The sequence below is a fragment of the Dipteris shenzhenensis genome, chromosome 9 (genome assembly GCF_047967505.1).
Source record: "Dipteris shenzhenensis isolate YYH24624 ecotype China chromosome 9, Dip_SZ_1.0, whole genome shotgun sequence".
In the NCBI taxonomy this organism is placed as follows: domain Eukaryota; kingdom Viridiplantae; phylum Streptophyta; class Polypodiopsida; order Gleicheniales; family Dipteridaceae; genus Dipteris; species Dipteris shenzhenensis.
In genome coordinates, this window is record NC_141604.1 from 19013016 (window position 1) to 19157194 (window position 144179).

The 144179-nt window shown below is 41.2% G+C and overlaps 3 protein-coding genes across 7 annotated transcripts; 1 reads left to right on the forward strand and 2 right to left on the reverse strand.

The window, feature by feature from the left end:
• Nucleotides 1-9096: 9096 nt before the first annotated feature.
• LOC147898324 (serine/threonine-protein kinase STY46-like) lies at nucleotides 9097-82402 on the reverse strand. Of its 5 annotated transcripts, none has more exons than XM_087379868.1 (16): nucleotides 82230-82402; nucleotides 80702-80816; nucleotides 65523-65629; nucleotides 65255-65374; nucleotides 64936-65002; nucleotides 25910-26020; nucleotides 25520-25570; nucleotides 18167-18342; nucleotides 17978-18085; nucleotides 17133-17206; nucleotides 11609-11784; nucleotides 11176-11271; nucleotides 10224-10304; nucleotides 10027-10080; nucleotides 9746-9880; nucleotides 9097-9538 (listed from the first exon to the last, which is right to left on the reverse strand). In XM_087379868.1, the coding sequence occupies exons 3-16, from the start codon at nucleotides 65612-65614 to the stop codon at nucleotides 9455-9457; spliced, it is 1425 nt and encodes a 474-aa protein (XP_087235994.1). In that variant the 5' UTR covers nucleotides 65615-65629; nucleotides 80702-80816; nucleotides 82230-82402; the 3' UTR covers nucleotides 9097-9454. The 5 variants fall into 5 exon arrangements, with proteins under 5 accessions (XP_087235994.1, XP_087235992.1, XP_087235993.1 ...); XM_087379866.1 differs by having other exon boundaries at nucleotides 65493-65629; XM_087379867.1 differs by lacking the exons at nucleotides 64936-65002; nucleotides 65255-65374; nucleotides 65523-65629; nucleotides 80702-80816; nucleotides 82230-82402 and adding exons at nucleotides 26195-26261; nucleotides 26514-26633; nucleotides 26782-26888; nucleotides 45326-45440; nucleotides 46771-47531.
• Nucleotides 82403-94900: 12498 nt separating this feature from the next.
• On the reverse strand, nucleotides 94901-116643 carry LOC147898325 (serine/threonine-protein kinase STY46-like). The gene is made up of 7 exons (XM_087379145.1): nucleotides 116435-116643; nucleotides 114967-115081; nucleotides 96258-96364; nucleotides 95990-96109; nucleotides 95671-95737; nucleotides 95309-95419; nucleotides 94901-94969 (listed from the first exon to the last, which is right to left on the reverse strand). Exons 1-7 carry the CDS (start codon nucleotides 116641-116643, stop codon nucleotides 94901-94903), a joined length of 798 nt encoding a protein of 265 aa, XP_087235271.1.
• Nucleotides 116644-138933: 22290 nt separating this feature from the next.
• On the forward strand, nucleotides 138934-139508 carry LOC147898326 (uncharacterized). The gene is made up of 3 exons (XM_087379146.1): nucleotides 138934-139024; nucleotides 139132-139263; nucleotides 139350-139508. Exons 1-3 carry the CDS (start codon nucleotides 139013-139015, stop codon nucleotides 139506-139508), a joined length of 303 nt encoding a protein of 100 aa, XP_087235272.1. The 5' UTR covers nucleotides 138934-139012.
• The last annotated feature ends 4671 nt before the right edge of the window (nucleotides 139509-144179 follow it).

A 144179-nucleotide genomic window follows, 5' to 3' on the forward strand; every position in this document is an offset into this window, starting at 1 on the left:
TCCCTGCTCAATCTAGAGGATGAGGGAGGCTCGCAAATGGAAGCTATCCTCTCCTCCAAGATAGAGCTTCCTTCCCCTTCAACCCATCTTCCCCGACAATTGGCTTGTCCAACAATAAACTTCTCCACAACTCAAAGGCTATTGCCATTATCAGATTCTACCTCGATGACACTTTGATTCATCATGTCGACTTTAAATCGACGGCCAAGGCGATTTGGGCGCGTCTCAAGAATCTTTTTGGTATAACAATATCACAAACTCCAAGGTTTTCTTAAAGTTGCAATTTTATAAGTTGAAAATGGATATGCTTATGCAAAAGTGAGGCAAAAGTAATGGAGAAAAGGTAGTACTTTTGAGAATCTAAAAGTCACAAGCATGCCATTTTTATAGAGGGAGATGTCTACAAAGAGTCAGACATAGAAATCAACTTAACATATGAAGAGGTAATTTTGAAGGTAGAGGTTATTATATTCATCAAGTCTAGGTAGATATCCAAACAATAATTGGGTATCATCATGAAATAGTCATCGAAGTCATCCAAATCAGAGGGGGACATGCAATCCTAAAGGGAGAAGTAAACTTGAAAGAGGAAGTTACCAAAATATACTAATTATTTGGGTTACCAAGAGTTTTAACTTGAATTCATATCGCAGACTCTTCGCACTAGAAATAGGGTAATGAGACCCAAAATCATAGAGAAGTGATATTATATAGAATCATGATAATTCTCTAGATAGCAAGATTCATCACACATCTTTCAATTCCTCTTAACAAGAATGAGGCAACCTCAAGTTTGTTTGGAATTAGAAATTCTAAGATCTTTCCTAGCTCAATGTGGGTTATGTCGTCATAGCTTAATATGTATTACGTCCAAGAATGGACATGTTTTTAGAGACAAACCCATGGTGTACAAAAAATACGCTCGATTCATGATTTCTCTATGCATGCTGAGGGCACATTGTGAAAGATTACCCTTAGCAAAAAAGCTGAAACCAAAGAGAAATTCTAAGGAAAACCTTTTTTCTTATATCCCTAAAAGTTCTATTGTCATCCGCATGAGTCTTAGCCTCATTGGTGTTACTCTTGTGTGGGCTAATGTGTCCCACACCCAAGTTATATAAGCCATGGCACTAGTAACTTTTGAAGAATTCTAGGAGTACTTGGGTTAATTGCATTGTAATCATAAATCAACTTAGATGGATCAGCCCTTTGAATCGATATTTTTTGTCATCATAGGAAAATTCTTAACAATAGTAATATGTCCTCAAGCATTTAGTTGACTCATTATATTTGATCATTTGTATCAAGGTAATCTCTCCTTGGAGAGTTACATAGAACTCTTGTTCATAAGTTGGCCAACTTCTTTGAAATAGAGAAAGAGCTTCTTAGTCTCTAAGTTACACCTTTCCTCTTTTGATATATAGCCTTAAATCAATACGATCCTGGGTATAGCCAACCATAGAGCCATTTTGGAGGTTTATTGCAATCAGGTGTTGATGAGTAGGCATAGAACATTAGGAGTGAGACCTTGCCCATAGTCAATTTTTGGTGGTGCTTGGTGCCTTTCACACTTTCCACTAGACTTTAATTGGTAGCACTTTGACTAGCATGGAGAAAAAGTAGTGACAAGAATAGCAAGCTAGAAAGAAAGATATAGCAACGAAAAAAGCACAAAGGATTGCTAGCTAAGAGAGAAGGAAAATGAGAAAGCAAACTTAGATAGAATGAAAGGGAGAAAGAAAAGAGGAAGCATAGAGATAGATAGATAGAGAAATAGAGAGAGAGAGAGAGAGAGAGAGAGAGAGAGAGAGACAGAGACAGAGACAGAGAGAGAGAGAGAGAGAGAGAGAGAGAGAGAGGTTTTCTAGTATAGAGATGAAAGAATGCTACATGAAATATCGAAAAGAGACTTTAGGCTAGATGAGTGACTTGTGAGAGATCCATGCCACTTTTTTATGTAATAAAGAACATTAGTCAGATGCACTTCTAGGAAGATATTCTAGGTAGACTATTAGATTGAGTTCTCAATTTTTTATTCTTGCAATTCTTTACTTGTCCAATTTACAAGCTTGAGAGTTGAATGCATGGCACAACAATAAAACATAGACTAAATAGCATGCTTCTCCTTGTGGATCTCAATTTTGGAACCATGTGTTGATTTAACCTTACTCGCTTCATGAGCTCTAAAGTTTGAATCATTGTGCTATTTCTATTCCTCTTTTATCCAATTGCAACTATTATGGGGTTTTAGCATTTCCATTGCTTTAAAAAAGTTACATATTTTCTACAATAGGCTAGTCTATGTGTCATGTTTCGTGTTTGCCCACCCTAGCACTAGCAAGATGGTATCTCATGTTTAGATCATTGTATCTTTCTCATTGTATCCAATTCCATCTAGTTGCTTGTATTTAATATCCTTCATTCAAAAAGAAAGCCAGTTTCTATTTTCCATGAACAATTAAGCAACATACCTACAAAGATAATCCTCTACTACTTTCAAGTAACAATATGGCTAGTCTATCACATATTTCATTTCCTTTCCTTTATAGACCAAGGTAGCTAGTGTCATGTTACCTACATAGAGCTAGACAATTCATTAGGGGGGATTGGGACTCAAAAAAGGACCTTTTGGATGAGGATTTAAATATGATGATAATCCTGAGTTTAAGCCCTCTATCAATGGGGAGGCCCTCATATTTAAAATTTGGAGGAAAGCAATGTCAACAATACTTGCTCCTAATTGGTGGAGAAATAGGTCCCTCTCCATTCTAACCCCTCGTGGATAAATTTATCCGAAGATTCAATTACCAGTAGTAGCATTTTGTGGCCATAGATGGAAAGGATAGGACCATTAAGGGGCATGCCACATGGCAAAGAATGAAGGCCCCATTCAGAAGCCATAGGATCCTTGGAAAATATAAGGGACAACATCTGCCAATATTGTGAGCCATGATTGGATATATGTGATCCAAGGGGTATAACCAGCTATTTTGCAATTGTAGTCCTACTCTGAATTTTTACAAGGACACATGGCAAATGTGAGAAAATTCACTATGCACACCCACATTTGACATTGATCTAGTGGTGGATAATAGGCACCTCTTTAGGCCCTTAGATGGATCTTTTGATCAAATTGATATAATTAGATGATTGCAATGGGCAATTAGATGCATCTCATCAATACTGCCAAAATCTTCACGTTACCACCTCTAACTATTCTTGAATGAAAACCTTATGAGGCCCTTTTTGAGATCTTATTCCCCTAATGTTGTTCTTATTCCCAACGAAAATCTCTAATGTCACTTTCCTAGGGCTAGCCAATTGGTTCTTATTTTCAAACATCAAAATCTCTAATATATGACTTTCCTACATGCAATGAGCTAGCAAGTTCTTATTTCCATCACTCGGCTAGCTATTTATGATAAGAACTAAATGAAACAAGATTGATTTGGTCTATCTAATTTCACTTCTCTACCTCCTCTAGACCAACTAGCTACTCTCGATAGCCACAACCAACTTTTTTTTTAAAAAGCCACAAGTAGCTAGCTGGCCAACTAATTGGTCACTTCTTTTCTACATAGGCACAACATCAAAGTATATTTCTTGGTCTCCTAATAGTATTTGTTATCAAGTTTTATATTTAGAAGAATCTATAATCCACATATATATTAATAAAAGTCAAGATATTACATTATAGTACATCACATGAGAAGAATATAAATTAAGTATATATCATCATAGGGAAAATTGTAACTAGTGGGCACCTTAAAGCGAGAGTAGTAGGAATGTAAAGATTTTAACATTGACATTTAGCATCATTTTTATAAAACATCTCACTTTCCTAACTGTCCTAAGCAAGCTAGTTGATCCTAACAACAAGCAGTTAACTTCTAGTCTTACACAAATGTTGTCTTTCTAAGTCTCTTTATAATATTGACAAACGTTTCATTCAATGGATGCCTTTGCTTGTTTTAAACTAGTTTTTTGGGGTTCAAATGACAGCAAAAATAACCTTACATTCAAACTAGAAGAGATTAGAGAGATCTAACAAGTGGATTTTATGGTAAGTAGCCTCCAATCTAGCCTATCTTATGAAGTTCCTATAATCAACACAATTAGGAATTCAATATATTTGGTGTCTATTTCAAAGATAAAGCCATACTTTTTGGAAAAACTATTAGTGAATAATATGTTTAAAGAGACCAAGTTGTTAAAATAAAACTTACCAATTTTTGTGCCATAAATGTGCTCAAATATGTATCTTCATTTTTATTATCTACAAGAATTTGCTCTGTGAACTAGAATTGCTGTCATTTTGAATACTTTGCAAATCTTTGCAATCTTTGAAAAAAAAATCAACTATAAAATCTCCGAGTGTGCAACCAAATTTGCTGAAATCAATTTCCAAGTCTCATTCACTATAGTCTATGCATTAATTAATAAAATTTTGAGCCATGCTAGGTGCAAAAAGCACATCTCCTATGCTACTTGCATTACTTGTGTTGTAGTGTTGGAATAATACCAATGGATCAAATTGATGTGATCTATTATCACCTATATTACATTCTCTTTTGCATTTCTATTTTGATGCATCTCTAAAAATCAGTCTCTTTGATTGGTATGATTACTTGATCTTGATTAAAAACCATGTTAAACTATGGTCATCGTCCTTTGGACTCACGTCTAATTTTTTTTTCCCTAAAGAGGATGCTTCCATAGATACAATTGGTCTTGCTAGCATATAGATAAAACCTGATGAAGTTGCAGAACATCCAGTTCCCATAAGTCCAACTATGCTTTCTAGCATGAGACAAAAACATGTAGTTTATGACTGTACAATTGGTAGGCAACCAATACTCGTGTATAGAGTTCCTTCTAAAAGATAGCTCATACTTCTTGTAAGAACAATAGTATGTCCCATTTTAGGTATTGTAATATGGTGGCCTCTATACATCCTTTCTAGTCTTCTTGTTGAACCAAGATGTAAATAAACTTTGAACATCAACATCATTAAAAAGATATCATTTTTGGGTATCAATATGGATCATAGTGCATGTGCTTTGACTTTTTACCCATTCTTCTTTCATAATTTGGCAAGTGTTACCAAGTAGAATAGCACTCCAATTCAGTGGATCTCCACAAGCAAGTGAACTTTCTTCCATTAGGCATCTTCTAGTGACCCTTGTCATCTCTTGCACCTCCCATCTGACATGCTATCCTCAAGCTCCTAGAGTTTGTCCAAATGGTTTTGCATAAAATGAGTCGCTTAATCACATACATATTATTCGGTATGCTTTTGAGTCACATAGAATGAGTCGCTTAATCACATACATTTTATTTGGTATGCTTTTGAGCCATATATCTTCAAACTTGTTGTGTCAAAATAATGTGAAAACTAATCTAGACCATCTCACATTACAGGCTCTAGTCTACTTAGAAGCATCGTTTTTGGACTAAGAGAAGGGATTTATAGCTTGCCTAGTAATTAAGATGTTTGTTTAAAAGGAGCTTGAAGCCTCCCTTCCATGTGTCGTTCCTTACCCATAGACTTAGCCTTTGACATACTAATTCTTTGTCTCTATTGTTAAGACCAAACTCCCTCCTTATGGTTGGCCATTACTTCCATGTTAACTTACCTTGTCCCACAATGAACCTGACATCCACAATTGCTTTTCACCAAGCTTGAGGTCCATTCTCATTATTACTAAGGTGACCATTCTTGAAGATAACATAGAACCATATGGAATTTACTGCCATGACGCGGACTTCCTTGAACACATGACCTCCCATAAATGAGAACCTCTAGCATTTCCCTGCTTTAATAAATGCTAGAGGTTCTCATTTATGGGAGGGTTTTTAGTATGGTATAACATTCTTGAAGATAACATAGAACCATATGGAATTTACTGCCATGAAGCGGACTTCCTTGGAATTCGGCTTCTTTCTTGGAATACCCAAGTTATCTGTGAGAAAATAAAAGAGAACAGAATTTTTAACTATCTACATATTTTCCTTAGCTTCTTCCCACTTTCGGAGCTCAGCTCTTTTGATCATTGTCTCTTTCTCCAACAATCTATCCTTTTTTGTCTCAATCATGTTGAAATCCCCTAGAAGAATGAAATTATCTCCATAAAAATTTAAATCAATACAAATGTCCTTCCTTGAGGAACAAGATGTTGGGAAATAAAGAAATACCAGCTGTGCATTGGGGGTGGTTCTTCTGTAAACCCTTTATGATGAAGCCACTAGATTGAGAATTCCAATGGTTGCACCCACTTTTCCTTCATACATCCTTAATATCTTACTTTGGTAGATCATAAAGACATTGTTTATTGCTTCTTTCTCTTCCATAATAAGGTTGTTGAGCTAAGAATGGAGGAGAAGCTATTGGTAACTTTTGATCCACACTACCAACCTAATTAGGACCATGAAAACCATAGAGGACTAGGTATGTTGATTTTTCAATAGAAGAGAACCATGTACTCCTGCTGTCCACTTTTTCAACCTATTTTTTAGTCTCATCATTTACCTTAACCTCTTGAAGGGCTAGAAAAGTGGGAGAGAGCTCATTGTATCCAAGCCATTGAGATACCTCCATAGCTCTGTACGGTGAGAAGTGCCTATCTTGGATGAATCTCCTCTTGTTTAAAAGAGTGGCCATTTCTTGAATATAGCATCCTTTTGCAAAGCTATCTCAAGTTCATGAACTTCATTTAATGACTCATCCTTTGAAGAGACTTTCTTTATATTTACAATGGCATTAGCATCCTTGTTGTTTATCGCTACTTGAAAGGCATCACTCTAGCTTTCCTAAACTAAGTTATCCTTGGAATTTTTCCTTATCTTAGAATTCATTGTGGTCCCTTCTAATCATTGATCCATATCTTCATTCTAGAGGACTTTAAAGGCATCACATAAGGGCACGCATGATGTTTTTTTACTGTTTGTGTTTGTAATTGTTTGAGTTTTAGGGACGACCAATTCCTCTTGATCACTAAAGGGGGGGGATCATCATTCTTGGACTTCCAATTCTTCTGCACTTTCTCACCCTCCTGAGATTTATTAGCTTGAGATGATAGGACACCATGTTAAAACTATTCCTCCTCTTACCATGGACTAAATGTGTAAAAAAGAGTAGTAATCTTAGCTTGGTTGCAAGGTGCATCCAATGCTTCTTCACGCCTTAGAGATTGGGTGGCTACCTTGGATGATTGATTCTTGTTTCACTTGCAAACTTTGCCACCCTCTTCATCCTACAAACCATGTCTCAACAAATCAACTGTTGGATATTGCTTCCTACATTTTGGGCTCCACCTTGATGTTGATAATGCATTTTGTTTTCACAATTTTTGTAAGTTTGTGAAGAATGTATCTTGAAGAGCACCACAGCGTAGGGTGAAGCTGTGCATAGGCGAGACATCATCAATATTTAGTCTATGAAGTATGGAGATGTAAAGATCAAACAAAGGATTGGAAATCACGACTTAAAGGTCAAACGAAAAGGTTTGGAAATCATGACTCGTAGGGATCGAGTCCCTACCAAGAGACCACCCAAAATGCATTCCTTGGAAATTTTGAAATCTAAAGAGTGGGTAGCAAGGCACCACCTCGCAAGGAGGTTGCGCCTTGAGTGGCTTGCTGAGCAAGGTAATGCGGGGGAAGGAGAGGGCACCACATGGTTTTTCCTTCGTGTGCCACATCGCACCTTTGCCATAAGTAAACATAGATAAGAAAAAAGGTTTTCCTTAGAAAAGTCCATAAGACACTGCACGAGACTATTCCCCCAATCATCATGGACTGTATGTGTAAAAAAGAATAGTAATGGTAGCCTAAAATTTAGAACTACCACAAGGCTGCAAGGAGCTTCCAATGTTTCATGTTCCTAGATTAATGTAATTTTGAATTCACTAGTTCAAGAAATTGTTATGCTGCAAGAAATAGAGGATGATGACGAGCGGGAGAATTACAATTTCAAAATTAGAAGATCTCCTCTACGAAAAGCTACATGGGCGTCCATTTACTAAAGAAAAAGCAAATTCCTTTGTTTAATCGTCAAAAACACACTTAAAGACGGGATGATGTTACATCTAGTTCCCATATTGTCAAGCTCCCAAAGATGGCATGCAAGTGGAGCCCAAGGTCTACAAGGTCACGGAGTCTTGTGAGATGCAAGAGGGAGGCAATTACAAGGCGGCGACAAATGTCGTTATGCCCATGGTGGTTAAGACTTGATTGGGTATTTTATTATTCTTGGAAAATTTATGCATTACCCTACACATCATCATGCCTTGAAGCTTTTTCCTTTGCAACAAACAACATGTAATCAATAGATTGCTCCGCACCCAATAAATACAGTTTAGAAGGGTAAAATGCCAGACGCAAGACTTCATATTCAAACATTCACGCATAAAAGGTTTGAAATTTCATCAATTCCATCCTCCCTCCCCACATAGCAGCCTCAAGTATTGTAAGGGGGGATGGGCATGTCTATCAAGATTGTCGGGTTAAGAGGCTCTTTTTCAAGGGGGGACAAGTATTGGCCAACTGAATCACTGTCTGGAAGGGTAAGAAAAAGCTCAGACTATTGGTTGCCAGTAAACAGCCAGTAAACTAAAAAATGAGTTGCCTTCTTTTTTTAAAAATTACCCAGTACATATGCAGGGTACCTTCCTTCAGGTTAGAGGCATATCGAACAATAGACGGGAGACAAATGCCTATAACCTGGCATAGCCACAACTTCATCCTACCATATGTATGAAAACCTGGTGAATAGAATCAACAAAACTACAACACTGCTCTAGAACAAAGACTTCCAATATTCACCAGCCAGTACTAGCCATGGGGTTGAAGCTCAATGCACAAAGAGTTCTCACAGCAGCTCGGTGCTCATCAATTCAAGAAATTGTAGTTCAAGTTCAACCAGATGAAGATAGCACCTGTGGGATAGACAGCTCTGTAAACTTGTGCTTCATTGTGCACCAGTTGCAATACTCTTTTGTGACGTCAGAACAAGATCATTCAGGCATTTAACAATAAGCTTACACACTGGGTTATAAATTTAACATGGTAAGTATCACATTCTAAAAGTTAATGATAAGAAAAGAATTAAGTGTTATTTGCAATTTCAAAATTCCATAGCAGACACTTCATTCAATGAAGTGTGCCAAGCATCGAAAAAAAGAATTAATTTTGGACCTGAATAAACCAAACTGAGTACTCCAAACAGCTGACAACCTCCCGATGACTTAACGGGATTGTTTCATCACACGCATTCACACGACTTTGCACAGAATTGTATGCACATAATAGGTACTGCTGGAGATCGTTCCCTTTTGTCTTCTGACATAAGAGAAGCAACTAGCAGCGACATTTCCAGGCCACCTGTTAGAACTGATTAGTCTTGGGAAGGATACTTATAGGGGGTTCCCATAGGGCCTTATATCACAGGCCTATATTAGCCCACAATTGAATGAGAGGTTCTCTTCAGAGCTGAAAAAAAACCACCGCCTCTTTTCTCCTTTCTCTCCTCATCTCCAACCTGTGAAATAAATATAGTTGTTAGTCTGTTGAGTTCATTAGAGCACGTTTCTATCCATATGTTCTAATTTTGGAACCCTCTTCTACCTTGGAGTTCCTCTGAATCCGTTCACGATTGCGGCAGTGTAGAATGTCATGAAATAAAAGCAAAAGAAGAGTTTAACTGCATCTCCCTTTTAAATTAAAAATGAACTTCCAACAAACAAACCTCTTTCAAAATGTCCTGAAGAATTGTGGTGATCTCTGCAAACTCTGGCCGCTCTGCCGGATCTTGCTGCCAACATTTTTGTAGTAACTCAGCAAGCCTAGGATGTGTGTTCTTAGGTATTGTAGGTCGCAAGCCCTGTGCAAATTGTAATACACATGAGAGATATAAACTTGACAAATAAGCATCCAATTCTACAGCAGGAGGTAGAATAACTTCAGAAAAGTAAAGGATTACTCTAGTTTTTTTAATAGAAGTCATCATATCTACTTTAAAGCAAGTACCTTTTGAACAACGCCAACTGCAGCTTGTAAGGGAGTCAAATAATCATACGGTAACTGCAAAGAATTCGCAAACAAAATTTATGTACATGTAAACAGTTAAAACGATGGCAACAATAACGAGGGGTAGGTGAACAAAGCCTTCACTGCATCTATAAACGATGATTGAGATTAAACCAAAAGGTAATCTGTATAACTACCTTCCCAGTCAACAGCTCCCACAAAACTATACCAAAGCTAAAGACATCAGCCTTGCGATCATAAGGTTTATGTTCAATAACCTGTTGGACAGCAGAAGAATTCATATATCAGAGGAATTTGGAACAAAAGACAATATATATATGCAGCGCGCACAGTTTTTGTAAAGCTATAAGCAATCTAATAGATTATGTAGGCCATTTACCAACTAGAACATGAACACACACAGCATTTTATTTCCCCATCATCAAGTGCCAGTTTTAATCTAAGAGGGAGGAGGGGAGCAAATGATTATAGTCCTTCAAGAACACACTTTAGACGACCTTAGTGTAGACATAAACAGCAGTGACATCACCGCTGCCTCCTTGTTACAAGAAGTCCTGATTCAGACTTTTAACGTAGTCAATAACAAAGTTGACCCTGTTTAAGTTATAGTACTTGGCCCTCGCACATCATATGGACAGCATGATGTGGATCATCAATGGAAAGAATTCACTTTATGTCCATGTCAAAGTGATGTACAATTGCTTTAGTGATTATTTATCTGAATAGTCATTACAAACGACTCTAAGCACAAAGACCATACGGATATTATGTGTATGTGTGGAAACGCATAACCCAAGAAGTGTCCTGAATACAACTTCACAAAGACCCTTCCCTTTCATGTTCGATTTTCCTCTTGACCTGACTGTGAGGAATTGTTTCTGATGGTCATTGAAGAGTTGGTGCATGATATACGGCTGTTTGATTGGTGGCACAGATATTCATTCAATTTCTCCAAAGCTTCCAAGGATATTCAGCATTGCACCGCAGCACTTCCTCAAGATAAAAGATACCATTCCAATCTCCAAATTTTATCATAAACCTTACCAAGCCTCACTCTTTAAACCTAATGGATTCTAATCTCCAATATTTGCATATTCGTCATTTTTGCTTCAAATCCTTTAAGCATACCTCAGGAGCCATCCACCGATAAGTACCAGTCTCTGCTGTCATTATTCCACTTTGAGCTTGCACACGGGCAACTCCAAAATCAGCGACCTTGACAACCTGAAATTAAACCAGAAATCAAGCACCAAGGTTGAAAGCTGAAATTTGTTCTTTGAAGGATGGTTGCTGCTTTTTATACATTTGCTCACCAGCATGCAGTCATGTCTAATTCAGCATGTGTCAATAAATTTGTTTTCACACGTAAACAACATTGGTCTGCGATCTACATCCATAATAGTTACAGGTCTTTATCTTCCCATAGAAGAAACCCAGAACCACCCCACAAAAAAAGAGAATATTTATTGAATAAGTTCATTGTTGATACCTTGACTCAGAAGCGCACGTGATAAAGCTGTTCCAAACACAAGAAAGGCTACGTCTGAAAGTTAGCTTTTACCTCATGCTCGTCCATCAGAAGATTCGCTGCCTTCAAGTCTCTATGGATTATTTTATTCTGATGCAAGTAATCCATCCCTTTTGACACATCGATAGCTACACGGACAAGGGTTGGTAACTTGAAAACCCCCCTTTGATTGTGAAGGTAATCATAAACACTTCCTCCAGACATGAACTCTGTCCACACAACATCAGAAAATCCTACATGAAATGTGCATTCAAACAGTTGGAAGGACAGGGAAATACAATGTAAGTATTAGATATACCTCAAGGGTAGCAGTTAGATCTAAAGTTTGGAAACAAAGACCAAAAAGTTTATAAATCAGAGAGAAACAATGATTCAGTAAAATATCCTTTGCATTTTTTTAACACATGGTTGTACAAGTCTTTAGGACCGTAGCATTTGAGGCACGTTAAGTGCTAGCTTTGGAAGAATTTTATTTTTGAAATTTTAAGGTGCGAGCTCCGAGGGGAACGAAAATTTTTGGAATTTGGAAAAAGGGGTGGACTGTCCGTACCCTTTCCTTTCTTCTTGTCCTTCTTGTTCCTGAGTCTGTCTTTTTTTCTCCTCCTCCCTTATCTTTCTCCATATCATGAGCCATGGGGAGGTTTGGTCATTTATATCTAGATGAATCCAGGAACATGCCCTCTAAAAATACAACTAGTGCAGTTTCAATCTCATGATAGTCGCTCATGAGGTTGAACCATGAACTCCATCATGCATAGCAAGGACTAGCTACTATGACATCCCCATTGACATCATCAGTGCCCAACAGTAAGTGCAAACCATAGTATAAACATACGCTCTCACACATACAAATCCACACACCCACACATACTTGAGCATCCATTTATACAAAGTTCCCCGTACTGAATTTTTTTCGGCACTCTAGAGGTGCTAACTCAGCCATGACAAAGGCTTGCACTAAAGGAGAAGGCTAATCAAAAAGTAGTCCACATTCTCTTCATTCAAGTTACAATTGCTTGTGAAGACTATATTGATTTTAGTCTCTTCCAAAAGCATCCAAGCAAAAAAGTATGCTTAGACCATCTAGCTGATAGAGGAATGCACCACTCAAGATCCATTGAAATCACCTTCACCAACACTAGTAGTCGTCTCCCAAGTTCAAAACCATCGATCCAACATGCATAGAAGTGATAAGCCACGACGATATCCCCATCAACATCAACAGCATCCAATGGCGAGTGCAATCCAGAGTGTGAAACACATAGGCAGTCTATGAAGGAAATGATCTCATCAATGTAAACCCCAAAAGAGAGTTGAAGAGAAAAGGCAACCCTGCTTCACTCCGATCATAAAATCCGATAGCCTACCTGGGGCGCGATCATACTCTCAACCCAAATCCGATAGACTACCACCTTGGGTGCAAACACTGCCTCTGATTGACTCATACAGACTAATCACCCCCCATATTAGTGTCTTTGGAACCTGTAGCTCTTATAGTCTCCTGATCATGCGAGACCGCGGAATAGTGTCAAAAGCCTTCCAAAAGTCTACAAAGCATGTGTAGATATGGACCTAGCCTCCTCAATGATAGCCCTCAGAGTGAAAATGTGATCTAGGGTAAAATGGTATCTCTGGAATCCTACCTGTCCTAGTGCTCGCTGCCCTCAAGCCTCTGTATGACTGCTGAGCTCTCTCTCTAAAACTGATCCATAAATCTTGGCCAAAGTGTGACCAATCATGAGGGTACAGTAGTTCCCAACCTCCATAGGATCTCCAGCTTTGTGTATCGGTACAATAGTGGTAGTGCTCCAAGCCGGTGGGAAACTGTGGCACACAACATCTGTGCTAGGACGAGAGCTAGGACCTAATGTCCATGTGCAAAGTGCTCAATCCATAGGCCCTCATGGTCCTGCACTCTCCGATTGTGTAATCGAAGCAGTGCAGCCCGTACATTCAGAGTGGTGAACAAGTTGCAAGTGGTGGGCATGGGCATAGAGGACATATCTGGTGGTCTCTACATGGCATAAAGGACCTATCCAGTGGTCTCTACATCTGGGCATCATAGAGGAAGCATGCATATGTGTGCCACACATCTGGGTCGATGATGGGAATAGGTGGCTTCCCATCCGATAGAAACCCCCATCTAGTGGTCAGATCTCCTCCTCGAAAAGATCTGACAATCTCGTCCATCCTATGTGTGAGGAAGGTCCGCCTCTTACGACATGTCAACTGTCGAAAGTTGATGTCTCAGGTGGCGTCAGATGACCCTATGTCAGATGGGATGTCGTCTCTCTGCACTCATTGTTGAACCAAGGGTTTTGGGGTATCTTTCAATCTCGGATCCGCATGGGACGGGTCATGGGAAAGGATCTGATAGCAACGTCCTGTACCACAGAGACCAAGGTGTCGGAGGTGCTGGCCAGGTCTATATCATCTCCAAGTAGAGCCGGGAGCTCCTTGGCTAAGTGACTCACGTACACTGGGTCAAGGGCATGGTCAAAGTGGATCTGGATGCGTGCAAGCGCGGGGGTGCTCTCCCTGTGACTAGCATAGTGGCAGAGATATGGAAGGGCAAGTATGAGTGGTCAGCTCAGAGTGGGGGAGGGTGTATGACAAAGTCGTGTATCCGTGAGACAAAGTCTAGTGGGCCTAGTAGATAGTCCAATGTACTAGATCCACCGCCATGTGGCAAGTAGGTGAGTCGTCCAAATGATGGCCATCTATGGAGACCATTATAGATGATCAGGTCGTGGATTGTCCCCAGCTCAAGCAAATGTCGTCCATATCTTGTCACCTATGGGGCATCTACCAAGTGCCTCAATATCCTGAGCTCAACTGTATCTAGTTCGGAGACTATGTGTGGATCTATGTCATCTATGAAGTCAAGCAGGCCCACCTGTCTATTTCATGTCCGTGCATTGAAATCCCCCAGTAGAAGTGTGTCTCCCTGTCTGGAGAGCTCTATGATGTCATCATGAATCGTCTCATAAACCTCTTCTGCATAGGATGATGTGTCTGCAGGAAGTAGCACACCGCAATGAGGATAGGTCGAGCATCTGAATGCTCATATCCACATGTGTCATGCATGTTCCTCTCTCCGAACCACAGACATAAGTGGTCTCAGGTGTGATTTGAAAAGGACAGCCACTCCCTCAGAGCCTCGTACTCTGCTATCTCTCCTCAGCTCCCTCCTATGAACTGACTCCCATATGTATCATGTTACTGTGGGCAGCCCTCTCTCTGGGCTCTCGTGCATCTCGGTGTAGAAGATTACATCTCTATCATTATATGTCTTTAAGAAACCTCCTGGGTTCCATACTGTTATTTTCGGTCCAATGTGTCCCATGGGCTCGACACCGTGATCATTCTCCCTCTTCCTTCTCTTCCTTTTGTTCCTTATCCTCCTTGTCTCCTCTTTCTCGGATGATCACCCTACCATTCCTATATGCTGCCCATTTCCATGCTTCTCTCGCTGCTATTACTCGTACCATACCTTCCCTTCAATGCTCTTGTTGTAGAAGTGTGAGGTCTTCCAATGAATGTACTGTTTCCGTTCAGCGTGTTTCCCTTGCATTGTGACCTGCATAGCTGCAATATCTTTCTTGAGGTTGGCATTCTCTGCTTTGAGTTCTTCCATTTCCTTGCATATCTCTACCAGGGCCCCATTCATTTCTTTTATTTGTTGTATTACAATTTCCAATGCATGTACTTTGCCTTGGAGGCTGGTATTGGCAGCTACCCATTCCAGCTTGTCTTTTTTCCATTCCTCTCTTTTGGATTTCTCTTTCTTCCACTCTTCTTACATCTTCCCACCCTGTTTCTTCGTTTCACTGAGTACCCTATCCACTGGTACTTTCTCAGCCAATAAGGCTACATTTGTAGCTTCCAAATTATCTATCTTCTCAATGAAGGCTGTGCATACCTTGTGGAGGCTGGTAAGGACACTTTCCGCGACCTTGTTTGGTGTCCCTGATGAGAATGCTGCCATGGCAACATCTAGGGCCTGTTTTCCCCATTTATCTTCAACACAACCACGTGTAGGCCCCATTCATTTCTTTTATTTGTTGCATTACAATTTCCAATGCATGTACTTTGCCTTGTAGGCTGGTATTAGCAGCTACCCATTCCAGCTTGTCTTTTTCACATTCCTCTCTTTTGGATTTCTCTTTCTTCCACCCTTCTTGCATCTTCCCACCCTGTTTCTTCGTTTCCTGAGTACCTTATCCGCTAGTACTTTCTCAGCCAATAAGGCTACATTTGTAGCTTCCAGATTATCTATCTTCTCAATGAGGGCTGTGCATACCTTGTGGAGGCTGGTAAGGACACTTTCTGCAACCTTGTTTGGTGTCCCTGATGAGAATGCTGCCATGGCAACATCTAGGGCCTGTTTTCCCCATTTATCTTCAACACAACCACGTGTAGGCATATTGCAAGCTCACTGTTTGACCCTGTTTGTTTGCAGAAGTGTGATAGTGCAGGAAAGAATATATTTCTTACATCCTTTGCTGCCCTGAGTAACCTTCATGCATGCTGGTATCTCCCCTTTGCTTTTCCTGTCTATTGTCTTGTATTTCAGTGCCGCATTACGTTTCTTGATTGAATCTCTGAGTTTTCTTGATCTTCTTGGCTCCTTGCAGGTCTCGAAGTAGGAGGGGTCTGTCTCTTGCGTGAACTGGGGGCAGAGAGGTCTTTGTGAGACTTGAGGGCAGTCAGAGGAGGTGGCGCGGGATCCGAGCCTCTTTGGAGCGGGATTAAAGCCTGTTGGCGCGGGGGCAGTAGGTGTGGGAGCAGCAGCACCACCAAATGGCGCAGCCAGAGAGAGGGGGGGGGGGGGGGGGGGGGGGTGCAGGAGCCCCCATGCAGATGGGCAGGGGCTGAGAGGTGTTGCGGGAGCCCTGAGCAGACAGGTGGGGGCTGAGAGGCCCCGAGCATGGCGGGGGTAGAGGGGTGGTGCAGGAGCCCCCAAGCAGGTTAGCCGGGGCTAGAGGGGTGGCGAGGGAGGGCTGAGGCTGGAGAGAGAGAGAGAGAGAGACCACTATGCAAGAGCCTCTAAAGGGGCTTAGGAGCATTTATGCAATATATACAAAAATATGTGATCGTGATGGGTTTTTCCCTGTTTCAAGGAAATTAGGAGGGATTATAAAGGCCCCCATGGCTAGTCATTGGCATTTATAAGGAAACGGAGGCATTTATAAGGAAACGGAGCCCTTGCTCACCTCTTCTTTTCTACACACAAAAAAGAAAAAAAACATGTCCTAGGACAAAATAGGAAGTGAAATATAATGTAAATTGTCATAAGCTGTATCATCTGCTGTTTGCAAAGCTTCAAACTCCTACAGAAAGCATATTGAAAATCGTCCAGAGTTTATTAATCTAGTATGACATAACTTTTCATCCAACAGTACAAACTTCAAACCTGAGGTCCACATTGTGACTTGTCAGAACTGCCTCAAATGTGTGGTCCAAAAAATGTTACCATGACACACAATGTATGCAAGTACTGTTGTCAAGAAATTTGTAACTTAGGTTAAGTAATCACTTCAACCTCAGCACTTACCAGTTACAATGCACAGATTTGGTGGCCGAGTGCATGCACCGATAAATTGCACAACATTCTTATGACGAACTTTCCTGCAATATCACAAATAGATCATCTTTCAATAGCCACATTTTTTGTCTAGATCTTGCCACAAAATACTGAAAGAAGTTTTTCAAATTATATTTGTCTTCCTGTAAAGATAAAAATAACAAAAGAACAAGCACACAACTGATCCTCTTGAAAATGCAAAAACAACCTGTCACTACACCCTTGAACACACATTAGCCGTGGGTTGCAGTAAAAGATCACAAGCGCGAGTATGGAGTCAACTAGTGCCAAATACATTTAAAAAGTGCAATGAATGGGTGCCATACACCCCAATGGCCATGACCAGTCATATGCATTGTATTTTCGGAATCTACCTTTTGCATGTTAAACCCAAAACTAGCAAAATACAACACCCTGGCACTTTTAAAATGTTCTGACAGAATCTTGAGGTAAGGCTTGCGTGGGGAATTGCACCCATTTCTGGATTGCACTTTCCAAACGTCTTTCTCATGTTTACTCTGGCTAAATTTAGGGACAATCAAGGAATGACATGTGGATGAGGGATTTGAGGAATCAAGCTTTTTTTGCTTTAAAATTTTAAATGTCAATTTAGATTGATTTTCCACCTTATCTAGCATACTATGGCCCTGAATACAACAAAGGTTGAAAATATGCAATTGTAATGGAGTCATTATTTCATTGCATAATACAAAGTTCAAATAAACAATAAACAATAAAAATAATATATACAACCATAGCTAAACACAAGTTGAATGAATAACTAAGAGATGCACATACAAGTATCTAGGGATCACCTCAAAATAAAAACTTCTTGAGAGAATTCTCTTTGCAAATCTGCATTCAACCGCTCTGGTTTCAAGATTTTTACGGCAACATCCTGTCCACAGTACAGACCTCTATACCTGCCATGCAAGATGTTTGTTCAAAAGTGTGTAAAATAGCACCATCACTCAAAAATATCAGATTAAGCCAGATGCCCTTACAAATCTCCGAATGATCCAGATGCCACTTTATGTTTTAATGTTAGTTGACTGTAATCAATTTCCCAGTCGTCCGAGCCGTCTGATGGTATTCTCAAAAATTCAACTTCACGAACATTTTTTGCTTGCGTTGGCTCAACAGGTGAAGACACTGGGGAGACCTTTGACCAAAATCGTTTCTGCAGCAATTTTATGGGAAATTGAGCTTATTTTAGAGCTTTAAAGCAGATTCTCTCTGAGCTTATTTTAGAGCTTTAATGCAGATTCTCTCTCTCTCTCTCTCTCTCTCTCTCTCTCACACACAATTTTTTTTTTGTGTAATCCATTTTCCATTATGTTACAAAGAACAGTCCCAAAGAACGGGACCACCAGCTACAAACATCAGAAGATGTCATTATATGACATGAAGGCAGAATAACGTGCATGTGCTCTCTCTCTCTCTCTCTCTTTATGCACGACAGCATCAGCAGTATTCAGACTGGATACCCAAATTGAGGCATAACAAACAAGGCAATGGGACAAGACCCATTCGAAGAAGCACTGGACAGCAGCACATGGAAAAGAGCAACGTGTTTTGCCAAATCCCTACTATGACTTGTACGAAGGGAGTATATAAGCTGCACTCAGGCAGGTAGCAATAAAGCAAGCCATAGCTATCTTCTACAAAACATCAAGTGTCTGCAACAACAATGGAGCAGCAAACATGAATCTCATTAAGATTAGTTTCTTTGACACTGTTAAAGGGCAAAACCCCGATTTGAAGGCATTCAAAACAGTTTTCATTTGCACATTGTTTTGTTTTGTTTATTTTCTCACTCATAAGGATCCTGGCAGACAAACGTCGTCCCATAGGCTACTATTTCGACCTCCTCTCTCTCTCTCTCTCTCTCTCTCTCTCTCTCTCTCATTTCCTAAAACGGTATGGAGAAAAGGCCACCATCAAAGGGTTTCTACACCCCACAAGGAGGGTTCAGTGTTGTGATTACCACATCGGGTCACCCTGCTTTGCCTCATCCATTTCAGATTCCTACTTGGACCACCACCACTCAAGCCAACCCAAGAGACCTATACACATTTTGAAATAACGTAGAGATATGTATCATAATGCCAGCCCCCTAATCACGAGAACCTTCCTGTTTACCATCAAGGAGAGAGTAACAGCAAAAGGCAAAGAAGAAAATATCCATTTGTAAAATAGATGAACTTACGAGCGGGTAAGAAAGAAAATCACCTGAAAAAAGAGCATGTACAATAGGCCAAAATGCACGCTACGGAAAAAATCCTGAAATACTTTGTACCATTTGTCTATCCAACATTTTTTAAATTTGCATATTTTTATGCTACATTTATATTATCTTTTGTGCACATATTACTGATGTTGTGTGGAGATTTCCTTATGACAGGACTATAATATGTGACCATAACTTACAACTCTCAGCATTTAGTGGCAGACGTCATTGGTTCACCAAGGTGTATTATCTATAATCTGTCCTAGATAGCCATCTCATCCTCTTAACATAACAATTTTGCCTCGAGCTATCCCCTTGCACCTTCTGCTTGAAAAGTGGCACCTTGCATAGACTTCCACATCTCTCCTCTTTCAATATCATGTCAGAAAAGAAGGGTCAACTCCCCCTTGTAAACGCCCAAATGAGGGCAGCATGGGAGTGACATGTAGAATGATGGGGGGGTTATGAATGGAGAGGGACGTTGCCCTCCGGGCAGCACATGTTCATCCTTCTTGTTTTTAATGTGCATCCACACACAAAGGCAGCTCTGTCCACAGGACAGCCATGGTGTTGGCCATCCATTCGTCCACACATGGACCCTTGTATGAGGTACGACAGCAAGGTATGCTCTCTGAATCTGGTAAACGGATTCCTAGGTAGTCTTAGATAGAGTAAGTCCATGCCAAGCAACCAGCACAATAGATATCTTTGAAAATGCAGGTCCATGATTCTTGGAAGTCTCCATCCCACATTATCCTCTAATTCTTGTAACATACCAATCCCATCAATCAATGAATCTGTAATGACAAACATGAAATACTGGTAATTCCAATTAATTGGCTACCTTGCCTAATCTTTTTAGAATTAAACCCGGCCCAAAATACAGGGTGATAACTTAGCACATTATCATGTAGTCACCGACTTAGCATTCGAAGAAATCCTAAAGAAAACTCTATATAGCTTTGTAAGACTAGAGTAAGTCCAATCATACAAATTTAGATTTTTTGTTGTTCTAAAGACCAATAATCTACACAGAAAATACAAGAGAAAATGAAAGAGAAGAAAAAAGAGGTTAACAAAAACTATTATGAAAAACAAAAGGAAGACATACTTAGCAAGCAAAGCAACACTTATGTCGTCATCAATGCCCAAGCATAAGCAACTATATTGGGTTTCTAAAGACCCGCGGAGTCTCTTGGGCAAACCCAGTGCTTCCTTAAATACGTCAAATAAACAAAAGAGAAAGAAAACAAGAAAGGAAGAAGGTGACTCAGCAAAAATAAACAAGCAAGTCAAGAAACAAAATCTTCCAAAAAACTGGAATTCTCTCTCTCTCTCTCTCTCTCTCTCTCTCTCTCTCTCTCTCTCTCTCTCTCTCTCTGACATTGGAATCCTCTATCCGACTAGCAGAGAGTGGGTTTGATACTGCATGGTATACACGCGTCTCTGCTTGGTTCGCCAATAATGGCATTCAGATGGACAGGCTCTCCCCTTTTAAGTATAGCATGGATGCACCCCCCGAGCTGATTCCGCAAGATGAGATTAACCGCATCATACGGTTAGACCTCCTCCAGCTTCACACACTTCGGACTTGGGGGGGGGACCAGGATTTCCCCACCAAGACCCAGCTCTACTATGCCCATTTCTTGAGAGTATCGGAGAATGGCCTCATCATCAAACCCCAGTATCTTGAGGACAGAGGAGTCTCACATGCACTGAGGATTGCCATTGGACAGATGCGAGTCTCCTCCTATCAATTGAGAATTCAGGAAGGGAGAGCTGCAGGCATACCTAAAGAGCAGCGGACTTGTATGCTATGCATGATGGGTCAAGTCGAGACCGAGGAGCACTTTCTTTGTATATGTCCCGCCTACTACGAGATCCAAGGGCGCTACCATTGCCTTTTTCAATAGGGCGCTCTCACAACCGATCCACTTCCAGGGTCAGGTCTATATTGGGCTCTACCTAATGGAGATGCAGAGACACAGAGAGACACGACTGCGACGAATCAGAGAGCAACAGGATGCGACCACCACGTCACAAGACACTGAGGTGGACCAAGCGCAGAGGCAGGTCACCGACTTCTATGCATTTGAGTCAGCTCCAGGGCACTCGAGAGTAGAGGAGGAGGAGCTAGCTGACATGAGAGATAGATGGGTCAATAGAGGGAATCGACACGACACCACTACTGGACGAGGGTCACGGGGATCTCACATGTGACATGAGACCAGAGCACACACGATTGAGGTTAGACCTATCTCAGCTCTTCTCAAAGGCGACCGACAGAGACGTGGCATTAGACTTGACATAGCCCATCGGATCCAGAGATCGAGGAGACCACGCCCCCCACCACAGCACGAGACAGGTCAATAGATGCAGATACATGAGTTCTTTGTGTCACACCAAAGAGCTATCACGGAGCCTGGATACATGGAGCCAGATCATGTTCTTGGAGCATTAGCCCTGAGCGCCTGACATGCCCCACTCATGTTACACACTATTTGGCTTTCTGGCCTGACTTGATATGATGTACTACATTAGTATTTCAGTTTATGTGTTTTCTAGTATTCAGCAAGGGCCTTAGCGAGCCCTTCGCTCCAACCCACTATGGCTTGTATGAGTTTACTTTGTTTCCGCACTTTTGTCCCATAGGCCCGCGAGGCCTCCCGCGGACGTTAATACATCTTTCTTTCTTTCTTTCTTTCTCTCTCTCTCTTTTAAAACATAAAAAGCTAAATGGACCCTTTACACTTATGTATCGCTTCCTACAAAGAGGCAAAAATACATTCCTAACTTAGAAAGCACAAGCATACTCAATCAAACTCTCTTTTAAAACTAAAATAAAACCGGGCTATTCAGCTCCGTGTTTTTTGTTTTCAGCTTATGTTGAATCATTCTAAACATACCTAAGGCTGATACACCATAGACAAGAGACTTCACATCTAAGATTGTGCGTACTTTTTTCATTATTTTCCTTGGATTATACCTCTTGTGTAATAGTTGAGGAATCAAATTACTACATTGAGTGATAAAAGACTCCTTAGTTATATACCATTGAGTGATAAAAGACTACATTGAGTGATAAAAGGCAGGAAAATCTATGGAATTGGGAAGAAATGACTCCATATTTTGCCAAATCAGAAATGCTTGAGAGAATATGAGGCAGTTTTATAATGTGTAAACCACTATACTCAGGTTGTTCACATTTATTGTATATATCAACCTCTAATCCTATGGTAGATTGAGAAAGTCTAAGATCTAAGAAAACACAAGAATCCCCTCTTGAAGTGCAGTTCAGTTCACAAGAGTCACCGAGGATAGATTCCTTCTCTAATCCTAAAGAAAACTCTCCTTCAGCATATACTCTAAAAGGTTCTATTTTCATCTGGAGTCTTCCCTGTTAATGTGTTACCCTGCCTTCTGGTCATCATCTCTGTGGCCTCTTTTTAGTATCTTCATGTTGGAACCTTGTCCAATCCTAGTGCTTATACCTAGATGAATCCAGGGACATTCCCAAACTCATCCTCTAAAAACACAACAAGGTGCAATTTCAATCTCAGGATAGTCACTCATAAGATTGAAAACCATAAACTCCATCATGCATAGCAAGGACTAGCTACTATGACATTCCCACTAACGTCAGCAGTGCCCAACAGTGGGTGTAGACCATAGTATAAAAATATGCTCTCACACATACAAATCCGCACACCCACGCATACTTGAGCATCCATTTATACAAAGTCTTCGTACTGAGCTTCTGTCGACACTCCAGAGGTGAAGGGCAAACTCAGCCATGACGAATGCTAGCACTAAAGGAGAAGGCTAATCAAAAGGTAGTCCAAAATCTCTTCATTCAAGCTACAACTGCTTGTGAAGTCTAAACGATTTCATTTTAGTCTCTCCCAAACGAATCCTAGTGCTCGCCACTTTGGACTTATTTGAGTACTTAAGTCCATAATTGACCTTAGTAATTTGATACCTCTTTTAGGCCTTTACATTGCACTCCCTATTATTGCCTAGGCCTAGGATTACCCTTAGATCCCAACAATTTTAATAGTATATATCTAGATGAGCCCAGGAACATGCCCAAACTCATCCTCTAAAAACACAACATAGTGCAGCTTCAATCTCATGACAGTCACTCATAAGATTGAAAACCATAAACTTCATCACACATAGCAGGGACTAGCTACTATGACATCCCCACTGACGTCATCAGCACCCAACAGTGGGTGTAGACCATAGTATAAAGGTATGCTCTCACACATACAAATCCACACACCCACACATACTTGAGCATCCATTTATACAAAGTCTTCGTACTAAGTTTCTGTCGGCACTCCGGAGGTGAAGGCCAAACTCAGCCATGACGAAGGCTAGCACTATAGGAGAAGGCTAATCAAAAAGTAGTCCAAATCTCTTCATTCAAGCTACAACTGCTTGTGAAGTCTAAACGATTTCATTTTAGTCTCTCCCAAACGAGCATCTAAATCTAGCTGATAGGGCAACGCACCACTTAAGATAGAAAGATTTATCAAAATACCAGTAGGCCGCGACATGGACGAAAACTTCACAAGGTGAAATTTGCATGTCTGCTAATTCGTCAAAAGCATATATCTAGATGAGTCCAAGAACATGCCCAAACTCATCCTCTAAAAACACAACATAGTGCAGTTTCAATCTCATGATAGTCACTCATAAGGTTGAAAACCATAAACTCCATCATGCATAGCAGGGAGTAGCTACTATGACATTTTTATAGCACGACATTGCACCATCAAATGGTCAAGTCCATTAATGTCCTATTAATGCAAACATTGTTGAGACCTCATGGTTTCCCCCCTACTATGGTCTCAGTAGCACACTTATGTAAAAATGCATTAACGACAAATCATACCTTTATTTGTCACACAAATATTTACATTTATATACATTTGCAGTCTTTCTAAGAACTTTATGTCCACCAAACTGTCCAAGGTCATGCTACATTCCGACTGGAATGTAACAGCTGGGCAGAGGGCCAGTTGGCCATTTGCAGTCCCTATATAAGGGCCCCATTGGGGGGGGGGGGCATTAGGGACACGTGTATGCGGCCAGGCACAGCAAGCAGAAGTAGCATTGCACAGTGCAGCACCCACAGCATTCCAGCCCATAGAGGAGGGAGACAGAGTCATCAGCAAGGTACAGCAAACTTGCAAAGGCACCAGCAAACCCAGCAAACATTAGCACAAAGAGCTCAGAAGGTGAGCAAATCACAAAGGTACAGAAAGGTAGGTGATATAGGGGTTTGGGGGCTGTAGAGCAGAACATTAGAGTAACAGTTCGTGGCCTCAGATCTAGCACCAGTGAAGCAACATCCTTACAGTCTACTTCAGATCTGACCATGGAATTCATATCTGCTTGTATATACATCTTGAGTAGGATCTAGCTGATCTGGTGGTTGATTTATTTTCCGCTCTGCATATTGTGGTTTTGAGCATGACCTTTCAAGAAAGGCCCATTCACATTAATATCTAATATCGTCTCAGAGCTAATGCTGAGACATGCTTCAATTGTCCATCATCTTTGTCTCAAACGCCTCTTGGACCAAATTGTCGACACTATTATAAAGTTAGCACAGGTGATTGAACACTGATTCTTAAATCTGGAATGTGCAGAAGAACTTCCATTAAGGTGATGTTGATGGTTGTTCTTCAGTTTGTTAAAAAACCCTACTGCTTTCTCCGCAAAAAGTTGAATTTTACTAGATCTGTGCTTGTTTGGGCATGGCAGAAGTTTGGGAAATTATAATTCAGTTTTGGATAGTCCATCCACTGCTTCTTGCATAGAGGATTCTATTTGAAACACTACCTAGCGGATTCTCTTTAAAACACTACATGTACCTATCCATTGTGTATGCCTTCGGTACTAGGTCTTGTCCTTTCAAGGGTCTGAACCACTTTGTACTCCTAATTTTGCTACTCAAGGATTCCCCTCTACTCCCCCTTATCAAGCCAGTTGAGCCAGTAAATTGGTCACCTTAACCTCACAACATTCCAAGTTTTGTGAAGCCACGTGCATTTTATAATACAGATTTCTGACATATGAGAAACCCAAACAAGTATATTTGTCAAGTATCAAAAATTACCTCTAGACGAGCTAGAGCAGTTTCCAGGGCCTGGTGCAACTCTTGTACATCCTGCTCATCACAGAACACAATAAAGGAATTAATAAGATGTTGCCATTTTAAACGTATCCCCCTGAAGTACACAGAACAATCTCTCACTTAAGGATATTATATATTTATTCTAGCTTTATCCAGTTTCTTCAATACTTCCTAGAGCAATTCAGACCCCCTCCTAAAGTATCAATATCCTGCTTTGTGAAACAATCAATGAATTCTACAGGCAGAGAGAGTAAAGTTTATCCAAACAACCAAAACCCCCCATATGATCCATAGTGGTGGCAGCGCAACTGATATGTGAAAGGAAACAAAAGATACATAACAAGGGTCTATTCGTATCATAAGATCTCTCACCTCAGTTGGCCAACCATCAACAACAAATACATCCAGTGAATACCCATCACCAGTTGAGAATACGTGAGCTTCCCGGATGTTCAACCCAATGTCTGCCAGCAAGGAGGATAACTGCGATGCAAATTTCCATGTCAAAACAGAAAGTGATGGTCCTTAACATCAGGATAGGTACAAGAAGAGCATAGGGAAGTGAGAGAAAAATTACTGACTTTTAACACAATGAGTATTTCTTGATTATGTCAAAGAGTTGTAAAGATTATTAGCAAACGGTTCTTCTAAGCACACCTGGCTTAGGAGCTTTGGCTTATCCAATGTTGAGAAGGTTACTTCGTGCATGGGCATATGCGGAAACCTTGGAAGAAAAACACAGATCACCATATCAAATTCAGAGACTACAACTGATTTACAGGGCTAGCTCTTTGATTTGGCAAACTACAGCTTTGTAAATTCTGGGATTGAAGTTACATATCAGCATTGATATTTTCCTCGTAGAAGTCAACAAAAATGATGCATTGAGACACTTTGTGAAATGAAATTAGTATAGATGCCTTGTTTTAAAAGTTAACTTGCAAATCGGAACACTCAAGCTTTGGTTAGCTCTTACTTTGAAAGAGAATGACTGCCATTGCTGTTTTTCTCCTCATCGACAGGCGATGACTTATTCAACTCTAACGCAAGTGCCTCCAGGTTAGGAGAGGACCCAAAGGAAGGAGGAGGGTGCACACTGATTGCAATACAGATAAACAAATAAGGATTCATCTGGATTAGACCATGACAAAGATTTGGATACAAACATTGACATAAAAGAACTCAATCATTTCTACAGTTGCAGTCATCCATACCAACTTTGAGATGACATACAAGCAGCCAACCTTTGCCTGGGTGGAAAGCGACCTATAGAACCCAAGACATCTTCCTGCTTAGGAGATGCATTCCTTGAAGAAGCAAGTTCAAGATTCTCCATCGCAACAGGAAGGACCTGTCATAGCAATAAGCCATGAAAGCAAGTCAGGTATCAACACAAACTGTTGGATGAACAAAATCATGCAAGTATTCTTCAAGCTGAGTCAAGGGTAGAGGGGAATAAGCAGAGAAATATTGCAGACCATCCAAGAAAGGCCAAACCTAAACTATATCATGAATGCACACTGCATAGTGTTTGAAATAAAGACCAGCATGTCTTGCATATCAGAGCTGTGGCAAGCTAACATTTTATGGTCTTGGTTCATTTACTCCCTGTTAATCATGACGTTTCCCCTCCAAAATTGGGTTTATCCTGATGATCAGAAGGTCCGCTTTTCAACAATAAATACAGGTACTATCTTGCACACTTCTCGTAAATGAAGCAGCTCTCCAAAGCAACCTGCCCTACGCAGAATATGGTACTATAGTAGCTAGAAGTCTCCACAAACCGTCTTAAACATACAACCAAAATACATCTGTCAGAAACTTAAAGCCAGCACCAGCCCAGATACCATGTATATGTTATGCAACTGTTCCAGTTCTCCTCACGAATCAAAAGAGAATAAAAATTTACTCAAAATACAGAACTGAAACTGCATCTAAACAGAATGCGTGGCACAAGATTCAAGACTAGAAGAACAAATGGCTATAGTAGGACTCTCTAGTGGGAAAGAGTCTACTATAGTCACAATTACATTAGGAAAGAGAGAAAGTATTGGAAGACTGTTGGAAACCCAGCACCCCAGGGAACAGCATTCCAACAACAGGAACATCTGGAACACCATAGGGCTGACAACACGGAAACATCTGCAATGTCCCTGGAACCTTTCTAGACAGGGAGTTACCAGGGAACGTCATTCCAAGAACGCGTTCCAGACCTAAATTTGGCATTCCACGTTCCTAAAGCTGAAATGGAAAGTTTAGAGCTGCTAAAAGTGGTGTTCTTTTCATATTTTGTTATATTTCCGCATGATTTGATGATGTGTCACATGACATGGTGATCCTATCCCATTCCCCCTGCCCGATACATTCCCATTCTGGCATCCAACATTCCCGGAAAGTTCCTGTTCCCTGAAACTATGCTGTATTGCAAGCTCGACAACAGAACCCCAGTACAAGGGAAAAACTTACATTTTGTTTGTAATTAAATAATGTGTTCATTTTAACATTTCCTATATTAAGTGACTATACCGTGTGCCCGTGAATCCTTCGAGGTAATCTGAAGGCATGAACAGCTACTACAATAAGTTCCAATGTTGGAATTTGCTCCAAATTGGAGGCACACAACTCGCAACAATGTGAGAGCACTTCACACCAACATAACAGCCTAGCACGCACGTAAAAGTTATTGGCAACAAGGCAGCTCGTCTTTTTTTTATTCCAACAAGTCCAAAGGGCTACAAGAATAGACTCACCCATGAAATTTCATACGGCAACTGTTTTGACTAGAGAAAACAATGAAAAGAGTGCTTATTCAGTTTGCGTTGCATTCCTACACCTCCCAACAGATGACAACAAAAAAGAGTAAAAATGACTTCAAAAGATATCCGGCAGCTAGTAGAAGTACCTTGTGGTAAGATCAAAGGACCACATCTAGTAGGACTCTGGATCTTGTGTCCATAGCTTTGGACGGATATATATTGTTTTTGGTGGTTTCTATATCTGGCTGAATCATTGTCTATTTACTAGTCTGCCCATCTATTTGAAGAACATAAAGTTAAGAAGTTTGTGATTCCACTCACCCCACACATTGTGTGAGCTCTTGTGCTATTCTATCAGTCCTCCGATGTGTGTACCCTCTGTTGGTCAATTTCTAACATGGTATTAGAGCCCAAGTAGAAGGCTCACAAGTGTGGGAGCTTGAAGGCAAGGACCTTGCTGAAGGACGACTTTGATTCAAAGGATCGAGGGAATCCACTTCCACGACTGGAGGACCATGCCCTTGCAAGAAGGAGGGTGACTCAAGTTCAGTCAGGTGCCTACAGACCTCTTCAGCCCCTTCTCTCCCTTCTTTCTCCTCTGGTCAAGTTCCTTCTTTCACCATCCCTAACTTCGGAGAGTCTGGGAAACTGGATGGGACTAATTATCCTATCTGGAAGGTGAAGACCTAGAGTCATTTAGTGGCTCGGCAACTGTGGAAGATGACAACGGGAGCGAGGGCGAAGCCGAAGCCGGAGGATATGGTGGACAAAAAGGGGAGGATACTTATACCAATAGACGGAGAGGAACTAGAAGAATGGGAGGATAGAGATGCCCACGGCCTGGCATTGATCATAGGGACTACGACGGACTCTATGATTCCTTACCAATGAAATACTACCCGCAAAGGACAGCCAAAACACTTCTCATTTGCTCTCCCTCTCTCAACAGAGACACTAGGGCCCATGACAACATGTCGGGCTGGACCCCCCGAAGGTATTTTATTTCTTGAAGAGAGAATCTGTTACAAGAGTTCAGCGTAGAGCTGCCTGATACAAAATCCAATGTAGAATGAATCATTACAAGAGCTCTAAGGCTCCCCTTCTTGGCAACAAGCCACTTGTCAAATTTCTACACTACTTTCCCAATTACATGCCACTAAGGGCAACTCTGGAGTCTTCGAAGCACTTGGTCACACGAACCGCCTCCTAGACTCTAATTAGGCTCCCGTAGCGCTTAGGAAAATAACTCTTCCTAGTACCTGCAACAATTAATTAAAGCGCACCACCATGGCACCCATTAATTGTTAGCGCTTTGCATACAAATAACACACTGTGGACTAATTCTAGTCACGGTGGGCGTCCCCACTGAACACATGTGCACACATAACAAATATAAAAATATATATTTATTCTCTGGTTGACCGGAGTCAACACTCTTGATCATAATTAAGGAGCTTTGACCAAGGGTCGATGCACCTTAATTATAGCCAAGTCTCTCCAACCGAAGTTGGCACATCTTAGTTAACTGTGGTTAACCCTCTTGACGCATGCCAAGTCTTGTTGACCGAAGTCAACACTCTCTGACCGTAGTCAGCTCTGTAGTTCTCTGGTTAACCGTAGTTAACCCTCTTGGTAATAAACCAAGTCTCCCCAACCGAAGTCAGGTTTACTTGACCAGAGTCAAGTATCTTTGACAGTAGTCAATTCTTTGACCATTAAAAGAACTCTTTGACCATAGATAACACATATAAAACTCTTTAATTATGATCAGAAAAATGATCAACTGTACTTTGACTTAGGATATTTACATAGTGGTGACATCCCCTCGGCTTCTATTCAGTTGACCTCAACTGAATAGCTTCCTAGTAAACATCCAAAAGCTGTGGATGATTGGATAACATGTCTTCGTCCATCCACTTGGCATCTAATGCCATATAATTCTTGAATTTTACAAGATACTTGTAAAACACCTTGCCCTGAGGGCCTTTGCGTACAGTATGGTACACAATTTACTCTGGCTGAAGGACCTCCTCCAGCTCATCCACTTCTGGTGGATCCTCTGATACTGGCTCTGTAGGCTCTGGCCCCTGGAATTTCTTTACAAGACTCACATGGAATGCATTGTGAATCCTCCAATGCTCTGGCAATGATAACCTGTATGCAACCTCATTTATTCTTTCTGTAACCCTGAAAGGGTCATAATATCTTGGAGATAACATTGCATACACTTTCTGTTTGTCTTTAAACTTGCGGAGCCTAGCTTTTTCAAACTTTAAAAGTACCCAATCCCCTTCCTTGAGATCTAACTGTCTCCTATGCTTATCTAAAGCTCTTTTATGTTTCCCTTGAGACCTTTCGATTGCTGTCCGGACTTGGCTGTAAACTGTCTGGAGATCTCTCACAAACTGATCAGCTGCATTATTTCATCCTTGGTCCTCAAGATAGGTGGCAAAATCACCTTCCCATAAATGACCTCAAAGGGGACTTTCCCTGTACAGCTGTGTACTGTATTATTGTAAGCAAACTCTACCAATGGTAGGTACTTTTCCCAGTCTGAACCTTGGTCACCCACGTAGCATTTCGGCATATCCAATGCTGTAGAATTTGCTACTTCACTTTGACCATCTGACTGGGGATGGAAAGAAGAAGAAAAATTCAGATTCGTCCCCATGTTATCAAATAAAGCTCTCCGAAATAGACTGGTCATTCTGGGATCTCGATCACTATGAATGGACTTATGCATACCATGATGCTTAAAGATCTGTGCCATGAAAAGCTTAGCCATATGATCTGCCTTTATGGTTTTGCGAACCAAACTGAAATGAGCTTGCTTGCTGAATCTATCAATGATAGTCCAAATCCCATCATTCCCTGACTTTGATCTTGGCAAATCAAAAATAAAGTCCATTGTAATACTTTCCCATGGTGCCTAAGGCACGGGAAGAGGCATAAGTAGGCCAGGTGCCTTCCGTCTATCATACTTCACTTTCTGACACGTAAGGCATTTAGTAACAAACTGATGTATATCTTTTCGCATCCCTGGCCAAAAGAAATACCTCTCTAGTGCTAGATATGTCCAGCATAGGGAGGTGCATGGCATTCCTCCAAAATCTTTTTCCTCATCTCTTGGGTGATGCATAGGCTGTCATCTTTCATTAGATACCCATCTTTCAGGGAATAGTGACTAGTGGACTGCCCCTCTTGCATTTGCTGTAAAATCTCGCCAAAATCTGCATCATTAGCATATTGTTCCCTCATGTCTTCCAAGTCCTGATGATAGGCAATAGTCACATTATTGACCGGGGATCTTCGGGACAAGGCATCTGCCACTCTGTTCCGAATTCCTGGGGTATGGCCGCACTTGAAGCATTTCCCATCTCTACGGAATTCAGCTATCTGTTCACGAGTGAATGGAGATTTGCCTTTATATGACTTTGAAAACTGAGTACTCCTCGGCTTCTGAGGCTGAAACCCTTTCTTTTCAACCTTGGGATACTCTTTCTTTTCTTATTTTGAAAAATCAGTTTTCTTTCTTTCGACACGTCTTGCATGCAAGGATAGTACCGTGGATGGATCTTGTAACGGCACAAGACTAGCTACTAAAGCTGAATGCATAAGGTCTTGAATGTTCTTTGCTCCCAAAGCATTCACACCTGCCTGGATTCTTGGACTGAGACCTGCTCTGTACTTTCTCATTTGGGTTCCTTTGGAGATCTTTTTGAAAGGTGCAACCTGCAAATAAGCATCCCAAAACTTTTGGTTGTACACATCCACTGTATCTCCTGCATCCATATGCAAACTGTCCCAATCTTGAAGAACATGATCTCTAAACTGTTTAGGCATAAACTGCTGGTAGAAGGCTTTCTTGAAGTCCTTCCACTTCTTTGGGGCTGACCCTTCTGTGGTCTGTGCACTCCACCATCCACTAGCTGTCGCTGTCAAGTGCAAACTGACCATTCTTAAATTGGAGGATTCTCAAAACTTTTCTGTACCGAATGCAGCATCAAACTACCTGATGAACTGCAATGCTTTGTCTGTATGACCATACTGTCCATTGTAGGTCATAAACTTGACTGATTCACCTCCCTCTTTGAATTCCTTGGTCTCTCTGGAAGACTTACTCTTCCTAGACTTCTTGTGTTTCCTTCTTTTCTTGGATGGTTTACCTGATAAAGAAGAAGATACAGAAGTCGAGCTCGAGGTAGACGGTGTTGGACTAGGAGATCGGTGATGATGCCTCGATCTCTTCCTGCTATGAGACCATCCCCTATGAGATCTCTCTTTCTCTGGCTGTACACGAGAGTGTGCCTTTGGCATTGGCACATCATATGCTGCATTAGGCATATTTTCTACTTGAAACAAATGCTGAGCTCTTGGATCCCTTCTGAAATTTTCCATCTCCTGCATACGTGTGCGTACCATCTGCTCAAACTCTTGCTGAGTTTGTTGCACACTTCTCTGTCTTGGATGTGTATCCCTATCTTGTGAATCCCTCTGGCGAGGTGATTGAGCCATTCTCCTACAACTTGTCTGAGATCTGCAAGTTTCTCACACACACTGTGTATGCAACTGATGCACACTGCCTTTGCTTTTCTAAGAGAAAATTTACCTCAACAAGACGTGTCTTGCATTCACAATCTATCCCAGTACCGGGCTGTCAGCTCAAGTCATATACCCACAAAGTTGCCAAGGCATCAATAACTATATTGCCCCTTTTCTGGCTGTTGCAAAAAGCATTCATAATGCATGTGACTCATCTTTTCCTGAGCACAAAGGCATGCATATTCTTTTTCTGCAAATCTCTGATTTTACTGTGTTTCTGCTGCTTTTCTGACAGTAAATACTCTCTCAGATAGGTGAAGACTGCTAGCAGAAACAGTCTCTGCAACTGTCCTTTTTTTTTGGGACAGTAACCAGATGGGTAACTACTGGTTACACTAACCAGTTCAGTCCAGTTCTGGTCCGGTTACATTGACAGACTAGTTAGTCTGTAACTTGGCCACTAACTTAACCAAACTGGCTAACTGTACCAGTCTAGTCTAGTTAAATAGACAGTCTGGTTAGGCTGTCCTCTGACCATATCTCTAACCAGGGTCAGCTAACTGGATGCCACATGTCAATCACACACGTGTGGGCACCATGTCACCTGTCACATGTCCTGCCACATCAGCATCTGAGCTGGCTGCCACGTCAGCATCTCTCAGGCCTGCCATGTCAGCGCCACGTGTCAAGTCTGCCACATCATCAAGCCTAAGGTTCCAAACCTTCTGGCTGTGAATTGGTCGACGTCACGCGTCGCGCCTTCTAGAGATCATCAGCTTCGCACGTCGCGGGATCTTCAGCATATGACGAATCTGCGTCACGAAGCATCGCTTGCTTTTGGACAGAACCTTCACAACGTGTGCCCTCTCGAAGGAATTGTCTTCACATGAAGACGTCTCTCAGCGTGATGGTATCGCTCTGCATGGAGGCATCTTGCTAAGGATGATCACCATCATCCTTCCGTCGACCATGTGCCTGCGTGGAGACGTTACCTATGCACCCCTGTCTGGCTGGTTGCCTTCGCCATACATAGGGTCCTTTGTCAATCGTCTACAGCCAAGGAGCAGCACCTGCTACTCATCTCGTCTACCGGGTCTTCATCGACGCCTAGCCTTGCGTTGCCTCACGGAGAGCAATTGCCTGATGCATTTAAATAGCGTGACTCAACCGGATCATCAATATGCTCCCAAGGCCTTCATCACTTCATCTATCCGTGCGCCTAACCACTCACGCTTGTGATCTTATGCATAATGAGCCGCTTGATGACGTTGCTGTCGATTGCTACTCTTTCCCATTTGTGGCGGTCCAATTGTCTTAGACCGTCATCTCCAAGGAAAGAGATGAACCAATAGCTCTGATACCAATGAAATACTACCCACAAAGGACAGCCAAAACACTTCTCATTTGCTCTCCCTCTCTCAACAAAGACACTAGGACCCAAGACAACATGTCGGGCTGGACCCCCCCCCCAAGGTATTTTATTTCTTGAAGCGAGAATCTGTTACAAGAGTTCAGCGTAGAGCTGCCTGATACAAAATCCAACGTAGAATGAATCGTTACAAGAGCTCTAAGGCTCCCCTTCTTGGCAACAAGCCACTTGTCAAATTTCTATACTACTTTCCCAATTACATGCCACTAAGGGCAACTCTGGAGTCTTCGAAGCACTTGGTCACGCGAACCGCCTCCTAGACTCTAATTAGGCTCCTGTAGCGCTAAGGAAAATAACTCTTCCTAGTACCTACAACAATTAATTAAAGCGCACCACCATGGCACCCATTAATAGTTAGCGCTTTGCATGCAAATAACACACTGTGGACTAATTCTAGTCACGGTGGGTGTCCCCACTGAACACATGTGCACACATAACAAATATAAAAATATATATTTATTCTCTGGTTGACCGGAGTCAACACTCTTGATCATAATTAAGGAGCTTTGACCAAGGGTCAATGCGCCTTAATTATAGCCAAGTCTCTCCAACCGAAGTTGGCACAACTCTCCAACCGAAGTTGGTACGTCTTGGTTAACCGTGGTTAACCCTCTTGGCGCATGCCAAGTCTCGTTGACCAAAGTCAACACTCTCTGACCGTAGTCAGCTCTGTAGTTCTCTGGTTAACCGTAGTTAACCCTCTTGGTAATAAACCAAGTCTCCCCGACCGAAGTCAAGTTTACTTGACCAGAGTCAAGTATCTTTGACCGTAGTCAATTCTTTGACCATTAAAAGAACTCTTTGACCATAATTAACACATATAAAACTCTTTAATTATGATCAAATAAATGGTCAACTGTACTTTGACTTAGGATATTTACATTGTGGTGACATAACTAACACATCAATAGAGGTGTGGGCCATTCTAAAGGATCTATATGAGACATATAAACATCCCAAATCTTGACTTACAATATGGATATAGATGAGGGAGATTCGGTACATGACCTCTTGACGAAGGTCAAGGTGGTGAGGGATCAACTAGCATCGGTTGGTCAAAAGGTAGACTCTGACCAATTGGCCTTGATGGTACTTAGGAGGTTACCACAGAGTTTCAAGAGCTTCGTTACGACTATGACAGGGCCAAACCTCTCACTTTTGAGGAGTTGGGTCCGTTACTACTCCAAGCAGTAAGGCGTGAACTAAGGCAAAGCATATCGTGACGGCATAAGGACGCCTCAGAACGAATGGAAGCAATCACGAGTGACGTAACTGTTTGGGTATTGCGTGTACACTCGTGGTGATTTTGGGCTTCTTGCGTCGAATCACATGCCCTGCTAAAGTCGATAGTATTCGAGGAGGCTACGCTATGGGATTAAAATTGCCTACAGAAAGCTGATTGTCACCTTGCGTGAGCACCGTGGAATTATTTAGTGCCTTATAGAATTCTATGCAAAGAGTGCGCCACGGGAGTGAATAATTTAACAGAAGTCCAAGCACGAGGGCATCGTAGAAAGCATTGATGACTAGCGACGTCTTCACGTGAGCTATGACCATCAACGCAAGGGCAGCATCGCAAAAGGTCTCTAGAAGACGCTAATATGATGCCCGACCAGCAGAGATTGCAAGCGAATTTCTTACGCCAATATGCGTCAGACGAAAGCTGTGCGAGATCTTTGTGCCAAACAAAAAACGACCATCATGTTGATCTACGCAGGGTTGCAAGCGACGGCGTGACGGGACTTTGTCTAAGTTTTTCTCTGACGTGGCAGAGGGTTGACGTGTGGCACACAAGCAAGCAGCCATGATGACGTGGCATATGCTGACGTGGCGCTATCCAAGTCAACAGATGACGTGGCACACACATGTGGTGCCGATGTGGCAGTACACGTGGCATCCAGCTCAGAGCTGATGTGGCGCACTGACACGTGGCAGCCAGTTGGCAGACCTAGGGTTAGTGTGACCTTGGTCAAGTTAACTGCAGTTGGCTGACCCTGGTTAGAGATCTGGTCAGAGGACAGCCTAACTAGACTAGACTGGTTCCGTTAGCCAGTTTGGTTAAGTTAGTGGTCAAGTTACAGACTAACTAGTCCGTCAATGTAACCAGACCAGAACAGAACCAGTCTGGTCAGTTTGACCAGACAGTAACCATCCAGTCACAGACTAACCAGAACCAGTCAGTCTGGTTAAAGTAACCAATAGTTACCTATCTGGTTAGTCCCACACACACACACACACACACAAAAAGGTTGCAAAGACTGTTTCTGCCAGCAGTTTACACCTATCTGAGAGAATATTTACTGTCAGAAAAGCAGCAGAGACACAGTAAAATCAGAGATTTGCAGAAAAAGGATATGCATGCCTTTGTGCTCAGGAAAAGATGAGTCAGATGCATTCTGAGTGCTTTTTGCAACAGCCAGAAAAGGGGGAATATAGTTGTTGATGCCTTGGCAATTTTGTGGATTATGCTTTGAGCTGGCAGCCCATTACTGGCACAAGTTGTGAATGCACGACACCTCTTGTTGAGGTACTTTCTTTCTGCAAAGCAAAGGCAACGTGCATCAGTTGCATACATAGTGTGTGTGAGAAACTTGCAGATCTCAGACAAGTTGTAAGAAAATGGCTCAATCACCTATCCAGTGGGATTCACAAGATAGGGATGCACATCCAAGACAGAGAAGTGTGCAACAAACTCAGCAAGAATTTGAGCAGATGGTACGCACTCGTATGCAAGAGATGGAAAATCTCAGAGGGGATCCTAGAGCTCAGCATTTGTTTCAAGTAGACAATATGCCTAATGCAGCATATGATGTGCCAATGCCAGAGGCACACTCTCGTGTACAGCTAGAGAGATCTCATAGGGGACGGTCTCATAGCAGGAAGAGATCGAGGCATCATCACCGATCTCCCAGTCCTTCACCGTCTACCTCGAGCTCGACTTTTGTATCTTCTTCTTTATCAGATAAACCATCCAGGAAAAGAAGGAAACACAAGAAGTCTAGGAAGAGAAAGTCTTCCAGAGAGACCAAGGAATTCAAAGAAGGAGGTAAATCTGTTAAGTTTATGACCTATAATGGACAATATGGTCATACACACAAAGCATTGCAGTTCATCAGGCAATTTGATGCTGATTTCGGTACAGAAAAGTTTTCAGAATCCTCCAAGTTAAGAATGTTCAGTTTGCACTTGACAGCTACAGCTAGTGGATGGTGGAGTGCACAGACCACAGATGGGTCGGCCCCAAAGAGGTGGAAGGACTTCAAGAAAGCCTTCTACCAACAGTTTATGCCTAAACAGTTTAGAGATCATGTTCTTCAAGATTGGGACAATTTGCATATGGATGTAGGAGATACAGTGGATGTGTACAACCAAAAGTTTTGGGATGCTTATTTGCAGGTTGCACCTTTTAAAAAGATCTCCAAAGGAACACAAATGAAAAAGTATAGAGCCAGTCTCAGTCCAAGAATTCAGGCAGTAGTGAATGCTTTGGGGGGGGGGGCAAAGAACATTCAAGACCTTATGCATTCAACTTCAGTAGCTAGTCTTGTGCCGTTACAAGATCCATCTACAATACTATCCTTGCATGTAGGACGTGCTGAAAGGAAGAAAACTGATTTTTCAAAATCAAAAAAGAAAGAGTATCCCAAGGTTGAAAAGAAAGGGCTTCAGCCTCAGAAGCCGAGGGGTACTCAGTTTTCAAAGACATATAAAGGCAAATCCCCATTCACTCCTGAACAGATAGCTGAGTTCGCAGAGATGGGAAATGCTTTTAAGTGTGGCAAAGAGGGGCATGTAGCTGCCCAGTGCCCAGAAAAGCTTTCAACTTCGAAGGGAAAAGAGGCAGAGAAGCCACGGGGACCGCAAAAGCCAATGGCAAGAGGAATTCCTGACATACTGGGTCATGTTTCAAACCCAAAAGAACGAGAATTGCTACTATCATGGAGCAAAGTCAGAGACCAACAAGCGCTGATTTTATTTGATCCAGGGGCTACTGATAATTTCATATTAGAGGACCTAGCCCTGAGGCTGGGAATAAAGACGGAGGAGTTGGGCAGGGCTTTGGATGCTGATCAGATGTTCTGTGGGAACCCTGTGCCAGTCACTCCCTTGATAGGGAAGCTCCGTCTTCATGTACACAATTATATGGATCAAGAAGACTTCTTCATTTCTCCACTAAAACATGATGATGTAGTCTTGGGTATGCCTTGGTTTCATTGAAGGCAGCGAAGTTGACTCTTCCTGAAAGAGTGCTAGAGTTTGTACATAGGGGCAAAGTACATTGTGTGGTTGCTAGGAATAGAGAGAAAACTATTCCCATTGTATCAAATAGTTCTGTTGGAAAAGAAATAAAGTTCTGCAGTTTCAGCTTACATGATTTTTGTAAAAGAGAGAGACGTGGAAATGCATGCTGAAATAAGTGAGGCAGATCATAATAAATTTCAGTTTCTTGAAAATTTTAAAGATTGCTTTTCTGATGCTTTGCCAGGGGAGCTACCCTTGAGAAGCCTGAGGATCATGGCATAGAACTCATTTTTTGCAGCGAGCCACCCAATAGGCCCCCATATAGAGTTAGTGCAACTCAGAGAGAAGAGATTATGACTCAAGTGCAAGACTTGTTGTCCAAGGGGTTGATTCAACCCAGTTCTTCTCCTTTTTATTCCCCTGTACTGCTAGTACAGAAGAAAGATGGCTCATTCCGTATGTGCGTCGACTGCCGCGCACTGAACAAAATGACCATCAAGAATAGATTCCCTATTCCACGCATTGATGATGTGCTGGACCAGTTAAATGGAGCTCCCCTTTTCAACACGATAGACTTAAAGAGTGGCTATCACCAAGTGAGGATACAGCCTCAGGATGTGCACAAGACAACGTTCCGCACTACTTTTGGGTTGTATGAATATCTAGTGATGCCTTTTGGATTGACAAATGCCCCTACTACTTTCAATAGGATGATGGATTGTATCTTCCGACCCTACAGACAGTTCACTGGTCCCTTCTTCGATGACATAATTATCTTTTCTAAGTCCGAAGAAGAGCACAAGGAACATCTTGCTCTAGTGCTTCAAGAGCTGAGAAATCATCAGCTCTATGCAAACAGCAAGAAAAGTGAATTCTTCCTAGAAGAAATCCATTACTTGGGGCATATAATATCCAAAGATGGGATACGGATGGATCCGGCAAAGATCCGTGCCATTCGCGCATGGCCAGAGCTGAAAAATGTCCATGGTTCGAAGTTTCCTAGGCCTATGTTCTTACTACATAAGATTTATCAGGCATTTTGCAGATATAGCCGCACCGCTCCGCTCCACGATCTTACTAAGAGAAATGCAGCTTTCAGATGGAAAATTCCTCAAAAGACAGCCTTCATCACACTCAAAGAGAGTCTGACCACAAAGCCAATCTTAATAGTTCCAGATTTGTATCAGCCATTTGATGTGGATTGTGATGCTTGTGGGGAATGTGTTGGGGCTGCATTGCATCAGAATGGTCATGTAGTGGCCTATGAGAGCAGGAGACTCCGGGATGCAGAGAGATATCTGGGAATCTATGAGAAAGAGTTATTGGCTGTAATCCATGCCATCCATACATGGAAGCACTATCTTTTGGGTGCAGATTTTACTGTTAAGACAGATAACCAAAGTCTGAGATATTTTCTAACTCGGTCAAAACTTTCTGAGAAGCATATGAAACAACTCTAGCACTAGAGAGGTATTTCTTTTGGCCAGGAATGCGGAAAGATATACATCAATTTGTTACTATATGCCTTTCGTGTCAGAAAGTGAAGTATGATAGACGGAAGACACCTGGCCTACTTATGCCTCTTCCCATGCCTCAAGCACCGTGGCAAAGTATTACAAAGGACTTCATTTTTTATTTGCCAATATCAAAGTCAGGGAATGATGGGATTTGGACTATCATTGATAGATTCAGCAAGCAAGCTCATTTCATTCCGGTTCGCAAAACCATAAAGGCAGATCATATGGCACATGCCTTTAAGCACCATGGTATGACTAAGTCCATTGTCAGTGATCGAGATCCCAGAATGACCAGTCTATTCTGGAGAGCTTTATTTGATAATATGGGGACGAATCTGAATTTTTCTTCTTCTTTCCATCCCCAGACAAATGGTCAAAGTGAAGTAGCAAATTCTACAGCATTGGATATGCTGAAATGCTATGTGGGTGACCAAGGTTCAGATTGGGAAAAGTACCTACCATTGGTAGAGTTTGCTTACAATAATACAATACACAACTCTATAGGGAAAGCCCCCTTTGAGGTCATTTATGGGAAGGTGATTCTGCCACCTATCTTGAGGACCAAGGATGAAATATTTGCAGCTGATCAGTTTGTGAGAAACCTCCATACAGCTTACAGCCAAGTCCAGACAGCAATTGAAAGGTCTCAAGAGAAGCATAAAAGAGCTGCAGATAAGCATAGGAGACAACTAGATCTCAAGGAAGGGAATTGGGTACTTTTGAAGTTCGAGAAAGCTAGGCTCCACAAGTTTAAAGGCAAACAGAAAGTGTATGCAAAGTTATCCTCCAGATATTATGGCCCTTTCAGGGTTACAGAAAGAATAAATGAGGTTGCATACAAGGTAGCATTGCCAGAGCATTGAAGGATTCACAATGCATTCCATGTGAGTCTTCTAAAGAAATTTCAGGGGCCAAAGCCTACAGAGCCAATATCAGAGGATCCACCAAAAGTGGATGAGTTGGAAGAGGTCCTTCAGCCAAAGCAGATTGTGTACCATACTGTACGCAAAGGCCCTCAAGGCAAGGAGTTTTACAGGTATCTTGTAAAATTCCAGAATTATATGGCATTAGATGCCAAGTGGATGGATGAAGACATGTTGTCCGATCATCCACAGCTTCTGAATGGTTACAAGGAAGCTTTTCAGTTGAGGTCAATTGAATAGAAGCCGAGGGAATGTCACCACATGTAAATATCCTAAGTCAAAGTACAGTTGACCATTTATTTGATCATAATTAAAGAGTTTTCATATGTGTTAATTATGGTCAAAGAGTTCTTTTAATGGTCAAAGAATTGACTATAGTCAAAGATACTTGACTCTAGTCAAGTAAACCTGACTTCGGTGGAGGAGACTTGGTTTATTACCAAGAGAGTTAACTGCGGTTAACCAGAGAACCACAGAGCTGACTACGGTCAGAGAGTGTTGACTTCGATTAACGAGACTTGGCATGCACCAAGAGAGTTAACTACGGTTAACCAAGATATGCCAACCTCGGTTGGAGAGTTGTGCCAACTTCGAGGCACCTCAACCCTTGGTCAAAGACCCTTAATTATGATCAAGGGTGTTGACTTCGGTCAACCAGAGAATGTGCACATGTGTTCAGTGGGAAGGCCCACCGTGACTAGAATTAGTCTACAGTGTATTATTTGCATGCAAAGTGCTAACAATTAATGGGTACCATGGTGGTGCGCTTTAATTAATTGTTGCAAGTACTAGGAAGAGTGATTTTCCTAAGCGCAATGGAGCCTAACAAGAGTCTAGGGGGCGGTTCGCGTGACCAAGTGCTTCGAAGACTCCAGAGTTGCCCTTAGCGGCATATAATTAGGAAAGTAATGTAGAAATTGACAAGTGGCTTGTTGCCAAGAAGGGGAGCCTTAGAGCTCATGTAATGGAATTCATTCACGTTTGGATTTGTATGAACAGCTTCCACACTGAACTCGTGTATTCCTTCTTCTCTCAAGTAATAAAATCCTTCGGGGGGGTCCAGCCCGACTGTTGTCCTGGGCCCTAGTGTATCTGTTGAGAGAGTGAGAGAGGGAGAACAAATGAGAGTGTCTCTGCTGTATTTTTTCGACTGAGGTTTCATCCCACGCATGAAAAAGAACTCTTTGCTACTACAATATTTGTATGGCTCCAAGTTTGTTAATTTGGAGGATAGTACAAAATTGGAATATTTTTGGACTGAAGACATTCGTATGGCACAATGGTCTAAAATCGTGTAAGAGTTCAATCTTCAAATCTGTAGTAAAGGTGCCTTAAAAAGTGGCTGATCACTTGTGACTCATTTGATCTTTTCTTAGATTCAGTCTGATCTTTATCTATCTCTTAGAGGCAACCCTGAACATGAATAAAGAGGATAAGATACAAAATCAGATTTCAATCCATAAAGGATTACTATCATAATTTTAATTTTCTTATAAACTTTCCTTTTTCCTTTGTTCTATGTCTTTTCTACAAAAAGGAGGTTTGTACTAGAAAGTCCAAGCACTAGGTGTCGAGTTCCTTCACGAATGTCATCAGTCGAAGCGAGCAGGCATCCAATTGAACATATGATTCAGTAAAAAGAGGATTTTATTGCCAAAGATGGAGTTATGTGTAGAGGACCATGTCCTCAAGTGTGAACAATGCCAAGTTGAGAGAGCGGAGTGCTTTAAACAAGCCCATCTCTTGAGAGAAAATCTCTATAGATTTTGTTGTTGGTTTGGCAAAAACTTATAGAAGTCTTGACTGTTCATGATTTACACCATTAAGAGAAAACACAAAGGCCTTGACGTTTGCTCTACTCTGTGTACATAAGCTATTTCACCTTTGTTGTGTTGCCAAATGAATTTGTCACAGACAGGGATCCTAAATTCACTACACAATTTTAGGTAGGAAGTATTGTGGGAAATTGAATACTAAGTAGAGTTTCAGTTCAGCTTGTCATCCGGAATCTTATGGTTACAGAAAGAGTCAATCAAACAATTGAAGAAAACTAAGACAATATATATGTAGTCTCTTCCAATAGTAGAATTTGCTTCCAAGTAACATCGCCAAATTCATCACCCAGAATCTGATGGTTACAGAAAGAGTCAATCAAACAATGGAATATATGCTAAGACAATATATGTGGTCTCTTCCAATAGTAGAATTTGCTTACAAGTACCAAGCATTGGCTACTTGGATCAGTCCTTTCATGTTAATGAAGGCATATCAGCCTCTCATGCACCCTGGATGGTGGGCCTTCAAAATATCACGGTAAAGGATGCTTCTGGTACAAGATTAGCAAGAAAAGCTTTGGATTGCAAGAGAAAGTATTCGGTCTACTAATGACAGCACGATACTATGTAACTCAGAAGCATTCACCTTAGATCTTAGAGGAAGGTATGACCTCTAAGGTATGATGGTTTACCTTAAATTCTCAAAGATTGTAAGGTAACAAAAATAGGAGATCTAACTTATCATCAAGTGTTAGTGACCCTTCAAAGTTGACACACAAGAAAGAACTTCCTCCAAACATAAACTTTACCATGTCAACCAAGACCAAACGAAAACCTGGGAGGAAAGGATAACTGAACATCAGTAGATGAGCTAATCTGCTTAGAGGATTTTCAATCCCACATTCCACATGAACCACAGTAATTCTAGACTGTAGAACAAAAGCTTTCGTGATGAAAATCCGTAAACTCTTAATCCAGTGAAAAGACCATTCTGAAAAGGACAATACTCAAAATATCCTGAGTTCATCTCACAAAGAGACTCTGTTTAAAGGGATGGCAGTGTTATGTCATGTTGGGCATAACTGGAGGTCTAACTAAGGGGGTGAAAGTGTTATGCCATGTTGGTTATAACTGGAGGTCCTCTGCAACCTTAGCTACCATGGATGAGGTCTAGGTAATCTTGACAAGGCTATGTTCGTCAAGATAGTCAGAACTAAGGGTGGGCACTAGCCTGAGGACGAGACCTGACTAGCATGAATGAGGTCGAGATAATGTTGATAAGGCTATCTTAGTCAAGATAGTCAGGACTGTCCCAAATACGATGGTGACAGGATGGTGACATAGGAAGTTTTAAGTTCAGGGTTGGTTCTCGAGTAAACTGATGCTTTTAGACTTGCCCTAAGCTTAAAACTTCAAGTGGGTCTTCTAAAACGTGATTTTAAAGTATGTTTTTGGAGTGAATATGAACATTTCAAGAATCGTCCCAACGAATCTAATAAGATGAACGGACTAGAGTACATCAGCATTCAATGGAATCCAAATCACCTAGCTTGAGATTTGTGGTCACGTGCCCTGATTATAGAGCTTAAGTAGGCTTTTACAGAGTCGGTTTGTAATAGGGGAAAACTGGAGCTAAGCTTGCAGATGTTAGCAGTCGAAAAAGGAGATGAAGGTTATATATCAAGATGAATCCCAAACCATCCTCTAAAAACGCCACACATAGAGCAGTTTCAATCTCATGATAGTCACTCATAAGGTTGAAAACCATAAACTCAAACAAGGAGACGAAGGTTAGTCAAACTTGGCTCATCACCTGGTGACTCAGAGAGAATTAAGGATGACCAAAAAGACCCTCTCCATCATGTTGTCCCCATGCACCAAACAATCATGAACTCTGAGCTCTCCCAGCAGTCACCTCTCCCATCATGGAAGCTGGGGATTGGATCTTCAAACCGTACTATGCTTTTTGTGCTTTATATTTAGTTTGAATGAGCCCAAGTGTTGTGTGCCTATGCCAGCTGCTTACTTTCCTGCAATAGCTGCCTACCTTTCTTTCTTGGATGGTTCCTTGAATGGCTATCTCACATGATGCCTTGTGTCTACTACAATGCAAATGGGTTTGGAGACTGACCTGAACCCACATGTGCGGCCAGTTTCCAGCACTGGAGGAGGCCCCTATAAGGGATTGCAAGCTCCTATGATGCAGCTGCCGGCCACTCATGCACAGTCAGCCCAGAATATGAGCCCAAATGAAAGAACAAACTATATGTTTATGAGCCTGCCAGCTGCCAATTCTCATGTACACATGCAACGAAAAAGAGATTTCTCTGTTTGGAGCACAGTAAACATGTTCCCCCGCATTCATGCTTTTACACTAGTTTTGTATATGCTGTCACAAACAAGAATAAGCCAAACACACTTTCAATCATCTCTGTCTTCAATCTAACATAAAGACAAAGTTCTAAAACACGTGAACAAAAATAGCAAACTAAAAATAAATCGGAAAGCCTTTCACAACAAAAGAATATACATAGCCCAGTGGAAAATTGCATTTCTTATTAACAAACATTACTGTAGGGATAACCTTAGCTCTCTAAGACTTACATGAACAGCCCTAACATGAAAAGCTGGACAGTTTTCAGGAGTCTGAGCAAGTTCAAGCAATCGCTTGTGTGTCAATACATCTTCAGCTCTTTCGACATTGACATCCAATGCATACCTGCGCAGTGAACAACACAAGCGATCGAATGCCAGTCAAACCACTTTTCCTCCACATGAACAAAGGTATCGGCAATCAACTATGCCCTTGCTTCAAAGATTCAAGGTGACATTGCCGAACACAAAAGAACATCTTCAAGCTGAAGGACAATCTCAACCCTTGCGAATAGATTGAAAAGAAAGTCATTGAAAATTGCCAGATCTCTCAAATGTTTACAAGTTCAAACTCAAATAACAATGTCTTCTAAATTTGATTGATTGCAACAGTTTTTTTCTATATGTCAAGAACACGATACAATGTCAGCTATCTGTGAGGCACTGAAAATAAAGCTAGCTGCCTTGCAGCCTGCATCTCTGGGATCTGGTTCATCGCCTTGGTAACCTCGGAGCAGGTGCCAACAACCAGTGCAGGGGGGTATACAACCAACGGATTCCATGATCCTTGTAAATATAAAAGAGATCTGCAGGCCAGACCTTGCGGAAACACTAGTGACACTCAATATTCTTCCTGGCACCCCTCTACCTGCTCTCATACACCCGCAACGTATAAATGATGTCCAACCACTGCTGCACCCCCCCCTCCACGTGACACGTTTAAAAATCTTGCAAAAATCAGTGCCCGAATAAAGTTACAAATAAGAACCTCCACCATCAATGGTCAATACTTTAGTCGAACGTACATCGAATGCTAGCAAGTTTGTATCCAAAAAAATAATTTTCTAGCTCCTGATTTGAGCTACGTTTCACATGAATGTGACGCATGCGCCCCCGCTTTAACTTCGGGCAATCTCCTTATTGGTCTCATAGCCACCACCAACCAAGAACCGGTCACAACGAAAGCAATATTGATGGATAAATGGGAATTTGCAGCACACATAAATCAAAGATTGGATGTCTCTGAATGGCCCTCGATGTACAGCTGCATTACACGTTAAGGCGTGAGGTGCCCTATATCACGGGCTAAAACCAGCGTCCCGTGAATGGCGAAAAGGCCCTGTGAGCTTCATAGATCCCACAGATCCCACCTTCGGACCTAATAGCATTAAAGAGCTATCATTTCTATAAACAGAAATGCCCGTAGATCTATCGTGGAAGATCGAGCGAAGTTGCCTTTCACTCTAAATTCGAGAGTTGTAAACTTTGCAATTGTTCAAAGCGTAGACGTGTCGTCTCTGTTGCTCAGGACTAGAGCCTGGAAACCTCTTCATACGCTTAGTCATCCAAATCACGATCCCTTGAGCTTTCTCACAACATGTTGGCATTACTTGTGTCAACGTCAAGTAAGCCATTCTTGCAATTTGAGAGAGATGATTACAGAGAAGTGACGATACCTCGTAGGCAGCCGAAGGAAATGGGCATGAAGTGCTTCTGAGAACCCAGGAGTGTCGACTGCCTCGTTGCCGGACTCCTTCAGACGCTTTATGACCTCATTACAGACCTCCGCTTTCTTCCCCTGCCGCTGCTTAGTAGGAGAAACGTCGCCGCCAGCCCTGCCTTGCTTGTTATTTTCTGCTTCTTCCATCTGCACCTCTGTTTCCATTGTCTACCCCTTTTTTCTGTCGCTATGTCTATGTCTCTCTTCCCTTCTCTTCTGCGCTCGGCACCCGACGTGGCTTTTACGGTATCTCCTACTTGCCACGCAACCAGGTCTTAGTCCGACTTATGGCAAAGCTGAAATCCAAGATACAGCCATCGATTGCGCTGCGTCGATAGTCCCAACTCGCACTTCTGCAGCCGTGCTCGAATCGATACTGCGGGAGTCTGTCGGCGTTCCTGCTCTCCGAAACTGGCAGAATCACCGGCGCTGTGAGGGAACAACAACAACAACAACGGCGCCGCAGAGCGTCAACTACGGATTTCGCAGGGAGGAAAAAAGCAGCTTTATGGAGGGCCAAGAAAGCGGCGATCGGGGCGGCTACAGTGGGAGAGGAGGGGATGAATGTGGACAGAGGAAGAACAGGGATTAATAGAAGCAAGCAAATGCATTTCTGGTGAAGGCGATGAAGGATCGATGGAGATGGAGATGGAGATGGAGATGGAGGTGGAGATGAACAGAAAGCTTCACCGATGAAGAAGAAGAAGAAGAAGAAGATGATGATGAAAAATGCAAAATGAGGTGTGCCACCTTCCTCTGATAACAGCTTTAAAAAAAATTTTGGGCCATTTATTTTGGCGATTTTTTTAGTTTTGGAAGATGGGGATTTTGAATATTTGGGCAATTTTTGTTTGACCTCATCGCAAATGAGTAAGTACCCCTTCGTGCCCCCCAAAGGCCCCCTCCCCAAATTTAAGCTCCCCTGCCACGTCACCTGCCACCTCATACCCCCTCCCAACTCCTTATTATCATCCTTGTAACGCCTCGCCCCGCCTCCGTTCTTCTCAACACATCACCAAACTTGGGGTTTCCACATTTGAAGGTTTTTCCCAAGAATTGGCCGATTTTTCAGCTAAAATATAACTACCTCGCCTAGAATTTTACAGATTTTAGAAAATACTTTTACGGGTGAAAATGAAAATGTTGCAAGTTCATTGTATATAGTCTCTCTCTCGCCTTGGCCAGCCTGCTTCTCACCCCTCCACATCGAGCTGATTTTCGATTCCCCGATTTCTAAACTCGATCTCCTCGCAACAAAACAATGCCCTTAGCATAGGCATGTGTTGAAAATGTTGCAAGTTCATTGTATATAGTCTCTCTCGCCTTGGCTAGCCTGCTTCTCACCCCTCCACATCGAGCCGATTTTCGATTCCCCGACTTCTAAACTCGATCTCCTCGCAACAAAACAATGCCCTTAGCATAGGCATGTGTTGAAAATGTTGCAAGTTCATTGTATATAGTCTCTCTCGCCTTGCCCAGCCTGCTTCTCACCCCTCCACATCGAGCCGATTTTCGATTCCCCGATTTCTAAACTCGATCTCCTCGCAACAAAACAATGCCCTTAACATAGGCATGTGTTGGATTGCCCCTATCCCCTTGTCTGCTGACCTTCAATTTCCCCTTTGCATATATATAATATGCCTCACTCTCATCAAGACCCCCCCCCATCCCCCCCCCCCTTCGATGTATGATCCTTACTTGTTTGTTTCCATGTTGCACCCTCGAACACCCGCGTCCCCTCCTACTACCACCTATATTCCTGCCACCTAGCCTACCCTCTTCTCTCCGCTTTCGCGTTTTTTTAGTCAAAAAGGATATGGCTATGCTAATCTCTCCTTGAACATCACTTTCCCAATTTCATTTTCGAGCTCCGTGAAAACCAACCTCTCTCAGCATATTCCACAAGATGCTCTCGCTTTATCCTTGTGACCTTGGAATATCTCACCATCGCTCCCACTCGTAACCATCCATTCCAACATCAAGCACAATATGCTTGAACGTCACCAACACACACACATTTCAAATGAGCTTTCTAAATGATCTTGATTCTCTCCATATATCTTGGACAAGGATTAGCTATATGTATTATCATAATGCAAACATAAGTAAGCAATTTATGTCGTGCTTGTCTATCTAACATATCTCACAAATGCTTCCTTAAAACTTATTGGATTCCACCAATCCCATCCCTTACCAAGAAAATAAAAAATTGTTGATGTTTCATTGTGGTTAGTGATACAATGTAGCTTCTTTGAAATTCTATTTATGGTAAAGTTAGAGGTTTTAGCATTCATCGTAAGTGTCAAGTTTCTTTAATTACCCTTTTATAACCTCTAATGTAAAATATGCATTTTTGTAACGGGCCCCCTTTGTATCGTTTTGGGGTTTGCTCCTCTTAAAACACATATCAAAGAACATACCCTTTCACATCATTGTACTACGTCACCTTTACAAAGCATGGATTTCTTTTTCTATATGTTTCTGTCAACTCAATTACTCACAAGAATTCCATTAAAAAATCAATATATGTCATCCTTCTCATCCTTTACTAGTACTTTATCCTTAAATACTTTATCCTATGAGCTTTAGTACATAGGGCCAAACCATGGGTGCGCACGCACATGTTTGTATAAATGCAAGAGCACTCATTGTACTCAACATGTTTGCTACCACTTTCTTGGAGAATGAGATTATATGTGGGGGTCTTCATGACCAAATCTCGTAGCACCGTTCTTAATGGAAAATCCATATCCAAACTATAAGGTCATGGATAATTAAACATGCATCTTGTAAAAAGTGACCAAAATACTCCACATGATTACACAAAAATGTCCCTCCTTCCTTGGCTTTAAATGTTAATCGAAATGAAAACATCGATCGGTTCTAACTTAACTTGCTTAAGATCTATAGTTTCCACTTTAAAAGCTTGGAGAGTACTGATAAGACAGTTCGACTTTTCAATTCTAACTTAGCTTGCTCAAAATCTATGGTTTGTATTTTTAAGGCTTGGAGAGTACTAATGAGTCAACTTGATTTCAGTTTTAACTTAACTTGCTTAAGATCTATAGTTTGCATTCTTCAATCCTAACTTAATATCTATAGTTTGCATTCTCCAATCCTAACTTAACTTGCTTAAGATCTGTAATTTGCATTCTTAACACTGGGAGAGTACAAATGACAACTTGACTTTTTAGTTCTAACTTAACTTGCTTAAGATCTATAGTTTGTATTTTTTAAAGCTTGGGGATTATTGATGACAACTTGACTTTTTTGTTCTAACTATACTTGCTTAAGATCGATAGTTTGCATTTTTTAGTTCCAACTTAACTTGCTTTAGATCTATAGTTTGCATTTTTTAAGCTTGGGTAGTACTGATGACAACTACACATTGCTACCTCCACAAGGAAGCAACTTTTGATTGCAAGAGATAGAGAAGGAGATGACAATAACTTGCAATCTGTAGTTGCAATGTTAATGGAGATGATACTAACATGCAATCTATGTTATTGATTAAAGATCCCTCAAAAATAAAAATTTGACCATGATATATAATGTAAATTACCATCACCTTCCTCTCCTTCTATTCAAAGTAGATTTTGTGCCCATTGTGGGGTGCATTTAAATATTCCCTCGCTCTCCATACTATGCTACTCTTTTCTTTGTTTGGGTAAATTTTGTATTTTGGTGAATACTACTTTGCTTGTATATCTATGCCGAGGGGCAAAATGCATCATCAAGATTGGTGGACATCATATTCGCTATCTCTCAAATGATGATAAATAGCTTGTTGATGATGCTTTGGCAAAGAAAGGAAGTTTAAGTTCAACTTACCTTGCTTAAGTCTATAGTTTGCATTTTTAAAGCTTGGGGAGACTGTACACATTGCTACCTCCACACAAAAGCATTTTTAAGATCTATAGTTTGCAATTTTTAAAGCTTAGGGAGTACTGATGACTTAATTCTAACTTAATTTGCTTAACATCTATAGTTTGCATTTTTCAATTCTAACTTAACTTTCTTAAGATCTATAGTTTCCATTTTTTAAAGCTTGGAGAGTGCTGATGAGACAACTCGACTTTTAAGTTCCAACTTAGCTTGATCAAGATCTATGGTTTATAATTTTTAAAGCTTAGAGAGTATGATGGGACAACTTGATTTTTCAGTTCTAACACAACTTGCTTAAGATCTATAGTTTGCATTCTTCAATCCTAACTTAACTTGCTTAAGATCTATGGTTTGCATTTTTTACGCTTGGAGAGTACAAATGACAACCTAACCTTTTAGTTCTAAAATAACTTGCTTGAGATCTATATTTTACATTTTTAAAGCTTGGGGTATACTAATGGTAACTTGACTTTTCAATTCTAACTTAACTTGCTAAAGATCTATAGTTTGATTTTTTTTGTTCTAACTTAACTTGCTTTAGATATATAGTATGCATTTCTCAAGCTTGGGGAGTACTGATGACAAATACACATTGCTACCTGCACAAGGAAAGCAACTTTCGATTGCAAGAGATAAAGAAGGAGGAGATGACAATAACTTGCAATGTGTAGTTGCAATATTAATGGAGATGATGACAACATGTAGTCTATATTATTGATTAAATATCTCTCACAGATAAAATTTGATCGTGATATATAATGTATTACCATCACCTTCCTCTCCTTCTATTCAAAGTAGAATTTGGGCCCATTGTGGGGTGCATTTAAATATTACCTCGCTCTCCATACTATGCTACTCTTTTCTTTGTTGGGGTAAAAATTTTAGTTTGGTAAATGCTACTTTACTTGTATATCTATGCCAAGATGCACAATGCATCATCAAGATTGGTGGACATCACATTTGCTATCTCTCCAATGGTGATAAATAGCTTATTGATGATGCTTTGGCCAAGGAAGAAATTTTTTATTCAACTTAATTTGCTTAAGATCTATAGTTCACATTTTTTAAGCATGGGGAGTGCTTATGACAACTGCACATTTAATTCCACAAGGAAGCATTTAGGATCTATAGTTTCCATTTTTTTAACATGGGAGCATTGATGACAACTTCAATTTTTAGTTTTAACTTCGCTTGCTTAAGATCTATAGTTGGTATTTTTAGTTCTAACTTAACTTGCTTAGGATCTATCTTTTTTTATTTTTTAAGCTTGGTGAGTACTGATATTAGTTGTCCATTGCTACCGCCACAAGGAAGCACTTTTAAGATCTTAAGTTTGCATTTTTAAAGCTTGGGGAGCAATGATGACAACTTGACTTTTCAATTCTAGCTGAACTTGCTTAAGATCTACAATTTGCAGTTTTTTAGCTTAGGAAGTGCTGATGACAAGTACACATTGCTACCACACAAGGAAGAAACCTTTGATTACTAAGAAGGCAAATGGTCGATAGAGAAGCAGTTGTGAGGCAACATCCAATTGATTGAATCAATAAAAGGTCTATCAAAGACTTGTGACTTGTAGCTTGCAGTAACCCAATTTTCAGTGAAGGCCATGCTCAAGGAACAATGGAATGATAGTGCATTTTTTAAAAATAGGAAGAAGGCACCATCTATAAGGTCAATTCATCGACATTTGAGATCCCTTTGGAGAACAAATCTACACCAAAACTTTAAGGACACTAGACACATCATTCATGAGGACCCCTTATATAATAAAAACTTATTGAGTGTACTCAAAGTATTGGACGAAGAAATATTGGCTTGGAAAGCCCAACTTCAAGGTATTGCAAATATTTAAGGTGTAATAGCATGTGTTAACTGGAAGCATATAGATCGCTTCCCAATCCATGCTTCTGCAATTCATACAACCAATTGGAAGTATAGCTTCTGCAATTCATACAACCAATTGGAAGTATATTCAAGGGGTAATGGCATTTGTTGATTGGAAGTATAATGATCACTTCCCAATTCATGCTTCTTCTTCAAAGAGGTGGGGAGAATCAAGGAAACTATAGTTTTTATATTTCCTTGTGTATGTGCTACAAGCTAACAAGGGGGGAGGGAGTGTTGGATGATGTTTTAAAACCTATCTATAGCATGTTAGACCAAGAAATATTTAAAATACCCCTATATTCCTTTTTATGCATAATTATTTTTACCCCTCCATGTATAAAATCCATAATATTCTTTTTAACACAACTATTTTTACCACTCCATGTGTATAAATATTTGGACTTAAACTTAAACATCCCCTATGTATAATTACATAAATTAATTGTGTTGGATAATCCCCTCTTATATGCAAACAACACGTAAGTCCTTTGATTTTAAAAATACCTCTCTATGAAAGAAGATGTAATGTTACACAGGTGACCACCTTTGAGCTACAAATGTCATGTATTGGGGCATTTTTCAAGGAATTGTAGTAAGGCTGTCAAGTAAGTGCAAGATGTGATGTTACATGGGATGACCATTTTAGGGCTACAAGTGTCATGTATTGGGGAATTTTTCAAGAAATTATCATAAGGCTTTAAGATAGTCATCTGTTGAATGCAAGCACAAGGGAACTTCAAGTCTAGTAGTCCTTGGCCTTTCCCCTCTCCACATGGCAATTTTTCTTTCCTCTCAGAGAATGATCATGTTTCTTCTTGAATTCCCAAGCATGCTAAAAGATTACTTTATCGGATAAAAGGGCTCTAACCTCATTCAAATGACGGCAATCAACATACATCCTACTTTTATTCTATCCATTTTTTAATATTGCTATTAGAGGTTAGTTCTTTTGGCAAATCAAGTCCAAATGATTTTTAAAAAAATGAAAAACTAGAAATTAAAATATGAGAAATCATAGTGTGCGCCTAAGGACACTTTCTATGTAGTGGAATATGATGTACATAAAGTATAACTTAACCATCATTTCCCTCCTCATAAGTTGTAGCTTAGGGAAATTGGTACGAGGAGTGGAGGAGGAGTTTTTGTTATCTTATGCTCCTTCTCCTTCGATGAAGAATAAAGGGAAAGATGAAATGTTTAGGTTAAAACATAAAAAGTTATTTTATATCCTTGTATGGATAAACTGATGATTGTTGTTGCTAGTGTTATTCTTCTCCAATGTCAAACATTTGTTGTCGGTATTGTTGTCCTCCTAGGTCAAATATCTGCATTTTGTTTGTAGGCATGAACTTGATCTAAAAATGATGCTTTTGTAAACTGCAATCTACTGGTGAAGATAGAAATTACATTTACTCCAAACTTATTACAAGGCTTGATATGGCAAAAGATGTTAGGAATAGCATTAAAGGCTTTTCGAGGCTAATAATGTGCACAATATGCCATAAAAATAGCCACCAATAAGGTTGTACAATGAAGCATGTGCAGCTCAAGATGAACGAGATGTAGTTTCCCCACCACTGATAGAATACAAAAATCTCTCTCTACCATAAATTTCACTAAATGTGTTGTATTGGGGGGTCTTGTAGGTGCTCAGCTTTTAGGATATGTGATGAGTGCAAAACTGCATGTGATCGAAAGGACTAACGTGTGACTTTGGGCAAGGGGTTAGTTGGCTTTTTGGAGTTGATCTCTAAGGATATGCTAATATTTGCTACACTATCTATTGTAGCAATGAAAAGTATCGAATCATTTCTTTTCTTGATTCTTTTCAAAGTGTTAGTGCCAAATGTGTTGATGAGGAGGCTTCAATATGCAAAGGCACGGGATCTAATGTAGAAGTTGAAATAGTAAGATGCAAGTGTCTAGACTGGCATGTGATGTGACAAGATTGGAGAGCTAGAGAAATCGATTAATTTTACCTTCTTTAACCACTTGAAAATTCCTCCTAGATAAAAAATTAAGGCATGCAAAACTTTGATAAAAAGGAGGGTCCAAAATATGATGTGGCAATCGAGTGCACATGCAGAGTTTGCACTTGTGAAGAACTATACTATGAAGCATAGGCGTGACATGGTAGTGTGTGTCATGGTTGTGTTAAAAATTGTGGTTAGCAAGGTGCAATACCTAGCCTAAGGGTCATTATGTGATGACATGGTATTGCATCCATGTGCTTGTGTTGAGGTGGACTTTGCTAACATGGCCTATGAGCCACGTGTCAATCTAACTATAGGATCCCTATAAACCACTTGGCTACCATGTGTCACTATCCTCTACTACATGGTTGCACCTTATCTTTTTACCTATCATGTGAATTTCCACGTGGTAGTCTTGTTCTTTGTGTGTCTGTGTGGAATGTAGAAGCTCTATGTGTTGGGGAAATATAGAAGTCATAATCATCTTGGAGCATCATGGCTTATGTTTTATCTTGTTATTTATCAAGCATATGGTACATCATGTCTGCATACTACTTTATTTGTCACGTTGGCATTTATTTTACTACCTCTGCTTGGAGGTGCATGCAGTGGGCATTGCATTAGTTGTATTTAGTTGTGAGTCATTATTAAAGGTCACATGCCTGAGTTGTTAGCCTACTTGTGGTCTTCTCTATGTTTGTTGTCATTGAGTCATTGTTGAGGTAAGAACCTTTGTGTGCTTTTATGAAACTTGTTGTGTTGTGAGTCACACCTCTATAGATGTATGTTTATCGATGGTTGCAATGCATCATTGCTTGCGTTGTGTGTGCCTAGTGTTACTGTTGCTTTGCTAAGTTTTAAATGCTTGCTCTCTCGAGTGATAGTCAACTATGCAAGTTTCTTTTCTTTGCTTGTGTTGAGTCTACATTTGTTATTGTTCGCTTGAGTTGTACTATTTCAATTTGCATGCTTATCTATTTGTGTTGTAGGAGACTCTGTAGTACTAAGATTAGGTAGGTAAATAGAAGTCAGGTAAAACTCTTGCATAGGCTTTGCAGGACTAAGGAAACAAATATGGAGAAGAAGAAGACATACTAAGAAATCTCTCTCTCTCTCTCTCTCTCTCTCTCTTTCTCTCTCTCTCTCTCTCTCTCTCTCTCTCTCTCTCTCTTTCCTCCTCTCCCCCCCTTCTCTCTCTCTCTCTCTCTCTCTCTCTCCCTCTCTCTCTCTACCCCCCCTCTCTCTCTCTCTCTCTCTCTCCCCCCCCCCTCTCTCTCTCTCTCTCTCTTTCTCCCCCCTTCCTCTCTCTCTCTCTCTCTATCTCTCTCTCTATCTCTCCCTCTCTCTCTCCCTCTCTCTCTTTCACCCTCTCCCCTCCCTCCCTCCCTCTCTCACGCACACACACACATGTGTGTGTATAAAAAAATAAAACCTTTTAACAACACGGCACACAAAGCTCAAATAATGGTGGATAATAACTTTTCTATCTTATGGTTGCACATAAAATATGTATACAATTGGTACAAAAAGTGTTGAATCCGTCAGGTAGTCCAGGCTCCAAGGTCAGGGTCCACTTACCTGCCACCATCCAAACCAACCAATTGTTAGAACAATGAAGTTGAATTTGGGTAGACAGGTAATGCTTGTATCCCCTGGCTTGTTATCGCTTTACCAAAGAACAAGAACAAACCTTTAGGAATTCTTAAAAAAAGGGGGGCCAAAAGAATTAAAGAACATAGCGAGGGTTTTAATTTTAGAGAGCTCCAAAAAAGTGAACCAATCCTGAGGGGGGTAGTCCACACCCTTTAAGAGAGTCATTACCAAAAAAGTTGACCAACAAGATTCACAAGGCATAATGACCAAAGAATTTGAAAGAATGAAAGAATGGGGGGTATTCCACACCCGTTTAGTGCAAACATTATCTTTTTTGTAAATGTCAAGGGGGATAGACCACACCCGTATAAAGGTGACTTCTCTTTCTTAAAACACTTAGGGAGAATTATAAGGGGGATATTCCAGTCCCCTAAGATCAACTCTTTTTGTTAGAACTAAACCATCACTTAAGGGGAGGATTTTACACCATTAATAGAAACACACCTTAATAATTTGGAGTAGAGTACTTGAAAGAGTTAGAAAATTTTGAATAATAAAAAATTAAACTGTTAATTTAAGAGTAATCAGATACAAATTATTAAACCAAAAAGTGACAAAAAAAGGTATATTTATTACCTCTCTCTCTCTCTCTCTCTCTCTCTCTATATATATATATATATATGATATGGCAAATAGAAAGAATCATGAGGGTCTAAAGGGCTAAGGAGGTAGAAGTGTAAGCCACTAATCAAATTAAAGCAATCAATAAACTTAAGGGCAATGAAAGTTAAGAAATAATTTATCTCTAGAAAGGATAAAAACATATATATATATATTGTTACAAAAATTGAACTCAAACGTGCTCACAAATTCAAGATTTACCAAGACCATAGAAAACCAGAACCAAAAAACAAGTGGGGGAGAGAAGAGACAGAGAGTGCGACACTACATGGGGTCCAATCTGCCCCCCCTAGATGGTGGCTCTTGCTTCCCATCTAGAGTATTTATAATCGTAATTTCAGAAAGCAAAGAGCCAATAATAGTACATCCAAAATCATCCCTTGTCCATAATTATAGGGATTGCTCAACATAGCTCCATGAGCTTCGAATATCACAAAGCTTAATATGCCCTCATCCACAATTAATTAAAATAAATTAGCCCACATCTTAAAGCTCATTACTTTACTATATGGCCCATGGCCTTTGATAGCCATTAGATACTTCAATCAATCCAAATCACCTTCACCATCTCTATTCCTCGTTATCCAAGTCATCATCTATACTCAAACCGATTGTGTTAGTTATTACAATCAATTGTTGAATCTTCACACCAACTAATCCCAACACAATTGTACTCTTGATATATAAACATCAAAATACATACCTTGCGACCAATTGCAATAACACCAGTAACACCAGCGACATTAGTATTAACATGGAATCACCCACAATACTAACCATCTAGCCTAGCAAAAACATAGGTAGTTAGGCGTCCCCAACTAAACCCCACAAAGCATCCACTAGGACCCTCGTCGCATCTGGTGCGCTCCTATGGAATACTTTGACATCGTCACATTGACTAAAAGAAAATAATTTCCATAGCAAGAAATATCGAAAATACAATTTTGTAACATCCCTCTTGCTTGGATTGTAACAGACCTCAAGTCAATTCTACCTTGTTAACTTTCAAATTTTCCTTCCTATGAGTTTTCCTCTTTTCCATTTTTCATTCCCCCTAATTTTTCATTTGGTCCCTAATTTTTTCTCCTAAAGTCCTGATTTGTTTAAGTATTTCCTTTGTTCCTTTTATTTTTTCTTATTCCAAATTCATTTCAATTTTTTCCTTTTTAATTTCCTTTACATTTACTCAGTAGTTCCTCTCTCTAAAAAATGTTACCAATTTTTCGTAAATATTTTTTTCTCTCCCTAATTATTTTTTCTATGTCGTCCCTTTTTTTCCCTATGTCTTTCCTGATTATTTCATATTTGCTCCCTAATGTTTCCTAAGTTTTTAAACCTAAATTATTCCCCCCTTTTACCTATTTTGCCCCCTTTTTGTTTCCTTGTCCTAATGTTTCCTGACTATACTTACCTAATCGAAGCTAATTTCCTGTACTCTCCCTACCAAATTCTTTGACTACATCGCCTGAAGCGACCTCCCCGCCGCTTACTCTTTCTCTCTCAAAACCTCTCTACTCTAAGCTACTCTAAGCTACACTATCTACCTACATATGTGGACTTTTCATAACCACCCCCACCTCCCCAAATATATATTTTACTAGGTTCCTTTTGTCTCCTAAATATATATTTTCTCAAAAGAAAATTCCACTTTTTCTCTTCAAAATGTTTCCTACCTTCCTAATGTCTTATAACTATTGTACGAAATAAATTAAACTATTCCTATCCCCCTTTAATTATGTGCCTAGCCCCCTTTAACTAAAACTCCCTAAACCTATTTACTACAAATAAACTCTCCGCTAAACTACTGAATACCAAACCTAAACCTAGGTCCCCATTCCCCCGACTCATGATTTCCCGACCCCTCCCTTCCCCGACCTCTTTGCCTATAAAAGACTGCCTACACTAAGCTAGGTCCTCGCATTCTCTCCCTACCTCCCTGTCTTTGTATACACATTGCCCGACCTCCCTGTGCCCTACTATCTTTGTTGCCCTCTGCCTTCGCCCAGTTTAGCTGTGCCCTTACTCGATGATTGCCTCTGTTTGCTTCCGTGCGCCGTCAGACTGCAAGTCTTAAGTACCTACAAGGTCTTAGCCACACTCTCGAGTCTCGAGTCCTACTATCACCCGCTGTGACCTCTATGGCGTAGACCTCCAGGCTTCCTGAAGCCTCAATTGCTGCGCTATAGCCCGATCCCCTGAGTACGCTTTGCGTTGTGTGAGAAAGTCTACATCAAATTTCTACTGCCACGCAAAACGTCGAATGTCGATGGACTCGTCGCGCTTAGGTACTTAAGAGCTTTGTACCTTTTAATACCCCCCCTCCCCCTTTTTCCAGTTTATTCACGTATTTAAACTCTTTCCCCCTTTTTATGTTTCTCTGTTTATTCCCTTTCAGGAATTTATTTCTTTTCTCCCTCCTCTTCTAAATCTTTAATTTGCCCATTTGCTCAACAATTTTTTAAAAAATTTAAACCCACCATTATAGTAAAAGTACCTTACTATTCTTAATTCTAACCCTACTCTTTACCTTAAAATTTTCATTACCCCTCTCTCTCTCTCTCTCTCTCTCTCTCTCTTCCCTTTTTTTCCTTTCTGTATACCTCTTTTCCTTTTTTTCCTTTCTATATGCCTCTTTTCCTTTTCTTCCTTTCACTCACATACACACACACACACACACACACACACACTTACGCCGGTATATACATGATTTGGGTTGGCAAGCTTATCTTTGCTAGACCACGATGTTTTCTCCTCATGATGTACATATGATAGAGAATTGATTCCAGGATTGTTCCTAACTAAGCATGGGTATGCATCGCCAATAAGTTATATTGGTTAAAACAAATTTTATAGCCCATATTGGACTTGCATTTGCAACTATCTATTGGACCTTGTCAAACATGGTTTTCAAACTATTGGTCACCCATAAAAATTCATGATGAAGGTCGAACTCGTGTAGCATGAAGTGTTTATAATTAACACTGGCAGCAACAGATGAAGCCTCATCGTACACTATGTCTTGAAAACATAATGGCTGTGAGAATACTCATTGGGATACATTATTTTCATCTGAAAAATTACATGAGAGTCATAGGATGGAGCATGGGGTATACATGATTCTACGCTAATATAGTTGCATGAATCTATATATGCACTAGAAGATGAAGCAACTGGGTAGGTCCAACTGTGAAAAAAATGCATAAAATTTATAATATATACGATAATGGACTTTGCATGGTAATGCTCACATAGATGCGTAGTGATGTAGGAAGACTAACCGACTAGGTTGGCTTGAGCACTTGAATAACTATTTAAGCCTATTCTACGCACCATGGCAACTCAAACTGCAGCTTCCTCTTCCAAGGATAAAGCTCGTAACCAATATTGGATCTCATCCTTCACTCCTTCCTCGTGAAATATTGCACTATTTCTGTAGCCATAGCTGCTGCCATTAGCATTGCTTCACAAGCTAGTATTATGCAGAAGCGAGCCTAAAAAAGGCATGAAAGACTTGGAGCGGTTGTCATTCTACCTCTAGGCTATGATCACCTTGCCAACTACTACTTGCAGAGTTCGCAGACAATTGGGCTTCCGCTGGGATTGCTCGCCTACAAGCGGCTCACGTGCCAATTGGATGTTGTCTAAAGCTACGTATGAGGAAAAATATCATATGCAAATACCGTTCTCTTGAGTCCTCAATCAACATATCGCATGTGAGATCATTTACTCACTGAGAGACTTAAGGAAAACTATGTGCAAGTATAGAGAGACTTATTTCGGAACTAACTGGTAAGGGCAGTTCTATCTTCAATTGAATTTGGGTTTATTTACAACAATGTATCCCGAGTATTACGTGAATACACACGTATAAAATGATGGCAAGTGATTTGGTCGTCATGCCTCTACACTAAGGATTATCCATGTGTTCATATGCTAAGTCAACAAGTACCCGTGAAGCCGATCAAAGTCACCAAATCTCAAAAAGAGCAATCGACTGGATACTAGGGCAAACGACTTGTAAATAGCCTTAGGACTGTTCTTCAATCGAGCCAAGTTCGGGTATGTAACACTATACATATGTGACCCTTTGTTTTTTATAAAAAACACTTCCATACATCATACTATATTAGCATGATGCAACGTGTTTTAGCCACCTTGGCTATGGATTGTTTGCAAGGGAAAACCTCGCATAATGTGTGTAGTTGAGAGAGATAGCAAAGACATTAGGTATTTTCATATATACATTTCTTTGATCTGCCCTCCTTAAGTTACCGCAAATCTCTACTTATATAGGAGGGCATGGATCCTTCTCCTTTTTTTTTTTTTGGGAGATAAGAGCATGTGATTCATGATACTGGAATAAAATAACTTTTCTCTACTCTAATAGAGGGTCTTAGATCCCTCTTTATAAGTCAATACTATCATGATCTTGGTATATATGAGAAGGTTTAAAGTAATTCTTTCTTTTGAGCTATTATTGACTTACATTACAAAAAGATTACAACTTGAAGCTTTTGTCATATCCCTACTTGGGACATTATGTGAAATTAAGTTTCAAAAAGGAGTGGTAATACTTTCACTATATACATGGAGCATTTGGACGCATAGTATTAAATAGTGTATGATGTTGTGACATTGATAACAAGTGGAGCTGTGCATTGAAGCCTGCAGTCCCACATTCGAGGGTTCTTGTTCTAAATTGTCCTTGTTGTTGATGGATGCAAGTGAGTGGAGCTCCTTCAATATCATTCGGTATTTATAATTGAGTAAAATTACATATTTTTTCATAAACTTTCTTTGTAGAGATTATCTTATCACTAATTGTCTTGATTGATAAGTCTAAGATGGATAATGTTTGTCTTGAAATTACACACACACACACACACACACACTATAAATTCAAATAAACACATGTATATATATATATATAGATATATATATATTTGTATATTTTACTTATTTGTTTATTTTGATATATATTTAAATGTTTTCTTTACATTTACATTCTTTTTAAAAATTTGTGTGTATATATATAGATAATACATTTGTAGGGGGAGGGGGAGGGGGAGGGGTAGGGGGAGTGGGAGGGGGAGGGGGAGAGAGAGAGAGAGGGGGAGGGAGGGAGGGAGGGGGAGGGAGAGGGCGAGGGGGAGGGGAAGGGGGGGAGAGAGAGAAGAGAGAGAGAGGGAGAGGGAGAGGGAGCAAGAGAAAGAGAGAGAGAGAGAGAGAATATTATATATTACTTAATATACACATGTTATATAATTTTATATTTCATTATATATCAAACGTAATACATTACATCTACACTATATAGTATATATTACATATGATATGATATATTATTATATTACATATTATATAATATATAAAAAATATTATATTATATATAATATACATATCATATATATATATATATATATATATATAGAGAGAGAGAGAGAGAGAGAGAGAAAGAGATTTTGATTGAATACCTTCACATGAAGTGGGCAAAGAATTGGGTTGGAGGGAGAAGCCACAAGGAGAGGGGAGGTGAAGGGAGGGTGAAGGAACAACCACGAGGAGAGCGGAGGTGAGGAGGGGATAATGAGCTGGAGCGGCGATGGGGGGAGCAACTGTTGCAAGGGACTGAAGGTCATGAAGAGAAAGAGACTAGAGGCAAGGTGGGAGGTATCATGAATTAATGAGGGGAATTTAGAGAGAGATAGAGAGCAAAGAGTGCCGAGAGATCTAGGAAGAGAGGAGAGAAAGTAGAGAGGGAAGGACAAAACAAAAGAGGTCAGAGGTGGTGATGATCTTTAAGGTCATCAGGGGTAGATATCAAGGTTGTACACTTGCCTCACCTTTCATGAAGATGAAATGTTTGAGAAAATAGCTAATGGAATAATGTATGAGAAAATAGTTTGTTTTAATTTAGCATGTGAGGAACCAAAGATTATGTATGAGTCCATAGCTTTAGTGGGTGAAAAAACCAAAGGGTGGTAAGAAATCTTCACCCGTTGAAGATGGGTCGAGCTACTCATAGGATAGAATGGGAGGGGAGACGGGGTTGTGTGTGTGTGTTCATCCTAGGTCTCTACCCTTCCTTCTTTCATTTCAAAGTCGATCACAATTAATGGAATCAATTACAAAGTCAATCACAATTAATGAAATCAATCCTAGTCCATTTCAAAATAATTGAAAGAAGCACTTATAGCATTGAGAAAAAGGATTCTAATACTGCAAGTCATATCCCTATACCTCTTCCATATAATTCCATGCTATTGGTGTTACATAAATAATTAACCATCATGACATAAAGTATGAATCTCAAGGTCAAGTTCTACCTTGTGTTCGCACTTATCATAATTAAAATCCCTCTACATCATAGGAAAGGGAAATTAGGTCCAAAAATATATCTAAACTTGGTACAAGCCATCTTGCAAAGATCCTTCCCATTTATGCATTTACAATATTGTAACAAATTGGTCCAAGTTGCCCAATGATACAAATTTCCCATTTTCTCTACCTATCCATTCAGTTTTAATCAAACAAGCTATCCATTCAATTTTAATCAAACAAGTCCCATTTTCTCTACCTATCCATTCAGTTTTAATCAAACAAGCTAGGCTAGTAAGCCTTTATGGGTCAATGGATAAAGGATATATTATGTTAATGTGTTCACAGTAGTGGCAGTTTTTTGAGAAAAATATAGATCATGTACATTAATTTCCAAACCAAAATGACTAATTAGTGTATTCCCTCTGTCCTATGTTAGGTCAAAGTGGTTGGGAGTTCCATTTGAGAAGATGAGTCCCTTCAAGAGCCATGCTGCTATGCCAAAAAAGTCCTCATAAAGATTGGTATGATCTCAGTGTGTCCAAAGGTAAGTTGTTTGTTGCCAACGTCAACCATATCTCCCATATTATCATGCCAATGATATTATTTTACAAATCTGACTTAGAAGTGCACCAACTCACCTAGCACCATCACAACAAAATGAAAGTTAGATCCATTTATCTATGTTGCAAAATCCAAGCTTCAGTGTTGCGCATAGTTGTTATCCATGTCACACAATCTAGGTTAACAAACAATCAGATCTTGGCATCCATGCTGTACAAAAGTAATCAATGGTTGGCAATGTTGATTTTCTAATAATAACTTAGGGATTGTTGGATTCTCTGTAAAACACATCATGTACCTATCCATTGTGTATGCCTTCGGTACTAGGTCTTGTCCTTTCAAGGGTCTGAACCACTTCGTACTCCTAATTTTGCTACTCAAGGATTCCCTTCTACTCCCCCTTATCAAGCCAGTTGAGCCAGTAAATTGGTCACCTTAACCTCACAACATTCCAAGTTTTGTGAAGCCACGTGCATTTTATAATACAGATTTCTGACATATGAGAAACCCAAACAAGTATATTTGTCGAGTATCAAAAATTACCTCTAGACGAGCTGGAGCAGTTTCCAGGGCCTGGTGCAGCTCTTGTACATCCTGCTCATCACAGAACACAATAAAGGAATTAATAAGATGTTGCCATTTTAAACGTATCCCCCTGAAGTACACAGAACAATCTCTCACTTAAGGATATTATATATTTATTCTAGCTTTATCCAGTTTCTTCAATACTTCCTAGAGCAATTCAGACCCCTCCTGAATTATCAACATCCTGCTTTGTGAAACAATCAATGAATTCTACAGGCAGAGAGAGTAAAGTTTATCCAAACAACCAAAACCCCCCATATGATCCATAGCGGTGGCAGCGCAACTGATATGTGAAAGGAAACAAAAGATACATAACAAGGGTCTATTCGTATCATAAGATCTCTCACCTCAGTTGGCCAACCATCAACAACAAATACATCCAGTGAATACCCATCATCAGTTGAGAATACGTGAGCTTCCCGGATGTTCAACCCAATGTCTGCCAGCAAGGAGGATAACTGCGATGCAAATTTCCATGTCAAAACAGAAAGTGATGGTCCTTAACATCAGGATAGGTACAAGAAGAGCATAGGGAAGTGAGAGAAAAATTACTGACTTTTAACACAATGAGTATTTCTTGATTATGTCAAAGAGTTGTAAAGATTATTAGCAAACGGTTCTTGTAAGCACACCTGGCTAAGGAGCTTTGGCTTATCCAATGTTGAGAAGGTTACTTCATGCATGGGCATATGCGGAAACCTTGGAAGAAAAACACAGATCACCATATCAAATTCAGAGACTACAACTGATTTACAGGGCTAGCTCTTTGATTTGGAAAACTACAGCTTTGTAAATTTTGGGATTGAAGTTACATATCAGCATTGATATTTTCCTCGTAGAAGTCAACAAAAGTGATGCGTTGAGACGCTTTGTTAAATGAAATTAGTATAGATGCCTTGTTTTAAAAGTTAACTTGCAAATCGGAACACTCAAGCTTTGGTTAGCTCTTACTTTGAAAGAGAATGACTGCCATTGCTGTTTTTCTCCTCATCGACAGGCGATGACTTATTCAACTCTAACGCAAGTGCCTCCAGGTTAGGAGAGGACCCAAAGGAAGGAGGAGGGTGCACACTGATTGCAATACAGATAAACAAATAAGGATTCATCTGGATTAGACCATGACAAAGATTTGGATACAAACATTGACATAAAAGAACTCAATCATTTCTACAGTTGCAGTCATCCATACCAACTTTGAGATGACATACAAGCAGCCAACCTTTGCCTGGGTGGAAAGCGGCCTATAGAACCCAAGACATCTTCCTGCTTAGGAGATGCATTCATTGAAGAAGCAAGTTCAAGATTCTCCATCGCAACAGGAAGGACCTGTCATAGCAATAAGCCATGAAAGCAAGTCAGGTATCAACACAAACTGTTGGATGAACAAATCCATACAAGTATTCTTCAAGCTGAGTCAAGGGTAGAGGGAAATAAGCAGAGAAATATTGCAGACCATCCAAGAAAGGCCAAACCTAAACTATATCATGAATGCACACTGCATAGTGTTTGAAATAAAGACCAGCATGTCTTGCATATCAGAGCTGTGGCAAGCTAACATTTTATGGTCTTGGTTCATTTACTCCCTGTTAATCATGACGTTTCCCCTCCAAAATTGGGTTTATCCTGATGATCAGAAGGTCCACTTTTCAACAATAAATACAGGTACTATCTTGCACACTTCTCGTAAATGAAGCAGCTCTCCAAAGCAACCTGCCCTACGCAGAATATGGTACTATAGTAGCTAGAAGTCTCCACAAACCGTCTTAAACATACAACCAAAATACATCTGTCAGAAACTTAAGTCAGCACCAGCCCAGATACCATGTATATGTTATGCAACTGTTCCAGTTCTCCTCACGAATCAAAAGAGAATAAAAATTTACTCAAAATACAGAACTGAAACTGCATCTAAACAGAATGCGTGGCACAAGATTCGAGACTAGAAGAACAAATGGCTATAGTAGGACTCTCTAGTGGGAAAGAGTCTACTATAGTCACAATTACATTAGGAAAGAGAGAAAGTATTGGAAGACTGTTGGAAACCCAGCACCCCAGGGAACAGCATTCCAACAACAGGAACATCTGGAACACCATAGGGCTGACAACACGGAAACATCTGCAATGTCCCTGGAACGTTTCTAGACAGGAAGTTACCAGGGAACGTCATTCCAAGAACGCATTCCAGACCTAAATTTGGCATTCCACGTTCCTAAAGCTGAAATGGAAAGTTTAGAGCTACTAGAAGTGGTGTTCTTTTCATATTTTGTTATATTTCCACGTGATTTGATGATGTGTCACATGACATGGTGATCCTATCCCATTCCCCCTGCCCGATACATTCCCATTCCGGCATCCAACATTCCCGGAAAGTTCCTGTTCCCTGAAACTATGCTGTATTGCAAGCTCGATGACAGAACCCCAGTACAAGGGAAAAACTTACATTTTGTTTGTAATTAAATAATGTGTTCATTTTAACATTTCCTATATTAAGTGACTATACCGTGTGCCTGTGAATCCTTCGAGGCAATCTGAAGGCATGAACAGCTACTACAGTAAGTTCCATTGTTGGAATTTGGTCCAAATTGGAGGCACACAACTCGCAACAATGTGAGAGCACTTCACACCAACATAACAGCCTAGCACGCACGTAAAAGTTATTGGCAACAAGGCAGCTGTCTTTTTTTTATTCCAACAAGTCCAGAGGGCTACAAGAATAGACTCACCCATGAAATTTCATACGGCAACTGTTTTGACTAGAGAAAACAATGAAAATAGTGCTTATTCAGTTTGCATTGCATTCCTACACCTCCCAACAGATGACAACAAAAAAGAGTAAAAATGACTTCAAAAGATATCCGGCAGCTAGTAGAAGTACCTTGTGGTACGATCAAAGGACCACATCTAGTAGGACTCTGGATCTTGTGTCCATAGCTTTGGACGGATATATATTGTTTTTGGTGGTTTCTATATCTGGCTGAATCATTGTCTATTTACTAGTCTGCCCATCTATTTGAAGCACATAACGTTAAGAAGTTTGTGATTCCACTCACCACACACACTGTGTGAGCTCTTGTGCTATTCTATCAGTCCTCCGATGTGTGTACCCTCTGTTGGTCGATTTCTAACATGGTATTAGAGCCCGAGTAGAAGGCTCACAAGTGTGGGAGCTTGAAGGCAAGGACCTTGCTGAAGGACGACTTTGATTCAAAGGATCTAGGGAATCCACTTCCACGACTGGAGGACCATGCCCTTGCGAGAAGGAGGGTGACTCAAGTTCAGTCAGGTGCCTACAGAGTTCTTGTCTATAGACGGCTGAGTTTGCTTTTCAATTTTGATGTGTGGTTTAGCAAGAGAGATGTCAATTTCAGAAGCAGAAGCCTCTTCAGCCCCTTCTCTCCCTTCTTTCTCCTCTGCACGAGTTCCTTCTTTCACCATCCCTAACTTCGGAGAGTTTGGGAAACTGGATGGGACTAATTATCCTATCTGGAAGGTGAAGATTTGGAGTCATTTAGTGGCTCGGTAACTGTGGAAGATGACAACGGGAGCGAAGGCGAAGCCGAAGCCGGAGGATATGGTGGACAAAAAGGGGAGGATACTTATACCAATAGACAGAGAGGAACTAGAAGAATGGGAGGATAGAGATGCCCACGGCCTGGCATTGATCATAGGGACTACGACGGAGTCTATGATTCCTTACCAATGAAATACTACCCGCAAAGGACAGCCAAAACACTTCTCATTTGCTCTCCCTGTCTCCCTCTCTCAACAGAGACACTAGGGCCCATGACAACATGTCAAGCTGGACCCCCCCGAAGGTATTTAATTTCTTGAAGAGAGAATCTGTTACAAGAGTTCAGCGTAGAGCTGCCTGATACAAAATCCAACGTAGAATGAATCATTACAAGAGCTCTAAGGCTCCACTTCTTGGCAACAAGCCACTTGTCAAATTTCTACACTACTTTCTCAATTACATGCCACTTAGGGCAACTCTGGAGTCTTCGAAGCACTTGGTCACGCGAACCGCCTCCTAGACTCTGATTAGGCTCCCGTAGCGCTTAGGAAAATAACTCTTCCTAGTACCTGCAACAATTAATTAAAGCGCACCACCATGGCACCCATTAATTGTTAGCGCTTTGCATGCAAATAACACACTGTGGACTAATTCTAGTCACGGTGGGCGTTCCCACTGAACACATGTGCACACCTAACAAATATAAAATATATATTTATTCTTTGGTTGACCGGAGTCAACACTCTTGATCATAATTAAGGAGCTTTGACCAAGGGTCGATGCACCTTAATTATAGCCAAGTCTCTCCAACCGAAGTTGGCACATCTTGGTTCACCGTGGTTAACCCTCTTGACGCATGTCAAGTCTCGTTGACCGAAGTCAACACTCTCTGACCGTAGTCAACTCCGTAGTTCTCTGGTTAACCGTAGTTAACCCTCTTGGTAATAAACCAAGTCTCCCCGACCGAAGTCAGGTTTACTTGACCAGAGTCAAGTATCTTTGAACTCAATTCTTTGACCATTAAAAGAACTCTTTGACCATAATTAACACAAATAAAACTCTTTCATTATGATCAAATAAATGATCAACTGTACTTTGACTTAGGATATTTACATTGTGGTGACATCCCCTCGGCTTCTATTCAGTTGACCTCAACTGAATAGCTTCCTTGTAAACATCCAAAAGCTGTGGATGATCGGATAACATGTCTTCGTCCATCCACTTGGCATCTAATGCCGTATAATTCTTGAATTTTACAAGATACCTGTAAAACTCCTTGCTCTGAGGGCCTTTGCGTACAGTATGGTACACAATTTACTCTGGCTGCAGGACCTCCTCCAACTCATGCACTTCTGGTGGATCCTCTGTTACTGGCTCTGTAGGCTCTGGCCCCTGGAATTTCTTTACAAGACTCACATGGAATGCACTGTGAATCCTCCAATGCTCTGGCAATGATAACCTGTATGCAACCTCATTTATTCTTTCTGTAACCCTGAAAGGACCATAATATCTGGGAGATAACTTTGCATACACTTTCTGTTTGCCTTTAAACTTGCGGAGCCTAGCTTTTTCAAACTTCAAAAGTACCCAATCCCCTTCCTTGAGATCTAACTGTCTCCTATGCTTATTTGCAGCTCTTTTATGTTTCTCTTGAGACCTTTCGATTAGTGTCCGGACTTGGCTGTAAGCTGTCTGGAGGTCTCTCACAAACTGATCAGCTGCAAATATTTCATCCTTGGTCCTCAGGATAGGTGGCAAAATCACCTTCCCATAAATGACCTCAAAGGGGGCTTTCCTTGTAGAGCTGTGTACTGTATTATTGTAAGCAAACTCTACCAATGGTTTTCCCAGTCTGAACCTTTGTCACCCACGTAGCATTTCGGCATATCCAATGCTGTAGAATTTGCTACTTCACTTTGACCATCTGTCTGGGGATGGAAAGAAGAAGAAAAATTCAGATTCATCCCCATGTTATCAAATAAAGCTCTCCAGAATAGACTCGTCATTCTAGGATCTCGATCACTAACAATGGACTTAGGCATACCATGATGCTTAAAGATCTGTGCCATGAAAAGCTTAGCCATATGATCTGCCTTTATGGTTTTGCAAACCGGAATGAAATGAGCTTGCTTGCTGAATCTATCAATGATAGTCCAAATCCCATCATTCCCTGACTTTGATCTTGGCAAATCAAAAATAAAGTCCATTGTAATACTTTCCCATGGTACCTGAGGCATGGGAAGAGGCATAAGTAGGCCAGGTGCCTTCCGTCTATCATACTTCACTTTCTGACACATAAGGCATTTAGTAACAAACTGATGTATATGTTTCCGCATCCCTCGCCAAAAGAAATATCTCTCTAGTGCTAGATATGTCCAGCATAGGGAGGTGCATGGCATTCCTCCGAAATCTTTTTCCTCATCTCCTGGGTGATGCATAGGCAGTCATCTTTCATTAGATACCCATCTTTCAGGGAATAGTGACTAGCGGACTGCCCCTCTTGCATTTGCTGTAAAATCTCGCCAAAATCTGCATCATTAGCATATTGTTCCCTCATGCCTTCCAGGTCCTGATGATAGGCAATAGTCACATTAGTGACCCGGGGGTCTTCGGGACAAGGCATCTGCCACTCTGTTCCGAATTCCTGGGGTATGGACAATCTGAAAATGATACATTGACAGCATGTTTGCCCATTTCATATGCTTCTCGGAAAGCTTGGTCTGAGTCAAAAAGTATCTCAGACTTTGGTGATCTGTTTTAACAGTAAAATTTGCACCCAAAAGATAGTGCTTCCATGTATGGATGGCATGAATTACAGCCAATAACTCTTTCTCATAGATTCCCAGATATCTCTCTGCATGCTGGAGTCTCTTGCTTTCATAAGCCACTACATGACCATTCTGATGCAATGCAGCCCCAACACATTCCCCACAAGCATCACAATCCACATCAAATGGTTGATACAAATCTGCAACGATTAAGATTGGCTCTGTAGTCAATCTCTCCTTGAGTGTGGTGAAGGCTGTCTTTTGAGGAATTCCCCATCTGAAAGCTGCATTTCTCTTAGTAAGATCGTGGAGTGGAGCAGGTATATCCGCAAAATGCCTGATAAATCTTCTATAGTAAGAACACAGGCCTAGGAAACTTCGAACTTCATGCACAGTTTTCAGCTCTAGCCATTTCTGAATGGCACGGATCTTTGCTGGATCCATCTGTATCCCATTCTTCGATATTATATGCCCCAGATAATGGATTTCTTCTAGGAAGAATTCACTTTTCTTACTGTTTGCATAGAGCTGATGATTTCTCAACTCTTGAAACACTATAGCAAGATGTTCCTTATGCTCTTCTTCGGACTTAGAAAAGACAATTATGTCATCGAAGAAGGTACCAGTGAACTGTCTGTAGGGTCGAAAGATATGATCCATCATCCTATTGAAGGTAGCTGGGGCATTGGTCAATCCAAAAGGCATCACCAGATATTCATACAACCGAAAAGTAGTGCGGAACGCTGTCTTGTGCACATCCTGAGGCTGTATCCTCACTTGGTGATAGCCACTCTTTAAGTCTATCCTGCTGAAAACTGAAGCTCCATTTAACTGGTCCAGCACATCATCAATGCGCGGAATAGGGAATCTATTCTTGATGGTAATTTTGTTTAGTGCGCAATAATCGACGCACATATGGAATGAGCCATCTTTCTTTTGTACTAGCAGTACAGGGGATAACTCCCCTGGCAAGTCCTCCACCTGAGTCATAATCTCTTCTCGTTGAGTTGCACTAACTCTGTACGGGGGTCTATTGGGTGGCTCGCTACTAGGGACTAACTCTATCTGATGATCTTCTGGTCTCCCTGGTGGTAACTCCCCTGGCAAAGCATCGGAAAAGCAATCTTTAAAGTTTACAAAAAGCTGAAACTTATCTTTGTCTGCATCATTCATTTCAGCATGCATATCATTCTCTTTTTCTTTTACAAAAACCATGTACGCGGAAATTGCAGACTTTATTGCTTTACCACATATAACATCACATACAATGGGGATAGTCTCCCCTTTATTCATGGCAACTAAATGCTGGTTTTTCCCCCTATGCACAAACTCCAGTACTCTTTCAGGAAGATTCAACTTCACTGCCTTGCGATGAAACCAAGGCATTCCCAAGACTACATCATGATGTTTCAGTGAAGAAATGAAGAAGTCTTCCTGATCCACATAACTCTGTACATGAAGATGGAGCTTCCCTATCAAGGGAGCGACTGGCACAGGATTCCCACAGAACATCTGATCGGCATCCAAAGCCCTACCCAACTCCTCCGTCTTTATTCCCAGCCTCACGGCTAGGTCCTCTGATATGAAATTATCAGTAGCCCCTGGATCAAATAAAATTAGCGCTTGCTAGTCTCTGACTTTGCCCCATGATAGCAACAATTCTCGTTCTTCTGGGTTTGAAACATGACCCAGTATGTCAGGAATTCCTCCTGCCATTGGCTTTTGCGGTCCCCATCGCTTCTCTGCCTCTTTTCCCTTCGAAGTTGAAGGCTTTTCTGAGCACTGGCCAGCCACATGCCCCTCTTTGCCGCACTTGAAGCATTTCCCATCTCTACGGAATTCAGCTATCTGTTCAAGGGTGAATGGAGATTTGCCTTTATATGACTTTGAAAACTGAGTACCCCTCGGCTTCTGAGGCTGAAACCCTTTCTTTTCAACCTTGGGATACTCTTTCTTTTCTGATTTTGGAAAATCAGTTTTCTTTCTTTCGGCATGTCCTGCATGCAAGGATAGTACCGTGGATGTATCTTGTAACGGCACAAGACTAGCTACTAAAGCTGAATGCATAAGGTCTTGAATGTTCTTTGCTCCCAAAGCATTCACACCTGCCTGGATTCTTGGATTGAGACCTGCTCTGTACTTTCTCATTTGGGTTTCTTTGGAGATCTTTTTGAAAGGTGCAACCTGCAAATAAGCATCCCAAAACTTTTGGTTGTACACATCCACTGTATCTCCTGCATCCATATGCAAACTGTCCCAATCTTGAAGAACATGATCTCTAAACTGTTTAGGCATAAACTACTGGTAGAAGGCTTTCTTAAAGTCCTTCCACTTCTTTGGGGCTGACCCATCTGTGGTCTGTGCACTCCACCATCCACTAGTTGTCGCTGTCAAGTGCAAACTGACCATTCTTAACTTGGAGGATTCTGAAAACTTTTCTGTACCGAATGCAGCATTAAACTACCTGATGAACTGCAATGCTTTGTCTGTATGACCATACTGTCCATTGTAGGTCATAAACTTGATAGATTCACCTCCCTCTTTGAATTCCTTGGTCTCTCTGGAAGACTTACTCTTCCTAGACTTCTTGTGTTTCCTTCTTTTCCTGGATGGTTTACCTGATAAAGAAGAAGATACAGAAGTCGAGCTCGAGGTAGACTGTGTTGGACTAGGAGATCGGTGATGATGCCTCGATCTCTTCCTGCTATGAGACCATCCCCTATGAGATCTCTCTTTCTCTGGCTGTACACGAGAGTGTGCCTCTGGCATTGGCACATCATATGCTGCATTAGGCATATTTTCTACTTGAAACAAATGCTGAGCTCTTGGATCCCTTCTGAAATTTTCCATCTCCTACATACGTGTGCGTACCATCTGCTCAAACTCTTGCTGAGTTTGTTGCACACTTCTTTGTCTTGGATGTGCATCCCTATCTTGTGAATCCCTCTGGCGAGGTGATTGAGCCATTCTCCTACAACTTGTCTGAGATTTGCAAGTTTCTCTCACACACTGTGTATGCAACTGATGCACACTGCCTTTGCTTTTCTAAGAGAAAATTTACCTCAACAAGAGGTGTCTTGCATTCACAATCTATGCCAATACCGGGCTGTCAGCTCAAGTCATATACCCACAAAGTTGCCAAGGCATCAACAACTATATTGCCCCTTTTCTGGCTGTTGCAAAAAGTACTCAGAATGCATCTGACTCATCTTTTCCTGAGCACAAAGGCATGCATATTCTTTTTCTGCAAATCTCTGATTTTACTGTGTCTCTGCTGCTTTTCTGACAGTAAATATTCTCTCAGATAGGTATAAACTGCTGGCAGAAACAGTCTTTGCAACCTTTGTGTGTGTCTGTGTGTGTGTGTGTGGGCGGGGGGACTAACCAGATAGGTAACTATTGGTTACTCTAATCGGACTGACTGGTTCTGGTTAGTCTGTGACTGGATGGTTACTGTCTGGTCAAACTGACCAGACTGGTTCTGTTCTGGTCTGGTTACATTGACAGACTAGTTAGTCTGTAACTTGACCGCTAACTTAACCAAACTGGCTAACGGAACCAGTCTAGTGTAGTTAGGCTGTCCTCTGACCAGATCTCTAACCAGGGTCAGCCAACTGCAGTTAACTTGACCAAGGTCACACTAACCCTAGGTCTGCCAATTGGCTGCCACGTGTCAGTGCGCCACATCAGCTCTGAGCTGGATGCCACGTGTACTGCCACATCGGCACCACGTGTGTGCACCACGTCATCTGTTGACCTGGATAGCGCCACGTCAGCATATGCCACGTCATCATGGCTGCTTGCTTGTGTGCCACGTGTCAACCCTCTGCCACGTCAAAGAAAAACTTAGACAAAGTCCCGTCACGCCGTCGCTTGCAACCGTGCGTAGATCAACATGATGGTCGTTTTTTGTTTGGCACAAAGATCTCGCACAGCTTCCGTTTGACGCATATTGGCGTAAGAAATTCGCTTGAAATCTCTGCTGGTCGGGCATCGTATCAACATCTTCTAGAGACCTTTTGAGATGCTGCCCTTGCGTCGATGGTCATAGCTCACGTGCCTAAAGAGGCCATGAGCCTTGGCTCTGATACCAATGAAACCTCAGTCGTAAAAATACAGCAGAGACACTCTCATTTGCTCTCCCTCTCTCCCTCTCTCAACAGATACACTAGGGCCCAGGACAACAGTCGGGCTGGACCCCCCAAGGATTTTATTACTTGAGAGAAGAAGGAATACATGAGTTCAACGTGGAAGCTGTTCATACAAATCCAAACGTGAATGAATTCCATTACATGAGTGACTGCACTATGTTGTGTTTTTAGAGGATGAGTTTGGGAATGTTCCTGGATTCATCTAGGTATATGAATTCCATTACATGAGCTCTAAGGCTCCCCTTCTTGGCAACAAGCCACTTGTCAATTTCTACATTACTTTCCTAATTACATGCCACTAAGGGCAACTTTGGAGTCTTCAAAGCACTTGGTCACGCGAATCGCTCCCTAGACTCTTGTTAGGCTTCATTGCGCTTAGGAAAATCACTCTTCCTAGTACCTGCAACAATTAATTAAAGCGCACCACCATGGTACCCATTAATTGTTAGCGCTTTGCATGTAAATAATACACTGTGGACTAATTCTAGTCATGGTGGGCGTCCCCACTGAACACATGTGCACACATAACAAATATAAAAATATATATTTATTCTTTGGTTGATTGAAGTCAACACCCTTGATAATAATTAAGGGCCTTTGACCAAGGGTCGAGGCGCCTTAATTATAATCAAGTCTCTCCAATTGAAGTTGGCACAACTCTCCAACTGAAGTTGGCACATCTTGGCTAACCGTAGTTAACCCTCTTGGCGCATGCCAAGTCTCATTGGCTGAAGTCAACACTCTCTGACTGTAGTCAGCTTTGTGGCTCTCTGGTTAACCGCAGTTAACCATCTTGGTAATAAACCAAGTCTCCCCGACCGAAGTCAGGTTTACTTGACTAGAGTCGAGTATCTTTGACTATAGTCAATTCTTTGACCATTAAAAGAACTCTTTGACCATAATTAACACATATGAAAACTCTTTAATTATGATCAAATAAATGGTTAAGTTTACTTTGACTTAGGATATTTACATGATGGTGACATGGGATCTGTAACTTGCGCATCAGTTAATTTCTTACTTTCAAATGCTATGCATCCCACGGCAAGGTGACTGACATTGCCTCAACCACAAAGGGTCTGGCTAGATTGACAATTTGCAACATGTGAGCAGGAGTAATCAAATTTTTGATGGTTTCAAAACTCTTATGTAGCCGCTGACAGTTTCACATTTGCGTTCATCTATCTCCTCTGCTTTTAAAAGGTCAGACGTATATTAGCCAACTCCCAATGGGTTCCCATGTCTCCCTTTGAAAAGAGATACAAACTAGGCCATAAGAGAAACCAATCCTTGTGAATTGGTCATCTATTTGTTTGTTTCCTCTAGGACTCTGCTTTCCAAGGTCTGCACACTTTTTTTCCTTGACCTTGGGTAATGGAAGCATTGTGGCTGCTCCACATAGCCTTCCAACTCTACATGTTCATTCAGTAATGCTGACTTCACATCCATGAATTAGATGGGCTGTTAATGGTGTGCTGTAAAAGCTGTGTGCGCCCAAATTGTGCTGTAAAAGCCAGTCTCAGTCCAAGAATTCAGGCAGTAGTGAATGCTTTGGGGGCAAAGAACATTCAACGCCGTTAAGCACCATGGTATGACTAAGTCCATTGTCAGTGATCGAGATCCCAGAATGACCAGTCTATTCTGGAGAGCTTTATTTGATAATATGGGGACGAATCTGAATTTTTCTTCTTCTTTCCATCCTAGACCAAGGTTCAGACTGGGAAAAGTACCTACCATTGGTAGAGTTTGCTTACAATAATACAGTACACAACTCTACAGGGAAAGCCCCCTTTGAGTTCATTTATGGGAAGGTAATTCTGCCACCTATCTTGAGGACCAAGGATGAAATATTTGCAGCTGATCAGTTTGTGAGAAACCTCCAGACAGCTTACAGCCAAGTCCAGACAGCAATTGAAAGGTCTCAAGAGAAGCATAAAAGAGCTGCAGATAAGCATAGGAGACAACTAGATCTCAAGGAAGGGAATTGGATACTTTTGAAGTTCGAGAAAGCTAGGCTCCACAAGTTTAAAGGCAAACAAAAAGTGTATGCAAAGTTATCCTCCAAATATTATGGCCCTTTCAGGGTTACAGAAAGAATAAAAGAGGTTGCATACAAGTTAGCATTGCCAGAGCATTGAAGGATTCACAATTCATTCCATTTGAGTCTTCTAAAGAAATTTCAGGGGCCAGAGCCTACAGAGCCAGTACCAAAGGATCCACCAAAAGTGGATGAGCTGGAACAGGTCCTTCAGCCAGAGTAGATTGTGTACCATACTGTACGCAAAGGCCCTCAAGGCAAGGAGTTTTACAGGTATCTTGTAAAATTCCAGAATTATACGACATTAGATGCCAAGTGGATGGATGAAGACATGTTGTCCGATCATCCACAGCTTCTGAATGGTTACAAGGAAGCTTTTCAGTTGAGGTCAACTGAATAGAAGCCGAGGGGATGTCACCATCATGTAAATATCCTAAGTCAAAGTACAATTGACCATTTATTTGATCATAATTAAAGAGTTTTCACATGTGTTGATTATGGTCAAAGAGTTCTTTTAATGGTCAAAGAATTGACTATAGTCAAAGATACTTGACTCTAGTCAAGTAAACCTGACTTCGGTGGAGGAAACTTGGTTTATTACCAAGAGGGTTGACTGCGGTTAACCAGAGAACCACAGAGCTGACTACGGTCAGAGAGTGTTGACTTCGATTAACGAGACTTGGCATGCGCCAAGAGAGTTAACTACGGTTAACCAAGATGTGCAAACTTCGGTTGGAGAGTTGTGCCAACTTCGGTTGGAGAGACTTGATTATAATTAAGGCGCCTCAACCCTTGGTCAAAGCCCCTTAATTATGATCAAGGGTGTTGACTTCGGTCAACCAGAGAATAAATATATATTTTTATATTTGTTATGTGTGCACATGTGTTCAGTGGGGAGACCCACCGTGACTAGAATTAGTCCACAGTGTATTATTTGCATGCAAAGTGCTAACAATTAATGGGTACCATGGTGGTGCGCTTTAATTAATTGTTGCAGGTACTAGGAAGAGTGATTTTCCTAAGCGCAATGAAGCCTAACAAGAGTCTAGGGGGCGGTTCGTGTGACCAAGTGCTTCGAAGACTCCAGAGTTGCCCTTAGCGGCATGTAATTAGGAAAGTAATGTAGAAATTGACAAGTGGCTTGTTGCCAAGAAGGGGAGCCTAAGAGCTCATGTAATGGAATTCATTAACGTTTGGATTTGTATGAACAGCTTCCACACTGAACTCATGTATTCCTTCTTCTCTCAAATAATAAAACCCTTCGGGGGGGTCCAGCCCGACTGTTGTCCTAGGCCCTAGTGTATCTGTTGAGAGAGTGAGAGTGTCTCTGCTGTATTTTTACGACTGAGGTTTCATCCCACGCATGAAAAAGAACTCTTTGCTATTACAATATTTGTATGGCTCCAAGTTTGTTAATTTGGAGGATAGTACAAAATTGGAATATTTTTGGACTGAAGACATTCGTATGTCACAATGGTCTAAAATCGTGTAAGAGTTCAATCTTCAAATCTGAAGTAGTAAAGGTGCCTTAAAAAGTGGCTGATCACTTGTGACTCATTTGATCTTTTCTTAGATTCAGTCTGATCTTTATCTATCTCTTAGAGGCAACCCTGAACATGAATAAAGAGGATAAGATACAAAATCAGATTTCAATCCATAAAGGACTACTTTTCTACAAAAAAGAGGTTTGTACTAGAAAGTCCAAGCACTAGGTGTCGAGTTCCTTTACGAATGTCATCAGTCGAAGCGAGCAGGCATCCAATTGAACGTATGATTCAGTAAAAAGAGGATTTTATTGCCAATGATGGAGTTATGTGTAGAGGACCATGTCCTCAAGTGTGAACAATGCCAAGTTGAGAGAGCGGAGTGCTTTAAACAAGGCCATCTCTTGAGAGAAAATCTCTATAGATTTTGTTGTTGGTTTGGCAAAAACTTACAGAGGTCTTGACTGTTCATGATTTACACCATTAAGAGAAAACACAAAGGCCTTGACGTTTGCTCTACTCTGTGTACATAAGCTATTTCACCTTTGTTGTGTTGCCAAATGAATTTGTCACAGACAGGGATCCTAAATTCACTACACAATTTTAGGTAGGAAGTATTGTGGGAAATTGAATACTAAGTAGAGTTTCAGTTCAGCTTGTCATCCGGAATCTTATGGTTACAGAAAGAGTCAATCAAACAATGGAAGAAAACTAAAACAATATATATGTAGTCTCTTCCAATAGTAGAATTTGCTTCCAAGTAGCATCGCCAAATTCATCACCCGGAATCTGATGGTTACAGAAAGAGTCAATCAAACAATGGAATATATGCTAAGACAATATATGTGGTCTCTTCCAATAGTAGAATTTGCTTACAAGTACCAAGCATTGGCTACTTGGATCAGTCCTTTCATGTTAATGAAGGCATATCAGCCTCTCATGCACCCTGGATGGTGGGCCTTCAAAATATCACGGTAAAGGATGCTTCTGGTACAAGATTAGCAAGAAAAGCTTTGGATTGCAAGAGAAAGTATTCGGTCTACTAATGACAGCGCGATACTATGTAACTCAGAAGCATTCACCTTAGATCTTAGAGGAAGGTATGACCTCTAAGGTATGATGGTTTACCTTAAATTCTCAAAGATTGTAAGGTAACAAAAATAGGAGATCTAACTTATCATCAAGTGTTAGTGACCCTTCAAAGTTGACACACAAGAAAGAACTTCCTCCAAACATAAACTTTACCATGTCAACCAAGACCAAATGAAAACCTGGGAGGAAAGGATAACTGAACATCAGTAGATGAGCTAATCTGCTTAGAGGATTTTCAATCCCACATTCCGCATGAACCACAGTACTTCTAGACTGTAGAACAAAAGCTTTAGTGATGAAAATCCATAAACTCTTAATCCAGTGAAAAGACCATTCTCAAAATGACAATACTCAAAATATCCTGAGTTCATCTCACAAAGAGACTCTGTTTAAAGGGATGGCAGTGTTATGTCATGTTGGGCATAACTGGAGGTCTAATTAAGGGGGTGAAAGTGTTATCCCATGTTGGTTATAACTGGAGGTCCTCTGCAACCTTAGCTACCATGGATGAGGTCTAGCTAATCTTGACAAGGCTATGTTCGTCAAGACAGTCAGAACTAAGGGTGGGCACTAGCCTGAGGACAAGACCTGACTAGCATGAATGAGGTCGAGATAATGTTGATAAGGCTATCTTAGTCAAGATAGTCAGGACTGTCCCATATACGATGGTGACAGGATGGTGACATATGAAGTTTTAAGTTCAGGGTTGGTTCTCGAGTAAACTGATGCTTTTAGACTTGCCCTAAGCTTCAAACTTCAAGTGGGCCAGCTGCTTACTTTCCTGCAATAGCTGCATACCGTTCTTTCTTGGATGGTTCCTTGAATGGCTATCTCACATGATGCCTTGTGTCTACTACAATGCAAATGGGTTTGGAGACTGACCCGAACCCACACGTGCGGCCAGTTTCCAGCACTGGAGGAGGCCCCTATAAGGGATTGCAAGCTCCTATGATGCAGCTGCCGGCCACTCATGCACAGTCAGCCCAGAATATGAGCCCAAATGAAAGAACAAACTATATGTTTATGAGCCTGCCAGCTGCCAATTCTCATGTACACATGCAACGAAAAAGAGATTTCTCTGTTTGGAGGACAGCAAACATGTTCCCCCGCATTCATGCTTTTACACTAGTTTTGTATATGCTGTCACAAACAAGAATAAGCCAAACAGACTTTCAATCATCTCTGTCTTCAATCTAACATAAAGACAAAGTTCTAAAACACGTGAACAAAAATAGCAAACTAAAATAAATCGGAAAGCCTTTCACAACAAAAGAATATACATAGCCCAGTGGAAATTTGCATTTCTTATTAACAAACATTACTGTAGGGATAACCTTAGCTCTCTAAGACTTACATGAACAGCCCTAACATGAAAAGCTGGACAGTTTTCAGGAGTCTGAGCAAGTTCAAGCAATCGCTTGTGTGTCAATACATCTTCACCTCTTTCGACATTGACATCCAATGCATACCTGCGCAGTGAACAACACAAGCGATCGAATGCCAGTCAAACCACTTTTCCTCCGCATGAACAAAGGTATCGGCAATCAACTATGCCCTTGCTTCAAAGATTCAAGGTGACATTGCCGAACACAAAAGAACATCTTCAAGCTGAAGGACAATCTCAACCCTTGCGAATAGATTGAAAAGAAAGTCATTGAAAATTGCCAGATCTCTCCGATGTTTACAAGTTCAAACTCAAATAACAATGTCTTCTAAATTTGATTGATTGCAACAGTTTTTTTCTGCCGAAAGAAACAAATATGCATTATATGTCAAGAACACGATACAATGTCAGCTATCTGTGAGGCACTGAAAATAAAGCTAGCTGCCTTGCAGCCTGCATCTCTGGGATCTGGTTCATCGCCTTGGTAACCTCGGAGCAGGTGCCAACAACCAGTGCAGGGGGGTATACAACCAACGGATTCCATGATCCTTGTAAATATAAAAGAGATCTGCAGGCCAGACCTTGCGGAAACACTAGTGACACTCAATATTCTTCCTGGCACCCCTCTACCTGCTCTCATACACCCGCAACGTATAAATGATGTCCAACCACTGCTGCACCCCCCCCTCCATGTCACACGTTTAAAAATCTTGCAAAAATCAGTGCCCGAATAAAGTTACTAATGCAGGCCCGCAACGTACAAATAAGAACCTCCACCATCAATGGTCAATACTTTAGTCGAACGTACATCGAATGCTAGCAAGTTTGTATCGAAAAAAATAATTTTCTAGCTCCTGATTTGAGCTACGTTTCACATGAATGTGACGCATGCGCCCCCCCCCCCCCCGCTTTAACTTCCGGCAATCTCCTTATTGGTCTCATAGCCACCACCAACCAAGAACCGGTCACAACGAAAGCAATATTGATGGACCTATGTGAAAATGGGAGTTTGCAGCTTAGAGTTGTGCCTAATGCAGCACACATAAATCAAAGATTGGATGTCTCTGAATGGCCCTCGATGTACAGCTGCATTACACGTTAAGGCGTGAGGTGCCCTATATCACGGGCTAAAACCAGCGTCACGTGAATGGCGAAAAGGCCCTGTGAGCTTCATAGATCCCACAGATCCCACCTTCGGACCTAATAGCATTAAAGAGCTATCATTTCTATAAACAGAAATGCCCGTAGATCTATCGTGGAAGATCGAGCGAAGTTGCCTTTCACTCTAAATTCGAGAGTTATAAACTTTCCAATTGTTCAAAGCGTAGACGTGTCATCTCTGTTGCTCAGGACTAGAGCCTAGAAACCGCTTCATACGCTTAGTCATCCAAATCACGATCCCTTGAGCTTTCTCACAACATGTTGGCATTACTTGTGCCAACGTTAAGTAAGCCATTCATGCAATTTGAGAGAGATGATTACAGAGAAGTGACGATACCTCGTAGGCAGCCGAAGGAAATGGGCATGAAGTGCTTCTGAGAACCCAGGAGTGTCGACTGCCTCGTTGCCGGACTCCTTCAGACGCTTTATGACCTCATTACAGACCTCCGCTTTCTTCCCCTGCCGCTGCTTAGTAGGAGAAACGTCGCCGCCAACCCTGCCTTGCTTGTTATTTTCTGCTTCTTCCATCTGCACCTCGATTTCCATTGTCTACCCCTTTTTTCTGTCTATGTCTCTCTTCCCCCTCTCCCCTCCCTCTCTCTCTCTCTCTCTCTTCTCTTCTCTTTCAAACACACACAGACACATGCATGCACGCACACACACGTGTGTATTAAAAAATAAAACCTTTTAACAACACGGCACAGGAAGCTCAAATAAGGGTGGATAATAAATTTTCTATTTTATGGTTTCGCATAAAATATGTATACAATTGGTACAAAAAGTGTTGAATCCGTCAGGTAGTCCAGGCTCCAAGGTCAGGGTCCACTTACCTGCCACCATCCAAACCAACCAATTGTTAGAACAATGAAGTTGAATTTGGGTAGACAGGTAATGCTTGTATCCCCTGGAACAAACCTTTAGGAATTCTTAAAAAAAGGGGGGCCAAAAGAATTAAAGAACATAGCGAGGGTTTTAATTTTAAAGAGCTCCAAAAAAGTGAACCAATCCTGAGGGGGGTAGTCCACACCCTTTAAGAGAGTCATTACCAAAAAAGTTGACCATCAAGATTCACAAGGCATAATGACCAAAGAATTGGAAGAATGGGGGGTATTCCACACCGATTTAGTGCAAACATTATCTTTTTTGTAAATGTCAAGGGGGGTAGACCACACCCGTATAAAGGTGACTTCTCTTTCTTAAAACACTTAGGGGGAATTACAAGGGGGATATTCCATTCCCCTAAGATCAACTCTTTTTGTTAGAACTAAACCATCACTTAAGGGGAGGATTTTACACCATTAATAGAAACACACCTTAATAATTTGGAGTAGAATACTTGAAAGAGTTAGAAAATTTTGAATAATAAAAAATTAAACTGTTAATTTAAGAGTAATTAGATACAAATTATTAAACCAAAAAGTGGCAAAAAAAGGTAAATTTATTACCTCTGTATATATATATATATATATATGATATGGCAAATAGAAAGAAGCACGAGGGTCTAAAGGGCTAAGGAGGTAGAAGTGTAAGCCACTAATCAAATTAAAGCAATCAATAAAATTAAGCGCAATGAAAGTTAAGAAATAATTTGTCTCTACAAAGGATAAAAACATATATATATATATTGTTATGAAAACTGAACTCAAACATGCTCACAAATTCAAGATTCCATAGAAAACCAGAACCAGAAAACAAGTGGGGGAGAGAAGAGAAAGAGAGTGTGACACTACACGGGGTCCAATCTACCCCCCCTAGATGGTGGCTCTTGCTTCCCATCTAGAGTATTTAAAAACTGTAATTTCAAAAAGCAAAGAGCCAATAATAGTAAATCCAAAAGCATCCCTTGTCCATAATTATAGGGATTGCTCAACATAGCTCCATGAGCTTCAAATATCACAAAGCTTAATATGCCCTCATCCACAATTAATTAAAATAAATTAGCCCACATCTTAAAGCTCATTACTTTACTATATGGCCCATGGCCTTTGATAGCAATTAGAAAATTCGATCAATCCAAATCACCTTCACCATCTCTATTCCTCGTTATCCAACTCATCATCTATACTCAAGCCGCCAATTGTGTTAGCTATTACAATCAATTGTTGAATCTTTACACCAACTAATCCCAACACAATTGTACTCTTGATATATAAACATCAAATTACATACCTTGTGACCAATTGCAATAACACCAGTAACACTACCAACATTAGTATTAACATGGAATCACCCATAATACTAACCATCTAGCCTAGCAAAAACACAGGTAGTTAGGCGTCCCCAACTAAACTCCACAAAGCATCCACTAGGACCCCCGTCGCATCTGGTGCGCTCCTATGGAATACTTTGACATAGTCACACTTGACTAAAAGAAAATAATTTCCATAGCAAGAAATATCGAAAATACAATTCTGAAACATCCCTCTTGCTTGGATTGCAACAGACCTCAAGTCAATTCTACCTTGTTAATTTTCAAATTTTTCTTCCTATGAGTTTCCTCTTTTCCATTTTTCATTCCCCCTAATTTTTCATTTGGTCCCTAATTTTTTCTCCTAAAGTACTGATTTGTTTAAGTATTTCCTTTATTCCTTTTATTTTTTCTTATTCCAAATTCATTACAATTTTTTCCTTTTTAATTTCCTTTACATTTTACTGAGTACTTCCTCTGTCTAAAAAATGTTACCAATTTTTCGTAAATATTTTTCTCTCTCCCTAATTATTTTTTCTATGTCGTCCCTTTTTTTCCCTATGTCTTTCCTGATTATTTCATATTTGCTCCCTAATGTTTCCTAAGTTTTTAAACCTAAATTATTCCCCCTTTTTACCTATTTTGCCCCCTTTTTGTTTCCTTGTTCTAATGTTTCCTAACTATACTTACCTAATCGACGCTAATTTCCTGTACTCTCCCTACCAAATTCTTTGACTACATCGCCCAAAGTGACCTCCCCGCCACTTACTCTTTCTCTCTCAAAACCTCACTACTCTAAGCTACTCTAAACTACACTATCTACCTACATATGTGGACTTTTCATAACCACCCCCACCTCCCCAAATATATATTTTACTAGGTTCCTTTTGTCTCCTAAATATATATTTGCTCAAAAGAAAATTCCACTTTCTCTCTTCAAATTTTTTCCTACCTTCCTAATGTCTTATAATTATTGTACGAAATAAATTAAACTATTCCTATCCCCCTTTAATTATGTGCCTAACCCCCTTTAATTAAAACTCCCTAAACCTATTTACTACAAATAAACTCTCCGCTAAACTACTAAATACCAAACCTAAACCTAGGTCCCAATTCCCCCGCTCATGATTTCCCGACCCCTCCCTTCCCCGACCTCTTTGCCTATAAAAGACTGCCTACACTAAGCTAAGTCCTCGCATTCTCTCCCTACCTCCCTGTCTCTATATACACATTGCCCTACCTCCCTGTGCCCTACTATCTCTGTTGCCCTCTGCCTTCACCCACTTTAGCTGTGCCCTTACTCGGTGATTGCCTCTGTTTGCTTCCCTGCGCCGTCAGACTGCAAGTCTTAAGTACCTACAAGGTCTTAGCCACACTCCCGAGTCCTACTGTCACCCGCTGTGACCTCTATGGTGTAGACCTCTAGGCTTCCTGAAGCCTCGACTGCTGCGCTACAGCCCGATCCCCTCAGTACGCTTTGCGTTGTGCGAGAAAGTCTACATCAAATTTATACTGCCACCCAAAATGTCGAATGTCGATGGACTCGTCGCGCTTAGGTACTTAAGAGCTTTGTAACCTTTTAATACCCCCCCCGCCCCTTTTTCCAGTTTATTCATGTATTTAAACTCTTTCCCCCTTTTTATGTTTCTCTATTTATTCCCTTTTAGGAATTTATTTCTTTTCTCCCTCCTCTTCTAAATCTTTAATTTGCCCATTTGCTCAACAATTTTTTTAAAAATTTAAACCCACCATTATAGTAAAAGTACCTTACTATTCTTAATTCTAACCCTACTCTTTACCTTAAAATTTTCATTACCCCTCATCCTTATATCAGTTATTTAATACTCTAGTTTGCTCACTAACTGCCCTCTTATCCATCTATTTACCTCTCTCTCTCTCTCTCTCTCTCTCTCTCTCTCTTTCCTTTTTTTCCTTTCTGTATACCTCTTTTTCTTTTTTTCCTTTCTATATGCCTGTTTTCCTTTTCTTTCTTTCACTCACACACACACACTTACGCCGGTGTATACATGATTTGGGTTGGCAAGCTTATCTTTGCTAGACCACGATGTTTTCTCCTCATGATGTACATATGATAGAGAATTGATTCCAGCTTTGTTCCTAGCTAAGCATGGGTATACATTGCCAATAAGTTATATTGGTTAAAACAAATTTTATAGCCCATATTGGTCCCCATTCCCCCGACTCATGATTTCCCGACCCCTCCCTTCCCCGACCTCTTTGTCTATAAAAGACTACCTACACTAAGCTAGGTCCTCGCATTCTCTCCCTACCTCCCTGTCTTTGTATACACATTGCCCGACCTCCTTGTGCCCTACTATCTCTGTTATCCTCTGCCTTCGCCCAGTTTAGTTGTGCCCTTACTCGGTGATTGCCTCTGTTTGCTTCCGTGCGCCGTCAGACTGCAAGTCTTAAGTACCTACAAGGTCTTAGCCACACTCTCGAGTCTCGAGTCCTACTATCACCCGCTATGACCTCTATGGCGTAGACCTCCATGCTTCCTGAAGCCTCGACTGCTGCGCTACAGCCCGATCCCCTCAGTACGCTTTGCGTTGTGTGAGAAAGTCTACATCAAATTTCTATTGCCACGCAAAACGTCGAATGTAGATGGACTCGTCGCGCTTAGGTACTTAGGAGCTTTGTACCTTTTAATACCCCCCCCTCCCCCTTTTTCCAGTTTATTCATGTATTTAAACTCTTTCCCCCTTTCTATGTTACTTTGTTTATTCCCTTTTAGGAATTTATTTCTTTTCTCCCTCCTCTTCTAAATCTTTAATTTGCCCATTTGCTCAACAATTTTTTTAAAAATTTAAACCCACCATTATAGTAAAAGTACCTTACTATTCTTAATTCTAACCCTACTCTTTACCTTAAAATTTTCATTACCCCTCTCTCTCTCTCTCTCTCTCTCTCTCTCTTTCCTTTTTTTCCTTTCTGTATACCTCTTTTCCTTTTTTTCCTTTCTATATGCCTCTTTTTCTTTTCTTTCTTTCACTCACTCACACACACACACACACACACTTATGCCGGTGAATACATGATTTGGGTTGGCAAGCTTATCTTTGCTAGACCACGATGTTTTCTCCTCATGATGTACATATGATAGAGAATTGATTCCAGGTTTGTTCCTGGCTAAGCATGGGTATACATTGAAAATAAGTTATATTGGTTAAAACAAATTTTATAGCCCATATTGGACTTGCATTTGCAATTATCTATTGAACCTTGTCAAACATGGTTTTCAAAATATTGGTCACCCATAAAAATTCATGATAAAGGTCAAACTCGTGTACCATGAAGTGTTTAATTAACACTGGCAGCAATAGATGGAGCCTCATCGTACGCTATGTCTTAAAAACATAATGGCTGTGAGAATACTCATTGGGGTACATTATTTTCATCTAAAAAATTACATGAGAGTCATAGGATGGAGCATGGGGTATACATGATTCTACGCTAATATACTCGCATGAATCTATATATGCACTAGAAGATGAAGCAACTGGGTAGGTCCAACCATGAAAAAAATGCATAAAATTTATAATATATACGATAATGGACTTTGCATGGTAATGCTCACATAGATGCGTAGCGACGTAGGAAGACTAACTGACTAGGTTGACTTGAGCACTTGAATAACTATTTAAGCCTATTCTACGCACCATGGCTGCTGAGATATCGAGCTCCACTCATCATATGCCAAGGTGACCGTTGTGCATTTATGTCATCGACTTGTTAGCTGCAGATGCGGTTGGTACACCGCCCATGAATAATAGCTGGATGACAGCTATCCTTATCTACTCTAGTTCGTGGCTCAGTGAGTATGCCACCTTAGTTAGCTGAGTTTGGTTTGAGACCCGCATATAGGGTTCTTCTATTTTCTTTATACAAGAGTTCTTTTGGCTTTCACAACTAAGAAGAGGAAAACAGTTTTCAGCCTCCACCTTTGTGTGTATTTCCCCATTGTGTATGTGAGAAAGCCGCAAGTGAGCTTCCTTCTTTCTCTCCCACTATCTTCACATGGTATCAGAGCCTGGTTCGTGGTAAGGAGCTCAAGAAAGCAAAGTTCGCGGTATCCTGGTAAGAGGACCAGTGTTGCTTTCCTTTTACGAGTTTGGGAGAAAATCTCTGCAGGTGGCACAACCGGAAGTGCAAGAGTGCACTGTCTCAGATTGAGACACCCTTCGCGGTGTGGTGAGAGGACAATATATGTTGCGGGTAAGGACAAAGCCCTTGGTGACTTTATTTTTCTGATTCGAGGCCATTTTGGGACCCGTTTTGAAGGCAGAAGTTCTTCGCAGGCACTCAAAAAAAGGCGTTTTTTGCTGTGCAACCACTGCTCTGTAGGCCGGTGAAAAGTTGCCGCAGAAATTGCATCGTATGCATGTGCGCAGAGATATTAGGAGTTACAGAATCATCCTTGTTGCCTGTTCATGCAAAATCGTCACTAGGAAGTGACTGTGTGGTCAAATACCACTTTTGTTAGTTTTGCAGATTTGCCCGTGTGAGACAGAAGCTGTGTTTTTTGCAGTGACAGAATATTTTACAGTGTTCTGTAATGGCATCTGATTCTCTTTCACAGATTGTCACTGAAAAGCTTGACAAGAACAACTTCCAAGCATGGAAGTTTAGAATGACGAATTTCCTTATGGGAAAAGGCTATTGGGAGTTCATTACACGAAATGAAGAACCAGTTCTTCCTAATGTTCCCAATCAACAGGAAATGCAGGCATTTAAAGGATGGCATGAGAGAGCCAGAAAAGTTATGTATTGGCTGTCTATCAGTATTTCAAATTCTATGATTGTGCATATTTAGGATACAAGTACGCCAAAGGAGGCATGGGATACTTTGACAAAAATGTACAGTACAAATACGCAAGCCAGGAAAATGCAGCTCAAGCAGGAGTTGCATAATGTGCAGAGAGAAAATATGAGCATCAATGACTACCACATGAAGGTGAAGAAACTTGCAGATGCACTTGCTTCCATTGGGTCGCCACTGGAAGATGATGATTTAGTTTCTGTGACCTTGAATGGTCTAGGAAAGGATTATGCACAGTTCCGGACATCCATTGCCGTCCGCGAAAAATTTCCTGATTTTGAGGAGTTGTTTGCTCTTCTAATTTCTGAAGAGCAGAGAAATGGTGGTGCATCTTCTTTAGGAGGAACTTCAGAAGAAATTGTCTTCTACTCAAATGCTGGAAGAGGTAGAGGCAGAGGCAGAGGCAGAGGCAGAGGCAAAGGCAGAGCAGGCAAATCTGCAGGCCGTGGTAGAAATCAAAATATGCAGCAAACTCAAGAAAACCAATCCTATGGAGGACGTGGTAACTCTAGAGGCAGGGGGAGCCAAAGAGGCCGTGGTGGATGGCAGAGAGGTCAAAATGCAAACAGCAATGTTGAATGCTACTATTGTGGTAAAATGGGTCATATGGCTAAAGACTGCTACAAAAAGCAGAATGACATTATGAATGGAAAATTGCAGCAAGGCAATTATGCATCTTCTAGTAGACAGGATGATGACAGAAATGAGCATCTATTTATGGTGCAGCACATGACCAATTCTGGGACAAGTGCAGAAGAACGAAATGATGTGTGGTATGTTGACTCAGGTGCGTCAAACCACATGACAGGTCATGTAGAATGGATGCAGGATGCAAGAAAATAGAAAAACCAGGATTTGTGGAGACTGGTGATGATACTGTACATCCTATTGTGTAGATTGATAAAATTCCTTTGTCTATGCACGATGGGAAAAAGAAATACCTGTCTGATGTATTTCATGTCCCGAACATCACCAAGAACCTGGTTTCTGTTGATCAAATGGTTGAGCAAGGCTTGCAGGTCAGATTTAATCCTCATGGATGCTTTGTTGAGGATATGAAAAATAATGGTCGCTTGATAGTAAAAGGAAAGAAGAAGGACAGGATGTTTACGTTGGATGCGGACATGCCTGAATTGAGTGCAGCAATGTTTGCACATGGGACCGGTGTAGTTGCAGATATTGATATCTGGCATAAACGCATTGGTCATGTTAATGTACAGTGACTTAAATCAATGCAGGCCCAAAATATTGTTGCAGGATTGCCTAAATTCAAGGTTACAAAAATGCATAAGGTATGTGAAACCTGTCAATTTGAAAAACAGGCAAGAAAACCATTTCCTAGGTATGTTCAAGAGAGTAAGAAGCCATTGGAATTAATCCACTCTGATGTGTGGACTACTAAAGCTGCATCCATTGGAGATTGTCATTATTTTGTCACTTTTATTGATGACTACAGCAGAAAATGCATAAGGTATGTGAAACCTGTCAATTTGAAAAACAGGCAAGAAAACCATTTCCTAGGTATGTTCAAGAGAGTAAGAAGCCATTGGAATTAATCCACTCTGATGTGTGGACTACTAAAGCTGCATCCATTGGAGATTGTCATTATTTTGTCACTTTTATTGATGACTACAACAGAAAAGTTTAGATGTATTTTATGAAAAAGAAAAGTGAAGTGGTTGGGCACTTCAAAGCTTTTAAAGCTATGGCTGAAAAAAAAACAGGCCTGCAAATAAAATGCCTAAGGTCAAATGGAGGGAGAGAGTACCTCTCAAATGAGTTTGCAAGGTTCCTGCACGAGCATGGCGTAAAGCAGCAATATTCATGCTGTCATACCCCACAGCAAAATGGACTTGCAGAAAGGAAAAACAAACATATTGGAGAGGTATCTCGGGCCATGCTAAATGAAAAATACCTACCAGATTATTATTGGGCTGAAGCAGTTTACATAATGAACAAGACTCCCACTGCAGCAATACATGGCATGACGCCAGAGGAGATGTATACTCGTAGGAAACCAGATATTTCTCATTTGAAAATTTTTTGTTACATTGCCTATGTTCATGTGCCAGATGAGTTGAGGTCCAAGTTGGATCCAAAAGCTAAGAAGTGCATCTTTATTGGTTATTCTCTTCAGCAGAAAGGATATAGATGCTATAACCCTTCTACTCGTAAGTTTACAGTGAGCAAAGATGTTTTTGATGAGATGAGCAGCTGATATAAACCAGTAAATGTGATGATTGATGTAGATGCACAAAATGGTAATGCTGCACAGAATTCACAACAGCAATCACAAAATATTAGTGGACCTACAGTGTCCTCTAGCAGTGGTTCACATACTTCGCCATGGACAGGTAGATTGAGATCAGGAGAATCTCCTCAAAGCAATGCACATAGTGGTACGCAAGTATCACGAAAAGGAAAAGAGAAGGTAAATCAGCCCATGTTTGATGTGAATGCAGGTCACTCTTATATGGATGGTGAGTCCAGTGGCTCAGAACAGAGCATTGATGATTTGTTGGGTATTCCTTCTGTTGTTACATCTACAGTAAGGAAGACCAGGGATGTTTTGAGAGCACCTGGTAGTGAGCCTATTTTGCGCAGGTCTACCAGAGTCAAGTATCCTGTGGATAGGCTGAAATATAATGGATTTACAGCCATTCACTATACCTATATGGTCAAAGTGATACAGGAACCAGAACCCACTTCTTTTGAGCAAGCCATGGGAAAAGAAAAATGGAAGAAAGCCATGGATGAAGAAATGGATGCCTTGGAAGCAAATGCAACATGGGAATTGGTGCCTTTGCCCAAAGACAAGAATGCAATTGGCTGTAAGTGGATTTATAAGGTGAAGCATAATGCAAATGGTTCTGTGAACAGATACAAGGCAAGATTAGTTGTCAAGGGGTATGCACAAACATATGGGATTGATTATGAAGAAACATTCAGTCCGATTGCAAGGATGGCAACCGTAAGAGCAGTCATTGCTATGGCTGCATCAAAGGGATGGTCTTTACATCAGATGGATGTAAAGAATGCCTTCTTGCATGGTGATTTGCAAGAAGAGGTCTTTATGAAGCAGCCACCAGGTTATGTTCATGCTGTTCATCCTGAGTTTGTTTGCAGGTTGAAGATCTAAGAAAACACAAGAATCCCCTCTTGAAGTGCAGTTCAGTTTACAAGAGTCACCGAGGATAGATTCCTTCTCTAATCCTAAAGAAAACTCTCCTTCAACATATACTCTAAAAGGTTCTATTTTTATCTGAAGTCTTCCCTGTTAATGTGTTACCCTGCCTTTCGATCGTCATCTCTGTGGCCTCTTTTTAGTATCTTCATGTTGGAACCTTGTCGAATCCAAGTGCTTATACCTAGATGAATCTAGGGACATTCCCAAACTCATTCTCTAAAATCACAACATAGTGCAATTTCAATCTCAGGATAGTCACTCATAAGATTGAAAACCATAAACTCCATCATGCATAGCAAGGACTAGCTACTATGACATTCCCACTAACGTCATCAGTGCCCAACAGTGGGTGTAGACCATAGTATAAAAATATGCTCTCACACATACAAATCCGCACACCCACACATACTTGAGCATCCATTTATACAAAGTCTTCGTGCTGAGATTCTGTCGACACTCCAGAGGTGAAGGGCAAACTCAGCCATGACGAATGCTAGCACTAAAGGAGAAGGCTAATCAAAAGGTAGTCCAAAATCTCTTCATTCAAGCTACAACTGCTTGTGAAGTCTAAACGATTTCATTTTAGTCTCTCCCAAACGAATCCTAGTGCTTGCCACTTTGGACTTATTTTAGTACTTAAGTCCATAATTGACCTTAGTAATTTGATACCTCTTTTAGGCCTTTACATTACACTCCCTATTATTGCCTAGGCCTAGGATTACCCTTAGATCCCAACAATTTTAATAGTATATATCTAGATGAGCCCAGGAACATGCCCAAACTCATCCTCTAAAAACACAACATAGTGCAGCTTCAATCTCATGACAGTCACTCATAAGATTGAAAACCATAAACTCCATCACACATAGCAGGGACTAGCTACTATGACATCCCCACTGACGTCATCAGCGCCCAACAGTGGGTGTAGACCATAGTATAAAGGTATGCTCTCACACATACAAATCCACACACCCACACATGCTTGAGCATCCATTTATACAAAGTCTTCGTACTGAGTTTCTGTCGGCACTCCGGAGGTGAAGGGCAAACTCAGCCATGACGAAGGCTAGCACTATAGGAGAAGGCTAATCAAAAAGTAGTCCAAATCTCTTCATTCAAGCTACAACTGCTTGTGAAGTCTAAACGATTTCATTTTAGTCTCTCCCAAACGAGCATCTAAATCTAGCTGATAGGGCAACGCACCACTTAAGATAGAAAGATTTATCAAAATACCAGTAGGCCGCAACATGGACGAAAACTTCACAAGGTGAAATTTGCATGTCTGCTAATTCGTCAAAAGCATATATCTAGATGAGTCCAAGAACATGCCCAAACTCATCCTCTAAAAACACAACATAGTGCAGTTTCAATCTCACGATAGTCACTCATAAGGTTGAAAACCATAAACTCCATCATGCATAGCAGGGAGTAGCTACTATGACATTTTATAGCATGACATTGCACCATCAAATGGTCAAGTCCATTAATGTCCTATCAATGCAAACATTGTTGAGACCTCATGGTTTCCCCCCTACTATGGTCTCAGTAGCACACTCATGTAAAAATGCATTAACGACAAATCATACCTTTATTTGTCACACAAATATTTACATTTATATACATTTGCAGTCTTTCTAAGAACTTTATGTCCACCAAACTGTCAAAGGTCATGCTACATTCCGACTGGAATGTAACAGCTGGGCAGAGGGCCAGTTGGCCATTTGCAGTCCCTATATAAGGGCCCCATTGGAGGGGGGGGGGGGGCGGCATTAGGGACACGTGTATGCGGCCAGGCACAGCAAGCAGAAGTAGCATTGCACAGTGCAGCACCCACAGCATTCCAGCCCATAGAGGAGGGAGACAGAGTCATCAGCAAGGTACAGCAAACTTGCAAAGGCACCAGCAAACCCAGCAAACATTAGCACAAAGAGCTCAGAAGGTGAGCAAATCACAAAGGTACAGAAAGGTAGCTGATATAGGGGTTTGGGGGCTGTAGAGCAGAACATTGAGTAACAGTTCGTGGCCTCAGATCTAGCACCAGTGAAGCAACATCCTTACAGTCTACTTCAGATCTGACCATGGAATTCATATCTGCTTGTATATACATCTTGAGTAGGATCTAGCTGATCTGGTGGTTGATTATTTTCCGCTCTGCATATTGTGGTTTTGAGCATGACCTTCCCATTCACATTAATATCTAATATCGTCTCAGAGCTAATGCTGAGACATGCTTCGATTGTCCATCATCTTTGTCTCAAATGCCTCTTGGACCAAATTGTCGACACTATTATAAAGTTAGCACAGGTGATTGAACACTGATTCTTAAATGTGGAATGTGCAGAAGAACTTCCATTAAGGTGATGTTGATGGTAGTTCTTCAGTTTGTTAAAAAACCCTACTGCTTTCTCCGCAAAAAGTTGAATTTTACTAGATCTGTGCTTGTTTGGGCACGGCAGAAGTTTGGGAAATTATAATTCAGTTTTGGATAGTCCATCTACTGCTTCTTGCATAGACGATTCTATTTGAAACACTACCTAGGGGATTCTCTTCAAAACACTACATGTACCTATCCATTGTGTATGCCTTCGGTACTAGGTCTTGTCCTTTCAAGGGTCTGAACCACTTTGTACTCCTAATTTTGCTACTGAAGGATTCCCCTCTACTCCCCCTTATCAAGCCAGTTGAGCCAGTAAATTGGTCACCTTAACCTTACAACATTCCAAGTTTTGTGAAGCCACGTGCATTTTATAATACAGATTTCTGACATATGAGAAACCCAAACAAGTATATTTGTCAAGTATCAAAAATTACCTCTAGACGAGCTGGAGCAGTTTCCAGGGCCTGGTGCAACTCTTGTACATCCTGCTCATCACAGAACACAATAAAGGAATTAATAAGATGTTGCCATTTTAAACATATCCCCCTGAAGTACACAGAACAATCTCTCACTTCAGGATATTATATATTTATTCTAGCTTTATCCAGTTTCTTCAATACTTCCTAGAGCAATTCAGACCCCCTCCTAAAGTATCAATATCCTGCTTTGTGAAACAATCAATGAATTCTACAGGCAGAGAGAGTAAAGTTTATCCAAACAACCAAAACCCCCCATATGATCCATAGTGGTGGCAGCGCAACTGATATGTGAAAGGAAACAAAAGATACATAACAAGGGTCTATTCGTATCATAAGATCTCTCACCTCAGTTGGCCAACCATCAACAACAAATACATCCAGTGAATACCCATCATCAGTTGAGAATACGTGAGCTTCCCGGATGTTCAACCCAATGTCTGCCAGCAAGGAGGATAACTGCGATGCAAATTTCCATGTCAAAACAGAAAGCGATGGTCCTTAACATCAGGATAGGTACAAGAAGAGCATAGGGAAGTGAGAGAATAATGTAAGAAAAACAAACAACATTTGAAGCATGCATGAAAAAGAGAGTACTTTGCATTTCAGAGTAAGCAGCAAGGAAATTACTGACTTTTAACACAATGAGTATTTCTTGATTATGTCAAAGAGTTGTAAAGATTATTAGCAAACGGTTCTTGTAAGCACACCTGGCTAAGGAGCTTTGGCTTATCCAATGTTGAGAAGGTTACTTCATGCATGGGCATATGCGGAAACCTTGGAAGAAAAACACAGATCACCATATCAAATTCAGAGACTACAACTGACTTACAGGGCTAGCTCTTTGATTTGGAAAACTACAGCTTTGTAAATTTTGGGATTGAAGTTACATATCAGCATTGATATTTTCCTCGTAGAAGTCAACAAAAATGATGCGTTGAGACGCTTTGTTAAATGAAATTAGTATAGATGCCTTGTTTTAAAAGTTAACTTGCAAATCGGAACACTCAAGCTTTGGTTAGCTCTTACTTTGAAAGAGAATGACTGCCATTGCTGTTTTTCTCCTCATCGACAGGCGATGACTTATTCAACTCTAACGCAAGTGCCTCCAGGTTAGGAGAGGACCCAAAGGAAGGAGGAGGGTGCACACTGATTGCAATACAGATAAACAAATAAGGATTCATCTGGATTAGACCATGACAAAGATTTGGATACAAACATTGACATAAAAGAACTCAATCATTTCTACAGTTGCAGTCATCCATACCAACTTTGAGATGACATACAAGCAGCCAACCTTTGCCTGGGTGGAACGCGGCCTATAGAACCCAAGACATCTTCCTGCTTAGGAGATGCATTCATTGAAGAAGCAAGTTCAAGATTCTCCATCGCAACAGGAAGGACCTGTCATAGCAATAAGCCATGAAAGCAAGTCAGGTATCAACACAAACTGTTGGATGAACAAAATCATGCAAGTATTCGTCAAGCTGAGTCAAGGGTAGAGGGAAATAAGCAGAGAAATATTGCAGACCATCCAAGAAAGGCCAAACCTAAACTATATCATGAATGCACACTGCAAGTGTTTGAAATAAAGACCAGCATGTCTTGCATATCAGAGCTGTGGCAAGCTAACATTTTATGGTCTTGGTTCATTTACTCCCTGTTAATCATGACGTTTCCCCTCCAAAATTGGGTTTATCCTGATGATCAGAAGGTCCACTTTTCAACAATAAATACAGGTACTATCTTGCACACTTCTCGTAAATGAAGCAGCTCTCCAAAGCAACCTGCCCTACGCAGAATATGGTACTATAGTAGCTAGAAGTCTCAACAAACCGTCTTAAACATACAACCAAAATACATCTGTCAGAAACTTAAGTCAGCACCAGCCCAGATACCATGTATATGTTATGCAACTGTTCCAGTTCTCCTCACGAATCAAAAGAGAATAAAAATTTACTCAAAATACAGAACTGAAACTGCATCTAAACAGAATGCATGGCACAAGATTCGAGACTAGAAGAACAAATGGCTATAGTAGGACTCTCTAGTGGGAAAGAGTCTACTATTGTCACAATTACATTAGGAAAGAGAGGGAGTATTGGAAGACTGTTGGAAACCCAGCACCCCAGGGAACAGCATTCCAACAACAGGAACGTCTGGAACACCATAGGGCTGACAACACGGAAACATCTGCAATGTCCCTGGAACGTTTCTAGACAGGGAGTTACCAGGGAACGTCATTCCAAGAACGCGTTCCAGACCTAAATTTGGCATTCCACGTTCCTAGAGCTGCAATGGAAAGTTTAGAGCTGCTAAAAGTGGTGTTCTTTTCATATTTTGTTATATTTCCACGTGATTTGATGATGTGTCACATGACATGGTGATCCTATCCCATTCCCCCTGCCCGATACATTCCCATTCCGGCATCCAACATTCCCGGAAAGTTCCTGTTCCCTGAAACTATGCTGTATTGCAACCTCGACAACAGAACCCCAGTACAAGGGAAAAACTTCCATTTTGTTTGTAATTAAATAATGTGTTCATTTTAACATTTCCTATATTAAGTGACTATACCGTGTGCCCGTGAATCCTTCGAGGCAATCTGAAGGCATGAACAGCTACTACAGTTAGTTCCATTGTTGAAATTTGCTCCAAATTGGAGGCACACAACTCGCAACAATGTGAGAGCACTTCACACCAACATAACAGCCTAGCATGCACGTAAAAGTTATTGGCAACAAGGCAGCTTGTCTTTTTTTTATTCCAACAAGTCCAGAGGGCTACAAGAATAGACTCACCCATGAAATTTCATACGGCAACTGTTTTGACTAGAGAAAACAATGAAAATAGTGCTTATTCAGTTTGCATTGCATTCCTACACCTCCCAACAGATGACAACAAAAAAGAGTAAAAATGACTTCAAAAGATATCCGGCAGCTAGTAGAAGTACCTTGTGGTAAGATCAAAGGACCACATCTAGTAGGACTCTGGATCTTGTGTCCATAGCTTTGGACAGATATATATTGTTTTTGGTGGTTTCTATATCTGGCTGAATCATTGTCTATTTACTAATCTGCCCATCTATTTGAAGCACATAAAGTTAAGAAGTTTGTGATTCCACTCACCACACACACTGTGTGAGCTCTTGTGCTATTCTATCAGTCCTCCGATGTGTGTACCCTCTGTTGGTCGATTTCTAACATGGTATTAGAGCCCAAGTAGAAGGCTCACAAGTGTGGGAGCTTGAAGGCAAGGACCTTGCTGAAGGACGACTTTGATTCAAAGGATCTAGGGAATCCACTTCCACGACTGGAGGACCATGCCCTTGCGAGAAGGAGGGTGACTCAAGCTCAGTCAGGTGCCTACAGAGTTCTTGTCTATAGACGGTTGAGTTTGCTTTTCAACTTTGATGTGTGGTTTAGCAAGAGAGATGTCAATTTCAGAAGCAAAAGCCTCTTCTGCCCCTTCTCCCCCTTCTTTCTCCTCTGGTCGAGTTCCTTCTTTCACCATCCCTAACTTCGGAGAGTCTGGGAAACTGGATCGGACTAATTATCCTATCTGGAAGGTGAAGATCTGGAGTCATTTAGTGGCTCGGCAATTGTGGAAGATGATAACGGGAGCGAAGGCGAAGCCGAAGCCGGAGGATATGGTGGAGAAAAAGGGCAATATTTCTCTTATATTCATTGCCATCCTCGTGGGATACCTTCCGTACAGCTGTCAGTAACTCCGCACCTGGTGGAGTACTGAAATTTGATGATGTTGTGGGTAGCTTGTTGGCCGAGGAGATTAGACGGAAGTCTATGGACGACAACAAGTAGGATGCAGCCTTAAATGTGCAAAGGGGCAGATCACAGTTCAAGGGGAATTCCCAAGAAAGAGGGAAGTCTCGTAGCAAATCCAGGACATGGAACATTGAGTGTTAGCACTATGGCAAGAAGGGCCATATGAAAAAGGATTGCTACAAGCTGAAAAGAGAGCAAAAGGATAAGAAAAAGAATGCAAATTGGGGTGCAAATCAAAAGGAAGAGAGTCCAAGGGAGGACAAAGGAAAAGTGAAGATCGAGGAGATCAATGCAGTCCACATTGTGGTGACATCCCCTTGGCTTCTATTCAGTTGACCTCAACTGAATAGCTTCCTTGTAAACATCCAAAGCTGTGGATGATCGGATAACATGTCTTCGTCCATCCACTTGGCATCTAATGCCGTATAATTCTTGAATTTTACAAGATACCTGTAAAACTCCTTGCCCTGAGGGCCTTTGCGTACAGTATGGTACACAATTTACTCTGGCTGCAGAACCTCTTCCAGCTCATGCACTTCTGGTGGATCCTCTGATACTGGCTCTGTAGGCTCTGGCCCCTGGAATTTCTTTACAAGACTCACATGGAATGCACTGTGAATCCTCCAATGCTCTGGCAATTATAACCTGTGTGCAATCTCATTTATTCTTTCTGTATCCCTGAAAGGGCCATATTATCTGGGAGATAACTTTGCATACACTTTTTGTTTGCCTTTAAACTTGCGGAGCCTAGCTTTTTCAAACTTCAAAAGTACCCAATCCCCTTCCTTGAGATCTAACTGTCTCCTATGCTTATTTGCAGCTCTTTTATGTTTCTCTTGAGACCTTTCGATTAGTGTCCGGACTTGGCTGTAAGCTGTCTGGAGGTCTCTCACAAACTGATCAGCTGCAAATATTTCATCCTTGGTCCTCAGGATAGGTGGCAAAATCACCTTCCCATAAATGACCTCAAAGGGGGCTTTCCCTGTAGAGCTATGTACTGTATTATTGTAAGCAAACTCTACCAATGGTAGGTACTTTTCCCAGTCTGAACCTTGGTCACCCACGTAGCATTTCGGCATATCCAATGCTGTAGAATTTGCTACTTCACTTTGACCATCTGTCTGGGGATGGAAAGAAGAAGAAAAATTCAGAATCGTCCCCATGTTATCAAATAAAGCTCTCCAGAATAGACTCGTCATTCTAGGATCTCGATCACTAACAATGGACTTAGGCATACCATGATGCTTAAAGATCTGTGCCATGAAAAGCTTAGCCATATGATCTGCCTTTATGGTTTTGCAAACCGGAATGAAATGAGCTTGCTTGCTGAATCTATCAATGATAGTCCAAATCCCATCATTCCCTGACTTTGATCTTGGCAAATCAAAAATAAAGTCCATTGGAATACTTTCCCATGGTACCTGAGGCATGGGAAGAGGCATAAGTAGGCCAGGTGCCTTCCGTCTATCATACTTCACTTTCTGACACGTAAGGCATTTAGTAACAAACTGATGTATATCTTTCCGCATCCTTGGCCAAAAGAAATACCTCTCTAGTGCTAGATATGTCCAGCATAGGGAGGTGCATGGCATTCCTCCGAAATATTTTTCCTCATCTCTTGGGTGATGCATAGGCTGTCATCTTTCATTAGATACCCATCTTTTAGGGAATACTGACTAGTGGACTGCCCCTCTTGCATTTGCTGTAAAATCTCGTCAAAATCTGCATCATTAGCATATTGTTCCCTCATGCCTTCCAGGTCCTGATGATAGGCAATAGTCACATTATTGACCCGGGGTCTTCGGGACAAGGCATCTGCCACTCTGTTCCGAATTCCTGGGGTATGGACAATCTGAAAATGATACATTGACAGCATGTTTGCCCATTTCATATGCTTCTCGGAAAGCTTGGTCTGAGTCAAAAAGTATCTCAAACTTTGGTGATCTGTTTTAACAGTAAAATCTACACCCAAAAGACAGTGCTTCCATGTATGGATGGCATGTATTACAGCCAATAACTCTTTCTCATAGATTCCCAGATATCTCTCTGCATGCCGGAGTCTCTTTGCTCTCATAGGCCACTACATGACCATTCTGATGCAATGCAGCCCCAACACATTCCCCACAAGCATCACAATCCACATCAAATGGTTGATACAAATCTGCAACGATTCAGATTGGCTCTGTAGTCAATCTCTCCTTGAGTGTGGTGAAGGCTGTCTTTTGAGGAATTCCCCATCTGAAAGCTGCATTTCTCTTAGTAAGATCGTGGAGTGAAGCAGCTATATCCTCAAAATGCCTGATAAATCTTTTGTAGTAAGAACACAGGCCTAGGAAACTTTGAACATCATGCACAGTTTTCAGCTCTAGCCATTCCTGAATGGCACGGATCTTTGCTGGATCCATCTGTATCCCATTCTTGGATATTATATGCCCCAGATAATGGATTTCTTCCAGGAAGAATTCACTTTTCTTACTGTTTGCATAGAGCTGATGATTTCTCAACTCTTGAAACACTATAGCAAGATGTTCCTTGTGCTCTTCTTCGGACTTAGAAAAGACAATTATGTCATCGAAGAAGGTACCAGTGAACTGTCTGTAGGGTCGAAAGATACGATCCATCATCCTATTGAAGGTAGCTGGGGCATTGGTCAATCCAAAAGGCATCACCAGATATTCATACAACCCAAAAGTAGTGCGAAACGCTGTCTTGTGCACATCCTGAGGCTGTATCCTCACTTGGTGATAGCCACTCTTTAAGCCTATCCTGCTGAAAACTGAAGCTCCATTTAACTGATCCAACACATCATCAATGCGCGGAATAGGCAATCTATTCTTGATGGTCATTTTGTTTAGTGCGCAGTAATCGACGCACATATGGAATGAGCCATCTTTTTGTACTAGCAGTACAGGGGAACGAAAAGGAGAAGCATTGGGCTGAATCAACCCCTTGGACAGCAAGTCCTACACCTGAGTCATAATCTCTTCTCGTTGAGTTGCACTAACTCTGTACAGGGGCCTATTGGGTGGCTCGCTACCAGGGATTAACTCTATCTGATGATCTTCTGGTCTCTCTGGGGTTAACTCCCCTGGCAAAGCATCGAAAAAGCAATCTTTAAAGTTTACAAAAAACTGAAACTTATCTTTCTGCATCATTCATTTCAGTATGCATATCATTCTCTTTTTCTTTTACAAAAACCATGTACGCGGAAATTGCAGACTTTATTGCTTACCACATATAACATCACATACAATGGGGATAGTCTCCCCTTTATTCATGGCAACTAAATGCTGGTTTTTCCCCCTATGCACAAACTCCAGCACTGTCTCAGGAAGACTCAACTTCACTGCCTTGCGATGAAACCAAGGCATTCCCAAGACTACATCATGATGTTTTAGTGAAGAAATGAAGAAAAATTCCTGATCCACATAACTCTGTACATGAAGACGGAGCTTCCCTATCAAGGGAGCGACTGGCACAGAATTCCCACAGAACATCTGATCGGCATCCAAAGCCCTACCCAACTCCTCCGTCTTTATTCCCAGCCTCACGGCTAGGTCCTCTGATATGAAATTATCAGTAGCCCCTGGATCAAAAAAATTAGCGCTTGCTGGTCTCTGACTTTGCCCCATGATAGCAGCAATTCTCGTTCTTCTGGGTTTGAAACATGACCCAGTATGTCAGGAATTCCTCCTGCCATTGGCTTTTGCGATCCCCATGGCTTCTCTGCCTCTTTTCCCTTCGAAGTTGAAGGCTTTTCTGAGCACTGGGCAGCCACATGCCCCTCTTTGCCGCACTTGAAGCATTTCCCATCTCTACAAAATTCAGCTATCTGTTCAGGGGTGAATGGAGATTTGCCTTTATATGACTTTGAAAACTGAGTACCCCTCGGCTTCTGAGGCTGAAACCCTTTCTTTTCAACCTTGGGATACTCTTTCTTTTCTGATTTTGAATAATCAGTTTTCTTTCTTTCGGCACGTCCTGCATGCAAGGATAATACCGTGGATGGATCTTGTAACGGCACAAGACTAGCTACTAAAGCTGAATGCATAAGGTCTTGAATGTTCTTTGCACTCAAAGCATTCACACCTGCCTAGATTCTTGGACTGAGACCTGCTCTGTACTTTCTCATTTGGATTCCTTTGGAGATCTTTTTGAAAGGTGCAACCTGCAAATAAGCATCCCAAAACTTTTGGTTGTACACATCCACTGTATCTCCTGCATCCATATGCAAACTGTCCCAATCTTGAAGAACATGATCTCTAAACTGTTTAGGCATAAACTACTGGTTGAAGGCTTTCTTAAAGTCCTTCCACTTCTTTGGGGCTGACCCATCTGTGGTCTGTGCACTCCACCATGCACTAGCTGTCGCTGTCAAGTACAAACTAACCATTCTTAACTTGGAGGATTCTGAAAACTTTTCTGTACCGAATGCAGCATCAAACTACCAGATGAACTGCAATGCTTTGTCTGTATGACCATGCTGTCCATTGTAGGTCATAAACTTGACACATTCACCTTCCTCTTTGAATTCCTTGGTCTCTCTGGAAGACTTACTCTTCCTAGACTTCTTGTGTTTCCTTCTTTTCCTGGATGGTTTACCTGATAAAGAAGAAGATACAGAAGTCGAGCTCGAGGTAGACGGTGTTGGACTAGGAGATCGGTGATGATGCCTCAATCTCTTCCTACTATGAGACCATCCCCTATGAGATCTCTCTTTCTCTGGCTGTACACGAGAGTGTGCCTCTGGCATTGGCACATCATATGCTGCATTAGGCTACAAATGCTGAGCTCTTGGATCCCTTCTGAAATTTTCCATCTCCTGCATACGTGTGCGTACCATCTGCTCAAACTCTTGCTGAGTTTGTTGCACACTTCTTTGTCTTGGATGTGCATCCCTATCTTGTGAATCCCTCTGGCGAGGTGATTGAGCCATTCACAATCTATGCCAGTACCGGGCTGTCAGCTCAAGTCATATACCCACAAAGTTGCCAAGGCATCAATAACTATATTGCCCCTTTTCTGGCTGTTGCAAAAAGCATTCATAATGCATCTGACTCATCTTTTCCTGAGCACAAAGGCATGCATATTCTTTTTCTGCAAATCTCTGATTTTACTGTGTTTCTGCTGCTTTTCTGACAGTAAATACTCTCTCAGATAGGTGAAGACTGCTAGCAGAAACAGTCTCTGCAACTGTCTTTTTTTTTTTTGGGACAGTAACCAGATGGGTAACTACTGGTTACACTAACCAGTTCAGTCCAGTTCTGGTCCGGTTACATTGACAGACTAGTTAGTCTGTAACTTGGCCACTAACTTAACCAAACTGGCTAACTGTATCAGTCTAGTCTAGTTAATTAGACAGTCTGGTTAGGCTGTCCTCTGACCATATCTCTAACCAGGGTCAGCTAACTGGATGCCACATGTCAATCACACACATGTGGGCGCCATGTCACCTATCACATGTCCTGCCACGTCAGCATCTGAGCTGGCTGCCACGTCAGCATCTCTCAGGCCTGCCATGTCAGCGCCACGTGTCAGGTCTGCCACGTCATCAAGCCTAAGGTTCCAAACCTTCTGGCTGTGAATTGGTCGACGTCGCGCGTCGCGCCTTCTACAGATCATCAGCTTCGCACGTCGCGGGATCTTCAGCATATGACGAATCTGCGTCACGAAGCATCGCTTGCTTTTGGACAGAAGCTTCACAACGTGTGCCCTCTCGAAGGAATTGTCTTCACATGAAGACGTCTCTCAGCGTGATGGTATCGCTCTGCATGGAAGCATCTTGCTAAGGATGATCACCATCATCCTTCCGTCGACCATGTGCCTACGTGGAGACGTTACCTATGCACCCCTGTCTGGCTGGTTGCCTTCGCCATACGTAGGGTCCTTTGTCAATCGTCTACAGCCAAGGAGCAGCACCTGCTACTCATCTCGTCTACCCGGTCTTCATCGACGCCTAGCCTTGCGTTGCCTCACGGAGAGCAATTGCCTGATGCATTTAATCAGCGTGACTCAACCGGATCATCAATATGCTCCCGAGGCCTTCATCACTTCAGCTATCCGTGCACCTAACCACTCACGCTTGTGATCTTATGCATAATGAGCCGCTTGATCACGTTGCTGTGGATTGCTACTCTTTTCCATTTGTGGCGTCCAATTCTCTTAGACTGTCATCTCCAAGGAAAGAGATGAACCAATAGCTCTGATACCAATGAAATACTTCTTGCAAAGGACAGCCAAAACACTTCTCATTTGCTCTCCCTCTCTCAACAAAGACACTAGGGCCCAGGACAACATGTCGGGCTGGACCCCCCCGAAGGTATTTTATTTCTTGAAGAGAGAATCTGTTACAAGAGTGCAGCGTAGAGCTGCCTGATACAAAATCCAACGTAGAATGAATCATTACAAGAGCTCTAAGGCTCCCCTTCTTGGCAACAAGCCACTTGTCAAATTTCTACACTACTTTCCCAATTACATGCCACTAAGGGCAACTCTGAAGTCTTCGAAGCACTTGGTCACGCGAACCACCTCCTAGACTCTGATTAGGCTCCCGTAGCGCTTAGGAAAATAACTCTTCCTAGTACCTGCAACAATTAATTAAAGCGCACCACCATGGCATCCATTAATTGTTAGCGCTTTGCATGCAAATAACACACTGTGGACTAATTCTAGTCACGGTGGGCGTCCCCACTGAACACATGTGCACACATAACAAATATAAAAATATATATTTATTCTCTAGTTGACCGGAGTCAACACTCTTGATCATAATTAAGGAGCTTTGACCAAGGGTCGATGCGCCTTAATTATAGCCAAGTCTCTCCAACCGAAGTTATTCTGGACTTCTCCATCCTGGGCACATCTCTCTCACTTTTACTACATACAATTTGGGCGCACACAACTTTTACAGCACATCATTAACAGCCCATCTAATTCATGGATGTGAAGTCAGCATTACTGAATGAACATGTAGAGTTGGAAGGCTATGTGGAGCAGCCGCAATGCTTCCATTACCCAAGGTCAAGGAAAAAAAGTGTGCAGACCTTGGAAAGCAGAGTCCTAGAGGAAACAAACAAATAGATGACCAATTCACAAGGATTGGTTTCTCTCATGGCCTAGTTTGTATCTCTTTTCAAAGGGAGACATGGGAACCCATTGGGAGTTGGCTAATATACGTCTAACCTTTTAAAAGCAAAGGAGATAGATGAATGCAAATGTGAAATTGTCAGCGGCTACATAAGAGTTTTGAAACCATCAAAAATTTGATTACTCCTGCTCACATGTTGCAAATTGTTAATCTAGCCAGACCCTTTGTGGTTGAGGCAATGTCAGTCACCTTGCTGTGGGATGCATAGCATTTGAAAGTAAGAAATTAACTGATGCAAACTTGACCATTTATTTGATCATAATTAAAGAGTTTTCATATGTGTTAATTATGGTCAAAGAGTTCTTTTAATGCTCAAAGAATTGACTATAGTCAAAGATACTAGACTCTAGTCAAGTAAACCTGACTTCGGTCGGGGAGACTTGGCTTATTACCAAGAGGGTTAACTGTGGTTAACCAAAGAGCCACAAAGCTGACTACAGTCAGAGAGTGTTGACTTCAGTCAATGAGACTTGGCATGCGCCAAGAGGGTTAACTACGGTTAACCAAGATGTGCCAACTTCAGTTGGAGAGTTGTGCCAACTTCGATTGGAGAGACTTGATTATAATTAAGGCGCCTCGACCCTTGGTCAAAGCCCCTTAATTATTATCAAGGGTGTTAACTTCAATCAACCAAAGAATAAATATATTTTTTTCTATTTATTATGTGTGCACATGTGTTCAGTGGGGACGCCCACCATGACTAGAATTAGTCCACAGTGTATTATTTACATGCAAAGCGCTAACAATTAATGGGTACCATGGTGGTGCGCTTTAATTAATTGTTGCAGGTACTAGGAAGAGTGATTTTCCTAAGCGCAATGGAGCCTAACAAGAGTCTAGGGAGCGGTTCGCGTGACCAAGTGCTTTGAAGACTCCAAAGTTGCCCTTAGTGGCATGTAATTAGGAAAGTAATGTAGAAATTGACAAGTGGCTTGTTGCCAAGAAGGGGAGCCTTAGAGCTCATGTAATGGAATTCATATACCTAGATGAATCCACGAACATTCCCAAACTCATCCTCTAAAAACACAACATAGTGCAGTCACTCATGTAATGGAATTCATTCACGTTTGGATTTGTATGAACAGCTTCCACGTTGAACTCATGTATTCCTTCTTCTCTCAAGTAATAAAATCCTTGGGGGGTCCAGCCCGACTGTTGTCCTGGGCCCTAGTGTATCTGTTGAGAGAGGGAGAGAGGGAGAGCAAATGAGAGTGTCTCTGCTGTATTTTTACGACTGAGGTTTCATTGGTATCAGAGCCAAGGCTCATGGCCTCTTTAGGCTGTGACGATCCAGCAGTAAGGCGTGAACTAAGGCAAAGCATATCGTGACGGCATAAGGACACCTCAGAACGAATGGAAGCAATCACGAGTGACGTAACTGTTTGGGTATTGCGTGTACACTCGTGGTGATTTTGGGCTTCTTGCGTCGAATCACATGCCCTGCTAAAGGCGATAGTATTCGTGGCATTAAAATTGCCTACAGAAAGCTAATTGTCACCTTGCGTGAGCACCGTGGAATTATTTGGTGCCTTATAGAAGTCTATGCAAAGAGTGCGCCACGGGAGTGAATAATTTAACGGAAGTACAAGCACGAAGGCATCGTAGAAAGCATCGATGACTAGCGACGTCTTCACGTGAGCTATGACCATCGACGCAAGGGCAGCATCGCAAAAGGTCTCTAGAAGACGCTGATACGATGCCCAACCAGCAGAGATTGCAAGCGAATTTCTTACGCCAATATGCATCAGACGGAAGCTGTGCGAGATCTTTGTGCCAAACAAAAAACGACCATCATGTTGATCTACGCAAGGTTGCAAGCGACGGCGTGACGGGACTTTGTCTAAGTTTTTCTCTGACGTGGCAGAGGGTTGACACGTGGCACACAAGCAAGCAGCCATGATGACGTGGCATATGCTGACGTGGCGCTATCCAGGTCAACAGATGACGTGGTGCACACATGTGGTGCCGATGTGGCAGTACACGTGGCATCCAGCTCAGAGCTGATGTGGCGCACTGACACGTGGCAGCCAGTTGGCAGAAGGGTTAGTGTGACCTTGGTCAAGTTAACTGCAGTTGGCTGACCCTGGTTAGAGATCTGGTCAGAGGACAGCCTAACTACACTAGACTGGTTCCGTTAGCCAGTTTGGTTAAGTTAGTGGTCAAGTTACAGACTAACTAGTCTGTCAATGTAACCAGACCAGAACAGAACCAGTCTGGTCAGTTTGACCAAACGGTAACCATCCAGTCACAGACTAACCAGAACCAGTCAGTCTGATTAGAGTAACCAATAGTTACCTATCTGGTTAGTCCCCCCCCCACACACACACAGAGAGACACACCCAAAGGTTGCAAAGACTGTTTCTGCCAGCAGTTTACACCTATCTGAGAGAATATTTACTGTCAGAAAAGCAGCAGAGACACAGTAAAATCAGAGATTTGCAGAAAAATAATATGCATGCCTTTGTGCTCAGGAAAAGATGAGTCAGATGCATTCTGAGTGCTTTTTGCAACAGCCAGAAAAGGGGCAATATAGTTGTTGATGCCTTGGCAATTTTGTGGATTATGCTTTGAGCTGGCAGCCCATTACTGGCACAAGTTGTGAATGCACGACACCTCTTGTTGAGGTACTTTCTTTCTGCAAAGCAAAGGCAACGTGCATCAGTTGCATACATAGTGTGTGTGAGAAACTTGCAGATCTCAGACAAGTTGTAAGAAAATGGCTCAATCACCTATCCAGTGGGATTCACACGATAGGGATGCACATCCAAAACAGAGAAGTGTGCAACAAACTCAGCAAGAATTTGAGCAGATAGTACGCACTCGTATGCAAGAGATGGAAAATCTCAGAGGGGATCCTAGAGCTCAGCATTTGTTTCAAGTAGACAATATGCCTAATGCAGCATATGATGTGCCAATGCCAGAGGCACACTCTCTTGTACAGCTAGAGAGATCTCATAGGGGACGGTCTCATAGCAAGAAGAGATCGAGGCATCATCACCGATCTCCCAGTCCTTCACCGTCTACCTCGAGCTCGACTTTTGTATCTTCTTCTTTATCAGATAAACCATGCAGGAAAAGAAGGAAACACAAGAAGTCTAGGAAGAGAAAGTCTTCCAGAGAGACCAAGGAATTCAAAGAGGGAGGTAAATCTGTCAAGTTTATGACCTATAATGGACAATATGGTCATACACACAAAGCATTGCAGTTCATCAGGCAGTTTGATGCTGATTTCGGTACAGAAAAGTTTTCGGAATCCTCCAAGTTAAGAATGGTCAGTTTGCACTTGACAGCTACAGCTAGTGCATGGTGGAGTGCACAGACCACAGATGGGTCAACCCCAAAGAGGTGGAAGGACTTCAAGAAAGCCTTCTACCAGCAGTTTATGCCTAAACAGTTTAGAGATCATGTTCTTCAAGATTAGGACAATTTGCATATGGATGTAGGAGATAGAGTGGATGTGTACAACCAAAAGTTTTGGGATGCTTATTTGCAGGTTGCACCTTTTAAAAAGATCTCCAAAGGAACCCAAATGAAAAAGTATAGAGCCAGTCTCAGTCCAAGAATTCAGGCAGTAGTGAATGCTTTGGGGGCAAAGAACATTCAAGACCTTATGCATTCAGCTTCAGTAGCTAGTCTTGTGCCGTTACAAGATCCATCTACAGTACTATCCTTGCATGCAGGACGTGCTGAAAGGAAGAAAACTGATTTTTCAAAATCAAAAAAGAAAGAGTATCCCAAGGTTGAAAAGAAAGGGCTTCAGCCTCAGAAGCCGAGGGGTACTCAGTTTTCAAAGACATATAAAGGCAAATCCCCATTCACTCCTGAACAGATAGCTGAGTTCGCAGAGATGGGAAATGCTTTTGAGTGTGGCAAAGAGGGGCATGTGGCTGCCCAGTGCCCAGAAAAGCTTTCAACTTCGAAGGGAAAAGAGGCAAAGAAGCCACGGGGACCGCAAAAGCCAATGGCAAGAGGAATTCCTGACATATTGGGTCATGTTTCAAACCCAAAAGAACGAGAATTGCTGCTATCATGGGGCAAAGTCAGAGACCAACAAGCGCTGATTTTATTTGATCCAGGGGCTACTGATAATTTCATATCAGAGGACCTAGCCCTGAGGCTAGGAATAAAGACGGAGGAGTTGGGCAGGGCTTTGAATGCTGATCAGATGTTCTGTGGGAACCCTGTGCCAGTCACTCCCTTGATAGGGAAGCTCCGTCTTCATGTACACAATTATATGGATCAAGAAGACTTCTTCATTTCTCCACTAAAACATGATGATGTAGTCTTGGGTATGCCTTGGTTTCATTGAAGGCAATGAAGTTGACTCTTCCTGAAAGAGTGCTAGAGTTTGTACATAGGGGCAAAGTACATTGTGTGGTTGCTAGGAATAGAGGGAAAACTATTCTCATTGTATCAAATAGTTCTGTTGGAAAAGAAATAAAGTCTGCAGTTTCAGCTTACATGATTTTGTAAAAGAGAGAGATGTGGAAATGCATGCTGAAATAAGTGAGGCAGATCATAATAAATTTCAGTTTCTTGAAAATTGCTTTTCTGACGCTTTGCCAAGGGAGCTACCCCTTGAGAGGCCTGAGGATCATGGCATAGAACTCATTTTTGGCAACGAGCCACCCAATAGGCCCCCATATAGAGTTAGTGCAACTCAGAGAGAAGAGATTATGACTCAAGTGCAGGACGTGTTGTCCAAGGGGTTGATTCAGCCCAGTTCTTCTCCTTTTTATTCCCCTGTACTGCTAGTACAGAAGAAAGATGGCTCATTCCGTATGTGTGTCGATTGCCGCATACTGAACAAAATGACCATCAAGAATAGATTCCTATTCCGCGCATTGATGATGTGCTGGACCAGTTAAATGGAGCTTCCGTTTTCAACACGATAGACTTAAAGAGTGGCTATCACCAAGTGAGGATACAGCCTCAAGATGTGCACAAGACAGCGTTCCGCACTACTTTTGGGTTGTATGAATATCTGGTGATGCCTTTTGGATTGACAAATGCCCCTGCTACTTTCAATAGGATAATGGATTGTATCTTCCGACCCTACAGACAGTTCACTGGTCCCTTCTTCGATGACATAATTATCTTTTCTAAGTCCGAAGAAGAGCACAAGGAACATCTTGCTATAGTGTTTCAAGAGCTGAGAAATCATCAGCTCTATGCAAACAGCAAGAAAAGTGAATTCTTCCTGGAAGAAATCCATTACTTGGGGCATATAATATCCAAAGATGGGATACGGATGGATCCGGCAAAGATCCGTGCCATTCACGCATGGCCAGAGCTGAAAAATGTCCATGAAGTTCGAAGTTTCCTAGGCCTATGTTCTTACTACATAAGATTTATCAGGCATTTTGCAGATATAGCCGCTCCGCTCCACAATCTTACTAAGAAAAATGCAGCTTTCAGATGGGGAATTCCTCAGAAGACAGCCTTCATCACACTCAAAGAGAGGCTGACCACAGAGCCAATCTTAATAGTTCCAGATTTGTATCAGCCATTTGATGTGGATTGTGATGCTTGTGGGGAATGTGTTGGGGCTGCATTGCATCAGAATGGTCATGTAGTGGCCTATGAGAGCAGGAGACTCCAGGATGCAGAGAGATATCTGGGAATCTATGAGAAAGAGTTACAGCTGTAATCCATGCCATCCATACATGGAAGCACTATCTTTTGGGTGCAGATTTTACTGTTAAGACAGATCACCAAAGTCTGAGATATTTTCTAACCCAGTCAAAACTTTCCGAGAAGCATATGAAAGGGGCAAATATGCTGTCAATGTATCATTTTCAGATTGTCCATACCCCAGGAATTCGGAACAGAGTGGCAGATTCCTTGTCCCAAAGACCCAAGGTCAACAATGTGACTATTGCTTATCATCAAGACCCGGAAGGCATGAGGGAGCAATATGCTAATGACGTAGACTTTGGCAAGACTTTGGCGAGATTTTACAGCAAATGCAAGAGGGGCAGTCCACCAATCACTATTCCCTGAAAGATGGGTATCTAATGAAAGATGACTGCCTATGCATCACCCAGGAGATGAGGAAAAAGATTTTGGAGGAATGCCATGCACCTCCCTATATTGGACATAGAGGAATTACAGCAATAACTCTAGCACTAGAGAGGTATTTATTTTGGCCAGGAATGCGGAAAGATATACATCAATTTGTTACTAAATGCCTTTCGTGTCAAAAAGTGAAGTATGATAGACGGAAGGCACCTGGCCTACTTCTGCCTCTTCCCGTGCCTCAGGCACCGTGGGAAAGTATTACAAAGGACTTCATTTTTTATTTGCCAAGATCAAAGTCAGGGAATGATGGGATTTCGACTATCATTGATAGATTCAGCAAGCAAGCTCATTTCATTCCGGTTCGCAAAACCTAAAGGCAAATCATATGGCACACGCCTTTAAGCACCATGGTATGACTAAGTCCATTGTCAGTGATCGAGATCCCAGAATGAACAGTCTATTCTGGAGAGCTTTGTTTGATAATATCGAGACGAATCTGAATTTGTCCTCTTCTTTCCATCCCCAGACAAATGGTCAAAGTGAAGTAGCAAACTCTACAGCATTGGATATGCTGAAATGCTATGTGGGTGACCAAGGTTCAGACTGGGAAAAGTACCTACCATTGGTAGAGTTTGCTTACAATAATACAGTACACAACTCTACAGGGAAAGCCGCCTTTGAGGTCATTTATGGGAAGGTGATTCTGCCACCTATCTTGAGGACCAAGGATGAAATATTTGCAGCTGATCAGTTTGTGAGAAACCTCCAGACAGCTTACAGCCAAGTCCAGACAGCAATTGAAAGGTCTCAAGAGAAGCATAAAAGAGCTGCAGATAAGCATAGGAGACAACTAGATCTCAAGGAAGGGGATTGGGTACTTTTGAAGTTCCAGAAAGCTAGGCTCCACAAGTTTAAAAGCAAACAGAAATTGTATGCAAAGTTATCCTCCAGATATTATGGCCCTTTCAGGGTAACAGAAAGAATAAATGAGGTTGCATACAAGTTAGCATTGCCAGAGCATTGAAGGATTCACAATGCATTCCATGTGAGTCTTCTAAAGAAATTTCAGGGGCCAGAGCCTACAGAGCCAGTATCAGAGGATCCACCAAAAGTGGACGAGCTAGAAGAGGTCCTTCAGCCAGAGCAGATTGTGTACCATACTGTACGCAAAGGCCCTCAAGGCAAGGAGTTTTACAGGTATCTTGTAAAATTCCAGAATTATACGGCATTAGATGCCAAGTGGATGGATGAAGACATGTTGTCCGATCATCCACAGCTTCTGAATGGTTACAAGGAAGCTTTTCAGTTGAGGTTAACTGAATAGAAGCCGAGGGGATGTCATCATGTAAATATCCTAAGTCAAAGTATAGTTGACCATTTATTTGATCATAATTAAAGAGTTTTCATATGTGTTAATTATGGTCAAAGAGTTCTTTTAATGGTCAAACAATTGACTATAGTCAAAGATACTTGACTCTAGTCAAGTAAACCTGACTTTGGTGGAGGAGACTTGGTTTATTACCAAGAGGATTAACTGCGGTTAACCAGAGAACCACAGAGCTGACTACGGTCAGAGAGTGTTGACTTCGATTAACGAGACTTGGCATGCGCCAAGAGAGTTAACTACGGTCAACCCTTGGTCAAAGCCCCTTAATTATGATCAAGGGTGTTGACTTCGGTCAACCAGAGAATAAATATATATTTTTATATTTGTTATGTGTGCACATGTGTTCAGTGGGGAGGCCCACCGTGACTAGAATTAGTCCACAGTGTATTATTTGCATGCAAAGTGCTAACAATTAATCGGTACCATGGTGATGCGCTTTAATTAATTGTTGCAGGTACTAGGAAGAGTGATTTTCCTAAGCGCAATGGACCCTAACAAGAGTCTAGGGGGCGGTTCGCATGACCAAGTGCTTCGAAGACTCCAGAGTTGCCCTTAGCGGCATGTAATTAGGAAAGTAATGTAGAAATTGACAAGTGGCTTGTTGCCAAGAAGGGGAGCCTTAGAGCTCATGTAATGAAATTCATTCACGTTTGGATTTGTATGAGCAGCTTCCACACTGAACTCATGTATTCCTTCTTCTCTCAAGTAATAAAACCCTTCGGGGGGGTCCAGCCCGACTGTTGTCCTGGGCCCTAGTGTATCTGTTGAGAGAGGGAGAGAGGGAGAGAGGGAGAGCAAATGAGAGTGTCTCTGCTGTATTTTTACGACTGAGGTTTCATCCCACGCATGAAAAGCATAAACTCAAACAAGGAGACGAAGGTTAGTCAAACTTGGCTCATCACCTGGTGACTCAGCGAGAATTAAGGAAGACCAAAAAGACCCTCTCCATCATGTTGTCCCCATGCACCAAACAATCATGAACTCTGAGCTCTCCCAGCAGTCACCTCTCCCATCATGGAACCTGGGGATTGGATCTTTATATTTAGTTTGAATGAGCCCAAGTGTTGTGTGCCTATGCCAGCTGCTTACTTTCCTGCAATAGCTGCCTACCTTTCTTTCTTGGATGGTTCGTTGAATGGCTATCTCACATGATGCCTTGTGTCTACTACAATGCAAATGGGTTTGGAGACTGACCTGAACCCACACGTGCGGCCAGTTTCCAGCACTGGAGGAGGCCCCTATAAGGGATTGCAAGCTCCTATGATGCAGCTGCCGGCCACTCATGCACAGTCAGCCCAGAATATGAGCCCAAATGAAAGAACAAACTATATGTTTATGAGCCTGCCAGCTGCCAATTCTCATGTACACATGCAACGAAAAAGAGATTTCTCTGTTTGGAGCACAGCAAACATGTTCCCCCGCATTCATGCTTTTACACTAGTTTTGTATATGCTGTCACAAACAAGAATAAGCCAAACAGACTTTCAATCATCTCTGTCTTCAATCTAACATAAAGACAAAGTTCTAAAACACGTGAACAAAAATAGCAAACTAAAATAAATCGGAAAGCCTTTCACAACAAAAGAATATACATAGCCCAGTGGAAAATTGCATTTCTTATTAACAAACATTACTGTAGGGATAACCTTAGCTCTCTAAGACTTACATGAACAGCCCTAACATGAAAAGCTGGACAGTTTTCAGGAGTCTGAGCAAGTTCAAGCAATCGCTTGTGTGTCAATACATCTTCACCTCTTTCGACATTGACATCCAATGAATACCTGCGCAGTGAACAACACAAGCGATCGAATGCCAGTCAAACCACTTTTCCTCCCCATGAACAAAGGTATCGGCAATCAACTATGCCCTTGCTTCAAAGATTCAAGGTGACATTGCCGAACACAAAAGAACATCTTCAAGCTGAAGGACAATCTCAACCCTTGCGAATAGATTGAAAAGAAAGTCATTGAAAATTGCCAGATCTCTCGGATGTTTACAAGTTCAAATTCAAATAACAATGTCTTCTAAATTTGATTGATTGCAACAGTTTTTTTCTGCCGAAAGAAACAAGTATGCATTATATGTCAAGAACACGATACAATGTCAGCTATCTGTGAGGCACTGAAAATAAAGCTAGCTGCCTTGCAGCCTGCATCTCTGGGATCTGGTTCATCGCCTTGGTAACCTCGGAGCAGGTGCCAACAACTAGTGCAGGGGGGTATAAAACCAACGGATTCCATGATCCTTGTAAATATAAAAGAGATCTGCAGGCCAGACCTTGCGGAAACCCTAGTGACACTCAATATTCTTCCTGGCACCCCTCTACCTGCTCTCATACACCCGCAACGTATAAATGATGTCCAACCACTGCTGCACCCCCCCCTCCACGTGACACGTTTAAAAATCTTGCAAAAATCAGTGCCCGGATAAAGTTACAAATAAGAACCTCCACCATCAATGGTCAATACTTTAGTCGAACGTACATCGAATGCTAGCAAGTTTGTATCCAAAAAAATAATTTTCTAGCTCCTGATTTGAGCTACGTTTCACATGAATGTGACGCATGCGCCCCCGCTTTAACTTCCGGCAATCTCCTTATTGGTCTCATAGCCACCACCAACCAAGAACCGGTCACAACGAAAGCAATATTGATGGATAAATGGGAATTTGCAGCACACATAAATCAAAGATTGGATGTCTCTGAATGGCCCTCGATGTACAGCTGCATTACACGTTAAGGCGTGAGGTGCCCTATATCACGGGCTAAAACCAGCGTCCCGTGAATGGCGAAAAGGCCCTGTGAGCTTCATAGATCCCACAGATCCCACCTTCGGACCTAATAGCATTAAAGAGCTATCATTTCTATAAACAGAAATGCCCGTAGATCTATCGTGGAAGATCGAGCGAAGTTGCCTTTCACTCTAAATTCGAGAGTTGTAAACTTTGCAATTGTTCAAAGCGTAGACGTGTCGTCTCTGTTGCTCAGGACTAGAGCCTGGAAACCTCTTCATACGCTTAGTCATCCAAATCACGATCCCTTGAGCTTTCTCACAACATGTTGGCATTACTTGTGTCAACGTCAAGTAAGCCATTCTTGCAATTTGAGAGAGATGATTACAGAGAAGTGACGATACCTCGTAGGCAGCCGAAGGAAATGGGCATGAAGTGCTTCTGAGAACCCAGGAGTGTCGACTGCCTCGTTGCCGGACTCCTTCAGACGCTTTATGACCTCATTACAGACCTCCGCTTTCTTCCCCTGCCGCTGCTTAGTAGGAGAAACGTCGCCGCCAGCCCTGCCTTGCTTGTTATTTTCTGCTTCTTCCATCTGCACCTCTGTTTCCATTGTCTACCCCTTTTTTCTGTCGCTATGTCTATGTCTCTCTTCCCTTCTCTTCTGCGCTCGGCACCCGACGTGGCTTTTACGGTATCTCCTACTTGCCACGCAACCAGGTCTTAGTCCGACTTATGGCAAAGCTGAAATCCAAGATACAGCCATCGATTGCGCTGCGTCGATAGTCCCAACTCGCACTTCTGCAGCCGTGCTCGAATCGATACTGCGGGAGTCTGTCGGCGTTCCTGCTCTCCGAAACTGGCAGAATCACCGGCGCTGTGAGGGAACAACAACAACAACAACGGCGCCGCAGAGCGTCAACTACGGATTTCGCAGGGAGGAAAAAAGCAGCTTTATGGAGGGCCAAGAAAGCGGCGATCGGGGCGGCTACAGTGGGAGAGGAGGGGATGAATGTGGACAGAGGAAGAACAGGGATTAATAGAAGCAAGCAAATGCATTTCTGGTGAAGGCGATGAAGGATCGATGGAGATGGAGATGGAGATGGAGATGGAGGTGGAGATGAACAGAAAGCTTCACCGATGAAGAAGAAGAAGAAGAAGAAGATGATGATGAAAAATGCAAAATGAGGTGTGCCACCTTCCTCTGATAACAGCTTTAAAAAAAATTTTGGGCCATTTATTTTGGCGATTTTTTTAGTTTTGGAAGATGGGGATTTTGAATATTTGGGCAATTTTTGTTTGACCTCATCGCAAATGAGTAAGTACCCCTTCGTGCCCCCCAAAGGCCCCCTCCCCAAATTTAAGCTCCCCTGCCACGTCACCTGCCACCTCATACCCCCTCCCAACTCCTTATTATCATCCTTGTAACGCCTCGCCCCGCCTCCGTTCTTCTCAACACATCACCAAACTTGGGGTTTCCACATTTGAAGGTTTTTCCCAAGAATTGGCCGATTTTTCAGCTAAAATATAACTACCTCGCCTAGAATTTTACAGATTTTAGAAAATACTTTTACGGGTGAAAATGAAAATGTTGCAAGTTCATTGTATATAGTCTCTCTCTCGCCTTGGCCAGCCTGCTTCTCACCCCTCCACATCGAGCTGATTTTCGATTCCCCGATTTCTAAACTCGATCTCCTCGCAACAAAACAATGCCCTTAGCATAGGCATGTGTTGAAAATGTTGCAAGTTCATTGTATATAGTCTCTCTCGCCTTGGCTAGCCTGCTTCTCACCCCTCCACATCGAGCCGATTTTCGATTCCCCGACTTCTAAACTCGATCTCCTCGCAACAAAACAATGCCCTTAGCATAGGCATGTGTTGAAAATGTTGCAAGTTCATTGTATATAGTCTCTCTCGCCTTGCCCAGCCTGCTTCTCACCCCTCCACATCGAGCCGATTTTCGATTCCCCGATTTCTAAACTCGATCTCCTCGCAACAAAACAATGCCCTTAACATAGGCATGTGTTGGATTGCCCCTATCCCCTTGTCTGCTGACCTTCAATTTCCCCTTTGCATATATATAATATGCCTCACTCTCATCAAGACCCCCCCCCATCCCCCCCCCCCTTCGATGTATGATCCTTACTTGTTTGTTTCCATGTTGCACCCTCGAACACCCGCGTCCCCTCCTACTACCACCTATATTCCTGCCACCTAGCCTACCCTCTTCTCTCCGCTTTCGCGTTTTTTTAGTCAAAAAGGATATGGCTATGCTAATCTCTCCTTGAACATCACTTTCCCAATTTCATTTTCGAGCTCCGTGAAAACCAACCTCTCTCAGCATATTCCACAAGATGCTCTCGCTTTATCCTTGTGACCTTGGAATATCTCACCATCGCTCCCACTCGTAACCATCCATTCCAACATCAAGCACAATATGCTTGAACGTCACCAACACACACACATTTCAAATGAGCTTTCTAAATGATCTTGATTCTCTCCATATATCTTGGACAAGGATTAGCTATATGTATTATCATAATGCAAACATAAGTAAGCAATTTATGTCGTGCTTGTCTATCTAACATATCTCACAAATGCTTCCTTAAAACTTATTGGATTCCACCAATCCCATCCCTTACCAAGAAAATAAAAAATTGTTGATGTTTCATTGTGGTTAGTGATACAATGTAGCTACTTTGAAATTCTATTTATGGTAAAGTTAGAGGTTTTAGCATTCATCGTAAGTGTCAAGTTTCTTTAATTACCCTTTTATAACCTCTAATGTAAAATATGCATTTTTGTAACGGGCCCCCTTTGTATCGTTTTGGGGTTTGCTCCTCTTAAAACACATATCAAAGAACATACCCTTTCACATCATTGTACTACGTCACCTTTACAAAGCATGGATTTCTTTTTCTATATGTTTCTGTCAACTCAATTACTCACAAGAATTCCATTAAAAAATCAATATATGTCATCCTTCTCATCCTTTACTAGTACTTTATCCTTAAATACTTTATCCTATGAGCTTTAGTACATAGGGCCAAACCATGGGTGCGCACGCACATGTTTGTATAAATGCAAGAGCACTCATTGTACTCAACATGTTTGCTACCACTTTCTTGGAGAATGAGATTTTATGTGGGGGTCTTCATGACCAAATCTCGTAGCACCCTTCTTAATGGAAAATCCATATCCAAACTATAAGGTCATGGATAATTAAACATGCATCTTGTAAAAAGTGACCAAAATACTCCACATGATTACACAAAAATGTCCCTCCTTCCTTGGCTTTAAATGTTAATCGAAATGAAAACATCGATCGGTTCTAACTTAACTTGCTTAAGATCTATAGTTTCCACTTTAAAAGCTTGGAGAGTACTGATAAGACAGTTCGACTTTTCAATTCTAACTTAGCTTGCTCAAAATCTATGGTTTGTATTTTTAAGGCTTGGAGAGTACTAATGAGTCAACTTGATTTCAGTTTTAACTTAACTTGCTTAAGATCTATAGTTTGCATTCTTCAATCCTAACTTAATATCTATAGTTTGCATTCTCCAATCGTAACTTAACTTGCTTAAGATCTGTAATTTGCATTCTTAACACTGGGAGAGTACAAATGACAACTTGACTTTTTAGTTCTAACTTAACTTGCTTAAGATCTATAGTTTGTATTTTTTAAAGCTTGGGGATTATTGATGACAACTTGACTTTTTTGTTCTAACTATACTTGCTTAAGATCGATAGTTTGCATTTTTTAGTTCCATGAGCACCTAGGGATCGTGGCCCTTAGTGAGTCTAGGGAGCCATTTGCAAGAGAGAGATGTTCTTGAGCCGCAAATTAGGAACACGTAGCCCTCCCTGCGAAGTTGGGAAGCTTCAACGGATCCAGGGCACATAGTGCATATGCCTACGATTTTTGTCTTCAGCCCACAAGACACCACGCACCAGGGCACATAGTGCATATGCCTACGATTTTTGTCTTCAGCCCACAAGACACCACGGAGGACCTGCTTAACCTCTTGTCAATGTGGTTCACAAAATTCCAAACCTCGTCACGCCCATGCCAGCCCTCAGAGCACCTGCTAGTCCAAAACCCCCGTCCCGACAGCCCTGAGCACCCGCGCCCTCCCTACCCTCGTCGTGCCCATGACCCCCACCACAAACGCATATCGCATCTAGACCTCGATGCCTAAGCAACAACATCGTCCTGAACCTCGTCGTGCTCAGACCTGCATCGCATCCCCGCTTCGCTCTTGGACCCTGATGCACTCTCGACCCCTTAACTTGCTTTAGATCTATAGTTTGCATTTTTTAAGCTTGGGTAGTACTGATGACAACTACACATTGCTACCTCCACAAGGAAGCAACTTTTGATTGCAAGAGATAGAGAAGGAGATGACAATAACTTGCAATCTGTAGTTGCAATGTTAATGGAGATGATACTAACATGCAATCTATGTTATTGATTAAAGATCCCTCAAAAATAAAAATTTGACCATGATATATAATGTAAATTACCATCACCTTCCTCTCCTTCTATTCAAAGTAGATTTTGTGCCCATTGTGGGGTGCATTTAAATATTCCCTCGCTCTCCATACTATGCTACTCTTTTCTTTGTTTGGGTAAATTTTGTATTTTGGTGAATACTACTTTGCTTGTATATCTATGCCGAGGGGCAAAATGCATCATCAAGATTGGTGGACATCATATTCGCTATCTCTCAAATGATGATAAATAGCTTGTTGATGATGCTTTGGCAAAGAAAGGAAGTTTAAGTTCAACTTACCTTGCTTAAGTCTATAGTTTGCATTTTTAAAGCTTGGGGAGACTGTACACATTGCTACCTCCACACAAAAGCATTTTTAAGATCTATAGTTTGCAATTTTTAAAGCTTAGGGAGTACTGATGACTTAATTCTAACTTAATTTGCTTAACATCTATAGTTTGCATTTTTCAATTCTAACTTAACTTTCTTAAGATCTATAGTTTCCATTTTTTAAAGCTTGGAGAGTGCTGATGAGACAACTCGACTTTTAAGTTCCAACTTAGCTTGATCAAGATCTATGGTTTATATTTTTAAAGCTTAGAGAGTATGATGGGACAACTTGATTTTTCAGTTCTAACACAACTTGCTTAAGATCTATAGTTTGCATTCTTCAATCCTAACTTAACTTGCTTAAGATCTATGGTTTGCATTTTTTACGCTTGGAGAGTACAAATGACAACCTAACCTTTTAGTTCTAAAATAACTTGCTTGAGATCTATATTTTACATTTTTAAAGCTTGGGGTATACTAATGGTAACTTGACTTTTCAATTCTAACTTAACTTGCTAAAGATCTATAGTTTGATTTTTTTTGTTCTAACTTAACTTGCTTTAGATATATAGTATGCATTTCTCAAGCTTGGGGAGTACTGATGACAAATACACATTGCTACCTGCACAAGGAAAGCAACTTTCGATTGCAAGAGACAAAGAAGGAGGAGATGACAATAACTTGCAATGTGTAGTTGCAATATTAATGGAGATGATGACAACATGTAGTCTATATTATTAATTAAATATCTCTCACAGATAAAATTTGACCGTGATATATAATGTATTACCATCACCTTCCTCTCCTTCTATTCAAAGTAGAATTTGGGCCCATTGTGGGGTGCATTTAAATATTACCTCGCTCTCCATACTATGCTACTCTTCTCTTTGTTGGGGTAAAAATTTTATTTTGGTGAATGCTACTTTACTTGTATATCTATGCCAAGATGCACAATGCATCATCAAGATTGGTGGACATCACATTTGCTATCTCTCCAATGGTGATAAATAGCTTATTGATGATGCTTTGGCCAAGGAATAAATTTTTTATTCAACTTAATTTGCTTAAGATCTATAGTTCACATTTTTTAAGCATGGGGAGTGCTTATGACAACTGCACATTTAATTCCACAAGGAAGCATTTAGGATCTATAGTTTCCATTTTTTTAACATGGGAGCATTGATGACAACTTCAATTTTTAGTTTTAACTTCGCTTGCTTAAGATCTATAGTTGGTATTTTTAGTTCTAACTTAACTTGCTTAGGATCTATCTTTTTTAACTTTTTAAGCTTGGTGAGTACTGATATTAGTTGTCCATTGCTACTGCCACAAGGAAGCACTTTTAAGATCTTTAGTTTGCATTTTTAAAGCTTGGGGAGCAATGATGACAACTTGACTTTTCAATTCTAGCTGAACTTGCTTAAGATCTACAATTTGCAGTTTTTTAAGCTTAGGAAGTACTGATGACAAGTACACATTGCTACCACACAAGGAAGAAACCTTTGATTACTAAGAAGGCAAATGGTCGATAGAGAAGCAGTTGTGAGGCAACATCCAATTGATTGAATCAATAAAAGGTCTATCAAAGACTTGTGACTTGTAGCTTGCAGTAACCCAATTTTCAGTGAAGGCCATGCTCAAGGAACAATGGAATGATAGTGCATTTTTTAAAAATAGGAAGAAGGCACCATCTATAAGGTCAATTCATCGACATTTGAGATCCCTTTGGAGAACAAATCTACACCAAAACTTTAAGGACACTAGACACATCATTCATGAGGACCTCTTATATAATAAAAACTTATTGAGTGCACTCAAAGTATTGGACGAAGAAATATTGGCTTGGAAAGCCCAACTTCAAAGGTATTGCAAATATTTAAGGTGTAATAGCATGTGTTAACTGGAAGCATATAGATCGCTTCCCAATCCATGCTTCTGCAATTCATACAACCAATTGGAAGTATATTCAAGGGGTAATGGCATTTGTTGATTGGAAGTATAATGATCACTTCCCAATTCATGCTTCTTCTTCAAAGAGGTGGGGAGAATCTAGGAAACTATAGTTTTTATATTTCCTTGTGTATGTGCTACAAGCTAACAAGGGGGGAGGGAGTGTTGGATGATGTTTTAAAACCTATCTATAGCACGTTAGACCAAGAAATATTTAAAATACCCCTATATTCCTTTTTATGCATAATTATTTTTACCCCTCCATGTATAAAATCCATAATATTCTTTTTAACACAACTATTTTTACCACTCCATGTGTATAAATATTTGGATTAAAACTTAAACATCCCCTATGTATAATTACATAAATTAATTGTGTTGGATAATCCCCTCTTATATGCAAACAACATGTAAGTCCTTTGATTTTAAAAATACCTCTCTATGAAAGAAGATGTAATGTTACACGGGTGACCACCTTTGAGCTACAAATGTCATGTATTGGGGCATTTTTCAAGGAATTGTAGTAAGGCTGTCAAGTAAGTGCAAGATGTGATGTTACATGGCATGACCATTTTAGGGCTACAAGTGTCATGTATTGGGGAATTTTTCAAGAAATTATCATAAGGCTTTAAGATAGTCATCAAGTGAATGCAAGCACAAGGGAACTTCAAGTCTAGTAGTCCTTGGTCTTTCCCCTCTCCACATGGCAATTTTTCTTTCCTCTTAGAGAATGATCATGTTTCTTCTTGAATTCCCAAGCATGCTAAAAGATTACTTTATCGGGGATAAAAGGGCTCTAACCTCATTCAAATGACGGCAATCAACATATATCCTACTTTTATTCTATCCATTTTTTAATATTGTTGTTAGAGGTTAGTTCTTTTAACAAATCAAGTCCAAATGATTTTTAAAAAAATGAAAAACTAGAAAATTAAAATATGAGAAATCATAGTGTGTGCCTAAGCACTCTTTCTATGTAGTGGAATATGATGTACATAAAGTATAACTTAACCATCATTTCCCTCCTCATAAGTTGTAGCTTAGGGAAATTGGTAGGAGGAGTGGAGGAGGAGTGTTTGTTATCTTTACCACGAACCAAGGTCGATAAAACTAATACTATAAATAGTGTATGATGTTGTGACATTGATAACAAGTGGAGCTGTGCATTGAAGCCTGCAGTCCCACATTCAAGGGTTCTTGTTCTAAATTGTCGTTGTTGTGGATGGATGCAGGTGAGTGGAGCTCCTTTAATATCATTCGGTATTTATAATTGAGTAAAATTACATGATTTTTTCATAAACTTTCTTTGTAGAGATTATCTTACCACAAATTGTCTTGATTGATAAGTCTAAGATGGATAATGTTTGTCTTGAAATTGCGCACACACACACACACACACACACACACACACACACACACACACATACTATAAATTCAAATAAACACATATGTATATATATATATATATATATATATATATATATATATATGTATATTTTACTTATTTGTTTATTTTGATATATATTTAAATGTTTTCTTTACATTTACATTCTTTTTAAAAATTTGTGTGTATATATATAGATAATACATTTGTAGGGGGAGGGGGAGGGGGAGGGGGAGGGGGAGGGAGAGAGAGAGAGAGAGAGAGAGAGAGAGAGAGGGGGGGGGGGGGAGGGGGAGAGAGAGAGAGGGGGGGGGGAGGGAGGGAGGGAGAGGGAGAGGGGGAGGGGGAGGGGGAGGGGAATGGGGAAGGGGGGAGAGAGAGAAGAGAGAGAGAGAGAGGGAGAGGGAGAGGGAGAGGGAGAGAGAGAGAGAGAGAGAGAGAGAGAGAGAGAGAGAGAGAATATTATATATTACTTAATATACACATGTTATATAATATTATATTTCATTATATATCAAACATAATATATTACATCTACACTATATAGTATATATTACATATGATATAATATATTATTATATTACATATTATATATTATATTGTATAATATATCTTATTATATAATATATAAAAAATATTATATTATATATAATATACATAACATCATATATATATATATATATATAGAGAGAGAGAGAGAGAGAGAGAGAGATTTTGATACTGTAGAAGAAGATGACTAATACAATGAAATAAAAGGAGATAAGCCGCCTCCATTATTCATCTCTTCTAAATATCAAATTCAGAGGTAGATTGCAAAATAGAGATGCAAGCCTTGCCATCCAGAGGTAGAGTGCACAATAGAGATGCGGGCCTTGCCTTTCTTTGAGAATTTACAAAGTAATATTTGATGCTGAAGGTAAAAAGGTTGGATGGAGATCTTACATTATGAAATCATATAAACACGTTTGCAAATAGGGAAGAACTCAATACCAGACACCCATAGCCACGTATGAAGCAATTGAGAGATTCCCAAAGTCTTTGTTTTGGCTAGGCAGCTTTCAAACAATATATGGTCAAGTGGACATCTGGGCATGTAGGTCAGATGTAAGGTCCAATATAGACATTCACCCTACATTCTTGAAGATAGGAAGGAGAATGAAGTAGGCCTGTATGGGTTAGGGCATCACTATTGAGACGTACACAAGCAGTTACTTCAATAGATTTGCCATTTTCAACTTTGGCACATTTGCAATTTTGTTCGCATGTCATTTTGTAGACCTTCTTTGTAACATTATAACATGATTTTGTAGATCTCTTTTTTAAAATTTTTTAATGATTCTAATGAAAAAAAAGTTTTGTGGGGCAGGATGGTGAAACAAGCCCCATCCCGCCTCACAAATTTTTAAAATTTTTTTTGTTAAGGAGTCGGTATATACTGATGCTCATACCAGGACAAGCCGTATTAACTAGAAAAGAATTCGAGGCATGACGCTAGACGCGAGGCATGGCGACGCTCGAGGGCCATAGAGGAAAAGGGAACGTGAAGGAAGAAGCATTAACATAGGTGGGGAAAAAGGATTAAGAGGGGTGGGAATGGAGAGAGGGACTATGCCACAAGGGAAAAGGGAGAGGGGGAAGAGGAGCATGTACATGATGGGAGGTGGAATGTAGAGATGGAGACATCAAGGGAAGACAGTCATGCCTTATTTGAAAGGAAGGATGGGGGGGGGGGGAAATCAAAGTACTAGCTAGGTGGCTTTACAAGAATGAGCATGTTCCATCAAGGAATAGCCCCCTCCTTTTATAGCCAAGAGAGGGGGTCTCTCCCAATAAATGCATCCTCCCACGTGCATGGTGTGTGTGGAAAAGTCTCCCATGTGGGCTAGGCGGTTACGCACTCTCAATTGTGTGCAACAACCCTTGGTCTCATTTTTCCACATATATCAACCCCCATATCCCAAGTCTAAGATACTCCCCTGGTCTCTTCCCAATTTTATAATATGTTCAATCATCTAGGAGGACAAGTGGAGGGTTGGCACAAGGAATCTTGCCACCTCATCCTACTTTCCCCATTATTTAACTTGCATACTTTGACTATCTACACCCCCCCCACACGGGCCTATCCTACATGGAGGGAATAATCCAATATAATATCCATCTCCACCTATTTCATATTATTTCTCCCATGGTCCTTTGTCCATGTCTCACTAAATGCAGGCATGGGACCGCCTAGGTGGAGGGGTGGCACATGGAGAAACCATGCCACCTTAACATTTTATAATATAACTACCATGGATTATGTACAACACACCTTATGCCATCCTCTTACGTGGAAGGATGGCATATGGTCATGCTCTGCCACCTCAACCCTGAGCCCTATGCACACGATATTTTATTATACTATTGCCACACATACAAGCACACACATATATTTATGCCTTTTACCTTGGTCAAATTTATCCATAATAGTTCCCCCCTAACCCCCCCCCCGAGGCAGGGAATGCACATCATTCCCATGCTTGGGACCATCATGAACAAAGAAGGGCTTGAGATAACGCTTGTTGATCACCTTCTTGCCATATGGCTCCTAAACTTGTACAGACCCATTACTATGTTCCTTGATGACTTTGTATGGACCGATCCACAATGGAAGAAACTTTTTATCCATTTGGTGGTCCAATCTATTATCAAAGCATAGCACAACATCCCCCTCAGCAAAGTGTCTTTCCCATCCCTTGCGAATCTTAGCATCCATGTGGGCCTTTTGTCGGTTCTTTTGGATCTCTGTTTGATGGAGTGCAAGGCATCGAGTTTCATCTAGCTTCTCAAGTTGTACCAACCTAGCCTCTACATGTTCATATTTTATCATCCTCTGTTCTCGTGCCAATCTCAAGGCCGGAATCTCTATCTTTAGTGGTAAAATTGCCTCAGTACCATACACCAACTCAAAAGGAGTGTGACCTATAGATGTTTTATGGGTGATGTTGTAAGCCCACACGACTTCAGTGACCTTCTGATCCCATTGGCTCCTGGTTCTTGTGGCCATTTTCCCCATGGTTTTACAAAGGAGGCCATTGGTTCACTCCATTTGTCCCATGGACGCTGGATGATAGATGCTAGAAGTGCGGTGATCAATACCCATGCGATCCATGAGCAATTCCATTGCTTCATTTAAGAATGGACTCCCGTGGTCAGATACAATTTCCATGGGTGTCCCAAACCTTGTGCAGATATGTTCAAATATAAAATTTGAAACTGCCTTACCATTTGCAGCAGGGAGGGCAATAGCTTCAGCCCACTTAGTGACATACTGAGTGGCTACTAGAAGATACTTCTTTTTGTGGGCAGTCATGGGCAAGGGCCAAACAAAATCTATTCCCCACTTCTGAAACGGATGGATGGACATCACTGGGTGATGTTGCCCAAGACACAAATCCTTCCTACCAAAGAATTGGCATGGTTCATAAGTTTTGCAATACATAGTGACATCCTTGAACAAGGTCGGCCAATAGTACCCGGCATGTAAAATCTTCTTAGCTGTATAGTCACCGGCAGAGTGGCCTCCACAAAATCCATTATGATAATGCTTCAATACCTTAGGTACATCTGCATCAATGGCTCGTCTTAGTACCCCATCCAAGCCTTGACGGTACAACACCCCATCAAAGAGAGTGTAGCGCCTACTATCTCTATGGATTTTCTTTCTCTCATAGCTAGTACTTTCTAGAGGAAAGGAGAAAGCAGTTAGAAACTTGTAGATACCACCATACCATGCATCCCCAACTTCTATGGCCCCTACAAGGGTTACATCGAGGCACTCCTCTAAATTAATCAAAGCATTCTTCAAGTTGGAACAACCCCTTTTTACAAATTTTAAAGAAAAATCATATTCTTGTAAAACTGCCAACCATTTGGCCAACCGGCCCATGGGATTTGGTGATTGAAGGACCTGCTTTGCAAGACCATTGCTATAGATTATAATGAAGGACTTTCCAGCCACATAATGCTTAAATTTCTCAATGCAGAATACCAAAGACAAAGCATGCTTGTCAGCCTCACAGTAGCATCGTTCAGTTTTGAGCAATTGTCGAGAAGCAAATCGAATGGGATACATGAACCGATCCTCCCCTTGCTGGAGAAGAATACCCGTCAGAGTGTGCTCACCAAACCCAGGATTGATATAGAAAGTCTTTGACCAATCAGGATTGCGTAGAATGGAATCTGAAGCCACAGAGCACTCTTGATTTGTACAAACCCATGATCACAATCCTCATCCCGAGAGAAATCGACTCCATCTTTTAATAGCATAGTCATGGGTCATGTTAAAGTAGCATATTGATCAATGAAGCGGCGATAGTATCCTGCTAGATTGACAAATGAGCATACCTGACCTTTGATTGTTGGCAGGGAGAGCTTAAGGATAGCTTTTACCTTCTCGGGGTCATGCTTGACGCCCTCGGATGAAACAATATGTCCCAGTAACCTCCCTTGAGTGGCTCCAATGGTGCATTTATCAGGGTTGAGGCTGTCATTTGAATCATTGACCCTTTGGAAGGCCAACCTAACCTTCATGACGTGCTCCTTACGTGCTGAGAATATACAAAAACGTTTGAGGTGGAGGCGGTGGATACATCCCTGATGGGGGGTGGGGGTATGCCCCTGAGTTGGACCCCCCAGGTTGTTGTTGCAAGAATTGAGGGGGTTGCGAGGGACAATCATCTTCTTTGAAGCGGGATCAGATTGAACTTTATCAAACTTTTGAGCAATCTCATGTGCTAGCACCGTGGTTTCTCGATTCTCCCATTTAAGCTTGAGGCGCAATTCATCACTTGCTCCTGCTACGAGGTAGCCCAACACCTACTGAGTCATTCCAGCTCAAAATCTGGCGTTGTCCTCCTGCGTGGCAATTTAATGGTCCAAGAGCATGGCCGCTCGATACACATATCGACGCGCCGTCTCACCTTCTGACTGTTGCTTCAGGTTTGCCACCTGCAGGTACACATTCTCTGGCTCCTTTTCTTTGTCAAAATACTCAATCATAGCTGTTGTCAACCTCGGCCAACTTTGGTGAATGTCTTCGGCTTGCTTCTCGTACTACACTTGAGCCAACAATCCCTCTAAAAATGTGGGAAGAACCAACAGCCATCTATCTTCAGTAAGAAAGTTGAGAGAAACATAATGGCCCTTGAAGGCCACAAGATACTCATTTGGATTTTCTTCAACCCAACCAGAAAACACGAGAATGTCAACCATGCTTGGAAAATGGAAAAGAGAGAGGTGAAATGAGGCTTATCTATTGGCAAACAATGGAAAGAGGTAGCTTGAACTAAAAATCAGGTGAAGATATATCTACAAAGCACACATAGGCAGGGTAGGGTGTGACCGGTGTATTGTGAAATATTATACGAGAAGAATCTTCAGCATAGAATAGCTCATAGACAATCTTAAAAGGACCAACCCTCATGATATTACATCCATCTTTACGAGCGAGGGTTAGAGACACGACGCTGCTTGAGGTTGTTCATCAAGGCAAATAAGAATGCAATGACAAATGTCAACAGTTGGAGAGCTTGCACATCACCTTCAGCTTCTTCCAGTTCTTGTAGTTGCCATGCTATTTCTTTAAGGGGTGTGCGGTTTGGCATCCTTCTTTTAAGCAATGTCCTTAAGGACCTTTCTGATGATCTTCTAAAGTCAGTAAACTCGTATCAAATATGCCCAACACTTAGTTTCATGATGATCACAACCTTTGCATTCCTTACAAATTATCACGCTCATTCATGGCTTGCAGCTTTGTTGGGGCGGTGCTTCCACTCGCTTCATGCGTGACTAAAGTACAAGCTTCTCATGCCAAGAAATCTGTAACTAAATTTTGAGCTGTTGGCAAAGTTCCAATGCTTGTTGATGTCATGGAACCAAGCCTTCGCCCCGCACCTTCCACCTTTCACTAACTTGTTCACACACGAGTTGAGAATATCCTTGCACCTCAAGTTGCTTGATGCGATGTTCTTGTGCCTTTTGTAGCCCAAAAATGAGTGCCGAGTACTCAGGTTGGTTGTGAGTACTTGCTGGTGCAGAGTTGCTATAACAATACACCTCACCCCTGGTGAAGTGAGCTTCACACCCACACCAACAACCTTGGTCAAAGGTTTGTATGATCTGTCAAATTGGAGGAGCCAAGATGTCATCACACCAAGACTAAAATCCAGACATCCCAAGTTTCTCGATAGTCCAAGATAGGTAGAAGGAGAGGATGGGGAGAATTCAATACTTGAGCAAGACGTTCAGCACCAAATAAACTTGCAATCCTTTGTTGATAGTTTATCTTTAGACAAAAAAGAATTACAACTTGAAGATCAAAATGAGGCACAAAGGGTTGATTAGGTACAAAGGGATTCCTTGGTCGAAACGTTACCAACCATAGCCGAGTCCTAGAAACCTTTGTAGTGAGATCGAGAAGAAATCATTCAAGACGAGCACATGAATTAATAAGCAGATGTGCCAAATCTCCCCCCAAGCTTGGGGACCATCCCACCCTTCGAAGAATGTCATCCTTTAATTACCTCTGATGCAGCAAGTAGCTCGATCACCGCACGATGAGTAGAATTGAAATCAAAGTCCTCCCAGTATATCACTAGTTCTTCACCTTGAATCATCCACGGTGTATCATCCCACTCGTCGTCTCCTTGAACAATGCATTGTACAATCAGTTGTTGAAGATTGACATGAAGATCAAGAAAGAGATCTCGCCAATTGGTAGTTGTAATGAGCGGAGGACCAAGCATCAAATCCTTGAACTTGTTGAGAAGTGACATAAATATCCACCCTCCTCATGTGGCGTGCATCCAAGGAGTGAACTTAAAAAAGTTCAGAATTTGCAATCTAGTATGAGATATGTATAGAGCACATGAAATGAAGTACTTTTGCTTTTTACAACAAGAGGAAACTCCCTACGGTTAGAGAGTTACAGTTCATGAGATTTCACCATATAAGCAATATCATTACACTTTTATTACTTCCTATTTGCTGGCCCATTGGTAAGTCTTCCTTTTGTGAATGGGGAGGTCTTGGGTTCAATTCCCACTCCTTAATAAAAAGAGAGGAGAGGAGAGGAGAGGAGAGGAGAGGAGAAGAGAAAGAGAAGGAGAAGAGGATAGGGGCGCGAGATCTTTTGCGAGAGCCCGAAAAGTCTGTTCGCGATGTGCAGATGCGCCAGCTGCAACCAGGGTTCATGCAGGTGTTGCAGATGCACAAGAGAGATTTTGTAGGCGCGGTCGACTAGAAGACACATGGTGCCACACAAAAGACATATAGGAACCCATAAGATACGCAGGAACCGTAGGTTGAAGGCATAGAAACTGAGAAGTTCTACAACTGCAAAGACGAAGAATTGCAAGCAAAAGACACGTAGATTGGAGGCACAGAAGCAGAGAATTGCACACAAAAGGTGCTACAGAACTCTACACCCAGCCGTAGGAATAACAAATTTTACACCACTAGCCGTGGAGATTTCGATCCGAGCAGACACACCGATGCTATTAACTAGAAAAGAATTCAAGGCATGATGCTAGACGTGAGGCATGGCGATGCTCGAGGGCCATAGAGGAAAAGGGAATGTGAGGGAAGAAGCATTAACATAGGTGGGGAAAAAGGATTAAGAGGGGTGGGAATGAAGAGAGGGACTATGCCACAAGGGGGAAGGGAGAGGGGGAAGAGGAGCATGTACATGATGGGAGGTGGAATGTAGAGATGGAGACATCAAGGGACAAGAGTCATGCCTTATTTGAAAGGAAGGATGGGGGGGGGGGGGGGGGAAATCAAAGTACTAGCTAGGTGGCTTTACAAGAATGAGCATGTTTCATCGAGGAATAGACCCCTCCTTTTATAGCCAAGAGAGGGGGTCTCTCCCAATAAATGCATCCTCCCACATGCACGGGGTGTGTGGAAAAGTCTCCCATGTGGGCTAGGTGGTTACACACTCTCAATTGTGTGTGACAACCCTTGGCCTCATTTTTCCACATATATCAACCCCCATATCCCAAGTCTAAGATACTCCCTTGGTCTCTTCCCAATTTTATAATACGTTTAATCATCTAGGAGGACAAGTGGAGGGTTGGCACAAGGAATCTTGTCACCTCATCCTACTTTCCCCATTATTTAACTTGCATACTTTGACTATCTACACCCCCCCCACATGGGCCTATCCTACATGGAGGGAATAATCCAATATAATATCCATCTCCACCTATTTTATATTATTTCTCCCATGGTCCTTGGTCCATGTCTCACTAAATGCAGGCATGGGACTGCCTAGGTGGAGGGGTGGCACATGGAGAAACCATGCCACCTTAACATTTTATAATATAACTACCATGGATTATGTACAACACACCTTATGGGTCCTCTTACGTGGAAGGGTGGCACATGGTCATGCTCTGCCACCTCAACCCTGGGCCCTATGCACACGATATTTTATTATACTATTGCCACATATACAAGCACACACATATATTTATGCCTTTTACCTTGGTCAAATTTATTTATAATAGCACTTAACAAAATCATCACACAATAGATCCCGCACCAAGAAATAAAAATGACATGGTCGAGTACTAAACTACTTAGCAAGGTGGTCACGTTGGCATGACCCCTATTGTTTACCTTCCTGCATAAAGGACTTTGTTTGCCAACTTTTAGTAGAGTAAGATAAGGTAAACGGTCTAACTTGAGACAAAAGAGAGATCCTATCACGTATGAACATTGTGAGCCAATGTAGAATAAGCTAGAGCCTATGAAGGGGCACATATCAATGCTTAACAAATGTGCATTAATGCATTAGGGTCCTGTAGCTACAATATAAGAGTAGTAGAATAACATGTCATCAAGTCTCAAAGGCAAGGGGGGTTTCCATTTTTCGAGCAGAAATCCCCGAGCGGCGAGCAGCACGTCAGAGAATATGGCCAAAAACACTGTTCTTGGACCTAAATTTAGTACATCATGTCACCAATATTATTCCAAGGAATATGTATATTTAGTATTTAATTATTCAATGTGAGGGAGACTCTCATTGCAATATGTTTAAAACACATGTACCAAACCCAACAATATTACAAGATAACAAAAATATCAAAGAGCCAGCAGTTAAAATGTCAGGGAATCTTTCATTGTTCTATGTTTAAAACACATTTACCAAACTGAGCTATATTATAAAATGACAAAACGGTCTAAAATGACAAAACGGTCAAAAATTATAGCATGTAGACTCTAACTCAGTTGCACCATTTACATAGTGACAATTTGAGGTGCACCATATAGCCACAAAATGGCAGCGCAAAACTATAGCAGCAAAAGACCCATGCAAACATGTCATGACCACAAAGAGTACACAAAACCACAATTTAATGAGCAGTGCCTCGGCACAAAATGTTTTCTATCTATAGAAGATTATAGTAGCAAGTACGTATGTCCACATCACGGGATTCTTGAAAGTGCATTGTAAAGCTCTTGTTTTGTCATTGATGCTTGGTGGACCTCTTTGTGATTTTCTGCATCTAGACCCAAGTACTGCAATAGTATGTAGTAAATGTGCTTGCAAGGAATGTAACGATCCAATCTTCTAGACCTAAATAGGAAGTCTTCGCAAGTGCAAGATGGAAAAACAGATATGGTCACTGTATATTGAAGCCCCCTGATGCGAGACTCAATTGTACCAACAATAAACTCCACGTGCTCCGTAGGCTCCACCTCATTCACATGAATCACCTCACATTCCATAGCCCTTGCTAAATCCATCCTTGCCTGCATATCTTTAGCTCATCTTTAGTTATATTTTCTCTAAAGACAACTCTCTGGCCCTCTCGAAATTCAGGTCTCACTTGATTCTCCAAATGTTTTTTATGGCCCTGCCCAAATTTCCTTGACCCTTTTTGAAGTGGTTCTTCCAGAACAAATCCTCCTTCTATAAGAATATGCAACTCTTCTAAGCTGATATTAGTTCCTTCAGCAACCTTCCACTTTGCTGGTGCTGGTTCTTGCAATGCCTCAATTGCTATTGTTGGATTCCAAGAGTGGTCCATGCTATCCCCACAGAACTAGATCATTTGTGACTTTACACCTATCGGTGTTCTAATCCTCCCAAAAAATGAAGGTGCAGGGACTCCCAAATCTCCTTTTCTTCCCTTTGAGTCAATCAACTTGTTACACTTCTCCCCCCTTTGATGTAGATACCCTTGGCAGTGGACTTGACTCCCTACTTGCGTACGTCAAATCGCCCACTTTGTCTGATGTATTTGCACCTCTGCCACACCCTGTTCACAACCATTAAGATTGTTATTGTCAATCACAATTGAACCTAAATGTCTTCTTCTTGGCACTGGTGTGCTAATTGTTTGATACTTAGGTCTGTGGGAGTCATCTTTATGGATTGTCGAGGACATGGATTTAGGTCTTTTCTTCCGTATTGTTCTAATATCTCCAAGGTCAATCCCACCTTCGTGTGCAACTCCAAGTTCTGTAGCCACATCATTTGTAAGGTCAATGAAATTTCTTTTTGAATATGATTTTTTACTCCACATAGATTCTCTTCTTCTCAAATTTTGCATTGTCGGACCTTCACTAATATGTTTGCCTCTCATGCAGGATCCTTGTTTACTACTTTGCAAGATTGCTACAGTCATGTCAGTGATGCATGATGCATGCATGCATCATACAATGACACATACTTGACACCATTGTTTGTGCTCAACCAACTACCATGGATTGATTCAGATAGGTTAGTCCTAGGAACAAGGTAATGTTCTTCAGCCTCCATCTCCTACACAAGAATAAGAAATCAACTTTGGTAAGGAGGAAGCAGTGATGCAAGATTTTAATGGATTATTTCAAGTCACTCACTTTCAAAATGTATTCTCCCTAGTGATAACTCTTAAGTGCCACCACATGAGCCATGTCTGAATAAAGTGGATGTTGCCCTTGATTGCATGACCACTTTCAAGCCATTCACACAATGATTTGAATGCATGCATGGCAGCCTCCTTGGTTGGAGAATTCTTCGATTGTCTACATCTCATCTTGAACTCCTCTTGGTCATGAGGTGGGATGCATTTTGTAGCAGTCTTATGAAAATTATCCTCCCAATGCCATAAACAAGTGCGCTCCTTTCCCAGCATCACATTCTATGGGCCCCCATTAAAGACAATCCTAACAACCCTCCAATTTGCCTGAGCTTCATCCCCCATGAAACCATGAAACTGTGCTTTATGAAAACCATCTTTCCCCATGACTTGGTTCAACAATTCCCAAAAAATCACCTGACTCTCTGTGTCCTCACCTTTGAAATCCCCAATGGCTATTGTTTGGAGTTCTTGAAGATGAGGGTTGTAAACATGGCAAGCCATGGTTGACCAACCTTGAATCCTCTTCACATGATCAAAGCAAACCCAGCACTGCCCAAGCTCTCCATTGGGTCGCATCTTGTTGACTAGGTCCACACCAGAACCAGGACCCTTTGTAGACATCTTGAAAATATGGCATCTATTGGAGGATGAAAAAGATAACTGTCCTGGGAAAACAATACTTTGGATGTATTCGTATCTAATCCTTGACTTCAATTCCAAAATACTATCAAGGCTTTGTTCACCTCCACCCTTTTGTTCATCCACATCCTTCTTCCATCTAGACACCCTACACATAGGCACAAAAGTGAACTCATTAAAATCAAAGGTAGGAACTATGGATTCAAGAAGAAGAGTAATGAAAAAGTACTGAACACCTCATCTCTTATTGTCAAGCAAAGGCTCCATCTTTTTTAGCAACGAATCCAGTTCAGTGTCAGTCAAGGGATTGGATTGATCATTGTTTGGAATGATAGCTTCCAACACCATCTCTTCAATGACCATCTTTTGCAAAGCCTTAGGCCTAGAAGGATGCTTACTTTTCACCATTTTAGAAACCTTTCCTTTCAACTCATCCAACTCACTCCTAGATGATCCCTCTGCCACCAAATGCATATGAAGACCAACCTGAATCACACATCTACTCACTGGATGCTCCATGGTGTCTCTTGGAAGACATATGTACAATTTGTAAGGATAGTTGGCAATGCAAAGTGGACTAGTCTTGCAATGATAGCATTTGAGAGTACCACCTGTGACTTGGTGGATCTCTGGAATCTTTATTAATCATCCCTTCCAATGACTCTCATTCCTATTCTGCCAGCGGAATAGGGGGAGAGAGACATTAAGAGGACATTGCTCCTTAGGTTAGTGATTGCTTCTTCCCACATTTCCTTTCTCTTTGCCCTCCGAAGATGATGACCAAGCACCTCTAACGAGGGGAAGTGCTCCACAAGCTTGACTAACTGTCTTTGCTAGCTTTTCAAAACCTGGCTCTGGATAAGGTTTCTTGAAAGTGTGGAGACACAAAAGTCGCAAGGATTGATCATAGCCCATGAATTGTAGTTCGTAGAGTTCACCCCTGAAGACATTAGAGAAGTCGTTTGGTCGTTTGCAGGCTACATCGAAAGTTTAGAAAGGTGAAGAAGCTTCTACTTTTGTTGGTTTGCTTCCTCTCTTTGTCGTCTATTCCCCGTATAATCACCTTTCTCTATAGAGATCCCATGGCCTCTGTGGGGTTTTGCTTTTAGTGGATAGAAAATAAAAGAAAGCTGACCTTGTGAGTCTCTCTCTCCCCCTAGTCTGCTAGCGGAATAGGGGATTTGCATTAGTGCCACTTGCCTCCTTCAAGGACGTTGAAGGACGTCTTGCTTGTCAGTGGATAGTTAACGATGGAGGTGCTCAGTCAGTTGTTGGTCAGCGGCATCACTGGAAGCTTCAAGTTTATGGCCTCCCTACCATATTCCGCTGGCGGAATAGGGGGACAGGCAACACTATATCACTTGGAGGCTACATCACATCTGGCTAGTGCAACTGATAATGTCCAATCGGGCTTCAAGTTGATGGTCTCCTTTCCCTATTCTGCCAGCAGAAGAGGGGAAAGGAACACCATTTTAGTGTTTTTGCTTCCTGCATAGCACTTTGTAATGAATGTGCCCTCTCTAATATGCAAACATTATGCATCCTTGATGCCCTCCCCACCCTATTCTGCTAGCAGAATAGGGGGAAAGACTTCATTATGATATGGGAGAGACCTTGTATCTCTAACATCCAAGCATGTTGAAGATCACTTGAATGGTCATTCTTGGTGTATCAGCCACATGGATATGTACAAGTATATTCTTTTGTAGACATCTGCAACTAGATGTAGACTGTTGTAACTTCCCATTGCTTCAAATTCTCCAACTGTAAACTCTTTACTTTCATAATTCTCTAGTTGCTATGGCAATAGTTATTCCTTACTTTACTTTAATCACTATATACAAGTTGTCATTTTGGATATTGGAGATTTGAATTTTTGGGGGGAATGGGACAGAGGTCCTAGCTCCTTAGGAATTTCTCCTTTTGTAATTTCAATTTGGGAGGAATAGGGGGATTGTGCATTAGTTTTTTCTCACACTATGGTTACTCTTTCACGTTCTTATGCTCCTATGTCAATACATGTTCTTGACTTTCTTGAATCTCTCTTTGCAGAGTGTTGGTTGCAATATTGGAAACCGAATTGTTTGTGATATCAGCCCAAGGTCCAAGATCACCAGGTATTTCTCTTTTGGTCAGTTGCATTCTTTGATTCATTGTTCACACAATGGCTTGCTTTTCCTCAAAGTACAATAAAAAATGAATGGTGGCTGAGATCTAATATCCAATTTTCTTTTGTGTATGCTAGAAGTCATGACTAGGTCAGGAAAGAGAAAATCTCCAATAGGTGAATAGGCTGGTGGTAAGAAGAAAAAGACTGCAAAAAAGAAAGAGCAAGCACCAACAACACCATCCCCCACATCTGCTGACACACAAGCCAAATCTCCAAATGCAAAGGAGGTTGAAGAGATGTCGGTGGAGAAAGAGTCTGCCAGCAAGAAGGATAGTGAAAAGGCTAAGGGTGATACGGAAGGTGATGAATTTGTCCCTAAATCAATGGATAGTAATGTTGGAAGTGATTTTCTTGAGTCCATAACTGTCAATAGAGGAATGGTACCTCCCTGTATCCCTTTGTGCAGATTACTTATCAACCCTAAGGTGAGACAACTTAGGAATGACCTCTCCATTCTCAAGAGGGCATTTGAGATGGAGGGATATGTCCCCATAAAGGGGTCCTTTATTATTTCAGTTGGGATGTCTGATGGGACAACCAAAGAGGTGGATGATGGGATAAGAGCTTCATGGGATAGAGATGGGATAAGCATTGGCATGCTGTGAATGATGAGTTTGAGCATGAGCTTCAATAGACTCCTGCATGGGAATTCCTGTCCTGCAAGATGTTATATGTGTGGGAGGGAAACCATCGAACTGCCTCATGGATGGAGAGCATTGGGGAGGTCTTTGTTAATAACAAGGCAAGGCATATTAGGATTCCTACACATATTATAGCTCCAGAGTCTGACAATGAGTTGAGGTTGTGATTGCAGCTTTACAAAGGTTTAACTTGTGAGTATCATCTTTCTTTCTTCCACTAGTTGTTTCAAGTACATATTTCTATTTTCAACTTTAATGCTAAAACATAGTCCATTGTCCAGATTGAATGAGGAGGCAATTGTCACAACAAATCTTAAAGATTACTTGTATCATACAAGTACACTTGTTAGTTGTGATGCACAAGTATTTCTAGAGGATTTCACGAAATAAGAAAAGAAAAATATTGAGGTTGTACGGCAAAAGGAGATTGGTCAAGGAAGAAGGGTTTGGTATCCCCTCACACAGGCTATTCTTGGTCGCATGGTTTATGCTGTGAGTTCTTATACTTTCTACCTCATGCTTTCTTTCCTTCTGCTTTTACTTCATCACTGCCTCTATATAGTTTGAATTATAGCTTTGCTGCATACTTGCTTTTGTAGGGCAAGTGGAAATCTGATTTTGAAGTAGCTTGTAAGAAGCTGCCTCCTGGAATGGATAAAGATGAAAGAGTTGTTAAAATAGCTGGGATTAAAAGAACAGTCACTCAAATATACAGGAGAAAGGTGCACATGGTGAGTTTGTGCATTTCCCTTTGTCTAGTATTACTATGCATTGCTTTCAAATGTCACGTTGAATTTCTTTTGTGTGGTTTTCACAGATTTTGTCAATAATAAATCCTGCACATGGCAAAGATTGGTTTCACAAATTATGGTCCTTGCCATATGAAGACACAACCACTAAAATTACACTAGACAAGTTGTATCAAGTCCCGGGGGATTCACTCTTCATCAAAGGGGGGCGTCACTTGCGTGCATGAACTTCAAGAAAACCCCCTATTTAAGATCCATGTAGGATGATAAAACACCCCTATTTAAGCTTATAAGATACCACCAAAATTCTATTATTTCCCCCCCTTTCCTTAAATCTACGTTATTTCTCAAGCATTTAGATTACACAAAAAGCAAATTTTGATTACTTTCCCTATGACTATTTAAAACCATAAACAAAACCAAACTTGTTCGGACTGGTTACGCAAGGTAGTCTATACTAAGTCCCCCCCTCTTAAATATGGCATGGCCCCCTAACTTAAATTCCATATTGGGAAAAAAGACCCACCCCTAATGTATAAGCTTATGCCCCATTTCAAAAAAAACCCCTATTGTACACTCACGTGATATCATAAGTTTCCCCCTGTGAATCCCCCAGGTATCAAGTAGCCATTGCTTCTTGCAGCAAGGCTAGGTAGCTTTCATTATTATCTTTACTTGGGTGTGATTTGAATTTGAAAAAGTGACCATGCCTTCATTGGGTGGCTTGCAAAGGAAGTTTTTATGGACCAGGTTCTTGAAGAGTGTCATAGATTGTTGTCATAGTTCAGGCTTCCTTTGTTGGTGTTTCTCCTTTGGAGTTGCCAGAGCATCCTACACTATGCGAATATTTTGAGGATATTGTGGCAAGACATCGGAGTGATTTGTATGAGCCTTTTGCATCCTTCATGTCTGTGGCTACTGTGCCTGCAAAATAGGTTGACCTTGTGAATGCAAGCAGAAGAGTTGTTTTTAGGTAAGCATTCATCTTTCATTGCCTAATTCTTGAATTTCTATTTCATAGTTTTCTTATTCTTTCAATTGCCTGGGTTTTGAATAGGTTTATTCTTCATTTGCTGGAAACAAAAAAGATACAAACCATTCCATCTATTTGCAAGGCATGGACAATGCTCAATCCTCCTACATATTGCATGTACACACATAAAGTCTTTCGTGAGGACATGATTGCAAAAGGAACTATAAGGCTTTCAGAGTGGGAGATAAAGCATTGTCCATGGTGGATAGAGATGAATAGTGGAAAGTGTATGGAGGAGGAGGCATTAATGCTAGAGAGGTATACTTTTCATGTTGGTTATTTATGTGCCTCTTGTTCTTAACTAGTTTTTTGTGATTGACTGGCTCCATGGGTTTCTTGATAAGGCATTCGAAAGGTCAATGTAAATCTGATTCTGGATCCTCTGGAGACATGACCGAGGAGTAACGTAAAAATCTCGAGGAGCAAAAAAAGATGTTGGTGGAGAAACAAAAAGAAAATATAGGAATCCTGATCTTGCAAAACCAGGGAGAAGGAAGAATATCGACTTGGATGGAGATGGTAAGTTGAAACATCTTTGTTGAAGTTTTCCAATTCCTTTTAGTCTAGTATTGTCATTTGATATGCATTATGTTTGCAGATACTCTAGAAGTTGATGACTCTAGGATAGTGAGAAAGCCTTTTTCCATTGAATTTATTTGGGTTCCATTGTCTTTTTTGCCACGTTGAAAACATCCCCTCATACCTAGGAGTTGGGTAAAGGTGTGGGAGTTTGACTACATTAAATTGGGCAAAGAGATAGTGCAATCACAGCTTGCAGATGGATATCGAGAATTGCACGATTTTTTTGCAATTCTATACTAACAAGGGAAGAAACGAAACTCTAAACAATGCACATGGAGTGTGGATTGTTGCATTGTGGATCTTCCCATAGGGTATGCTACAGGTGGTGAAGGAGAGGTTCCACCTTGGAATGTTATCACAGAAGATCACATCTCCTCTTCCTTGGCCATTGCTACAGCTGTGATGGATGACAATGGGTGGACTTTGGTTTTCTGTTCTCCATCTACTCTGCCTATTGTGGAGCGCTATGCAGTAAGATTAAAAATGGAGGTGGCTTGTAGGTAAATGTATTTGTGTTGAACACTTCATGAACTCTTGCGGGTTATAGGCTAGGGTCTGATTTTGGTACATATTGTTTTGTTTCAAGCAGATGGATAGTACAAAGCATGGAACCTCAAGGCATTTCAGACATGTCGAATTCTACATCTCCCCACTCAATTCTTGGTAGAGCTTTGTTGAGTTTTTCAAAGGTCTCTCTCCCACATCTTCTACTACATTCTAGTTGTCTCTGCTAGTCCTCCAATCCTTACTTTCTTGAGTTGAGCTGCCTTTCAACTTGCTCCTTTACTTCCTTCTAAACCTATGTACCTAAAGAGCTCTCTACCTCTCCTTTGAACTTCTCTTGAATCTCTCCCTTAAGTGCAGCTCTTCCATTTGAGTAACTAGCTCCTCATCTAGAACGACATTGGGGATTGGATTGTTGAGTTTGAGCTTAGCAGTTTTCACTATCTCTTCTAGCTTTTGAAACTTGTATTTTCGCTTACTATTCTCCTTCTTGAGAAAGCTATTGGAGAAGGAGGATGACTTCATTTTTCCTAGTATTGGGTAGAGATGATGCTACTGTTGCAGCATAGGAAGGCTTCTCTTCTACTTTTCTATCACTCATTGAAAAAATGATAGAGTACCATCAGGACCCCCACCCCACTTGCGATGCTAATATTGTGCGAAAAAAAAGAGAATCTAACTTTGAATCAGAAGGAGAAAATGTATCCTATTTTCTAAGAAACACAATTTCTTTTTACTGTGAAGTGATCCAAACAAACCTTTGATAAAGTCATACATGTTCTTGTCCAGCACCACCACTCGCCTCTTGGGAAAAAATCATGTCTTCACTCCTAAGAAGCTAAGGGCCACATTGAAATAGACAGATCCTACAACCTACAAAAATTACAAAACTTCTTAGTTTTGTCTAGATTTTAGAGGAGATTCATCCAAGATTATGCCAAGATTGTTGTTTAAACGAGATTCATCCAAAATTATCCCAAGATTGTTGTTTTGATGATGGAACAACTTAAGGGGAAGGGAAGTGTGGGGGGTTAAAGGCCACTATACCTTAACCCCGGTTATGTACAATACTCAAACAAATATATATATGGATGACATAGAAGATTAGGGTGTTCTGCACCCGCCAAAACTTGTGTGGCTCTCTTCTTACTCTCCCTTCCCATAGGTTTCTGTTGTGCGCTCACAATAGGTATCAGAGCCTTGCCCTCTTGCCACCCTCTACTTTTCTACTACTGTGAAAGCTTGTGGGAGAGCTTCTACTTACTTGTGGCTTCAAAACAAAGGAAGGAATCACATTTTGCTTGTTGCAACAGTGATTTCCAGCCCGTTGCCTGCTTTTTAGAGCTTGTTTCTTGCTGGTTTCCAGCCCAAGAAGGGTTATCTTCACCCGTAGTGGTATGGGGTCTCCTATTTCCCGTTGGAGCTATAATTTGACATATTTTAAGTCGTGTTTACTGTTCAGGGTGTATACAATAGGTTGCTCTATCTTTTCGAACAGTTTGTTGCTTGTTTTAAGAGGGGAAAGACATATATTCATCTTTGGGAGCAAAAACGACCTGCTATACAATGCTTTCGGCCTGTGCTACACTGGTTTCAGCCACGAGAAGCAAAAACAACCTGTTTTCTTAGGAAACTTTGCTACTACGAGTGCCGAATGTTGTCACTTCGTGGTTTCATTCCCAGGAGGTCGCAAGTGATGCGTTTACACATTCAGAGCTGAGCATTCTCTGATTTGCAAGACATTTTGCAAGATTTGTGCTTGTGCACTGTTCATACGTGCTCGGGTGTAGGAGAGGATTGGTTGCTCATTTTTCTGTGCATTGGTTTTACTGATGCATTATGGCCAGGATTGGTTGAGACAGAGGGAGATCGCAAACTGAATTGTGAGGAATAATTTTATGCTGCTATTTTTTCTGCTGCAAACTATGCGAACAGTCACTTTCAAGAGAGAATATCTCCAACCTTGAGGATTCAGAATCTGAGTTAAATAGAGACAGTGTAGACTATTTTAAGGGCTACAACTTTGCTTTCGCGAGTTTTCTGATTTGGATTATCTTTCAAAAGTTATCAAACCTGTAAAACAGCAAAAAGTTGCAGTCTACAACCTATGAAGCATGTTTTTGACCTAAATATCTTTCCAAGTGTGAATAATTCAGTCAAGGCCTGAACTAGAAATTTTGAGATCATTGGACAAGCTACAATATTTCTTTTAAAAGCACTTCAATCCGAGATTTGCAGGAAAAGTTATGATGCCTTATATGCCCATGATTTATAATTTTGACAGTTTATGACAGCAGCAATTGGAAAAAGTGAGCAGGAGGTCGTTTTCAGCAGTTAATATTAGAGAATCCATAAGGAATTTGAATTTGTAGTAAACTAGAAGATTTTATAGCTATCAGTTGGCTATAATTTTGTTGTTTATAGTTTTGGCATCCGAGTTATCATTTAAAATATATAGGCTATTCAAAATAGGGAAAAGTTGCTATAGACTGCTGTAATTTCAGCACTTTGACTGGCATTTGGATTGCCATTGCAGTTGGCATTTTCTTTTGGGCCAGATTGCTCATGTGGATTCATAGTATGTGCACATGAGTCAGTTGCTTTTAATGCTTTGAGCTTTGAGCTTTTGGTGACATTACCCTCCATTGCGGTATACATATTTGGGTGCATCGAGTATTTGGTGTGATTCTTTCTTGCAAGCACTAGCATTTGGGATTTTGCTTTATTTGCATGATGGCATCCTCTTTCATGTCTGAAAGGGAGTTTTCAACATTAAAAT

Coding starts and splice junctions, on each gene's coding strand:
- LOC147898324 (XM_087379865.1), bottom strand. CDS start 46,979: ATGGAAACAGAGGTGCAGATGGAAGAAGCAGAAAATAACAAGCAAGGC. Junction 26,634..26,751: donor TGTATGTCATCTCAAAGTTG/GTATGGATGACT, acceptor TATTGCAATCAG/TGTGCACCCTCCTCCTTCCT. Junction 10,081..10,223: donor GGGAGCTGTTGACTGGGAAG/GTAGTTATACAG, acceptor AATTCTTTGCAG/TTACCGTATGATTATTTGAC.
- LOC147898326 (XM_087379146.1), top strand. Junction 139,264..139,349: donor ACAGGAGAAAGGTGCACATG/GTGAGTTTGTGC, acceptor TGGTTTTCACAG/ATTTTGTCAATAATAAATCC.
- LOC147898325 (XM_087379145.1), bottom strand. CDS start 116,643: ATGGAAACAGAGGTGCAGATGGAAGAAGCAGAAAATAACAAGCAAGGC. Junction 96,110..96,257: donor CGCGTTCCACCCAGGCAAAG/GTTGGCTGCTTG, acceptor TATTGCAATCAG/TGTGCACCCTCCTCCTTCCT. Junction 95,420..95,670: donor AGCCAAAGCTCCTTAGCCAG/GTGTGCTTACAA, acceptor TTTGCATCGCAG/TTATCCTCCTTGCTGGCAGA.